Source organism: Fundulus heteroclitus, unplaced genomic scaffold (genome assembly GCF_011125445.2).
Source record: "Fundulus heteroclitus isolate FHET01 unplaced genomic scaffold, MU-UCD_Fhet_4.1 scaffold_407, whole genome shotgun sequence".
In the NCBI taxonomy this organism is placed as follows: Eukaryota; Metazoa; Chordata; class Actinopteri; order Cyprinodontiformes; family Fundulidae; genus Fundulus; species Fundulus heteroclitus.
In genome coordinates this window covers 1-111,344 of record NW_023396821.1, presented here as the reverse complement: position 1 = coordinate 111,344, position 111,344 = coordinate 1, and the positions used below count along the sequence as shown (strand labels likewise).

Here is a 111,344-nt window from a genome sequence, read left to right as displayed (position 1 = left end):
AGCAGCAGCCGCTGCTGCTGCCCGCAGCCCGTGAACTGGCAGAGCAGCCGCTGCCTGCTCCGCGCTGCTGCTGGCTGCTTGATGCTACCGCTTCTCCGGCCCGTGTTTTGTTGTATGTAGCGATATGGTACCCTCCGCCGCTATTTAAGTAGAACAATGACTAGAGCAGAATTAAGTTGTATTTACCGGAGATGAAGTGTAGACTGCAAATTCTGTCGTGTATGATCGCTCCCCCAGTCCATTGGAGTGTCTGCCTGCGCTCTTTCATTGAAAATATCCATTTCTTTCTTCGTCCTTCCTCCTTTGGAAAACGACAGAAACGTACATCCAACGATTTGGAATGCCTCTCTGTGCAACGGGAGGCACAACAAGTCGTAGGCATTGCTTAGATTCCATAAATAAACAAAGTAAAAGTACGCTCTAAATCACCCGTTTTGTCATGTAGTAGACGAGAACAGTACTGTTTTCTGCCTACCAGCGGGACCCGGATGTAGCGCTGACGTCACGCGGGACGTCACACGTGAACTACCCTGTAGAACACCTCCAGAGGCTGCTCAACAAAGCTCATTAAGATTTGATGTGGAATTTCAAAATAAAAGACTGTTCCAACACAACTATACACTAACTATTTGCTCAGCCATCCAAATTGTTAGAATCAGGTGTTCCAGTCACTTCCATAGTCACAGGTATCATGGTTATGTAATGAAACTCAGAAGGAGGGCAACCACGGAGACAGGTACTCGGTTTAGAAAGTTTATTGTAAAACTAGATGTTGGCTCAGGAAAGGTTCTGGCTGGTCTGTCTGTCTGGGTTCCACTAGAGAGAGAGAGTGAGGAGACTGGTGAACAGATGTAGGAGCAGATGTGTCCGATTGTCAGTGGAGAACTCACTGGGTTCCAGGCTGTTCCAGTCCGGGGGAGGGTGATGTCCTGGATCCTGGAGGAGGTGCAGGTCTGGTGAACTCTCTCAAGGTTCTGCGGTGTTGGAGGGTGGACAGGCAGGTGAGCACAGCAGGAGGGCAAGGCAAGGCAGGAGCAGCGCCCAAGTCTCTGGTGTTGGTTCACGGAGATCTGACTCTGAAGTGCAGTGGCTCGGAAGTCCTGGGTTCTTGGTAGATGCAAGGAGCAACACAGGGTTAGACTTGACTTGGAAGAAACATTCGGAAAAGGTTCTAGGTTGGTCATGTACCACACTGGAAGCGAGTAAGAACTGACGCCTTCCTGCTGGAACGCTGCTCCTTATGAAGAGCAGCAATCAGTGGTGGATGGGAAACACCTGCCCGTCACGCCCTGCAGAGAAAGAGAGAGAGAGCCCAGCCCGCACCCGGCCTACAGAGTGTTACAACAGGTGTATAAAACCTATGCATACAGATTGTTTTCACAAACATTTGTAAAAGAATGGATTGCTCTCAGGACCTCAGTGAATTCCAGTGTAAAGCTGTTATAGGATGCCACCTGGGCAACAAATCCTAAATATTCCTCAGTCAACTGCTGTATCATTAGAAAATTGAAGTGTTTGGGAACGACAGCAACTCAGCCACGAAGTGTTAGGCCACACAAAGTGTCGGAGCGGGTTCAGTGGATGCTGAAGCACATAGAGCGTAGAGGTTGCCAACTTTCTGCAAAGTCAATCACTACACGCCTCCAAACTTCATGTGACCTTCAGATCAGCTCAAGAACAGCACAGAGAGCTTCATGGAATGGGTTTCCATGGTCGAGCAGCTGCATCTAAGCCGTACATCACCAAGTGCAATGCAAAACGTTGGAGACACGTTCTTTGGAGTGACAAATCACGCTTCTCCCTCTGGAAATCTGATGGACGACTCTGGGTTTGGCGGTTGCTTGTCTGACTGCGTTATGCCAAATTTAAAGTTTGGCAGAGGGGGGATTATGGTCAGTGGCGGAGCTAGAGGGGGGGGCAGTGCCATCTGATTGGCCCCCCGAGTGGCCCCCCCAGATGATTGACATGTCACGACACTAGGTCATTTCTGCACAGTGGGTGGGTGGCAGTATTTACCACAATAGGTTGTGACACTTGTGACAGTTACACGCTCAAAACCAGCAGGGGGCGATAGGCCATTTGGACACAGCAGAGTTGATCCAACAGAAGAGATGTGATAAAGAAATATTGTACAGCCAAGTGGAATTCAGCCGATTTGACTTTGTAGTGGATTAATATCTTACAATGAATATATTCTTATCATAATGATTAAAGGGTGTGCTTATATATCTCACAATGAATATATTTTTGTCACAATGGTTAAAAGGTGTGCTGTAACTATACCTAAGAAAGAATGTGTGTGTGTCACTCCAGAGGTAAAAGATAAGAGGTAGAGGGTCAATGCAAACAAACGGAGGCAAGACATCTGGACCAAAGAGCAAGCCATTTGCAATGTAAACGGAACATGTATGGTACAAAGGGCTGCAATGTAAACAGAAAGTGCATGGTCCATGTTTGGAAAGGATAATGAAATGTAACAATGTCTGAAATGGGTAGTGATGTGTGACCATGTTTGGAATCAGCAGTGATGTGAACCATGTTTTTAAAAATAAGCACCCTAGGGAAATTTCCACCGGTATATAATAAGATTACAAAGATATCCGTAGACAAGTACCTGAAAATACGTAATAAAGAGGAGGGGCTCGGGAAGGAGCCCCCAAGACCCAGGGAATGTATATAAGCAGACCACTTTCTTTGCTTTGTCAGATGTTGACCGGTGAACATCTCATGTGTGGTTGACTTGTATTACTGCAATAAACCATACTGGACCGAGACCCAGCTGCCTCTGCTTATTTTTGGACCACTGTTGGAGATTTTTCAACTGCCTTATCAAGAACTTAGAATTTTTGAAAGACTTAGCACTAATTACTACGTCGTCCGGAGGACATCCACGACAGTTTGACGAGCCAGCCAGGAGGAAGCGCGGTCCCAGACGACTACAGGCATCGGTTGGAGGCCAGGAACCCCCAAGGGCCCACTATCCACCAAATACAGGTGAGATACAAATTTGTTATAATTTTCTAAATTTGTAGGGAACCGGCCTCCAGCGGCGGCTTGTGGACGTCAGGAACCACAAAGCTCTCCTAAAAGAACCTAGCATTCTAAATTTAGTGATATATAAGTAAAATAGCATACAAAAAGCAGAATAAGCTGGAGAACGGTCCAAAAGGTATATGTGTATGAATGTATGGATAATGTAAGTGGATGCATTTTTGTTTAAAGTATAGATTGGTGTTTGAACTATTTTGTGTACAATTGGGTTATTCATAACAAGCTATATTCTGAATAGACAATTGATAGAGGAGTAGGGACAGACCGGTCAAGGCGATTGACATAGTCTGTGGAGGCAGCCACCCGGAGCTGTGGATGCATTTAGTGTATGTTTCATATCTGTGGTAATCTAAGAGTATTGGTGACTAAGCGATAGTCAGAGTGCTCTATAAACTTGTACTATATATAAAAGTATTGGTGACTAAGCGATAGTCAAAGAAAATAAGTATAAAGGTATTGGTGATTAAGCCTGACTAAGCGATAGTCAGAGAAAATAAGTACCGCTCGAAAGGGGATGTCCTCCACTTAGCCTATCGAGGAGTGGAGCCTGACAGCAGGGAAAAACACGTATGCCACTGTAAGAGACAGTGAGGAAAGTTGCTGTAAAGAGTAAAATAGGCCTGCAGCGTAAAGTACAAGAAGTGTATAGTAGATAACGGAAGCTTAAGTAAAAACAAATTATCCGTTTGTATGTCTTTGTCTGTATAGAGTGTAGGTAATTAATTGTTAAAGTGGAAATAAGGAGAAGAAAACTCTAGTAATAAAACATAAAAAGTAAGATAATAATAAATAATAGAAGTGGTAACTGTAAAAATATATATAATTAAAAGGTACAAAGCGTAGAATAAAACAAACTATAGCAATAAAACATAAAAAGTAAGAAAATAATAAATAATAGAAGTGGTAGCTGTAAAAAATATATATAATAAAAAGTACAAAGCGTAGAATAAAATAAACTATAGCAATAAAACATAAAGGGTAAGATAATAATAGATAATAGAATTGGTAGCGGTAAAATATATATAAATAAAAGTATAAAGCATAGAATAAAACAAAAAGTTTAGCATAATATAAATACCCTAACCCTAAAATTGGTGAAACATAAAAGATTGAAAAAGGTATAAAGTTAAAATAAGGAAAATCTGTATTGGAAAGAGCAGGACACAATAAAATCAGATAAATAGGGACTAAAAGGGTCTGTGAGTAAACACTGGCCCCAGTGTTAGCTGACTGCTGATTGCCATGGGAACCAACGTGAGCAAACAGACTAAGGAACTGACGCCTGCTAAATTAGTAATGGTAACACATCCATCTAACAAGCGCAAAATCCAAAAATGCATGACAGAATGGCATAAAATAACATCTGGGAAAAATCGCTGGCCTATAGAAGGCAGTTTTGACCCTTTATGCTGTGATGAAGTAGAGGAAAGGCTGCGGCATAAAGATACGAGACTCCCTTTGGGAGTCCGGGGTTACGGGTCCCCTGACTCCTGCCTCTGTGCTCAGGGAAGGTGGGTCTTCGGTTCTCCACAATCACTATCAATCTATTTCCTTCTGGATAATTTTCACCTAAACTAGTGCACTTTCACAAACTCCTACAGGTGCTGGTTCCCAGGTATTAAATGTTAACTTATATACAGAAAGGCTATAATTTATTTATTCACTTTCTTTTACTTTCTTTTTGAGGTATCACTTTACACATGTCAGTTTAAATAATAATACATATGATTTAGCAATGGTATCAAGGTGTTACACGATTGTATCTGTTGCTTTATGTCTGTTGGTTGTGCTGTTCTTTTTGTGTCTCTTTCCAGGTGATTCCAGGAGCAGACAGAGGACGTTTTATCACTCTCTCCCTTTTATCTCTTCTTTCTTTCACCTCTTCTTTCTCTTTTTTTCTCTTCTTGTTTTTTCTTTTACTCTCCTACTTTCCCATTGTAGTGTCCATATAATTTTAAATTCTCCCTGCAGGAATCACAATAAAGCTATTTACACGCACAAATCAAGCGGAGTATTATGGCGAAAGCTGTTTGCTCCACTTGTGAAAGTAAAATCTGTCGAGCTCTATTTGCCATTAAGATATCAATTTTCAATGCCACATTGCTAGACAGGACACTGGGGAAAAAATAAATAAATAAATAAATAATAAAAAAAAAATAAATAAAGATACGAGACATGACCAAACGTATTTGCGTAAAAAACAGAAACATGCTGAACAGAGAGATATCTTGCGATATTTTAAAGTTGAAAGTAATAAGATCCCAACAGCGCCTGAGTATACTGATCGTAAGCCACCTCCTTATCGCCCTGCAACAGCAAGACAGTATCCAGTGTGTACAGAGCAAATTAGTAGGGGAAAAATTACAGGAAGGATAAAATTAGTGATGGATAACGAGGAGGAGGAAGAAAAAAGAAAAAGGAGACAGACAACAGGAAAAGTGGGAAAATATAAGCCAAGAACAGATACCAAACTGCAAGTTAGATGAAGAAGGGAGTAGTGCATGCTCTAGCTCACCAGCACCTCCAAGGCTTCTGCCGCCAGCATCATTTGAAGGGACTCCTGCACTCCATCAGACACCCAAAGAACCAAGTCTAAAAGAGTAGTCAGGATCGCTGACAGAAAGAACGTCTGCCGAGCTGAAGGGCTTGAAGGAGTGCTTTGAACTAATCTGCAGCTCGAAAAGAGAAGAGAGGAACGTTTGGAAAGGCTAAGGGAAGTACAAAGGTATGTAGAAGAGAAACAAGAGGAGAGGAAAAGACACAAAAGGGAAATGGAGAAGAAAAGAAATGAGGCTGTGCAGCGTGTGGAAGAGGCAGCAACCCTGATTGACTTCACGGACAGCTCAGACCATCAGGTCAGAACTCTGCTCAAAGAAGCGGAAGAAGGGGAAGAAGAAACAATAGAAAGTGATGAGGAGCCATGGAAGGGAGCTACATGTCTGGATGAGGGGGAGGACATGATATCTCCAAGTTATGAGTTCAGCAGGGAGGGCCCAGCTGTAAACCGTTGGAGGCCAAGAAAAGGAGCGAGATGTCTTCAGGTGTGAAAAGACAACTCACAACTGAATACGATGTGGAACTGGAGGTGGAAAGAAGCCGCAATCACCTAATGGAAACAAGATCGCAATCACAGCGACATGCGGCAACACTGGATCAGCGAGGGCGCATTATGGCTCCCTTAATATCTAAAGGACCTAATGAGGACAGGTACGTGCCATGGCCATTTATGGACATGATAACGCTTGCGGGAAGGCTGACACCGTTGGCAGACGGAGCAGACAGGTGGATAGAAAAATTAGAAGAAATCACGGGGGGCATCAATCTGGCAGCAGGAGACATCAAAGCACTGCTAATAAAAGCAGCAGGATACTCGGCAGCCAAAGAAGTGTTTGGGGAAGCCAAACTTCCAGGGGTCATGCTCGGACACCGGTTCGACGGGATACCCTTCAACTCTATGAGACCCAAAGTATGGCAAGCCCTAAGAAACAAGTACCTCTCACGCAGAGACCCAACTAAGTTGAAAGAAGAATGCCTAAGGGATGACGAGAGCCCAGTCCAGTTTCTGCACAAGTTTCAGCAAATGTGGAAAGCAGAGACAGGAAGTGAATGGGATGAGTAGGAGTCAACCAAGGCACTGTTTAAGATGTATTTCAAAGGTGCCATGCCCAAAGAGGTACAGGCCAAGCTGGATGGAGTGGTGGGACTCATAAAAATGGACTGGCCTGCATTCTCTGAGCATGTCATACACTATGTAAACATGCACCGAGCTGAAAAACAAGCACTTGAAGACCAAAGCAAGATGCTGGCCACAAAATTGGCCCAACTGCAAATTGGAGAATTATCAAAAGCAAAGAAAGAGAGAGAAAAGCCCAAACATCAAGCAGCACTGACGGTGGCAGCTGCTCCTACGGTCGAGGGTGGACCAGCAGGGGGCGAAGTCGTACAAGCCCCAGTGATATCTCCTACCATCCATCCGCCCACACAGCAGATGCAGTATCTGACAGCACCACCTGCAGGAGGGGCCCAAACTAAACAGGTCCCTCCTATCCATGTGCATCTAAACCAAGGGGGAGGTCCCCAACACGCAATGTCTGGAAGAGGACGAGGGGGGCCACCCATGCGGGGAAGATGGAGGGGACCACAAGGAGCCCCAGGAGGCCCCTTCAAGGACAATACCAGAGGATGCCCCACGCAGGTCCAGACATGGAGACAACAGCAACTGAGGCGCAGTGCTGGGGATGTGGACAAGTCGGTCACATGCAAAGGGACTGCCCAACCAAATCCATGGATGGGACCCCAGCACCCTGCCACGGGACCAGCCAACGATGTAGCAGGGCAAGAATTCATACTGGCAATAAGGGTGCCCAGAGAAACCTGAAATGATCGAGGGCCATTCTACTGTATTAACACAACGCCCCGCAACCGGAACCCACATTGATGTCACAATTATATGACAGTTCATCGTCAATTCATGATTGACCACAGGAGCTGGCCTACTCCTGTATAGGGAAAACGTGGAATTTGGCCTCCTGCCTCTCTCAGCATCAAAAATTCGAACAGTAGGTTTCTCTGGGACAGACCCGAACTAATACCCATGGACTGAGCCAGTTCCATGATCATAGGAGAAGACTGTGTATTCGGCCACTGCTATACTTCAGCAGATACGCTTAATTAATCTGTTGGCAGAGATGTGTTATGTCCAGGCTCAATGCCAAGATTAATGTACTCACAATGGAATCTATTTCAAAGCAACAGGACAATAGTGAAGTCTTCATGATGCCCACTATGGCCCCCACCCACCCCCCCCCCCCCCCATACAGATGGACCCCACAAGTGGACAAATCATGAACCAGAAGACCAAGTATTTTGGATGAAACTCACATCACCGACTTCCTTCCTCCGAATGGAGTGGGAAACATGGAGACCCCTGATAATGAACCACTACGACGAATCCAAAGAACCTTTCCTCCCTCTCCATTGTACCATGTTTTATGACAAAGGCCAGAAACATGAAGACTACGAGAAAAGCTGGGATGAAGAAATTAACAACAAAACAACTGTCATCCAATATGCTGACATAATGGTTGGGGCCACAAGGAGCCGCAGCCATTGTCAAGTTTCCTGAAAAAGACATAGCAGAATGGTTCCAGGTTGCCAACTCAGCGCCGCATGTCACCTTGCTGATTGCTGACAAGTACGAGTCACATGACCTGGGTCCCATGATTCGAGAAGCCAAGCAAATCACGGAATGGATTGATACTGCATGGAACCGGATTAGTGTATCAAGAGATGGACTGTTTTTCAAAATCTCATATTCACAAGCAGATGAAGTAATGGCAGAACACATTAAAGTGCCTGGGAAAAGACAAAATGGCGGTGACTGAGGAGCATGCATCATTATTGGAACAAGTTCCAGAGCAGGTGTGGTCCAAAAGCAAAACAGATGTAGGTTAAGTGAAATCAGCTGACCCCATCAAATTCACTATCAAATTAAATGCTAAATTACCCTTCCAAAGACAATACCCACTCAAACGTGAAGCAGTAGAAGGCATACAGCCCATTATAACAGGATTAGAAAAAGTAGGTGTTCTTAGACCAACAGTAAGTCCCTGTAACACACCAATTTTCCATCAAAAAGCCTAAGAGTAATGACTATAGACTAGTCCATGATCTACGACTATCCATCCATCCATCCATTTTCCAAACCGCTTAATCCCTCATGGGGTCGCGGGGGGTGCTGGTGCCTATCTCCAGCGTTCACTGGGCGAGAGGCAGGGTTCACCTGGACAGGTCGCCAGTCTGTCACAGGGCAACACAGAGAGACAAACAGGACAAACAACCGTTCACGCACACACTCACACCTAAGGACAATTTTGGAAGAAGCCAATTAACCTAACAGTCATGTTTTTGGACTGTGGGAGGAAGCCGGAGTACCCGGAGAGAACCCACGCATGCACAGGGAGAACATGCAAACTCCATGCAGGAAAGACCCAGGGGTGTACTCGAACCCAGGACCTTCTTGCTGCAAGGCAACAGCGCTATCCACTGCGCCACTGTGCAGCCCTCTAGATCTAGAGGGCTGCACATATCTACGACTAATCAATGCTATTGTAGCAGAAGAATACCAATAGTACCAGACCCCCATACGCTGTTGAGTAATATACCCCCGGGTACAAAATGGTTTACTGTGATAGATCTGTGTTCAGCATTTTTCAGTGGTGCCTGTCCATCCAGATTCCCAGTATTTGTTTGCATTTACGTACAAAGGTCAGCAATTATACATACACACGATTGCCCCAAGGGTTTGTACACTCACCATCCATTTTCAATCGTGTACTGGCAAACGATCTAAATCACTTAGACATACCATCCACTATGTTGATGTATGTTGATGACATTTTGATCTGTTCTGCCTCAAAGAGCAGTGTGAAAGAGGCTCAATTTACGGTGTTGACCGCATTGGCAGAAGGACACAAAGTGAGTAAACAAAAACTGCAATTCTGCCAGCAAACAGTGGAATACTTCGGCAGGCAACTCAGTGGGACATGAGGTCTATCGCACCGTCCCAAATAGAAGCCATAACCAAATTGCCCAAACCTCGGACTGTGGTCACATGTTGTCTTTCCTTGGCATGGCAGGTTACAGCAGACCGTGGGTGTGTGATTACGCCATTAAATCTGCTCCACTGAGAGCACTGATTAAAGTCGCAGGTCAAGGACACCAGTCGGCTCAGTTACAGTGGACAGACAAGGCAGAGGGCGCGTTCCAGCTGCTGAAACAAGGATCTCCAAACTGCGCCTGCTCTGGCCAATCCAGATTATGGCAAACCATTCCATCTATAAGTGGCAGAGCGACAAGGGTATGCATGTGCAGTATTGATGCAAGACACCCCCACAGGTAAACAGCCAATTTCTTATTACAGCACAAAATTGGATGGAGGTTGAAGAAGGCCTGCCTTCCTGTTACCAAGGCTTGGCAGCAGCAGCATTCACGTACAAAAAGGCCTCAGTAATCACTATGGGCCACCCCATTTTCTTGTATACATCACATCAATTGCATGCACTGCTCACAAGCCCACGCTTGTGATAACCCAAGCTCGTCGGACTGGTTATGAAGTTCTGCTTTCAGGACCTGACCTTACCGTGCAACGTTGTGTCACGATCAACCCGGCCACAAAATGGTATTGCCAACAGAAGGTGAGCCCCATGATTGTCTCAAGGAGACGGATGCCTTCATGAAAGTAAGGGAGGATTTGTACAATCACCCAATCCCGTCTGATCTGACACTGTTCGTTGACGGATCATGCGTCAGAGGTGAGACGGGGAACAAAGCAGGATACGGAGTGGTCCAGCTTGACCCCGACGGCACCTATACAAAAGTGCAGTCAGTGAGCCTTGACCAACCTTGCTCTGCCCAATTGGCAGAGATAAAGGCATTAACAGCTGCATGTAAATTAGCTACTGGTAAAAGAGTCACCATCTATACTGACAGTGCGTATGGATACGGGGTATGCCATATAAACGCGAGCATCTGGAAACAGCGAGGCTTTGTTCGAACGGATGGCACCCCCGTGACACATGGGCAGGCTGTCATGGAATTAATACAAGCCATGCAGCTCCCATCTGCGTTAGCTATTGTAAAATGTGATGCTCATCAGACGGCAAAAACACCTATAGCAATAGGAAATAACTTGGCAGATGAAGCAGCCAAAGAAGCCACAGGACCTACAGTACAAGGACCAATGGTTCTTGCAGCCGATTGTGAACCCATCACTAATTTAGCCTCATTAATTGAAGCGCAGAACAGCGTCTCTGAAGAAGAAAAACGATTGTGGGTGCAAAGGGGAGCGGTACGCACATCACGCCCTCCTGCAGGGTTGTGGCGAAGTTTCCGAGGGCATTTCGTACTACCATTGTCCTTATTGCCAACGGCCATCAAAATAATGCATGAACCTGATCATTGTTCGCGAGCCCAAGTTGTTCGAAAATTGCAGGCAGTATGGTGGTCACCTTATATGACACCTGTGGTAGACAGAGAACTGGCTATATGCCCACACTGCCACAAGTACAATGTGTGTAAAATGTTCACACAACCCTTACCACATATCCCCATGCCAGACGGCCCATTCAGTCATCTGATTATGTATTACGTTGACATGTTAAACTCGTGTTCAGGGAAAGAGATACATGCTTGTGGTTGTTTGTCAGTTTAGCAGATGGGTGGAATCCTGCCCCACTGCTAAGAACGATCATAAATCAGCAGCAAGGTTTTCATGTAAAGAAGTGTTTCCCAGGTTTGGTATGCCTGATACTATATCATCTGATAACGGACCTCACTTTGTTTCACAGGTTATCTAGGCAATGTTCACACAGTTGTGTATAAACAAAAGTTTGGCTGTGTGTATCATCCCCAATTGCAGGCATCTGTGGAAAGAGTCAACGGTGTCCTCAAAACCAAAATTGCGAAAATCATTGCTGATAGCAACAACCGTCTGACATCGATTGATGCATTGCCGATTGCACTGATGGCAATGCGTTCTCAAACTAACCAACTAACCCATCTCACTCCCCCATGAAATGCTTACAGGTCGACCTATGCCTCTCCCACAGGTCCGAGGGCCCCAGGAGGAGATTTCCCTGGCGCAACTCGAATGTGAACTGGGGGACTACCTCAGGTCACTAACCCATATTCACAGACTTAGATTTCAACAGGTGAAAGCAGCTCACAACCGAGACGAGACACGTATTCCAGTGGATGTCAGAGACGTCCATGTCGGTGACAGTGCGTTCATACAAGTGTTTAGACGTCAGTGGAACGAACCTCGTAGGGAAGGTCCCTTTAAAGTTGTTCTTACCACTCCCACTGCCCTAAAGGTTGAAGGTAAGCCCTTCTGGTTCCACAAAAACCACTGCACCCGTCACCGTCCACCAGACCCACCTGGACTTGCTCCAGGACCGACGGGCTCTGCACATGCTGACAGGGCAGCAGCAAGTCTCCCTCCGCATGCCACCACATCACATTCACAGACGTTTGATGTCGTACCTGGGGCAAACACTGATGCATCCTCACCCCCGTCATTCGTCTGACGGCCAGAGACGATCAGCCCGCTTGGCGGCCCGACGGTCTCCACTGTCAGGGAACTCTGAGGATGATAGTGTTCATTCTTTTGCTTCCGATTCGCCTTCTGACTCTGGCAGCAGTAATGCTGATTCTCCTGCCACTCAGAGTCCTGACAGGCCTGTCCCAGACTCACCCAGCTCTGAGGCACTGGAGGAACCTCCTTTTTCTCACCCACCAGACACTGGTGGAGTTGTTTCCCCTTCTCCACAACCCTCACCTTCCCCACCCCCTCCCTCCCTTTCCCCTTCCCCGTACGGTGCGTTTGGGCCGGCGATCGAGCCGTGTCCGCCCACTCCATCGCCGTCTGGGCATGTCTCGTATGCGTCTTCTTCCGAATCTGACTAGTTTTCTTCTTATGTTAACCCTCTTTGGGTTAACAAGGGGGGACCTTATTAAGCTTACCACTAACAATGCACACTCACATTTAAAGCGTCAAACAGAAACATGTGCACTAGCAATGATAACACTAGCTACTAACCAGGGGATAATCAGTAATAACGGTGGGGAGAACAAATCATTAATGCATGTGCAAACCAAAGGATATGATTATGTAATGTCTGAAGAAATTTTAGGAAACGAGTCAATGGGAAAATTTTGGCTTGGAACTCCACAAAGCATGGACTGCCGTGGGGATGGGATGGTGATCATTACGGTAAGATGCAAGGCAAACATATGCCAAAACATACTAACAAAACAAATTATGACGGTAGAAAGAGCTCATAGAGTAGTAAAGCTAATAAACAAAAGACAGAAAAGGGACCTAAGTACGTTAAAAACGTCACAATGGGAGACAAATATGTTCCAACAGTGGATACAATTCTCGGTTCAGACAATGTTTACAGCTAAAAAGCGCCCTAAAGATGATTGTATAGCCTGTTATAATGCTAACAAATTACCAACCCTTCAGATTATACCTGGAAGTAAAATAGGTGACTGCCCAGAAATATCGGAGTGCTTTGCGCACTAAGCCATGCATATGGCTGCAGGTTTACCAGCATGGACAGAAGACAGGAAAAGATGCCCCAAAGCACTAACCTCCTCAATAAATGAAGTACTGAGTACATCCTCCCTCCCTCCAGTAGTACAAAAACCAGCTGAACTAATTTTTCCGTTTTGTATAGCACGAGGAAAAGAACTAGAAGAGGTGACCAAAAGAACCTCTAGCAAGATGGGGACTGCAGACGAAATGGTGAAATGTAATAAAATACCGTGGTACCCACCGACAGCTGGAGGCAACGTCAGCTACATCAAGCTATGTGAAACTAGCCTCAAAGCTAAAATAAGTTGTAAACAAGTAGTACCAGATGGAGGAAATATCATCTATGACATACAACCTACAACGGTAGCTCAATACCGAGTAAGGAGTCTGGCGCAAGGATCTGTCCCTTTTGGAGACATTTTTTGGATGTGTCATTATAATGAGCAAATGCTATCCTCACTACCTCCTCAGTGGGAAGGTATCTGTGCTCCAGTAATGCTGACAGGACAACTAAAGTTAATAATAAATAATCAAATAATCAGCAACGAAACATCTAATGAAATAAGCAACCGTACAAATAGAAGTATTCCCTCTAAGCACGAGCGGAGTTGAAAAATGTCAGATGAAGTATATATTACATGGGATCAGACCCCATTCGGGGTGCCTGAAGAACATGTTGCTTTAGGAAGTGAGTGGATAGAAACTGGAAGAGGGGTTGGCTCGATACCAATACAAATCGTCGGATCAATTAACAATGCGCAATACATAGTTCGAAATAGTAGGTGGATAAATCTCCTATGGTACAATCAACAAAGGTTTATAAATTTTACAATACAGGGCATAGATCTTGTAAAAGAACAATTACATGCCACATCACTAATGGTTTTACAACATAGGTTCGTACTGGAATCCCGCATGGCTGGGGACTAGGGGCTATGTGATTATATCGGGAAAGATTGTTGTACCTTGATCCCTATGCATACAGATGTTAACGGCAGCCTAACAGGTGTTCTTCAAGAAATGAAGCAGATGAGAGACGAACTTGTGGAGAGATCCAATTGGAACACTCAGCTGAAGGGATTTTGGGATTGGTTCAATAAGCTTGGGTGGTCAAGATACCTCAAAGCAGCAGGGATAATACTAGGAATCAGAATAATGATAATATTAGTAGTCGTCTGCTGCGTCGTACCCCTCATTCGGGGGTTGGTCTCAAAACATATTGTGAGTGTAACTGGTCAATTCCCAATAATAGAGGTACAGGTAGACCAAATCATATAAAATAATACCATGATCTCCTCTCACCCCCACCAGGTACGTGCATTTTTTGATATTAAGTATATATATATATATATATATATATATATATATATATATATATATATATTAGGGCTGGGCAAGTTAACGCGTTAATTTCGCGATAACTCATTAGACTATTAACGGCGATATTTTCTTTAACGCGCGTTAACGCATGTTGCTCACATGCTTTTATTTTGTGAAGGTCTGTTGCTGCGGTGTAGGGGTTTGAATCAGAACAGTAGGTGGCGATAATGCGTCAATAACCTCGCTGTCAGCCAAGCCTCGGATTCAGAGTAAGGTGCTGGCCGGAAAAAAACAAAGCCGACATGCGGAAGGCGGTGTTTCCCGCAGGAATAGCGTACCGCGCACGTGACGTCACCGTCTCAAGAGCAACGCCCCTTTTGCCGCTTAGATAGGACATACAGGTAGAGAACGCCCGTAGCAACCAGCTATTACACGCGCAACAGAAACAGCGATATGACCGACTTTATAGCCGTTAAACTTTCCCAAGACGATGTCCCAGGCGCACGGATTACTGGCCGCACTGTCGAAGAACACACCAACCTTCAGCTCAAACGATGGCTTGAGTGTCGAGGGCTTAAAAAACCGGAAAACGGGCCGACTTGATCGAATAGTAAGCTTTGTTTTTTTTTTCCTGCGCGGCGATCATGGCATCCGTCCAGGGATTGGTATATGTTTAATGTTTGTCTTATTTGAAATGTTTTTGAGTAAGCTATCCTGGTAGCAGGGTATCATGTTAGCGCCTGCTACCATGATAGCCTATATGCTATCATGGTAGCAGGCGCTTCAATATTAACATGTCGGCCACCAAAATACTTTTACCTGTTCACTACTTGATGTCGCTGGAATTGGGTCAGGATGTTCTTCGGTTGGGCCCTTTCCTCCAACAAAATGCTTGCTACATATGTACTTGAATTTGGTAACTTTTTCCGGGTTGAACTGTTGTGTAGGCTGACCGCACCGGTGTACCCAGTGCACACATTTCTCCTTGGCAGTCTTGAAGAAAACATCCTTCATATGCGGCCGATCAGCGTACCTCGAGTCGCTGTTGCCCGTTCCATAGCAACAATGTTTAAAAACCATGGTCTTAGATTTGGAAAAAGCAGTCATTTACCGAGTAAAACCAAGGGTAACGCACGTCTCTTTTACAGCGAAACAGCGACGGACTATGCAAGCTTGCCCTACTGCGTACCACGTGATGTGACGTTACGTTTCTAAAAATAGCTCGCTCGCGGTACGCTATTTGCTTAGGCGAGGCGGTGAGTTGGCGAACGGAACAAGTTTTGTGCGGAGCGGAGCGGGGGGGGTCTGCTTAGACGCCGTCGGTGAAGTCGCTTCTCGTTTCAAAGTATCCATGTATTTTTGCCTGTTTTTCCCTGCCATCCACTATATGCACGCGAGAAAGCAACAACAAAAAACCGCGTGTCAACGTCAAATAAACGCAAGCAACGCAAGCATATCGAGTTAGCAAGCATTTCAGTTTAAAGTTCTTCCAGCAACAAATATGACAGAAACAAGTTAGTTGTAACCACTGCCAAGTTAAACTTTGGTATTGAACATAAAATGGTAATGCTGCTCCCTGCTGTTACCTCAGAAATTGCCTGTTTTTGGTAGATTTTTTCCCCATAAAGAGAATTCCCTGTCAGTGGCAATAAGCTTTAATTTATTATTATTGCTATTTTTTGTTTTACATGTTTAAGTTGAGCTTTAGACTAAATATGTGTTACTGATAAGTGCTACAAATGTTACAACACTTTTGTTCATATGGCAGCAGAACATTAAAATGAAAGTGCTCTTTACACTACTTTTGAATTCATTCTTGGAGTTTGTAAATACAATGCGATTAATCGCGATTAATCGCGATTAAATATTTTAATCGTTGCCCAGCCCTAATATATATATATATATATATATATATATATATATATATATATATATATATATATATATATATATATATATATATATAGTAATTTGCATGCCAAGTATTTATAGACTCGCTTAGATGTAGTAATTTGCATGCCAAAGTGTTTATAGATTCTCTTAGGAGAATATATGCCTCTTGAGTATATATAACTATACCATACTATGTCTCCACATGCAGACTGTTGAAAATGGCGGACGCTTATTTTAATGTACACCACATACCCACGGAGGAGTGACAGGAACGCGCAAATAGAGGAGGAAACACCGCACATGTGTCGTTAGGCACACAAGTATATGTAGGCACAGGCACCAGTATTCCCAATAGGCAGCCAGACGATCCAGCAGAGGGGCCAGGCGCCGTACCACCGGGGGGAAGCACATTCCTGATGACCCCCAGAGTACTGCCGATGGACAACCTGCCATCACCAGGAGCCCTGAGGATCGACTTCAGCCCTGCCAGCCCCAAGGACCCAGAGGACCGAGGATGGCCAGACAGATCTTTCCAGGAGTTGCCGTCTACATTGGGCATGATGGCGACTGGTCCTACCACGATGGAGAATCCTGCACTGGGACCGCCTGCTACTGTCTTTCAGCAGATGCAGCTGAGCTCCCTCGAGATGAGCCACATCTCGGGGTTCCTGATGCACCCTCTGGATTTTTACAAAACCTCTCAAGACCTAAAGACTGAAATTGCCTCTATGAACACTGTGGTCTATACTCAACTGATCAGAGGTCTATCTCCGGCGTCACGGAAGCGCATGTTCTCAGTTCGCCGCAACACATACCGAGCCAAACATAAGGCCAAAGTGTGGCAGTTAACCCAGGAACATGACAAGCTGACACAAAAACTTCAAGATGCACAACAGACTATAGTCAACTTACAGGGGAGACTGCTGCAGATGACAACAGAACGCGACACAGCACGACGTCAAGTATTGCAGTGGCGCTTGGCTACTACCACACTGGCGCAGCAGCAGTTGCCGGGACAACGTGCTCCTGAGGCTTCCACTGGAGGACTGGGGATTCAACCTCTAAGGGGGGTGGTGTTACCTAATCCCCAAACCCAGAACTATCAATAATCTCAGAAACTAAGTTGGATATAAATGATAAATATGATTGTGTCCGCCAAGGTTGCCCTTTGTCACCGATTCTGTTCATAACTTTTATGGACAGAATTTCTAGGCGCAGCCAAGGTGTTGAGGGGATCCGTTTTGGTGGCCTTAGGATTGTGTCTCTGCTATTCGCGGATGACGTGGTCCTATTGGCTTCATCAGGGCGTGATCTACAGCTCTCACTAGAGTGGTTCGCAGCCGATTGCGAAGCGGCTGGGATGAAAATCAGTGCCTCCAAATCCGAGACCATGGTCTTGAACCGGAAAAGGGTAGAGTGCCTTCTCCGGGTTGGGGAGGATGTCCTGCCCCTAGTGGAGGAGTTCAAGTATCTTGGGGTCTTGTTCACGAATGAGGGGAAGATGGAGCGGGAGATCGACAGGCGGATTGGTGCAGCGTCTGCTGTGAAGCGGGCGCTGTACCAATCCGTTGTGGTGAAGAGAGAGCTGAGCCAAAAGGCGAAGCTCTCGATTTACCGGTCGATCTACGTTCCTACCCTCATCTATGGTCACGAGCTTTGGTCGTGACCGAAAGAATGAGATCCCGGATACAAGCGGCTGAAATGAGTTTTCTCCGTAGTGTGTCTGGGCTCTCCCTTAGAGATAGGGTGAGGAGCTCAGTCATCTGGGGAGGACTCAGAGTAGAGCCGCTGCTCCTCCACGTCGAGAGGAGCCAGTTGTGGTGGCTCGGGCATCTGGTCAGGATGCCTCCTGGACGCCTCCCTGGTGAGGTGTTCCGGGCACGTCCCACCGGGAGGAGGCCCAGGGGAAGACCCAGGACACGTTGGAGGGACTATGTCTCCCGGCTGGCCTGGGAACGCCTTTGGCAGTACGAGTACTGTGCAGAGAGTACCATTAGGGTTGCTCACATGTTGGTTGTAATGAAGGTCTACTGACCATTAAGTGACTAGTTTGCCTGACCTAGCCAGGCATGATAGAGTATTATTTAAACATCAAATTGGTTGATGTACTGGTGTGCAGTGACACCTTTGGGTGAGGGTTGTGGTGGCCTAGCAGATGATCAAGCTGCTTGGACATGTCATCCCTCTACCCCGTATCATTGCTAAAACAAACACTGAAAATCCTTCTATAAAAAAAGTAAGCAAGAGGAAATGTCCTCACAAGAGTGCCAAGGGGGGTTTCCTCTTTGTTTTACTATAAATCCTTTATGTTTTACCATGTGATCATAGTTTTGTGTATCACTCACTATTAGTTTGAGGTGTGCTTTGATTCTAGAATCTTGTACTAATTACTATTAGCTTTTGGTGTGCTATGTATAATCAATATTTACTCTTGAAGTTCGTATTCGTGATAATTCGACAATCAGTTGTAGAGCGTGATTTACTTTGTGACCCTTTTCAGGATCACAGGGGGGAATGTAGTGGATTAATATCTTACAATGAATATATTCTTATCATAATGATTAAAGGGTGTGCTTATATATCTCACAATGAATATATTTTTGTCACAATGGTTAAAAGGTGTGCTGTAACTATACCTAACTATACCACTCTCACAAACTCCCACAGGTGCTGGGTCCCAGGTATTAAATGTACACTTATATACAGAAAGCCTATAATTTATTTATTTATTTTCTTTCACTTTCTTTTTTCAGGTATCACATTACACATGTTAGCTTAAATAATAATACATATGATTTAGCAATGGCATCAAGGTGTTACTCGATTGTATCTGCTGCTTTATGTCTGTTGGTTGTGCTGTTCTTTTTGCGTATCTTTCCAGGTGATGGAGCAGACAGAGGACGTTTTATCATTCTCTCCCTTTTATCTTTTCTTTCTTTCACCTCTTTCTTTTTTTCTCTTCTTGTTCTTCCATTATTCTCCTACTTTCCCATTGTAGTGTCCATATAATTTGAAATTCTCCCTGCAGGAATCACAATAAAGCTATTTACATGCACAAATCAAGCGGAGCACTATGGCGAAAGCTGTTTGCTCTACTTGTGAAAGCAAAAACTGTCGAGCTCTATTTGGCATTAAGACATCAATTCTTATTGCCACATTGCTAGACAGGACACTGGAAAAAAAAAAACACAAAGAGGATGAAGAAGAAGAGGAGCGCACCACTTTTAAAACAGAAGAAGAAGAAGTGGAAGTTAGTTTATCACAACCTGCGGCAACTGATGGGGAGCTACCCTGAGTTATGGTAAGTGTGTAAATCGATTCATTTTATTCAGGATCGGGTTGATCCTGTGATAATTGTTTGGTTTGTGTCCAGGTTAAAAAATAATCAATTAAAAGTAAGACAAGACCTCGAGTTGCTGCTCGCATGAGTAAAACACACTCGGATAAAATGTTACAGAATGATTGAAAACTCTTTGTAAGGCGCTAATCTGGTACGCTGGTTCTCCAGGGATTAACAAGGGTTCGTCTAAAGATGTTTTAGAACTGATTGGTGACCTTTAGTTTATATTTCTGATAGTTAGTTATAAGTAGAGTTATTACAAGTTATTTTGCTGATTTATGGTTGTGATTTATGAGCATAGACTTCCAGGTTTAGGTTTAGGTTTTCTCAATGGACCTCCTAGGAGCCTCTTGCTAGCAGCGTTGTCATGGAGACTCACTGACAGCTGCAGCCCTCTCTCTGTCTGTAAAGGCAGAAAAACCCTGGCTAAGCAGAAGTTGATAGGACCTTCCTAAAGCTACTTCTGGTTAGCAACATGCTAACAGTTAGCCGCTAGCATGGTTGTGTTCAGTATCACCGGGTGATGTTACTCTGTTAGTTTGGTGTAAATCCTGTACTGAGAAGTGCATAAAAAGGGAGAAAATCCTAAAATTCACCAAATAAGTCAACCATACCATACCATACCAGCTTTATTTATAAAGCACTTTAAAACAACCACAGTTGATACAAAGTGCTGTACAATCCAAAAACACAACAAAATAAAAATAATTATAATTAAAAGTAGTTTAAAAACAAAGACATACACTTTAAACTAGATCTCGCTGGTGTTGAAAGCCAAGTTAAATAGATGGGTTTTAAGACGAGCTTTAAAAGTGGACAGAGAAGGGGCCTCTCTGACCTGCAAAGGTAAGTCATTCCATAATTTGGGGCCCATAACAGAGAAAGCCCTGTCCCCTCTGAGCTTCCTTTTTGTTCTCGGTACCTCCAAGAGCAGCTGATTTGCTGACCTGAGAGACCGATGGGGTATGTGGAGATGAAGAAGCTCAGTGAGGTAAGCCGGGGCAAGATTATGCAATGATTTAAAAACAAACATAAGAATTTTAAAATGAATCCTAAAATATACAGGCAGCCAGTGAAGTGAGGCCAGGACAGGGGTCACATGGTCCCTTTTTCGAGTACCTGTCAACAAACGTGCAGCAGCATTTTGTACTAGCTGCAGACGTGAGAGCAGCGCCTGACTGACTCCCAGATAAAGTGCATTACAGTAGTCCAATCGAGTTGAAATAAAAGCATGGATCACTGTTTCAAAATGCTGCCTGGAAAGAAAAGATTTCACTGACGCCAATCGCCTTAAATGATAAAAGCTGGACTTAACCACGGCTCTAATTTGGCTGTCCAATTTAAAATCACTATCCACCTTAAAACCAAGATCTGTAATAACAGGTTTAAAATATTCCTCCAAAGGTCCCAGGTCAACAGAGGAGGACTCACAGGAGCCACTGGGTCCAAACACCATCACCTCTGTTTTGTTTTCATTAAAGTTTAAAAAGTTCAAGGCCAACCAAGCTTTAATATCTCCTAGACAAGCCAGGAGATGTTTGATTGACCGTACATCCTGCTGCTTTATGGGCAAATAAATCTGACAATCATCAGCGTAAAAATGAAAAGAGATCCCATGTTTCCTAAGGATAGAACCCAGAGGCAGTATATAAAGAGAGAAAAGCAGTGGGCCAAGAATTGAGCCCTGTGGGACACCGTAAGACATTGAGGCAATAGATGATTTAGAGCCACTAATATTCACCGAAAAAGTTCTCTCCTCCAGGTAAGACCTGAACCATTTAAGAACAGTGCCATCAATACCAACAATGTGACTGTGTGAATTTCAGATTTCTACATTAATCACAGCCGCTGCAGCGGGCGTCAGAAGTTGCCATTGTATCCCATTGGAGCTTCTCCCTCTGGCCCTCAGAGTTCCGTCGTCATGGAAACTCACTCAGGAACTTTGGGACAATTTAATCTGTTTACTCCTTTTGCTTAATTATGTTTTACATAAAATTTTTAATTTCTTTCAATTCTTGTGTGTTTAGTTTTGTCATTTTATTTGATTTTTCTTTTCTTATTGCTGATTTTTAGCACTTTATTTCAGCTCTGGCTGCTGTTAAAGCACTTTATCAATAAAGTTGATAATGATTATGAATAAAAACATGTTGGTCGCCCCAGTAGCTGAGAAGTTTGAATACTCAACATACAGCCGCAGTCTGTTTGCCCCGACCGACACACTGGAAGTGGGGATCTATTATCACTATGTAATATGTGAAGCGGGCGCTTCACATATTACATAGTAATAGGGCCAGTTGAAAATGATAAGACAGGGAAGCAGGATAGATGGCAGGATAGGTATCTTCTTTATAAAAAGAAGCAATTCAGGGACAAATCAAACAGGGTTCAGCTCTGACATCAGCAGTCCTGGTAGCTCATGTCCTGAGACCAGTCACAAGAAGGAATGTCAGGCAAGCACCAGTCTACCATCACCAGGTCAGAGTATCTACAGAAACAGTCAAATTCCAATTCTGTTTTAGGTTATTTTTACATGTTGGCTGCTGCTAATGTGTTTCTTTAATTGTCGGTTCAATTGTGTTAATGTACTATTTTTACAATGTAGTTCAATCAAAGGAGGAGTCAGAAAACACAGAGAGCTCTACATCTGATCAGGATGATGAGGAGCCAGAAGGGCCAGTTGCAGGAGATCCCATTGACCTCTTCTCAGCTGCGTCCAGCACTCCTTTTACGCTTCCAAAAGGACCAGGTAGTATTTTTACTTAGAAAAACACCTGCTTTGTAATTGCACAATTTAGATGACATAATGGTCATGTCAATTGTGTTTATATGACCATTATGTTTCTATTCCAGATATTTCAAGGTCCGAAGAACATGGCCCTGTTCAGCCAAGTTCCACAAACTTCCCCATAACTCAGCATGGAATGAGAAAGAGGTCTTTTCACAGCTCCTGGTACAAAGACTGTTCTTGGTTAGAATATTCTGTTATTAAAGACTCTTCCTACTGCTTTGCCTGTAGGCATTTTTCCTTGCCTAATGCACCAGACAGTGTCTTTGCCTCGCGTTCTGGTTTCTGTTATTGGAAAAAGGCATTGTACAAGGAGTCTGGATTTAAACTTCACTCAAAGTCAGAGCACCACGTAAATGCAATGTATGCATGGAGTCAATATAAAAGGGCTATTGAGGGAAATACAACCATGCTAAATTCTATAAACCCAAACCGGAAAAAGTGGTGGAAGAAAACCGGTATTATATTAAAACAATAGCCGATGTTCTTCTGTTGACTGCAACACAGAATATTGCTCAAAGGGGGCATCGAGAATCTGAGGACTCTAAAAATAAGGGAAACTTTTTGGCTATATTGAATGAAATAGCAAAATATGATCAGTTAATTGAAAAAAAGCTTAGAGGATGTGGCAATGCAAAATACACAAGTCATCAAATCCAAAATGCAATTCTTCAGTGCTTAGCAGAGATGGTACAGACCGAAATCATAAAAGAAGTGAAGGAATGTGAAGCATTCAGTGTTATTGCAGATGAAACAAAAGACTTCCTAAAAAAGGAACAAATATCTGTAGTTGTACGATATTATTACAATGGTGTCATCCATGAAAGCTTCCTATGTTTCCAGGCAGCTGAAAGCCTTAATGCAGCGGGTCTTAGTGAAATGATCATTAACTGTCTTGAGAAACATGGTCTGGACTACATAAATAACCTAGTGGGACAGGGTTATGATGGTGCATCCGTCATGAGTGGGAAGCATTCCGGTGTATCTGCCAGAATTCAGAGCAATGCCAAATTTGCATTTTATGTTCATTGTAACGCACATTGCTTGAATTTAGTCCTTGTTGATGCTACCAAAGCAGTTCCTAAGGTCGTTGACTTTTTTGCACTTCTACAGCAGCTGTATAACTTTGTGTCTGGCTCTTATGTTCATCTTAGGTGGCTTGATGTACAGAAAGAGTTGTATCCAGCAGAAAAGCCCAGGGAGCTCCAGGCACTTTCGGATACAAGGTGGGCCTGCAAGTACACGGCATGCCGTACCATGAAAGATAGACTTCCAGCAGTTCTGAGATTGTTGCAGGATATTGCACTTGAGAAAAAAGGTGAAAGATCAGTGGAGGCAAGGGGTCTGCTTCTTCAAATAGATGTGCAATTCTTAGGTCTTTTGGTTACCTTTTGTAAAGTGCTAGGTGATGCCAAATGTCTTTCTGACATGCTCCAGACCAGCACTCTTGATCTAAGAAGAGCTACAGATCTAGTAGGTGCTCTTAGAGACACTTTCCAGGACTACAGAAATGAAAAGTACTTTGATGAACTATGGAAAGAGGTCGAGGAGCTTGCTAAGAAGAGCAAAATTAGTGTAAAAATTGACAGAAGACATCTAAGTTTAAGTTTAAAATTTCTTGACTCACTTGTAATGAGCAGTATAGGACAGAGAAAAGGTGATGATGATGGCTTCCCCAGATCACTCTTTAATCAGGTGCTTGACTGTCTCATAGTGGAGTAAAAGAGGCATTTTTCAAAGAAAAACTGTGAGATCATGCAAGGAGTGCAGTCTCTAAACCCCAAAAGTGCAACTTTCTTGAATGTGGAACCTCTGATTGCTTTTGGACAGATCTTTGAGTCAGATTTAGATGACCTGAAACATGAGGTGCACCAAGCAAAGTGTTTGCTTGATCAGAGAATAAAGAGTGATTTAGACACGCCTTCTACTTTGCTTGATTTTCTTGTGTTTCTTGAACCTTATCAAGAGGTTTTGTGTGAATTATTCAAACGTTGCAAGATTGCTGTTGTTAGTCCAGTTAGTACTGCTTCTTGTGAGAGAAGCTTTTCTGCTTTAAAATTGATTAAAACTAACCTAAGGACAACAGTGGCTGATGCCAGGCTAAGTCACATTGGAATACTTACTTAGTATAGAGTCAAGGAGGGCACTGGGCCTCAAAATTGAAGACTTTTGTAACATATTTTGCTTCATCTCACAACAACAGAAGGATTCTACTTTTATAACTGCATGAAGGAGTTTTGTGTTTCTGGTCATGTTTTAGCTCTTCACTGACTTGTACCAATGACAGTTTAGGAGTCAGTACATTTGGTCATAGCTGCATTAAGTTAATGTCAACATGGTTTTCGTTATTATTTGTACTTTCAAACATGGCTGATCATTGTCCATTTGAAAGACACATTTATGCCCATGCTTAAAGGCATACTATGCAACATTTTTCAGTTAATTAATGTGTTCCATACCGTTTTGGATGATTAAATAAGTCATTCCAGGTCAAACAAAGGTTTTCTCGGCCGCCCTGGTGGTCTGTAGGGGAAATACTGTACTTGCAATTGCAGGAGCCCTCGGCCCGCACCCACAGGCTCAGAAGTCTGGTGCATTGCGAGAGTTGGTCTTGCTTTACGCCGAGAACTGCTACACGCCCCCAGTGAAAGGCATGCTCGTTGCTAGCGCAGTGGCGATATTTGCGCAGTTATCATGGCGGAACCAGCGAGAAAACAGTGAAAACCCATGTCGGAGCAGGCAAGAAAGAGGAAAAGGGCTCTGGACAGAGAGAGGAGTCGTACACGGGTGAACATCGGGCAAGCTTTTTCCGAATAGCGAGAGCTAAAAGAAAAAGAAGGCTGCAAGGCTGACGCGGACCTCGCGTTTCTGCTGATGCGATTGTAAGTAACATTGGAATGGTTTCTCTCTCTCTGTGTGCATGTTCATACTTTCACTGTGTTAGTCATTGTTTGTACTGTCGTTTTTTCAACTTTTCGTTGTGTTCGCCTGTCTGCTAAGCTCAAAACAACCGCGCCTGGCTTGACGGAGAAACCAGAAGAACAGCTAAGCATCTTTACGACAGTGAACTTTTACTTGCGCCCTCTGGGGGGAGCCTCGCTGAAAAATCAACCCCAGTTGCATAGTATACCTTTAACTTCATGTCTGCTGTTTGACTTGTTGCTTCAATATTTTCACACAATTGCTCATTACCTGTTTTTTCCTCATGATAATACTAAAATACACATATAGCATCTACCAAATAGGTTTCTATAACCTTCTTTTTTGAGATATTGTAATTGTAAACTGTGTGGCATACATTAATAATAAACTACAAATTACATGTGCAAATCTCATTTCATCAGTCTTTATTTATATATAGTATGTGAATGAAAGTATTCTTATTGTATTGTCATTGTCATAGTCAGTGGACCCCTTACAGATAGCCTTGCCCCCCCAGCACAAAAAGTCTAGCTCTGCCACTGATTATGGTGTGGGGTTGTTTTTCAGGAGCTGGGCTTGGCCCCTTAGTTCCAGTGAAAGGAGCTCTGAATGTTTCAACAGACCAAGACATCTTGGACAATTCCATGTTCTCAACTTTGTGGGAACAGTTTGGAGCTGGCCCCTGCCTCCTCCAACATGACTGTGTATCAGAGCACAAAGCAAGGTCCATAAGGACATGGATGGAAGAGTTTGGTGTAGATTAACTTCATTGGCCTATACAGAGCCCTGACCTCAACCCGATAGAGCACCTTTGGGATAGAATAGAGTGCAGACTGAGAGCCATGTCTTGTTGTACAACATCGGTGTGTGACCTCACAAATGTGTTTCTGGAAGAATGGTCAAAAATTCCCATAAACACACTCCTAAACCTTGTGGACAGCCTTCCCAGAGGAGTCAAAGGCAGGTGAGTGAATACTCCTACAATACAATATAGTGTATATTATGTTTCTCAATGTGTTGCAAACTAAATATTTTTTGTTATACACAGAGAAAAAAAATCATTAATATGAATTAAGAAAATTCCTAGCCAGTCTAAGAAGAAAGCACACAGAACATTTTTGTTGTGATCTTTTCTATAATTTGGACAAAAGAGACTCTCAGTGGAACTTTGCCTTATTTGTTATTGGCTGAATGAATGTATCGCTTAAAGCCTTGTTTTCTGGGAAAGAAGGATGTCCAAGAATTAGCGACGATAAGTAGGCCTATGTCTTTAAGATACAACAGTTAGATTCTGTCTCTTATTTTTAATATGAGAAGCCATATCACAAAGGATGACCAAAGTTTTATGAATACAGGGCTTGTTGAACTACAACATAAGAACATCATCCATTTCGGGTAACAAAAAACAAAAATGCCTTTAAACATAAACGAAAAAAGGCTTGTTTATTCATATTACAAGACCGGACGTGGTTACTAATGCCTGAGACTACTTTTCAAAATAAAGGCAATATGTTTGATGTGTATCAACCACTGATCTCTATTTATTCGCTGGATTGCTGATTGGCCCGAAAAACTGAAGTCACTGGCCACCATGTTGCAACTCCCTTCTCTCACAGAATCAGAACAATTTTCTGGCTGTAGGAAGATGTTTCACAGGTAATTTTACAGTCAGTGGATGTACTAACAGTATCAAGTACTGAGAAAGTCATGTATCGAAATATTTTGCACCTCTGAAATATATATATATATATATATATATATATATATATATATATATATATATATATATATATATATATATATATATATATATATATATATATATATATATACACACACAGTGTGTGTATATAAATACACACACTGCCGTTCAAAAGTTTGGGGTCACCCAAACAATTTTGTGTTTTCCATGAAAAGTCACACTTATTCACCACCATACGTTGTGAAATGAATAGAAAATAGAGTCAAGACCTTGACAAGGTTAGATATAATGATTTGTATTTGCAATAAGATTTGTTTTACATCAAACTTTGCATTTGTCAAAGAATCCTCCATTTGCAGCAATTACAGCATTGCAGACCTTTGCCATTCTAGCTGTTAATTTGTTGAGGTAATCTGGAGAAATTGCACCCCACACTTCCAGAAGCAGCTCCCACAAGTTGGATTGGTTGGATGGGCACTTCTTGCGTACCATACGGTCAAGCTGCTCTCACAACAGCTCAATGGGGTTCGGATCTGGTGACTGCGCTGGCCACTCCATTACTGATAGAATACCACCTGCCTGCTTCTGCTCTAAATAGTTCTTGCACAATTTGGAGGTGTGTTTAGGGTCATTGTCCTGTTGTAGGATGAAATTGGCTCCAATCAAGCGCTGTCCACTGGGTATGACATGGCGTTGCAAAATGGAGTGACAGCCTTCCTTATTCAGAATCCCTTTTACCCTGTACAAATCTCCCACCTTACCAGCACCAAAGCAACCCCAGACCATCACATTACCTCCACCTTAACAGATGGCGTCAGGCATTCTCCCAGCATCTCCCAGCATCTTTTCATTTGTTCTGCGTCTCACAAGCGTTCATCTTTGTGATCCAAACACCTCAAACTTGGATTTATCCGTCCACAACACTTTTTTCCAATCTTCCTCTGTCCAATGTCTGTGTTCTTTTGCCCATCCTAATCTTTTTCTTTTATTGTCCAGTCTCAGATATGGCTTTTTCTTTGCCACTCTGCCCTGAAGCCCAGAATCCCGCAGCCGCCTCTTCACTGTAGATGTTGACAATGATGTTTTGCGGGTACTATTTAATGAAGATGCCAGTTGGGGACCTGTGAGGCGTCTGTTTCTCAAACTAGAGACTCTAATGTACTTATCTTCTTGCTCAGTTGTGCAATTCGGCCTCCGACTTCTTTTCTACTCTGGTTAGAGCCTGTTTGTGCTGTCCTCTGAATGGAGTAGTACACACCGTTGTAGGAAATCTTCAATTTCTTAGCAATTTCTCACATGGAATAGCCTTCATTTCTAAGAACAAGATTAGACTGTAGAGTTTCAGATGAAAGTTCTCTTTTTCTGGCCATTCTGAGCGTTTAATTGACCCCACAAATGTGATGCTCCAGAAACTTACAACAATTTCATCTGTATATACAATACCGGTTACGTGTGTGTGTGTGTATATATATATATATATATATACATACACACACACACACACACACACACACACACACACGTAACCGGTATTGTATATACAGATGAAATTGTTGCTAAAATATGTTTCATAATTGTCCTGTGTTGGGTGTTTTTTGGCGCCCCCTACTGGTTGCCTATAAATGCGAAGGGAAACCGAAAATTTGTCTGTTCAGCACTCTGCTGTGGTGAGCTATCAAATCCAGTTCTCTTCTCAGTAGTATTGGTGGTTATGTTATATATATATATATATATATATATATATATATATATACACACACACACACACACACACACACACGTAACCGGTATTGATAATATCTCATTAAAATGAATTTAATACAATTTTGTCTTTCTTTTACAAATGAAATAAATTAGAAATATAAATACAGAGAGCAGTCAATATATATATATATATATATATATATATATATATATATATATATATATATATATATACACACACACACACACACACACACACACACACATATACTTTTACGTTAAGTACTATTAATATTACTATTATGCAGAAATGTGTGTGTGCACACATTTCTGCGCTGTGCATATAATGTTTAAATATACATGTACACTTGAGTGTGTATTTTGCAAATTTGTGTAAGGTGTAACTTTTTTGTAATTGTTAAAGAACTCTACAATTACAAAGCTCCAAAGTTACAATGCATAGTTTTGCAACATATGTTCTGGACCATTTAGAGCAAGACTGAGAATGTAAGAGATTTCTGATGTGCAACTTGTAGAACACAATTTATGTACTTGTACATAAATTTAAACATGTGTAAAAAAATACTTTTGAATTTTTTTTTAATTCTACAATTATAAAACCTATAATGTAACTCTCTGCAAATTCAAATTCACACTTACAATGCACAAATAGTTTTGATTCAAAATGACCTTCATACTTTTGAATCTAGCACATTACGGTAGGTGGCAGCAGAGCCACCAACTACTGTGTCAGCAATAGAAGAAGTAAAAGAACGCGTCATTGTTTTGGTTTGTTTACAGGAAAGCGGGGCCACAGATACTTTGCAGAAAAGCGGGACCATAGAACTGATAACTGGTTAAAGACCAACAACATTAACAGAGCTTTTATTGTGCATATAACAGGGTAAGTTCCCAGGAAACAACGCTGAGGATAACCTAAGGGTGGGGCTGAATGTTCATCATAAACGCTGCTGAATTGTTTTCTATGTTGGCTAAATTTTATCTGAACTAGTTTTATCTTTGGGCAGAAGCATAGACTAAAATTGTAATAACAGATGAATGCGTGCTCTCTGACCTCTGAAGGGGGCAGAGCTTGGTGATGCAGCGTTTTTTGGGTCTGCGTTTGTGATTGGTTTGGAAGATGTAATGACTCTGGTGATGCAGCGTTTTTTGGGTCTGCGTTTGTGATTGGTTTGGAAGATGTAATGACTCTAATATTAATTAATTAACATGGCTAGAATGCAAAAGGAAGGATATATATTGTTATTGGAATATCGACCAGCCCTATTAACAATGTTATAATTCTAATCATTTATATGAAATTGATAAGGGAATCCGTTCAGCGCTCCCGCCATCCTCTCTAAATTAAGTAGTTATAACAACATTACCTAGACCAAGACCGTCACATTTGTGTAGAAATGAAACCTTGGTTCTCTCGTTGGGGTCGTTTATCCACATTCACGGAAGCTGGCAAAATGGACAGTCTGTCCTATTCATGCATTTTTTCTCTATATTGCAGAGAATATGAAAGAGATAAATCTCACTAATGCTTAGACACGGAGACATTGGTAGTATATGTATGTGTTACAAACAGTGTTGGCTACGTTACTTGAAAGTAAGTTAGTTAGTAGACTGCATTATTAAAGTACTATTAACTATGCACTTACTTTTTATGATCTAAAATGTCAATCTGCATAACCTATTATTGGACGATTTGATAATAATTGTCATGGTTTTTAAGTGTTTAGCCCACATGCAGATACAGATGGGAGACAGGAATAAATTTTAGATGTTTATTAAAGGCTCGGACAACGGGGAAAGACACAACGTGTGGCTTGAGCGAGGTCTGAACGTCAGTGCTGGAACGACTACGGAAAGAAAGAGAACAAAGTTACGAGAGATCGAACCAGGGGAAAATTCCAGAAGCTGCGCCAGGGAGAGTAATGAGAAGGGAACTCTGTGACCGTAACTCATTGATGGTAACAGGTGACTGAGTGACTGGAGGGCTGACAGATGGTAATGCTGGCGAGGGATCTAGAGCGCACCACAGTTGACGGCAGACGGGAGGAGCAGATGGAAGAACCGGAGTATTGCGGGTGAACATGGTGAATCCAGGGAAGGGGGTCTCACGCCCGGCTTGGTACCTCCAAGAGAGTATGAGGAGAGCTGCCAGAGCAAAATCTGAGTGGCAGGGATTCTGAGGAGCTGGTTCTTTTAGCACAATGTCAGGGCATCTGAAACTGAAGAACACCAAGAGAGACAAGATATTCCAAGAACAGGATTTCCAAGAACTTACAAATATCAGGTACAGGAGACAGGTCAGAGGCCTAGGCATACCACGACTGGGTTAACACGCTGACGTTTTCCATCTGTCTGAACACTCCTTAAGAAGCCAGTGGAAGCCGCTCCTGACGAGCCACAGGTGTTGGCCACGCCCCCACGCCATAAACAAGGCCTCGGATGTGCTAACATGCCTCCGGTGGTCTGCACTCAGCCTGTGAAGGGGGATGCAGCGTGGGCTCTCTGCATGGCCTTCCTGGTGTAGCTATGTTCGTTCTCTGGAGGCTCGAGCTGCAGGGTTCTCAGCTTTCTTGCAACAGCTGACAAAAATCACAAGGCTGGTTTTGGTATAGCCTGATTATTCTTTACTCCGCCGTCTGGTTACACAGAAGATAGGCTGCAGACTTAGCTGCATTCCCAGTTGAGCACGTTTGTGAGGCTGCGAACCCCATGTGGGTGGCAGAACTCTCTCCTCGACGTTCCCACAGGCAAAGAGAAGAGAGCTCAGAGTGTTCTCCCCAATGCTGCCGAAGCATTGGGCAAAAGAGAGTGTTAGTTCGTGGCCAGGAGGTTTTATACAGTGGCCCCCTGCTGTGAGAACAGTCCCCTGAAGCCGGGCGTACACTGTACGAGTTTTCCCCCTTTTCGGGCCGATTCTTCAGTCGTGCGAGCATTTTTTGAATCGGGCAGAATTTCAGCTTGATCGTAGAGGGGGGGAGGAGTGGGGACTGGCTTCTCACGACTAGCTCCCGATCAGGAATCGGACGATCGTGAAAATCAAACATGTTTGAAATTCAGTCGGCTGTCGTGAGGTTTTCGTGAGCGCATCCTGCTGTTCAAGCAGAGCTACGAGGGGGCGCCCTCCTCTCCGTCTCGTGCCTCCTCTCTCCCCTCCGTTCCCCCGACGCCCGGTGCCTCCTGCGGGCCTCGCCAGAGCTGGGCTCGAACCCCTGCTCTGGGTCCCTGTCACCTACCGTCGCTCGCCTGCCTCTGCCACCACAGCGAGCGGTCCCAGAGGGGACACGACGTACAGTGTGAGCAGTCCGGTCTCGTCCGAGCGTCGCGCCGCACAGATCGTGAGCGATGAACTTTTTAAACCCCGCGGTTCCGTCGCACAGTTTGAGATGTATATAAGTACCACGACTGAAAAACTCGTACAGTGTACGCCCGGCTTAAGGGCCTGTAAAAGTCTCACATTTCAGTTGCTTTAAACTTTAGTCTCATTTTATTCCTCGTGGCTTGATTGCACAACATTGGTTTTCCTTGTTAAAGTTTACCAGTTATCGACATTAAGTTATTAAAATCTGTTTATCAAGTGGTATAATAAATCAATCCATGTATATTTCCTAGATTGATCACCATGACAACAAAGCGTGGATTGATAACTGATTCATTTAAGGTAGCGAAGAAATCAAAGAAAAGGGAAAAGCAAGAGAAGAGTCCCACACCTACTCCGTCTCAGCAGGGTGAGGTCGCACACTATGCTTGTAGTTTAGGCTGGACTTTGCATTCATTATTGAGACATTTAATTAGTTTAACGTGTTGGTTTTTATAGGTCCACATCAACACTATGATCTGTAACACTGATCAGTTTAAAATAATTAGCAGAGCTATTCTATTGTTATTTCTAGTTATTCTTTAACTTTCTTAAGCACAGGCTGGTGCAACTCCTTTGCAGGAGACATATTTTTAGTTTTTATTATATTCATTAAAATTAGTTTTAGGTTTTGCTGTTTTTTTATCTCTCTCTGCAGGTGTAGAAGCAGACTCTGAGGATGTTATCTTGTTCTCTCCTTTTCCTCTCCTCTATTTTTGTCACCTTTTCTTGCTTTTAGAATTTTATCTAATCTTTTCCTCTTCCTTTTTTTCCTCTTCTACCTTCTAGTTTTTGTATCAATTGAATGTCAAATAGTCCCAGAATAAAATCAGAGCACAATGGCGAAAGCAGTAATGCTCCACTTATGAAAGTAAAATCTGTTGCTCTCTTTGGCATTAAGACAGCAATTACTACTGCTACACAGCCAGACAACATGCAAGGGTTAGTTTTAAAATAGAGACAAAAATAATTTGCTAATATAAAGCATGTTAATGTTGATAAGAGCATTGCATGTCAGTTGTTTTTATTCAGAACTGTCTTCAATTTTTTTTAATCTACTTATTTGATCAGATGCTGCTACAGCAGAGGAGGAGATGAGGAAGCTCAAACAGTTTGACCTGGACTGGAGATTTGGGCCCTGTACAGGTAGCGCACCTGCCGCACTAAAACACTTAGTATTGGCATTACTATACTGTACATATTAGCCTTAATTAAATGAGTATTGTGCAAGTTTAAAGGTACAATTTAGTTATTTCCCATACTGTTCATGTCCTTACAATTGCCCAATGTGTAAAATGAGTTTTCCTCGATTTAATGGCGTTGCCTTTATGGGCTCCATTAGTCAGTTCATGAGAAAGGGATTTGGTTTTGTATTCTATGGATGTGGGTGCGACTCTCGTTTACCTGGCTACTTTTCTGAGTCTCCACTGGCATTGATGCATTTACGAGAGAACACAAGCTAACTTCTTCTCCTAATGCGTATACACATTGGTGTCATCTTGACCTGTCACCTGAGGGGTCAAACTTCAGCAAAAAATCTGGAACTTGCACTATGCTTCTTTAAGGCTTTGTGATGTTTGGAATATGTATATATTTATTCCACATGAGACATTTAAAATGAAAACATCACACATATTGATTTTAAATTTTTTGGAAATTTTCCCTGTTTGGTAATGACAGTTTTAATAATGGTTCAAAATGTGTCACTGTCAGACCGGTGTGTCGTTAGACCTAGGCCTCCAGGGCTCAAGGCCCAGAAGTTTTGTCAATATCTCTGGATCAAAATGAGTCCAAGTCAGAAGTAGTATAGCGTAGGGCTGGACGATATAGAAAAAAAGCTTATCGATAAAAAAAATGCATATTGATCAATATTGATAATTATTGAAAATATTTAAAACCATATTTTATGTGCAGCTCTGCCTGGACATTTTCTGATATTGCTAAATGATTTAATTTTAATAAAGAACACAAACACAGAATTCCAATTAAATCTTTATTTAACCAACTTTTTCAACCATAACAGATTTTTTTTAAGAAAAATAACTTAAGAGACCTGAGTTATGTTATTAAATACTGACAAAGAATAAACTAAAGTGACCAGTAAAATGACCAAAATAAATATACCAAATAAATAAATACATAAAATGGCCTATTTAGGTGGGAATAGCAGTTACTTCTCAGGTTTCATAATTAAGAGGCTGACACAGGGCTGAGGTCCGAGGTTGTGGCGTAGGAAGACGCAGATTGCAGCTCATTTTGCACTGATTCCCTGCACTAGTTGCACAATTTAGGGAGCGCTGTTAGAGAAAAACCTGCGTCCCGGAACTTTATATCGCGGATCAAGAGTGGCGAGAAGTTGTTTGAAGCCAGGTTTTTCAACTGCAGACAACAGCAGCATATCCGTGGAGTCGCGCGGGGATGCAAAACTCGCGCTGCTGCGGGTGTGAGCGGCTTACGTGATGAAACAAGTTGGTTGCGTTACCAGACTTTGTTTTTACCGGTTCCTTGCAAGTTTAACAAATCACTGTGGTTTATTTCTGTCAGGCTGGCGAACTAGTAAAACCCCGTTTTGGGACCGTTTCCTCCGCCGCTCCTTGCTGCGACATATTCACATGCTCTGTGTTGTGGTTTGAGAGGGCGGCGCTTTGTGACGGCGTGCCTGGGTCCGCGATTACGATTGGTCAAGAGGAAGTAGTGACTGTAGCATCAACTAATATGATAGGCTGAAAGGAAGGAAGGAAAACTGTTTCTATCGAACTTTTATCAACCCTATTTTTTCCTATCGTGCCACACGTCTATCGATCGATATATATTGTTATTGAATTATCGTCCAGCCCTAGTATAGCGTAACTTTTAGCAACCAGGGGAGATAGTCCTGTAACCTCCAGGTTTAGTGCCCCTGAAGGCCAGTAGCAACACTGTACTGTCCCAAAATTAAACATTCTCCTAGCGTGTTTTAGAAGACCACTTTGGACCAGCAAAGTGAGAAGTCATCGAGTTACTTCTAAGTCGCCACTCTAGATTCAATTTACATCAGATAGCCAAAAATATATCTAATCAGGTAAGTGTCATATCTGTTTTGTCAGACTGGCGTAACCTAGAATAGGTCATGACATAGAGCGCTGCTCTTGGTCACTTGACCGATCCAGCGACTGATCTGATCCTCTCAAGTTACATGGGCGACTTTTTGAGAAGGGCAACAAGCACGGGGCACTGATACAGGCCAAGGGCTGTATACTTACCTGAAAAAATTGTTTAATATATCTCAAATTAAGCTAATACTTGAGTCGAAACCTATATGGTGCTGTTTTTAATAGGCAGTTGATTTATGTATATTATTTTTGTGTTTTATTTTTTATTTCTTATATTTATTCTGCTGTGCAGGGTGCGCACAAATTTGCTTTCCATCAGAGTAGTTTACAACCCTGAATTCATGAACAGAGAAGTGGGCCTTTACACAGTGACTGGAGCCTCCATCCCAACCTGATCTCAGATCTGGTGCAGATTTGGCAGAATACCAATTAATCTGTTCACCACAAAGGAAAACGTGCAGTGCCAGTTGTAGTTCTCACTGAGCCTATGGGAGGATGAGGGTTCACCATCAGAATTTGTTGCCCTCGCTCACTTGATGTGGACAAAGATGCTCCTTTGCGCTTTTCTTCCAGTTCTTTTGATCCTGTTACTCTAGGTTCAGGAGGAACAGCTTTCAGTAACTATGTTTACATTGCCATAAGTAATCTAAATCTGGATGAGAGTAAAATTATGTCATATAAACCGGCCAATTGGAACATTGTGATTGGATTGAGCTCAACTGGAATGAAATTGTATTCCGAATGAGACAAGTGCCAATTCTTTATCTGAACAGCATCCATCTTAACACTTGTTCTGATCATGTCATTCAGCCTGAGGCAAACTGCCCTGACTCAAATTGTGTGCCCTATGTCAATAGCCCCATTTCCACTACCCTTGTTAAACCGATCCATGCTGAGCTCGGTCCGAGCTTGGATCAGTTAACCAAGCTGAGCTTGGTTCTGACAACCGTTTACACATCACGCTATCTCGGTTCCTTGGTTCCTCGCCTCCTAGCGACGATCTGCGGTACTACTGCTCTCTAGGATTGAAGGAGGGACTCAAGCAAATAAAAATGTTGGCGCCCGTAACATTCAGGAAGTTATGCTTGATTGTTATTGTGATATTTCGTTGTTTGCGGAGAGTCAGGCGAAGACGACAACTTTTGGTGAATTTACTTGACAGAGTCGGCTTTTGGTAAGTCTAATAAGGGTTTACAGACGCAGGAAACAACGACAGACGCTGCGGTTCATCACACTGCTAAGCAGAATCATCACTGGAAATCGTGTATCACGGTAGGGAAGCTAGTATTTTTATGAATGTCTGAAATGTCAGCTGGCTGTAAGTAGATGACGCGGTCTGCTCATGTGCTCTTTGTTATCAGAGAACCGAGCCAGGGAAAAACCGGGCCAAGCCCACACATGGAACTGGGCTGCATTTTGTGCGGTTGTGTCTGGCTTAGTTCAGTTCAGTTTGCGTTCCATTTACACTCAATAGTTATCTCGGTTACCGAACTTGGACTGGTCTTGGCACGGTTAAAAAGGGGTAGTGTAGATGGGGTATTAGTGTATGGAGGGAAATTTGTCTTTTTATTATTCAATCAAATAAAGTAATTTCAATCAAAAATGCAATGGAATTATTTTTGAACATAATATTTTTGTTTACAAAACCTGTTTTTTAAATTTAAATCACTTATTTTTTGTCTCGAAGTGAAAAAGTTAATTACAAAAAAGAAACATTTTTTCCAGCAGGTGAAAAACCTTTGGTTATAAATGTCTAACTTTTGGTTTTGACGTTACATTTTGGGTTGAATTCAAAGAATTTTGAGTGCTGGGAACATGAACGTCCTCAGTGAGACCTGAGTAAAAACGGTGTTAGACATGTCCCTATTGGTTAGTGCTGAGGCAAGAGGCTCTGATCAAATGGCAGGTCAAGGCTTTAGTGAGTGGCCAGAAAGGGCAGGTTAGACAGTAAAGTGAGTGGTAACTATACAAGATTATGCTGGTGAAGATTCTCAGTCATCCAGGTCATGGTCATTCCAAAAAAAGTAAAAAAACAAACTGGACTTGTTTAAAAAGTCTGGAATAATGTGCAGTAACAAGCTTTATACTGGCAGTAGTATAAAGCTTGTTACTCCACATTACTCCAGACTTTTTGAATTGAGAAAGCTTCCTGGAGAGGAAGCGAAACGGCTTCAACTACGAAAAACAAGTCCAGTTGCTTTGTTTTTTTTACTTTTTCTGGAATATACAAGAATATGCAGGTTGATAGCGAAGTATATGTCTTTTTTCTTTAAAGAATAGTGTGCTTACATAACTCATGAGGACATGCTTCTATTTGCTTCTCTGAAGCTCCTAGTATATGTTGTATGCCATGTTAGCATAGCATGCTGGCTAATGTTAACATCAGGGGAACTGCTGTTCCATAAGTTCATTAAGTTTCCGACCAGAGACAATAATATACTAGAACTGCAAGCAGTTATTAACAGGTTCCAAGCCCACCCACGCCCCGGCCCTTTGAGCATGCTCCTGGACTTCAGTTCAGCGTTCAACACCCTCATCCCACAGCATCTGTTGCAAAAATTGGAACATCTGGGCTTCAGCACACCCCTTCGCTACTGGCTGCTAGACTTCCTCACCAACAGACCTCAGTCGTCCGGGTCGGACAGAATACTTCTGATGTCATCACCCTCAGCACGGGCTCCCCTCAGGGCTGCGTCCTGAGCCCCCTGCGGTTCACTCTGATGACACACAACTGCGTCCCCAGGTTCACTACCAATCACATTGTGAAGTTTGCAGACGCACAACGGTGGTGGGCCTGATCAGAGACGACAACGACCGGGACTACAAAGAGGATGTAGAGCAGCTGGTGGGCCGGTGCAGAGACAACAGCCTGATCCTGAACGTGGAAAAGACGAAGGAGATCATGGTCGACTTCAGGAAGAACTGGCCTTGCCACGCTCCACTGCTCATCAACAGCTCAGCTGTGGAGTTGGTCAACAGCACCAAATTTCTCAGGGTGCACATCACAGACAAGCTCAGATGGTCTGTGAACACCACATCACTGGTGAAGAGGGCACAGAAGAGCTTGTACTTTCTGCGGAGGATGAGGAGAGGCCACCTGTCCCCGCCCATTCTCACGACCTTCTACAGAAGCACCATAGAGAGCATTCTGACCAGCTGTCTCTCTGTGTGGTGTGGAGGCTGCAGCGCCTCCCACAGGAGAAACGTGAGGAGAGTAGTGAGGACAGCAGAAGGGATCATCTGGGCTCCTCTCCCCTCCATTAAGGACATTTCATCCCAGCGCTGCTTTTCCCGAGCCCATAAGATCATCAGGACCCCTCACACCCCCACCATGGACTGTTCTCCCTGCTGCCCACTGGGAAAAGGTTCCACAGCATCCGCTGCAGGTCCACCAGGTTCTGCAACAGCTTTTCCCCCGTTGCCATCAGACTGTTGAACTCTAAAAATCATCAGTAAAAGTGCATATGTATACATATATACCATGGGTTAAAGCAAAAGTAATGAGTTTGACTGAAAAAAATTTCAAGTCAGCCCATATATTCCCGGGCCGTGGACATCATGCCACATCAGTTACCTCACTTGCTTATTGTGCAATGTCAACATTAACCAAATCTGGTATGTCTACAATATCCATTGACCATTCCTGTATCTCTCCCACCTTTCAGCTTCAGAGCCTTGGAGTCATCCTGGACAGCCTCCCATCCTCTCCTTCACTTTCCACATCATCACCTGGTTAACTTTCATCTCGGCAGCATCAAGTTCTTCCTTCACACTTTTGCCAAACTGGTTCACAGTCCACTCACCTCTTGACTTTACAATTTCAGCTCCCTTCCCTCCCTGTCCTCCAGAAAACCTCCATAAACTGCAGCTAGTACAAAGACAGCAGCTTTATCATTACATCATCTACTTCACTCCTGTACATTAACTCCACTGGCTCCCTGTCACATTCAATATAAACCAATCCTATGATCATACAATGCCAACCACAACCATGGACAATGCAGGACACATAACTAACACTATGATGACATCATATTTTTTAATTTAACACAGATCACACATTACAGTAACCAGTCTGTTTTTCCTATTATTGCACAGCAATTAATTATCACAACTCATGAGTTTATAAAAAAGGCATTATTTAATTTCTTTGAAGTCTAATAAAACGGCCTGTGACTGGCGAACTGTCCAGGGTGTAATCTGTGTCGTCCCCCCATTACCCTGTTTCCCCATCAGATAGGGCTTGACGTCACACCTGTATGGAAAAGCGTGTATAGAAAATCCATGGATGGATGGGATGTTAAATTTTTGAAAAGTTTAATAAAATTGCTCAAAGTTTATCAGAAAAAAACATAACTTGCTTTTTAAGATGAACACTGTAATTAGAAAAATGTTATTAAACTTTGCATAAAGTTAAATATTGCTGTAGGTAATCTTGGGTGCTGTAGCTTGTCTCTCTGGCAGGTGATTTTGGGTTGAATAAAATGAGTCCATAGAACTACAGGAGGCTTTCTCAGCTGGTTCTAGTGCAACTTGGTTCAATTAAATTTTTTTATATAGCGCCAATTCATGAAACATGTCATCTCGAGGCACTTTACAAAGTCATAATCAATCATATTATACAGATTGGTCAAAAATGTCCTATATAACGGAACCACTTGATTGCTTCAAACTCCCGACAAGCAGCATTCACTCCTGGAGAAGCGTAGAGCTACAGGGAGAGTCGTCTGCATTGTCCATGGCTTTGCAGCAATCCCTCATACTGAGCAAGCATGAAGTAACAGTGGAAAGAAAAACCACCCATTAGCAGGAAGGAAAAACCTCTAGCAGAACCGGGCTCAGTATGAACGGTCATCTGCCTTGACCGACTGAGGGTTACATAAGACAGAGCAGAGACACAACAAGACAGACAAAAAAGCACAGAAGCACACATTGATCCAGTAATCTGTTCTACATTAGATGGTAATAGCGGGTGATCTGTCTTCTATGGATGATGTCTCATGATGGCGCTGCGGACGGCTGCCACGGTGTGTTGGTGTGCTGTTTTTTGCTTTGTTTTACTTTTTAACTCTGGTTTTTGCGATGATACCCGGAGCTCTTTCACCCGAGAAGAACTCATGAACATCAGGGCTACATCACCAGAGGATTTATTCCCTACTTTTCTTCTCCCTATGGTGGAAATATTGGACATTCTGGTCAATGGTGCGCTCCCCTTTGCTCACGCAGCGAAACGCCGGAGGCGAGGAAAGCGCGCTCATGCGCTCTTGCGCTCTTGCGCCAGTGCAAGCACGAACTCCGCTCACTGTTAATGGGCATAATCCTGTCCAACGTGCGTTCCCTGCCCAACAAACTACACGAACGGAAACTGATGCTGGGAAAAAACAGGGACTTCTCCTCATCTGCTGTTTTTTGTTTCACTGAGACGTGGCTGTGTGGAGAAATCCCGGACGCCGCACTGCAGCTGGACGGCTTCTAACTTCACAGAGCTGACCGCGACACACATCTCTCCGGCAAGGCGAAGGGTGGAGGGATCTGTTTCTACATTAACAGCGGCTGGAGCAACGATGTGTCAGTGATCCAGCAGCACTGTTCTCCTGACCTGGAATCCTTCATTATAAACTGTAAGCCTTTTTATTCACCCCGTGAGTTTGCTTCATTCATTCTGGTCGGTGTTTACATCGCGCCAAATGCAAACGTGCAGGTCGCACAGCGCACGCTCGCAGACCAGATACTTAATGTGGAGCAGAGAAATCCGGACTCCTTAGTTATTGTCCTTGGTGACTTTAACAAAGGAAACCTCACTCATGAACTTCCTAAATATAAACAGTTTATTAAATGCCCGACCAGAGAGGAGAGCATTCTGGATCACTGCTACACCACAGTCAGAGACGCTTATTACGCTGTCCCCTGTGCTGCACTGGGCCAATCTGACCACGTCATGGTTCACCTGATTCCTGCTTATAGGCAGAAACTAAAACTCTGCAAACCAGTGAGAACATCAAAGAAATGGACCAGTGAGGCTGTGGAGGATCTTCAGGCGTGTTTGGATTCTACTGACTGGGACGCTTTTAGGACTGCTACCACCAGTCTGGATGAGTTCACAGAAGCTGTGACATCATATATCAGCTTCTGTGAGGACTGCTGTGTTCCATCACGAACCAGGGTGAGTTACAACAATGATAAACCCTGGTTCACAGCAACACTCAGAAGGCTAAGGTTGGACAAAGAAGATGCCTTCAGAAGTGTGGACAAATGCAGATTCAGAGATGCAAAATACAAGTTTTGCAAGGCGGTGAAGGAGGCTAAACGACTGTACTCTGAGAAGCTGAAAAAACTGTTTTCAGCCAACGACTCTGCTTCTGTCTGGAAAGGGCTTAGGCAGATAACAAACTACAAGCCTAAAGCCCCCCACTCCATGAACGACCGACAGTTAGCCAACGACCTGAACAACTTCTACTGTCGTTTCGACAGACAAAGGGACAGTGCTGCAACCACCCCCCACGACACCACCCAACAGATCACCTCCACCTCAGTGAAAACTCTTTCCATTCACGAGAGAGACGTTAACAAACTATTCAGAACACAGAACCCGAGGAAAGCCGCTGGACCAGACTCCGTGTCTCCATCCACCCTGAAGCACTGTGCTGATCAGCTGTCTCCAGTGTTCACAGACATTTTTAACACCTCACTGGCAACATGTCACGTGCCAGCCTGCTTCAAATCCTCCACTATCATCCCTGTTCCCAAGAAGCCAAGGACCACAGGACTTAATGACTTTAGACCCGTCGCTCTGACCTCTGTGGTTCTGAAGTCCTTTGAGCGCCTTGTAAAGCTGGGAAAACATGACTCTGACTCACAGCTCATCAGCACTGGTTCCCCCCAGGGCTGTGTTCTTTCTCCTCTGCTCTTCTCCCTGTACACCAACAGCTGCACCTCCAGTCACCAGTCTGTCAAGCTCCTGAAGTTTGCGGACGACACCACTCTCATCTGACTTATCTCTGATGGTGACGAGTCCGCCTACAGGTAGAAGGCTGACCATCTGGTGACCTGGTGCAGGGAGAACAACCTGGAGCTCAAAGCTGTAAAAACAGTGGAGATGGTTGTGGACTTCAGGAAGAACTCAGCCCCAGCTACCCCCATCACCCTCTGTGACTCCATAATTGACACTGTGGAGTCTTTCCACTTCCTGGGAACTGTCATCTCCCAGGACCTAAAGTGGGAGCTGAACATCAACTCCCTCACCAAAAAAGCCCAGCAGAGGATGTACTTCCTGCGGCAGCTGAAGAAATTCAACCTGCCAAGGACAATGATGGTGCAGTTCTACTCCTCCATCATTGAGTCCATCCTCACTTCCTCCATCACCATCTGGTAGGCTGGTGCCACCGCTATGGACAAGGGCAGACTGCAGCGTGTCATCAGGTCTGCAGAGAAGGTGATTGGCTGCAATCTTCCGTCTCTCCAGGACCTGTACGCCTCCAGGACTCTGAGGCGTGCAGGGAAGATTGTGGCTGATCCCTCGCACCCCAGTCATGGACTATTTCAGACACTTCCCTCTGGCAGGAGGCTGCGGTTCATCAGGACCAGAACCTCACGCCACAAGAACAGCTTTATCCCATCTGCTACCGGTCTTATGAACAAGGCCAAGAGCCGCCTGTGACTCTGGACACTGTCTCTCTCCCCCGTTCAAGACTTACAAGCTTCTGTTTTACATTAACGCACAGTCTACTATATTATATAGTATATTACTTCTGTATATATATTGATTTTATTCAATTTTACTTTATTTTATTGTATTCTTATTTCTGTCTGCACCATCATCACCAAGTCAAATTCCTTGTATGTGCAAACCTACTTGGCGATTAAACTTGATTCTGATTCTAATTCTGATGTCACAGTTAACAGAACGTCAGACCAGGTGTACCTACTATGAAGAAAAAGAGAGAGAGCAAAAAGTTAAAAGCTGAAATGACAACAGTCATTTCAATGTAATGCAATGCAAAACTGGAGAACAGTAGACTGGAGAACAGTAGAAATCAGTAGAGTGAGAAAAATAGGCCCTGATGTCCTCCAGTAGCCTAAGCCTATAGCAGCATAACTATAGAGGTAGCTCAGGGTAACATGAGTCACTCTAACTATAAGCTTTGTCAAAAAGGACATTTTTAAGATTAGTCTTAAAAGTAGACAGGGTTTCTGCCTCACGGACCAAAACTGGGAGTTGGTTCCACAGGAGTGGAGCCTGATAGCTAAAGGATCTGCCTCCCATTCTACTTTTAGAGACTCTAGGAACCACCAGCAGACCTGCAGTCTGAGAGCGAAGTGCTCTGTTAGGAACATACGGGGTAATCAGAGCTCTGATATATGATGTAGCTTGATTATTAAGGGCTTTATACGTTAGAAGAAGGATTTAAAATTCTATTCTTGATTTAACAGTGAAGGGAAGCTAAAACAGGAGAAATATGATCCCTCTTGTTGATTTTCATCAGAACTCTTGCTGCAGACTTTGAACTGCATTTTGTGGACTTCCTTATAGTAAAGAATTACAATAGTCCAGCCTTGAAGTAACAAATGCATGGACTAGTTTTTCAGCATCACCCCTGGACAGAATGTTTCTAATTTTGGCGATATTCCTGAGGTGAAAAAAGGAAACTCTGGAAACCTGTTTAATATGGGATTTAAATGACATGTCTTGGTCGAAAACAACACCAAGATTTTTTGCTTTATTACCAGAGGCCAAGTTAATGCCATCCAGATTAAGTGATTGATTAAGAAGTTTATTTTCTGAGGACTCTGGTCCAAAGATTACAACTTGTGTCTTGTCAGAATTTAAGTGCAGAAAATTTAAAGTCATCCAGCTTTTGATGTCATCAAGACATGACTGCAGTCAAAGTAACTGATTGGATTCATCAGGATTTGGATAAATATAGCTGAGTGTCATCAGCATAACAGTGGAAATGAATCCCATGCTGGTCTGATAATTTTGCCAATCGGAAGCATATATATAGTAAAGAGAATTGGTCCAAGGACTGAACCCTGTGGTACTCCACAGGTGACCCTAGAGTTTGAGGAAGATTTATTATTAACATGAACAAACAGGAATCTGTCCCATAGATAAGATTTAAACCAGCCTAATGCTTTCCCCTTAATCCCTACAGTATGCTCAAGTCTTTGTTGGAGAATATTGTGATCCACTGTGTCAAATGCAGCACTGAGATCTAACAGGACAAGTATAGACACAAGTCCATTATTTGAGGCCATGAGAATATCATTGGTGATCTTCACCAGAGCTGTTTCAGTGCTATGATGAGCTCTGAAGCCTGACTGAAACTCCTCAAGTAGGTCAGTACTTTGTAAATGTTCACAAAGTTGATTAGCAACTACTTTCTCAAGAATTTTAGATAAGAAAAGAAGATTAGATATAGGTCTGTAATTTACTAACTCATCTTGATCAAGAGATGGTTTCTTAAGTAAATGTTTAATAACAGCTACTTTAAAATCCTGTGGTACATATCCATTTACCAAGAATAGATTAATCATGTCTAAAATAGGACCACTAATCACAGGGGATACCTCATTAAACAACTTGGTTGGGATTGGGTCTAACATACAGGTAGAAGGTTTAGATGACGCTAAAATTTTAGATAGCTCAGAAAGCTCTACTGCTTCTAAACAGTTCAGACTCTGCGCAGGTTCTAAAGATTCCTCCAACGCTGCCTCTCTTACTGAGGACGAGGTAATCATGTTTGGGAGGATGCCAATTATTTTATTTTTAATGGAATCAATTTTATTTATGAAGAATCCAATAAAATCATTACTGCTAAGAGCTAAGGGAATGGATGGATCAATGGAGCTATGACTCTGTGTAAGTTTGGCAACTGTACTGAAGAGAAATCTAGGATTATTTTTGTTCTGAATTAATTATGAAAAATATGCTGCTCTAACTCTGCGAAGGGTCTTGTTATACAACAATAGACTGTCCCTCCAGATTAGTTAGGATTCTTCTTGGTGTGTAGAGCGCCATATTCTCTCCAATTTCCAAACATTGTGCTTCAAGGAATGCAGCTCTGAATTAAACCAGGGAGCCAGCTTCCTGTGAATAATCACCTTCTTTTTCAAGGGAGCTACATTGTCTAATGCAGAACGCAATGACAAAGTCATACCGTTAACAAAGACATCTATTTGTGAATGGGAAGAAACAACATTGTTGCTATCTGCAGGGTATTTCTGCAATACTGGAAATATTAAAAGGGGGATAGACTCTTTAAAGTTTGATGCAGCATTGTCCGATAAAGATCTACTATAATGGAACCCTCTTTTGGGGGTGGAGAACTCAGTTAGATTAAACTCAAATGTTATTAAAAAATGATCAGATATGACAGGGTTGTGAGGAAATACTGTTAATTCTTCACAACCAATGCCATATGTCAGCACAAGGTCTAAAGTATGGAGCCTAGTGTGCGTCGGTTTATGCACATTTTGATCAAAACCAATAGAATCTAGGATAGTTTTAAAGGCTACTCTAAGGTTATCACATTCTGTGTCAACATGAATGTTAAAATCACCCACTATAATAACCTTGTCAGTGTTTATCACCAAATCAGATAAGAAGTCTGACAACTGATCCAAAAACTGAGAGTAAGGGCCTGGTGGACGATACAAAACAACAAACAGAAGAGGTTTTATTGCTTTACAATTTGGATGAGGGAAACTGAGGGTTAAATGTTCAAAAGAACTGTAGTTATTAATTGGCCTGGGACTAATTAATAAATCAGACTGAAAGATGGTTGCCACTCCTCCTCCTCTTCCCACAGATCTGGGAATGTGGAAATTTGAATAATTGGAGGGAGTTGACTCATTTATACTAACATAGTCCTCTTGTAGCCAGGTTTCTGTGCGACAAAATAAATCAATTTGATTATCAGAAATCAATTCATTAACTAACAAAGTCTTTGGAGGGAGAGACCTTATATTTAATAGACCACATTTAATTGTTTTATTTTTTGGTTTAAGGTAAGCCGTATTGATTTTTATTAGATCAGTTTTTGATCTGTTAAGTTTTGGCCGTGGGAAAGACATCGTCTCAATGGGGTAATGGGTGGGTAACAGTACAGAAGCTGCAAAGATATGTGTTAAACTACGGCTCTGCTTCCTGGTCTGGACCCTGGGTTGTCAGCATTTAGGAGAACTAATAAATCCAGCCAGATTCCTAGAAAGAAGAGCTGCACCATCCAAAGTGGGATGGATGCCGACTCTCCGGATCAGACCAGGTTTTCCCCAGAAAGTTCACCAGTTATCAATGTAGCCCATGTCGTTTTCAGGACACCACCTAGACAACCAGCGGTTGATTGATGACATGCGACTAAACATGTCATCACTGGTCAGATCAGGCAGGGACCAGAGAAAATTACGGAGTCCGACATTGTTTTAGCAAACGTACACACCGAAGCATCACCAACTTTAGTGACCTCCGATTGGCGTGACCGGATGTCATTACCCCCAGCGTGAATAACAATCCTACTGTATTTACGCTTATCCTTAGCCAGCAGTTTCAGGTAAGATTCTATGTCGCCCGTTCTGGCCCGTGGTAGGTATTTAACTATGGTCCCTGGTGTCTCTAGTGCCACATTTCTGACTATTGAGCTTCCAATAATCAGGGTCGGCTTCTCAGCGGGTGCATCGCTGAGTGGGCAAAATTTGTTAGAAACGCAGACGGATTGGTGGTGACCTGGGGACTGAAATCTAGAGCTATGCTTCCTACGAGCCTGGTTACCCGGCTGCACGGGTGCTTCTGGAGGACCACTACATAAAGTTACTCTATGTGGCTCCGCGCCAGCAAAGGGGCGGCTATCAGCTGTTTTTTCCATAGCACGGAGCCGGGTCCCCAATTCTGACACCCTCGCCTCCAAAGCTACAAAAACACTACACTTATTACAGGTACCATTATCACTAAAGGACGCAGAGGAATAACTAAACATCTGACACAGAGAACAGGAGATAGGGGAGACTTAGACAGAGACGGAGAAGCTGAAGTAATAGTAGGAGAAGAAGCCATTGTGAAGCTAAAGCTAGGCTAGGCTAAAGCTAGGCTAGCGCCCTTTTACCACGCCAAAAAAGCAAACCGTGTGAAACACGAGGAGTTCCCAAGTTTGAGGTGCAGCAGCAGAGAATGTTTTAAAAGTGCTTATGTGTTAAAAACAGATGTTACAGCAAAGAGATTAAAGATAAAAGCGAGAGAGTCTGGAGCAACAGACCGTCGCTCACACCGTGAAAACAAGAAGTGACACAATACGCCTTACGGCAAACAGGAAGTTCCAGCTTCTAACTGCACCAGGACCAAGTATGCCAATATTTCTGTGGTTCTACCGTGTCACTTCACATCGCACTCCACTCTGCTTAAAAATAAAAAAGAACTTCATAAAAGCTTTCTGAGAATCGCCTTTCTCTGGCCTCACCCAGTTAGAACCCATTCTCCAGTCCATATTGTAGCTGCAGTATATTTGTTTTATTTATTGACGTAGTTTCCTTAATTATCTGCATGCATCAAAATCCTTGTGATTTTATTTAACGAGTGTCCTGGTGAGCAGCTGCTCCTGAGGTGGAGCTTCTGCTTATTGACTGACAGCCGATGCAGCTCTGCCTTCTTAGTTACAGAAAAGCGCAGGTAGAATTTTTTTACTTTTTCTGAATCAGACCCATTGAAATGCGGGACACTGTTTGACATTCCGACCGTTCTTAAAAAAAGAAAAGAAAAAGCACATCATGCTAAATTAGCCTGAGCTAGCGCGTAACTCTTTGAGTTTTAAATAAAACGTAATAGCGAATAATGAGGAGATCCCTGTTTGGTTTATCAGCTAAATTACTGGCAGCGAGGGAATACACGCTGACAGGTGACGTGGCCACAGGTGGAAATAAGAATAAAGAAATAATTAACTGCAGGAGCAGCGACAGACACACTTACCAATGAAGCTGATGTCAGCTGTTCACTCCGGTGAACTTTATGACCTGCTGGTTTGCATAAATCCAACGAAAACTTTGACCACCGCTACTTTCATTAATGCCGTATATATATATATATATATATATATATATATATATATATATATATATATATATATATATATATATTAGGGACATTAGCCAATCAGAAAGAGCGTAGGGTGGGTCTTTGCAAAGCTGAAATCTGCCAGACTGAGCTTCATCGGTGTTCAATCATTTTAACTTTTGGAAGAACATCTCAAACTGACCACAGATGCATGAATGAGCTGGTAGAGTTAAGTTTAATAACTCTTTTATTCTGGAAAGAAAACCAACACAAACAAGTTTTAGACTCTTTCTCAAAGAAAAGAGGGCAGAAGAGCCAGAAACGTGAGGCCGTTTTCATCACAGTCTCGGCTCCATCTGCGCTGGCTACCTTCTGTCTCTTTGCCTTTATTATCAGACATCAAAGAAAGGGCAGGAGGGGTCAGGAATTCACAACATGGGTGTAAAGGATAAGGGGGAGTTTTACAACATGGGGTTGGTACACAAAGAGGTATAAGATTAACATATATAGCAAGAGACTCCTTGTCTAAGAGAACCATCTGTTTCTCCCGTGTGAACAGTAGAACAGTCCTTAATAAAAAGATAAAAAGAAAATAATTACATTCACATTTCTTCTAACAGTAGCGGTGATCAAAGGTTTTCTTTGGATTTATGCAAACCAGCAAGTCAGGAAGTGGAGCAGATTGACTATCAACAACTTCCATTGGTAAGCAGTCACTTTTCTGAACCAAAGAAGGCAGAGCTGCAGGATGAGCCGCTGCGCAGCAGGACACTCTTAATAAAATGACAAGGATTTTGATTTGTACAGATTATTAAGAAAAATACATCAAAAAAATAAACTGCAGCTACAACATGGACTGGAGAGCGGGTTCTAACTGGGTGAGGCCCGAGGTAATTCTCAGATTCTCAGAGAGCTTTTATGAAGTTATTTATTTATTTTTACACGGAGTGGAGCGCAATGTGAAGCTTCACTGTAGAAGCAAGTTGTACTTTAACCAGCTGAGAAAGCCTCCTGTCTGTGGATCTATGGACTCATTTTATTCCAACCCCAAAACACCTGCCAGACAGACAGTACTGCAGCCAAGATTACCTTCAACAATATTTAGCTTTACGAAATACATTAACATTTTGCTAATTAAAATGTTCATATTTAAAAGCAAGTTATGTTTCTTCTGATAAACCTTAAACAATTTTATTAAACTTTTTAAAAATGTAACATCCCATCCTTCATCGATTTTCTATACCGGCTTTTCCCTACAGTTTTGACATCAAGCCGTATCTGATGGGGAAACGCAGCTCGACGTCACACAGGGTCGTTGGGGGTGGGGGCTCGTCCATCCTGGACAGGTCTCCAGTCACAGGGCTAAGATTTAACAGTTTTATTAAACTTCAAAAAAGCTAAATAATGCCTTTTTACAAACTCATGAGTTGTGATAATTAATTGCTGTGCAATAACGGGCAAAGCAGAGACTGATTATTGTAATGTGCGATCTGTGTTAAACTAAAATTTATCACGTGATCATATGTTGGTTATGTGTCCTGCATTGTCCAGGGTGTGGTTGGCCTTGTATGATCATAGAATTAATTTATATTGAATGTGGCAGGGAGCCAGTGGAGTTAATCTTCAGATGTGAAGTAGATGATGTAATGATGAAGCTGCTGTCTTTTGTACTAGTTGTAAGCTTAGTTTATGGAGGTTTTTCTGGAGGACAGGGAGTGAAGGGAGCTGAAATTGTAAAATGGACTGTGGACCAGTTTGGAAGAACTTGATGCTGCAGAGATGAAAGTGAACCAGGAGATGTTCTGGATGTGGAAAGTGAAGGAGAGGATGGGAGGCTGTCCAGGATGGCACCAAGGCTCTGAAGCTAAAAGTTGGCAGAGATACGGGAATTGTCATTGCATATTGTAAAACTAGTAGATTTGGTTAAAGTTGACTTTGCACAATAAGCAACTAATGTGGCATTATTTCCACGGTCCCGGGAATATATGGGCTGACTATAAAAACATTTCAGTCAAACTGATTATTTCTGCTTTAACCCATGAGATTAAATATATATATATATATATATATATATATATATATATATATATATATATATATATATATATATATATATATACTCATACTCTTTGGTGGCACTAAAATTGTCTCCAAGACCATTAACAGATGTTAAACGGTAGTTATTCATTACTGTATTATATTTTTTTCACCAGCTGGTGTCAGCCAACATAATTTTCTGAAAATTCTATTTTTGATTTGTTGGTACTTAATATGAAATCAATTCTTTAAAAATCAACGGTTTGCTCTAAAATTCTGAAAATATTAACCGATCTCCAAGAGTGCCTTCTCTAAGCACTTGATTATTTTCATAGTCATTGATAAAATGGTTTTAGAGAAAGAAAATATTGAACTTTATAGTACATGTAAATTTCAATGTCTTGTAAATAGTTCAAAATCGCCTGGAGTTTTACCAAACTGAAATCCATGTTTAAACTCCATATGATCAACAAATGTCCACATTTTCATTGGCCTAGAACAATATTTGTGGAAAATAGATTTATTTCTCCATTTTACAAACTTTTAACAAAACAGACTTTCACTTTCAAAAAACCTCAATATATCCAGTGAGAGAATTGTTACACCTTATTCAAGGAATACATCCTGAAAATCTGAGATGGTTACACCACAAAATTGATTTTAAAGGATTTTTTGTACTATTCAATGTTTTTTTCACACTTTTGGAAATAGGCCAAAGTGTGGTCTGTACACAGTGCAGACGAATGGCTATGCCGGTCCCGGGAATATATGGGGGCCGGCTATGGGGGCCGGCTATGGCGTTTGTCTGCGCTGCGGCCTTGGAACCCTAATTAGATCAAGTATACTGCAATATCCCAGGAGCATAAGAGGCTGCTGCAGCTCCTCACTTTGGCTCATCAGATCACATCTCTGTGGACCTGATCCCTGCCTACAAATCACTGATCTGCAGAACCAGACCTGTGGTCAAACCATTAAGGTTTGGACTGAAGAGGTCTTCTCAGCTTTACAAGACTGTTTTGAACTCACAGAAGTGTTTAAAGAAGGCAGTGACATAAGGCCCGTTTACACCACACTTTTTTAACCGAGCCGAGACCAGTCCGAGCTCGGTAACCGAGATAACTCTTGTGTGTAAATGGTCAGCAGACTGAACTGGACCATGCTAGACATAACCGGACTGCGCTAACTGCAGACCAGTTCCTGAGCAGGTCTCGGACCGTTTTTTTTTTATCCAGGTTATCTGATAACGAAGAGCGCATGAGCAGACCGAGTCATCCCGCCGTGTCTTGCTGCACGTCCTGATTCACACTCCATTCAGACAAATTTCAGACATTTATAATAATACTAGCTTCCTTACCATGCCACACGATTTCCAGTTATGATTCTGCTTAGCAGTGTGATGAACCTCAGTGTCTGTTGTTGTTTCCTGCGTCTGTAAATCCTTATTAGACGTTCGTTTGTCTTATCCACGTCCCGACTCTGTCTAACCATAACATCCTGAATGTTACGGGTGCTGCCATTTTGATTTGCTTTGTCCCACCTTCAATCCCAGAGAGCAGCAGTACCGCAGATCGTCACTAGCAGGCAAGGAGAAACCAAGGAACCGGGATAGTGTGGTGTGTAAACGGTCGTCAGAACGAGGCTCTGCTTGGTTAACTGATCCAAGCTCGGACTGGTCTCGGCTCGGCTCGGTTTAACAAGAGTAGTGTAAATGGGGCTTTAGAAAGTTACACATAATCTGTGCTATTTTATATTCACTACTGCACTGAGGCTTTCCCACTAATAAAGACAATGAGAGTGTTTCCCAACTAGAAACCATGGGTGGACAGCCCAATGCGGTCCCTGCTGAAAGCCTGGGATGCAGCATTCAGATCCGGAGACAAACTGACCTATAGCAGGGCTAGAAATACATTGAAAAAAGGCATTCAAAAGGCAAAGTAGAGATAAAAGGCAAGGCAAATTTATTTTTAAAGCACTTTTCAGTAACAAGACGATTCAAAGCAGCGCATCGAGAACCACTTTAGCAGAAATAACCTACGTAACATGTGAACCATCACGGACTACAAGCACAGCGACCAGCAACTCAGCAATGACCCGGCTCTCCCTGACACCTTTAAGCATGGTGGCATGAAAACATCTACTGCTCTCTGCAGGAACAATTTCAAGTTACTAATACATATTTGAAATTGGTTATTTAAACTTGGACTTTGGCTACGATGAAATAACTTCCCTGACACAATTTATAACTTTCTTTCCTTGTGTTTTTTGCCTTAATGTTTGTAGTGTTGGGTAAAGGTATAGAGGGAAATCAGTCAATTACTTAAATTTAGTCCCTACTCTCAGCTGTTTTCCAAATCTGTTCTTACCTCCACTAAAGTGCAAGAGAGTGGAGAAGTGGGTGTACAATGTGTCAGGTTGTGCTCCGGTGTTACCTTTTACCTGGACAGCATGTGAGGTGACTTGCATTACTATATAAGGGCCTTGCCGCCTGGGTTCCAACCACTTACGTTTGCAGACATTGACCCAATCTCCTACTTTCACAGCTGGAGTCTCTGGTAAAGCCGCCTCTGGTTCAGCTTTCTGCACCTGTGAAGGCAACACTCGAGTCATATTAGTAATTTTTTCCTATCTTTCTTTCTAATGTCTGATTGTCCTTCTGCCACCCATGAGTTCAGTTTTTTATGTCCTTTACATTTCATTACAGCCACCGCTGCTGGTAATAACACTGCTTTGACCAGTTCTTTTAGTTGCACTCTGTCTTAATGGGGTGTTAGCTGACGTGAGAATTTTTCTCCTCACCCACTGTGCTACATCTACATGGATGGCTCCATATACATAAGCAGAATCAGTATAGATGTTTATTTGTTTTCTTCTACATATTTCAGGGCTTTGGTCAAAGCTTTTATTTCTCCAAGTTGGGCAGATAGAATTTTTTTTTAATGTGGTTAAGAGTGGTCTTATCTTACAACCAGCCCATCTTGGTCTGTCTGCGTAGCCTAATTCAGCAAATTAGGCTACATTTCCAGCAATTCTTTGTAGCAGTTTCCATCTGTGAATAACACCAATTCTGAATCCAGGAATGGCTCTGTGTATACATCACTCCCAAGATGATTTGATGTGCTGCTAGTTCTTCACAGTTGTTTGGCTGATCAGCCACTTGTTACATCATAGTGGCCTAGTTTGTTGGCTCAGTGACGTCATTTATTTGTGGTTGTGATAGTAGGACATCAGCTTTTTTTTTTATTCCTGCTAAAATGTTGAATGCTTGAGAAACCAGAAATGCCCCAAAACCATGGCTATGTTTTCATGTCATGGCACCTTAACCATGTGTGCAGCTTTTGGGATGGCTTTTGAAAGTGCTGCAAAATATCTTCCACAGTCTGTTTCAGCATTGTCCAGTTTATTCCTGTGGTACATAATTTATCTCCTTCTTTTTTCTGAGAAAAAACAGCTGACACCATTCCTTCTTTTTCAAAAACATTTAGATGCAATTGAAAGTTGTAGTCTGGGGTTCTGAGCATTTGAGGTTACTTGCTGTTTCATAACTTTTTTAGTCAGTCTTTCATTTTCCTCCTTTTCCTCTTCTTTCTGCTTGTGGAAATGTTTCATGTAATACTCCACATATTCACCTCACAGCAAATCTCACTGCTTCTCCAGGCCCACAACTAGGGCTGGACGATATAGAAAAAAAGTGTATCAATAAAAAAAATGCATATTGATCGATATCAATAATTATTGAAAATATTTAAAACCATATTTTATGTGCTGCTCTGCCTGGACATTTTATGATATTGCTAAATTATTTAATTTTAATAAAGAACACAAACACAGAATTCCAATTAAATCTTTATTTAACCAACTTTTTTAACCATAACAGATTTTTTTAAAGAAAAATATCTTAAGAGACCTGAGTTATGTTATTAAATACTGACAAAGAATAAACTAAAGTGACCAGAAAAATGACAAAAATAAATAAACCAATACCATTTAATCACAAAGGGAGCCCAGTTTAGCTGCTATACCTGCTTTGTTTTGGAAGAAGCTCCATAAGATTTCTCCAAAGATGACGCGGTGTCGCGCGGGGCTGCACAGCTCGCGCTGCTGCCGGTGTGAGCGGCTGAGCAGCTTACGTGATGAAACAAGTTAGTTGTGTTACCAGACTTTGTTTTCAACGGTTCCTTGCAAGTTTTACAAATCACTGTGGTTTATTTTTGTCAGACTGGCGAACTAGTAAAACCCTGTTTTTGGGACCGTTTCCTCCACCGCTCCTTGCTGCGACATATTTACGTGTTGTGGTTTGAGAGGGTGGCGCTTTGTGACGGCGTGCCTGGGTCCTCCATTACGATTGGTCGAGAGGAAGTAGTGACTGTAGCATCAACTAATATGATAGGCTGAAAGGAAGGAAGGAAAACTGTCTATTGAAGTTTTATTGACCCTGTTTTTTCCTATCGCGCCACATGTCTATCGATCAATATATATTGTTATTGAATTATTGTCCAGCCCTACCCACAACATCTGATAAGGATTTTAAACTTTTATGGACAGGCCTTTAATGCATCATTCAGAGGCCACGGAGAAGTTGTGGATTTATTTTTTGATGGTGCTCTCTGGTGTGCCTCAACCACTTAGCTGCTCGTTGCAAATAGTCCTGTTCTCCATCTCCGTCTTGTATCAAAATATCACCCAGTTCATTTGGATTTGTGGTGCTTGGGGCAGTATTAACAGCTGAGACACTCTGCCTGTGACCAAAAAGAGTGTAAGCAAACTGGCGTTTCCCATTGCTCTCAAAGGAAGCTGGAATCCTGATGGGGGCTTAACAATTTTTTCTTTTTCCAACAGCTTGAGCTAAGCTTAGACTTCTGTTCTGACATGAATACATACGATTTGTTTGTTCACTTTTCTCACTCTCTGATGAAGCTGGAGACAGAGAGAGTGTTTTGTTATGGGGGTCAGGCAGATAAGGTCTGCTTTGTTTTTGTCTCTTTGTGGAATTGTCTTAGACAGGTTTTTAGGAAACTGTGTACACTCTACATACAATGGGGAGGTCGCTGTGGTTGTGCAAGGAGACGTGAGTGCTGGTTCAGCCATCTGGTTTCCATGGAAACTGCAGGTGAATTCTGATAGGGATGGCACATCATGACAGCAGGTTTGATTTGAGGAAGCCACAGAAGGTGCATGACTATTACACTGGTCCATAGGAGTTGTGGAACCCACAGTAGGTACACCCAAATCTCTGGTTTCAGGGTTGGGTAGTCTGAGAAGATCTGTCATTCCAAGGCTACATTCACACTTCAGGGAAATGTGACCCAAATTCGATCTTTTTGCCCATATTTCTGTTTTTGTTCATGGCTGTGTGAACGTCCCAAATTCAATCTTTTCACCCCCCAAAAAAATGCAATTTGTGTCAATTCCATATGTGGTAGTAATTCGGATGCAGATTGGATATTTTTCAAAGTGTCCCTAGTCTGAACGGTCATATTGCATTATATTTGTCTTTTACATCACTGTCCTGCATCTTACTACATATCCATTAACAGTAGTAGCAGATAGCGTTCAACAAAAGACTATTGTATATAGCTGTGTGGCTTTTTCCTTACCTTATTTCGTCTTGCTATGATGTGGTCTTAATATTGTTGGCTCCCATTGCTTAACAGCTTTCTAATAATAACGAGAGATGCCACCAGCCACTAGCTGTGAGCTTTTATATATATATATATATATATATATATATATATATATATATATATATTTTTTTTTACAAAACTTATTTTGTAAAAGTAATTGTTTATAGAAACAATTACATTCACCATTGCTTCTGAGTGTTTCTGTTGTCATCATGTGTTACCGTGGCAAAATTTCTCTTTGGGTACTCCAGTTCACATTACACACGTTATACATAATGAAGACAAACAGACAATAAACAATAGTTACAGTTTTTTTTCAGCAGTATGATGGTGGTCGCATGAACAAAGCCCAAGATGTAACCATTCATCTTGAGGGTCAGTGAATTCTACAGTGCTTATCGGAGGACATGTCTTCTCAAGGCTAGGACAGTTCAGACGTTTCGTCACCTGGGATGATGTCTCTTAACTTAAGTGAGAAAATGGATAACCACGTATTGCTAGCTACTTCTCTTCCGAGTGTCCAAAAAGGATGCTTAACTTCAACAGACTGCCTGGATCGGATTTCTCTGGACCACCCTCACCCTGTATATCTGAAATCTGGGACCTATGTTACACCTATGTTCAGAAGACGTTTGCCCCTTCGCAGTATGATACAAGAGAATACCTCTTCGGATCACCAGAAGAAAAATAATAGAAAACAAAAACATTTAATCCAATGGCCTACAACCTAAAATTCCCTGATGGAAGCAACTTCAAACTGAAGAACTGTCCACCACCAAGTCACTTAGACTGGCTCTGCTATATATAAGGTCACTATCAGCAAAAGAACTTCTGGTTCATAACTTCATCACTGAACCTAATATTATGTTACATTTCTAACTGAAACATAGTTGGATGACACTAACGATTCACCTGTACTAATTGAATGAGCGCTTCCTAACTAAATTTTTTTAAGTGACAATAAAAAGCATAAGGGGGCGAGGGGTTGCTACAATATTTAATGATTCACAAAACTGTAAGAAGGTATTCCGAAGTAATTTAAACTGTAAGAAAGTCTTCCTTGGAAAATTGACCTGAAGAGAGATTTTCAATCTTTCCAAATTGAGATTAAATCGCTGACTCTAAATATTTACAAAACCCCAAAATTTGAAAAAAAAATCTTTAATGACAAACAAAGTTTCTTTTACCCTCGGACACATGCGACTTTGGGCTTCTTTTTTCTAAAAGCGCTTCTAAATTTTATGAGTCACGGGTTGCGTTTTTTTTTGGCAGGTTTCTGAAAGTGAAATCGCTTATTTGGGCTCTAAAATAAGTGACGAAATAGGGGTTATTATGAGACCTGCCTGCACAACATTTGAGTGTATCCAGCTGAAATATCACTCCGCCATAGGAGCCGACGGTAGTAAAGGCAGACAGAGCAACTCTGCCCGTATTTTCTGCAGTTTACGGTGCAATAACCGGTGATAACTGCTGAAAGTAGATTACATGGTGCAGATCACCATTTTAAGCAGAGATTGGTTCTGAAGATGAGTTTTTACACTTTGATAACATTGCAGAAACCCCAACCCATAAACCGTACTTTAATGCTTATTAATTTGTTGTCTCTGTATTTGACAAACCAAGGATGAATCACGTTGCCAAACAAAGTACCTGGAGTTACTAATCAGTTCCTAAACAGTTTCTTTCAAGGGTATTAAGCTCCTGGCCCAGTTGCAAGCAAAGTGTAAGACTGGAATGATCTGGAAATTTAAAACCTTTTTCCAGGCTTAAACTCTATGAATATGGATAGAAACAGCAAGCAAAAATATTCAAAGAAATTATTGTTGGTGTGAAAGCTCAGAATTAGATGTGTGTGTGTGTGAGAGAGAGAGAGAGAGAGAGAGAGAGTGAAGAAATTAACAAAACTTATGACTTTATTGAAATGTACAATTTTTATTAATTTATATGTTTATGCATAATACCATGTCTATCTTTGTTTAAGAGGCAAAAAAAATATCGGCATGAAAACAGGTATTTATTTACACATTTGTTTACACACTGTGTAAACATCAGGGCGTCATGATTAGTGATATAGCCATTATAGTCCAGAGTTTAACATTTGGCACCAGGATGTTTTCATTCCAATTCTGAAAAGTGCTTGAAAAATAACAAAATAAAAATATGTTTTGTACAAGCATGTATTTTATTAGTGTCATTTATTTCCAAATTGCATATTAAAATGCCCAAACAGGCTATTACACTTTCAGAAATAAAAGGATAAAATATGCGATTAATTTGCGATTAATCTCGAGTTAACTATCGACATTATGCGATTAATCGCAATTAAAATTTTTAATCGTTTGACAGCACTACTTATTACAAAACTTTTGGATTCTTTCTGGTGTTTTTGACTATGTGAATTTACTTTTATTAATACTTTTATTTATATATAACTTCCCAAATTTCAGTTGGTCTAGGGTGAAACTTTAAAGTGAACTGATTTACAATTACTCTAACATCAGCAGCAGGAGCAATGATTTTCTCTATTAGTCTTTAGTTTAGTTTTAGCTTCTAGTGGTTTCTCTCCAATGATAAGAGTTTCCCCCCGTAATTCAGCACATTGAGAAGACTGCCCAAAACAAAACTTAGATTAGAATTAGAATTTAACACTTCATAAGCTGGCTTTATTTTTTGCTGATAAACTTTTCGTGAACACACTGACCCAGCTGCATAATCATATTCAGATGTTTACATCATGGTCAGATTTTATCATATATTTTTTATCCTGTTTCAGGTTAAACTGTCCCTCTGAGGTTCGCCTCAGCTCAGCGTAACTGGATAACATTAGATTTGTAACTGATGACGCGTTTTAATGTGGCCTTCTGATATTTTGACGCTCTTCAAAATTCCTCTTTAGCTGCATTAAATTCTAAGTAAAAAAATGAAGTAAATAATAAACCCTTAGAAAAGTAATTCATATTTAGTTCCACACAGTTTTGTTTAAAGCCTAAGCACAGTTTTTTTTTTACATCTGTTAAAATCAAAGATCATGTATATCTAAACTTCTTTCAAATGGACTGGTTTGTAATGCATCATTTTTGTTACAAGCACTAAGATCTCAGTAATTCAATATTACTTTAGCACTAAAACTTATTGTCAGTTCCAATTTTCTAACAAAGCTGAAATATTTTCGTTCAAGCCATGTTAATCTCTCCGTGTACCAATTTAATTTGGGCCGGATTATTTAATGTGGGGGATAAAAAAACTTTGTGTTATTAAAGTCTTTTTTTCCTTCTTTAGCTATTAGTTAACATATTTCAAGCTTAAAAATGCATTTGAATTCAGAGCTGCAGTCTCCCAAAACAAATGATCATTTTTGAAACCATCATATTTATATTTGAACTGAACTACTTCACACAGACGAACATTTAGTTACATACAAACGATGACATTCAGACAAATAAAACCACACAGGCCTGTTTTTTTCACTATCTTACACAGATCTGTGTTTTTTCACATTTTTTAAAACGTCTAGACTCCCGAGTCAATGCTGAAAGATATATTTTCAATGTATTAAGTTCCCGCTTACTTGAAAAGGGAGGGTGTGCGGTGTTTACAACCCCCGACTGTTTCGTCCACACACTCTTTGTCTCGCCGACACCTGGACGCTTATCCATTTTTTTAAAGTTATACGTCGATATTAGCAGTTCATAACACTTTTATCAATTTTTTTTTTAAATCTACCCACGTCTGGATAAAAGTCAAGAACTTCAGCATTCCTGCCGCTTTCACCCACTAAACTAGTGGGCAGCCTCTATCCAACCTTGACTAGAGGACTTCCATTGACTAGCTGCGAATCGCTCAGCCCGGTCTTCTGTTCCCCAGGTGAAAATCGTCCAGCCCCTCTCCTCCCAGCGGGAGAGCCCGTATTTCAGCTGAAAATGTATTTTAATTAATTTTAATTGACTTATTGTAATTTAATGTTAACAACTTTAGTCACTGTTCTGAATTGCGAATCCTGTTTTATCTGCTTTAAGGACTGAATATTATTCATTATGTCTACCGGCTTTTATTTATTGCTACCTTTTAGGTTTACAGTTTTGCATATTTTTCTCTTATTTTGAAATTTCTTGCAGTATTCTTTAAATGTGGGTTAAATTTTAAAAGCTTGCAAGCATTTTAAAGCAATTGCAATTGTTTTTTAAAAGAGCTGGAAAATAATTCCCTTACCGTCTCATGAAAGAAAGTTTCGGATCTTTGCGCCGATGCCCCAGAGACACTCCAAGACCAGGAGCTCCTCCACGTTCCTTGAACCTTCGGGGTACCAGAGGCCAGAAAAGCTTCTCCGGGCCGGCCAAAGCTGCTCCTGTCACCGGACTCTATGACTCGTTGGTTGGAGATTATGTTTGTCGATGCCAAATGTGGATGTAATTCTAAACAATAATAACTGACTTCCCAGAGTTACTGAATAAGGAGACGGTGGTGATGAAGTTCCAGCACTTTTATTGAGAAACAGAGCAGAGATCACATAGATGGAAAGTAATCGGACACTTGCACTCATCACACACATCTTATACTCCCAGGCCCAGTTACCGGCACCCCAGAGGGGTATCCAGTCCCCAGACCGGGGGGGCTCCAACATCAAGGAGGGGGGGGGGGGCTTATACACATTTTGTGCGGCCCACCAACAGCATTTCAAGAAGGATTTGCCCCACCAGCAAAGGGGGCAAGTGCAGATGGAAACCTTTAATGTTTAATTTGGGCTAAATTATTAGACAAGGTAAAATCTTTCAATTGAAAATGTTAGGTACATTACATTTTTATATTCCCTTTAATTCCATAGTAAATATGACATCTATCCAATTACTTTTACTCATATGCAGACTATAGTGCATTAAAATCTGCTTTATATTTATTTATCAAAACTTCCTAAATAAAGCAGTTTTTTTCAATTAGATACTGACCCAAGTCCTGTTCTTAAATTGCTAGACCAAAATAAATTATTATTTTTTTTTTCAACCGAGCCCAAAATAATTGGCAAGCTGTATGACCATCTTTTATTAAGGCAGGTTTATGTTATTCATTTTCTAGCCCTCTATACTAACCAGTTTACTACTGCACTAGTGTAGCGTTGATCCGTTGCTGCTTAATTATGACTCGCTGAGCGGCTAACGTACCTTTTGTTCGTGTGTAAATAAATCCCAAAGTTTTTCTTCTTGTCCATTTATTAGGCGCCCGCCTATGCATTGAAAATGCATGGCAGAGGCCTTATACTATGCACCTGATAAGGGTTTCTTTATTTATTTTTTATTAGGCGCCCGCCTATGCATTGAAAATGCATGGCGGAGGCCTTATGTTATGCACCCAAAGAGGATTTCTTTATTAGGCGCCCGCCTATGCATTGAAAATGCATGGCGGAGGCCTTATGTTATGCACCTAATAAGGGTTTCTTTAATTAGGCGCCCGCCTAAACTAACCTTTAGTAGTCTGTAATGCCTTTAACATTTTTATTCACATATTTAATTTATTCATGCTACATTGAAGTATTTAATCATGTTTTAATAACACCAATTTTCCATGCTGCTTGGATGCAGACCTTCTCCTGTTGGCTGGTTTTGACGAAGACAAATCCTTTTCACACTCAGAAGATTTGATTTAAAATCCCCAAGTGATAAAAGCCTACGACCAAGGAACTCGGAAGCTTTGCCTTTGACGGTTACGCGCACCACCAGGCGGGCGCCTTCTTCAACTTCTTCAGAAGTTGAACGATTCTAGTATTATTATTATTATTAGGCGCCCGCCTATGCATTGAAAATGCATGGCGGAGGCCTTATGCTATGCACCTAATAAGGGTTTCTTTAATTAGGCGCCTGCCATAGCATTTGCAATGAGGAGGCAGTGCTGTGCGAAGCACAGCACTGCCTCCAATGCAAATGCATGGAGGCACCTATTACTATGCACCTCTAAACGGACTCTTTATTAGGCGCCTGCCTTGCATGTGCAATGAGGAGGCAGTGCTGTGCTTCGCACAGCACTGCCTCCCAATGCAAATGCATGGGCAGGGCCTATTACTATGCACCTCTAAACTGACTTCTTTATTATTAGGCGCCTGCCATAGCATTTGCAATGAGGAGGCAGTGCTGTGCTTCGCACAGCACTGCCTCCAATGCAAATGCATGGAGGCACCTATTACTATTCACCTCTAAACGGCTTATTTCTTATTCTTTATTTTTCTTACATCACGATAAATGCGGCCCGAACCGTAGCGAGCACCCCCACGATATAGGTATCAAAACTTGTGGCTCGATTACGAGATGTGTGCTACTACTTTTATTGGGGTTTCGAGTTACCATGGCAACAAAATTAGCGAAAAACCACCCCCAAAAAACCCATAGGAATGAATGGAGTCGGGTAGAAAGAAAGCCTCAAAAAAGCCTCAAAATGACCATTTTCAACGCTGTACTGTGTCGCCATGCTTTCACCTATGAACACCGTTTAACTTCCATTTTGTAGATATATCTGTGAACTACTCAGAAGTGAAAACGGGATGTGGATATCTGTTATCGTCTCCTCACAAGTACTCCTCAAAGCTCAAAATCAGCGAAATCATCGTTTACAATGAAAGTCAATGACGGAATTCTCCAACCGCTAGAGTGGGCCACTCTAGCTTTTTTAAAGATTTCAAAACTCCGAACAACTTGACCTTACTCGCTCAATTTTCCCTCTATGTAGACAAATTATACATCAAAACGTAGGTATTTTTGTCAGGCTTCGGGAAATGTAACCCTCATTGGTGTGGCATTTATAGATTTTTCGCAAATCACCTCAGACCGACACAAACCCGAAACCTCCCCCATTCATTTCCTATGGAGCGGTTTTGAAAAATGACGTCTGAAAATCCAAAACATCACATGTTTTCGCATCGTCACTACTCCTAAACCGTTTTATGAACAGGCATGAGACTTTCACACATGAATGTCCCAACCCTTCTGGCACTCAAGAAAAATGAATTTTGTGGATAACTGTTACGGTTTTTCCACAGGAACAATTTGTTCGGGAGTAGCGAATGTGCAAAATCCTGAAATCGCTTTGGAGCTGCATTTTCCCACATCATCCACTTTTTTACATCGTCGCTGTGCCTACACCGATTTTTGTAAAAATATGAAAATGAGCTACATGGTCATCAAAAGCCTGCTGATACTCACAGTGAAATAATTATTTTGATATCTCTTATACTTTTTTAGCCAGAGCGATTTGTTCGGGACCATTTTCAGAGGATTTCTGAAATTTCATAAAAATGTCCTTTAGATCATCATTTTTTACGCCTTTATTAAACTTTTTCCAGCAAAAACCGATAGCAAGTCTTCTTCCCCTATCCGTTACGAAATAAACACAGAATAAATTACGTCTCTACCATTTACGGTTCCGGAGAAATCGTGCGTTGTTCGAGGCAAAGTTCTCCATTATAATCCAATAGGCAGACTTGGACACAAAGTGTCTGCACTTCTTTAGACTGGCCCGCTGCAGCTGTGTCAGTGAGTTTCCATGACGACGGAACTCTGAGGGCCAGTGGGAGACGTTCCATTGAGATAGAATGGCAACTTTCGACGCCAGCTGCAGCGGCTGTGATTAATGTAGAAATCTGAAATTCGCACAGTCACTTCCTCTTAACATTTTTAAATTTTAAAGTGACTTTCAGTCATGTGTCAATTTTCTGTCCCATTTTGGATATCACATGCTTTCCTATTGGACCTTTGCTTCCAACAGGACCTGGCATGATAACCAGACACGACCCAATTGGCCAATACAGCACCACCCACCTGTGGGAAATGGCGCTACTGACAATTTTGGTCAAATGTTGAGTTCTATGCCCAGATGTGGTGAGGCTGAGTTGCTAAAGGAGGCCAATCTGACCCATGAACTTTGGTCACGTTTGGTGACATTAAGTATTGGCACCCCTATTTGAGGCACTTCCCAGTACAGGATTTGGACCAAACTGACAGAGTACAATCACCCGGTGATACTGAACACAACTATGTTAGCGGCTAACGGTTAGCATGTTGCTAACTGGAAGTACCTCTAGGAAGGTCTCACCAACTTCTGCTTCACAGACTCTGTTCTTACTTTAGAGAGAAAGCTCCACAAGACATTTGGGCTACGTGGCATAAAGCATCTCCAAGCTATGAGGTGTCAAACATCCAATGCTTTTCAATGGAGGACAAAACCCCTTATGGTCCCAATAATGCATGCCCATATATGGCGCTATAGTATAGCTCAGATGTAAAGTGCAGGCTTTGCATGCAAGAGGTCGTGGGATCGATTCCCGGTGTGGAAGACTTTGAGTTTTGTATTATAATCCTCACAGTGTATATATCCAAACATGTGTGCTGATCCCATGGAGTATTTGCTGCTGCTGGAGAAGACACATTGCTCTCGCAACCTCCTTTGCACTTTGTAAATAGGTATTAGAAAAACAAGTAATTAAAAATTGTGGACCACGACATCTCTGCCTCTGCATCCATCCTTCCACACCCCACGTACTCCAACCTCTTAAGGCCAGCCGCGTGACAAAAAAACCCATAGGAATGAATGGAGTCGGGTAGAAAGAAAGCCTCAAAAAAGCCTCAAAATGACCATTTTCAACGCTGTACTGTGTCGCCAGCATGTTGCTAACCGGAAGTAGCTATAGGAAGCTTGTACAAACTTCTGCTTGACAGATTTGGTGAATTTTAGGATTTTCTCCCTTTTTAGGCACTTCTCAGTACAGGATTTCAACCAAACTAACAGAGTAAAATCACCCGGTGAAACTGAAAACAACCATGCTAGCGGCTAACGGCTAGCATGTTGCTAACCAGAAGTAGCTTTAGGAAGGTCCTACCAACTTCTGCTTAGCCAGGGTTCTTCTGCCTTTACAGACAGAGAGGGCTGCAGCTGTCAGTGAGTCTCCATGACAACGCTGCTAGCAAGAGGCTCCTAGGAGATCCATTGACTTAACATGGCACCTTTCAACGGCCGCTGTGAGGGCTGTAAAAACCGTAGGAACCTGAAATTCGCAGTGTTACTTCCTATTAGTTTTTTTGACGGTACGGTATGCACCAAGAGGCAGGCGCCTTGCTAAATTTCTTTCTGTGAAGACCGTAGGAAGCTGAAATTCGCAGTGTTGCTTCCTGTTGCTATTTCTGACGGTACGGTACGCACCAAGTGGCAGGCGCCTTGCTAAATTTCTTCAGAAATTTTCTAGTTATTAATATTCCAGTTTCTTCGTGCGTTAATGCGGCCCGAACCGTAGCGTGCACCCCCACAATATAGGTATCAAAACGTGTGGCTCGGTCTGGAATGGTGTGCTACTACTTTTATTGGGGTTTCGAGTTACCATGGCAACAGAATTAGCGAAAAACCAACCCCCAAAAACCCCATAATAATCAATGGAGTCGGGTCGAAAGAAAGCCTCAAACATGCCTCAAAATGACCATTTTCAAAGCTGTACTGTGTCGTCATGCTTTCACCTATGAACACCGTTTAACTTCCAGTTTGTAGACATATCTGTGAACTACTCAGAAGTGAAAACGGGATGTGGATATCTTTTATCGTCTCTTCACAGTTACACCTCAAAGCTCATGTCCAAAAATCAGCGAAATCATCGTTTACAATGAAAGTCAATGACGGAATTCTCCAACCGCTAGAGTGGCCCACTCTAGCTTTTTTAAAGATTTCAAAACTCCAAACAACTTGACCTTACTCGCTCAATTTTCACTCTACATAGACAAATTATACATCAAAACGTAGGTATTTTTGTCAGGATTCGGGAAATGTAATCCTCATTGGTGTGGCGTTTATAGATTTTTCGCAAATCACCTCAGACCGACACAAACCCGAAACCTCCCCCATTCATTTCCTATGGAGCGGTTTTGAAAAATGACGTCTGAAAATCCAAAACATCACATGTTTTCGCATCTTCGCTACTCCTAAACCGTTTTATGTACAGACATGAGACTTTCACACATGAATGTCCCAACCCTTCTGGCGCTCACAAAAAAGGAATTTTGTGGATAACTGTTACGGTTTTTCCGCAGGAACAATTTGTTCGGGAGTAGCGAATGTGCAAAATCCTAAAAATGCTTTGGAGCTGCATTTTCCCACATCATCCACTTTTTTACATCGTCGCTGTGCCTACACCGATTCTTGTACAAACATAAAAATGTGCACCATAGTCCTCAAAAGCCTGCTGATACTCACAGTGAAATAATTATTTTGATATCTCTTATACTTTTTGAGCTACAGCGATTTGTTCAGGACCGTTTTTAGAGGATTTCTGAAAATCCATAAAAGTCGCCTTTATATCATAATTTTTTATGCCTTTATTAAACTTTTTCCAGCAAAAAACGATAGCTTTTCCTCTTCCCCTATCCGTTACGAACTAAACACAGAAAAAATTACGTCTCTACCATTTATGGATCAGGAGATATGGAGCATTGTTCGAGGCAAAGTTCTCCATTATAATCCAATAGCAGCCTCAGACACAAAGTGTCTGCACTTCAGTAGGCTGGCCCGCTGCAGCTGTGTCAGTGAGTTTCCATGACAACGGAACTCTGAGGGCCAGAGGGAGACGCTCCATTGAGATAGAATGGCAACTTTCGACGCCCGCTGCAGCGGCTGTGATTAATGTAGAAATCTGAAATTCGCAGTCACTTCCTCTTAACATTTTAAAATTTTCATGTGACTTTCAGCCATGTGTCAGTTTTCTGTGCCATTTTGGATTTTACATGCTTTCCTATTGGGCCTTTGCTTCCAACAGGACCTGGCATGATGCCCAGACACGACCCAATTGGCCAATACAGCACCACCCACATGTGGGAAATGGCACTACACACCATTTTGGTCAAATGTTGAGTTCTGGGCCCAGATGTGGTGAGGCTGAGTTGCTAAAGGAGGCCAATCTGACCCATGAACTTTGGTCACGTTTGGTGACATTAAGTATTGGCACCCCTATTTGAGGCACTTCCCAGTACAGGATTTGGACCAAACTGACAGAGTATAATCACCCAGTTATACCAAACACAACCATGCTAGCGGCTAACGGTTAGCATGTTGCTAACCGGAAGTAGCTCTAGGAAGGTCTCACCAACTTTTGCTTCACAGAGTCTGTTCTTCATTTAGAGAGAAAGCTCCACAAAAAATTTGGGCTACGTCGCATAAAGCATCTCCAAGCTATGAGGTGTCAAACATCCAATGCTTTTCAATGGGGGACCAAACCCCTTATGGTCCCAATAATGCATGCCCATATATGGTGCTCCAGTATAGCTCAGATGGAAAGTGCATGCAAGATGTCGTGGGATCGAAACCCGGCGTGGGAGACTAAGAGTTTTGTATTATAATCCCCACAGTGTGTATATTAAAACATGTGTGCTGATCCCATGAAGTATTTTTTTGTACCACCCGCCATTTTGAGTTACCATGGCAACGTTACAAACGACGTTTTTTTCTCCCTATTTGAGGCTCATCCCAGTACAGGATTTGGACCAAACTAACATAGTACACTCACCCAGTGATACCAAACACAACCATGTTAGCGGCTAACGGTTAGCATGTTGCTAACCGGAAGTAGCTCTAGGAAGCCTGCACAAACTTCTGCTTGACAGATTTGGTGAGTTTTAGCATTTTCTCCCTTTTTAGGCACTTCTCAGTACAGGATTTCAACCTAACTAACAGATTAACATCACCCGGTGATGCTGAACACAACCATGCTAGCGGCTAACCGTTAGCATGTTGCTAACTGGAAATAGATTTAGGAAGGTCCTACCAACTGCTGCTTAGCCAGAGTTCTTCTGCCTTTACAGACAGAGAGGGCTGCAGCTGTCAGTGAGTCTCCATGACAACGCTGCTAGCAAGAGGCTCCTAGGAGGTCCATTGACTTAACATGGCACCTTTCGACGGCCGCTGCGAGGGCTGTGAAGACCGTAGGAACCTGAAATTTGCAGTGTTACTTCCTGTTAGTATTTTTGACGGTACGGTATGCACCAAGAGGCAGGCGCCTTGCTAAATTTCTTCAGAAATTTTCTAGTATTATTATTATTGCTTTTTATTCTTCCGTCACCGTCAATACAGCCCGAACCGTCGGCTGTACCCCCACAAACTATATATCAAAACGTGCGTCTCGACGCCGCGAAGTGTGCTATTTGTACTTGACGCCATTTAAAGTTACCGTGGTGACAAAATTAACCAAAAACCACTTCTCAAAACCACTTCCTAGACACAGTTGACCTCTCAAAAATGTGGAGCTCAGCATGGCACTTTTTTTTGGTACAGGGGTTTAGGTGTTGGGCTGGTGCACCAAAGGTCGCAGGTTCGCAACCCGCTTGGGGTACCGAATATTCTTTTTCTCTTTTACAGGTAACAAATAAATAATTTGAACAACTGATATAAATTAATGAATGATGAAAAAATTGCAACAGCAAGAACTACCCCCCGGCCAATACAGCACCACTCACCTGTGGAAAATGGCACTACACACCATTTTTGTCAAATGTTGAGTTCTGGGCCCAGATTTGGTGAGGCTTAGTTGCTAAAGGAGGCCGATCTGACACATGGCCTTTAGTGAGCTTTGGTGACATTAAGTATTGGCACCCCAACACACCATTTTTGTCAAATGTTGAGTTCTGGGCCCAGATTTGGTGAGGCTTAGTTGCTAAAGGAGGCCAAAGTGAGCTTTGGTGACATTAAGTATTGGCACCCTTTTTGAGGAACTTCCTAGTACAGGATTTGGACCAAACTAACAGAGTACAATCACCCGGTGATACTGGACACAACCATGTTAGCGGCTAACGCTTAGCATGTTGCTAACCAGAAGTAGCTCTAGGAAGGTCTCACCAACTTCTGCTTCACAGAGTTTGTACTTCCTTTAGTAGTTTGTAATGCCTTTAACGTTTTTATTCACATGTTTCATTTTTTCAAGCTACATTGAAGTATTTAATAATGTTTTAATAACACCAATTTTCCATGCTGCTTGGATGCAGACCTGCTCCTGTCGGCTGGTTTTGACAAAGACAAATCCTTTTCACACTCAGAAGATTTGATTTAAAATCCCCAAGTGATAAAAGCCTACGACCAAGGAACTCGGAAGCTTTGCCTTTGACGGTTACGCGCACCACCAGGCGGGCGCCTTCTTCAACTTCTTTAGAAGTTGAACGATTCTAGTTCCATTTTACACGGCAACATATGTTAACAAAGACTCCACCACAGCGGTCAAAAACTTGCCACCTGTGCCAAGCTCTCCTGGAAAGATCTATGGGAGATGGAGGCATTCAGGGCAAGCTTTACCATCAGAGCTGCCTATGATGTTTTACCGTCACCTGCAAACCTAAGCCAATGGTATGGTGACGACCCCACATGCTCCTTGTGCCCAAGCCCAGCAACACTAAAGCACATCTTAGTGGGATACAAGACCAGCCTTACCCAAGGTCGCTACACCTGGCGACACAACCAGGTGCTCAGAAGTCTTGCAGCAGTGCTGGAATTCCAGCGGATGAGTGCAAATGCGCTCCCCCCGCCTCCATCCCACCGGCAGCCAACAGTTTTTGTTTGAGAGGGTCAAGCCAGCTTCACCATCAACGGTAGGGCTGACATTGGGCAGCTGGGCAGAGCACAGGACTGGAAAATGCTGGCAGACCTGGACAAAAAGCTGTGCTTTCCACCGGAAATTGCATCCACCAACCTGCGTCCAGACCTCGTTCTGTGGTCTTCCTCACTCAAGCTGGTGTACATCATTGAGCTCACGGTACCCTAGGAGGGTGCCGTACAGGAAGCCTTTGAGCAGAAGAAGCTGAGGTACACCAATCTTGCAGCTGAAGCCCAACAGCAAGGATGGAACGTGAAGGTACGCCCGGTGGAAGTAGGCAGCAGGGGATTCATAGCCAGCTCAACATCTAGGCTATTCAGGGAAATGGGGGTGCGAGGGAAGGCCCACAGGCAGGCAATCAAGGACCTCTCCAAGGCCGCTGAAAAGGGGAGCCAGTGGCTGTGGACCAAGAGGAAGGACCTGGCCTGGGGCTCAAGTGTGTGATGGTTGATGGGAGTGAACCTGGGACGCTGGGATTCACTGCTGAACCCTCTGGAGGTGTCGTGGGCCTATCAGCGAAACACCCAAGAAGGAGGGCGTCCACTTGAGAATCCAAGGGATGCCATCACCCACTTCATGGCCACAGTGTCTCGTCGGTGCCTTAGGTATCTATTGGGATAACAACATCTTGTCCTACAGACCACCTGCAGGTGCTGCACTCACCAATAACCTTTCTCACAGCAAAAATTCCCTTTGTAATCAAGAACTTTTTTCTTACAGCCGACAGTGTGTGTGCCCGTCCTGCATGTCTAAGAACTTGATGAAAATGCCTCGGGATTAACTTGGAGAAGTGCTGTTCTTTGGCCAGAATTATCGGATGTTTAACTTCCTCTGGCATTGCACTTCTATGAAGCCAGCCTCCAACTCTTAAAATGTTATCTTCCAAAACAGGATCCAATACTTAGATAGCACTCATACGGCTCACTTTAGAGTTGTGTGACAGAGCTTCAACCTCATGCTGGAATTTTTGCTGCTGACAGTACAAAATGATGAAGATCTCTGCACTTTGGAGCTCTGCCAATGACAAACTTCCACCTTTTGAGAGATTAGAGGTCCTTTGGCTCCCTCTTGTATTAATTTGATGCTTAACTGGGTTCTTATCCACTAAATGGTCCAGCTGTTTTCTCCTTCTACATTTCTCCTTTAAGACATACTTCAGCCTTAGGTACCAGGCCACTGCTCTTTTAAGTCTTTTCCAATCTGAAAAAATGTGCAATAAGCTGGTCAGTAGGTGCAAGAGTGTCAAGGCCAATGATGCTAAATGCAGCCTCCTTCTTAATCTCTTTGTCGCTGACATCCAATTCTACATCGATCACCCCTTTAGGCCACTTCATCTTTCCACAAGAACTCTGGTCCATCAAGCCACGTCCTGGTTTTCAGGAAGTCTGAAACTTTCATTCCACGAGACACATAATCAGCTGAATTTTCTTTTGTGCTGACATGATTCCACTGAGTAGGTTCAGACAAATTTCTGATGGTTGCAATTGTATTTGCCACAAACGTGTGAAAGCGTCTGTCATTATTGATGTATTTTAACACAGATGTTCTATCAGTCCAGAACGTTGATTTTTCTAGATGTATATTCAGCTCTTCTTTGACCATAGCATCCACCTTCACAGTTAAGACGGCAGCTGTGGCAGAATCAGGCAGAATCAGACACGGACAGGCAGAACAAGGAAACGCTGGAATGCTCGTACAGGTGGCTTGAGACAATCTGGCACTGGCTTCTGATCTGCACAGGGATTATAAGGAGGTGAAAACAGGTGGAACAAGTTCAAGCCTGGGAATGGTAAAAACTTTCAGTGGTGTTACTCTGGCCTTCCCCATAAGGAAAGCAAAATGAATGATGTTTTCAAAATTTATCATACGATTGTACACAACAGTCCCATATCCAGTTTCACTAGCATCTGAAAAATTGTGTAATTGTGTAATTGTGTGCATGCTTTATAGCTCCAAATCCCACAGGTTTTATGCAGCGGTCGACACTAAATGTAGACAGTAGTGCAAGCTCCTCCAGCCATCTTCTCCATTTGTGTAATGGTTCAGTTCAATGGCCCAGTCCACGCGGCCTTCCAACCCCATGCCAGTGGACTTCTGTGTAACCCTGTGATGGCTCTCCTCCCACTCCACACATTCCTCATGTTGTTGGTCTGGAGTTTATTCTCCAGCTTTCTCCTGTATTTGTCCTTAGCCTCCTTGATTTTACGTTTGTGTACCCCCTGCACTCTCCTCACCTCCTCACGGTTGCCATCTCTGAATGCCCTCTTCTTCTCATTCAGAATGGTCTTAATGTCCTTGGTGATCCACGGTTTATTGTTAGTGTAACAGATGACAGTCCGAGCTGGAACATTGCAGTCCGCACAGAAGTTGATGTAGTCCGTGATGCACTCTGTGAGTCCATTGATGTCCTCCCCCGTGGGGCTCACAGAGTGTAGGCCTCCACCGACCACCTCCTCACAGTCCTTGTGGTCGTAGGCTTCCTCTTCACGAGAGGCACATAACAGGGTTTGAGGTGAACCAGATTGTGATCTGACCTGCCCAGAGGGGGGAGAGAAGAAGAGATGTATGCATCTTTAATGTTAGCATAGATCAGGTCCAGGGTCCTCTCCTCTCTGATAGGGCAGCTCACATACTGTTTGAAGGTCGGCAGAACTTTGTTCATGGTGACATGGTTAAAGTCTCCCGACATGATGATGAGGGCATTAGGATGTTGGGTCTGTAGTTTGGAGATGGTGGTGTGTATGATGCTGCAGGCAGGCAGGAATTAACACTCCTTTGTGAATGTCCACTAACATTTGACACACTGTCAGTGGGATTTACACCATCATCATCACCATCATCATTTTTGCTAATTGCAGTTTGAGATAGCCACTTATTTACACTAGAAATACACTCATTATTAGCAATAATTTTTGCTTTAAACCATTCTTCATGATTTTCTTTTTCATCATGTGGCAAAAACCCCAGAAAAGACTCATGTAAACATTTGGCATCATCACACAACTTAATCAACATATCCAGAGCACTTAAAACCTTTGTTTTTTCACCTTTAGACATTAGATCATGAATTTCATCTTATATTACCCGTTTTGTTTAATTTTGATTTTCGTTCTTTTTGTAATGTTTCAAGTTTTTCAGCCAAGGCCTTTTCCTGTTAATTTAACAGTACGTTTTGAGTTTCCCCACCAATATCCATTTGTTCAGTCTCAGTATTTTTGTCCATTTCCATGGTGCCAAGGTCCACTTGGAAGACAAACGCGCAAAAAGCTACTAAATGAGCCTCAAACGCAAAGATGCAATGCCTAATATTATTATTTAAACGACGCAATTACCAATGTATTGGTTTTAATGTGTGCACACAAAAAGAATAATAATGGCCATCAAAGGTGTAGCGCTACACATACCTCGTTGGGCGCCTGTTGACATTCCGTGATCCAATTCACAACGACTTTCAAAGACCCAGGTATCCAGCGATCCGATCCTCCGTGATCACTGAGTGTCTGCCACGGTGTCCATCCGTCCATTACTGCCACGGTCTGGTCCAATGAGTTTGTGATTGGTCCTTTCAATCACAAATTGTCTAACACCGCATCCATCTGATCCTTTCCTGCCGCGGTCGTAGCATGATGCTTTAGCTCTGCAGCGACTGTCCAGCCAGCAAACACCAGCTCATCGCAGCCCAAACTCAGTCTCAGTCTGCTCCACATAGTCTCCATCGCTTTGTTCAAAGACATTAGAGTATTTCAAAGTCCAAAAATGGGCAATTTTTTGACAGTATACTAGCCGGTTCACTACTGCACTAGTGTTACTGTTGATTTTTATTAAGGCAGGTTTATGTTATTCATTTTCTGGCCCTCTATACTAACCAGTTTACTATTGCACTAGTGTAGCGTTGATCCGTTGCTGCTTAATTATGATGCGCTGAGCGGCTAACGTACCTGTTGATCGTGTGTAAATAAATCCCAAAGTTCTTCTTCTTGTCCATTTATTCCATTTTACACGACAACATATGTTAACAAAGACTCCGCCACAGCGGTCAAAAACTTGTATGCCCTTTTGGCCTCGTAGAACAGTCAAAATGTGAATGGCCCGGCTGACTGCAGTAGAGACAGAGTATATATTGTTTAGGATTTTTTTGTTGTTGCAGACAACCCCAAAGATACTGTGAGTAAATTCTGTTGAATAATTAAATGCTTCTCTTCTGTTTTCAGGCATCAGCAGGCTGCAGAGGTGGGAGAGAGCCAAGAGTCATGGTCTGGACCCACCTGAGGAAATCAGAGAGCTGTTGTTGGAAACACCTGCTTATCCTGAGTACTCCCTGAGGTGACACACACAGGCAGTGTCCGAAATTAACTTCCTGATCTACCGGCAGAGAATGAGGCAGAGTTTCATCAAGCCTATACCGTCCAACATTTTTCTCTCAGCTGCCACACTTAAAGCACGCAGGGGTTTACACTGCGTCTTTACGCATAATCCAGCTGCTGGATAAACAGTGGGGAAAATGCATGAATGAAGACTGCAAAGGGCTCCTTTAGATGGGAGAGAAGGAAAAATGTGTCTGAGCTAAAGCCCCTGATGTTACAAGTTCATTAAAATTACCTAAATTATATGTAACGTAATTTTGCACACCTGAATTCAAGCGCAAGGAACCACGCCCACCGAAGCACCGCTGGTTCTGGTTCTGTGTTGTTAAAAAAGAGCATGAAACATAGCTACTGACTCTACTATTGATTTCAATTGGAACATTTTGGTACGAGTGGAAGGACATTAAACATAGTGATTCACGTTTTGACGGCTGGCCGCTGATAAAAGCACCTGGCTCCGGGGGGGGGGGGGTCAGTAAGAGCGGTGAAGCACAGAGACAAAGCGCATGTAGTTAAAAAAATGCAGAATAAATAAGAACGAAACCGTTTTAGAAAGCATCTGGTTAGCAGATCTGTTTTCTGATCCAGCGTGCAGCCATGACTGGTTCTGAATGAAGGCTTCATCTGGGAGCCGCTCTCCCCCCTTGCCTCCAGCTCCGCAGAAGGCGGAGTTTGGAGGATGGACAGAGCTGTGTACGGGTCATCTGCAGCCCAGATGGGTTTTGTAATTTATTTGGTACAAACATTTACTCGCCATGTGGCAGCTAGCCCTCTGAAATTCACTCGCCAAACGGGAAATTTACTCGCATTTGGCGACTGCCAAGTGTTAATTTCTGGCCCTGCACACAGGCAGACGTATTATCTCTGTCTTTCTATCTTTACTAGGATTTTGCATTAACGTCCATTCATTTCTATGGCCTAACCCTGACCCTACCACTAAACCTAACCATTACCAGTACATACCTACCCTGACCTAAACTCACTTTACACCGTAGCCCCAAACTTAACCCAAAAACATCACTTTTTTTCTTATGGGCACAAGGCTTTTGGGCCTCATAAAAGAGAAAATGCAATTAGTCTCTTTTTTTTCAAATATCTCCTAACAGGTTGCCACCCCTCAGTCTTTCCTCAATCAAATTTGAGGAAGCTATCTGTTAAACACTGTGACAGACACGTGTGACAGACTGACCGACAGCTCAGACAAAGGATGCTACACGCACAAGCTCGGCAAATGACTAAGGTGCGCAGCCAGGGTCAGACTAGCCATTGGGAGAATCAGGAGTTTTCCCAGTGGCTCGGATGGTGGGCTGGCCCGCTGGCCCGGCGCTCTCAGCAATCATAGAGGTTCGGGTCACTCTTAATCATGGGCACATTGCAAGCATTTTACAATAATTATGTGTGAAGGGGATGTTTCCCTCACACACTTTTGAAACGTATCCGATTTGACCCCATCACAAAAATATGACTACCGTGCGCTGTTTCCTTTGCTCCCCGAAAGAATCCATGCCACTTGATTGATAGGTGAATACTAATACTTCTAAAACTCCACTCCGTGTTTTCTCCAAGCATAAATAAATAAACTGAATGGCAGCTGAAAACTGGACATGGTAACGTCAGTCTCATTGACATGTCACAAAGCATTTGGTAAAAACCTTTTTAAATGACTCCGAAGTGAAAACACTTGCCACAATAAAGACGTGATTGGGAAGAGGTATTGAAAATTTTAAAATATGGTTAACAAAGAGCTGCATAAACTCCAAATTTGAAAAATATTGAAATCATTGTTATATTATTGTATTTTACTTTGTTTAATATGGAAGTTAATTTGTGTCGCTGGGATTTTAATTAAAAATGCCACTGAAATTTAAATGTTGTATATTTGTACTTACTCTTTCGGTGTTAGAATATATTCAGAAAACATTTTTAACCCCCAAAAAATTCATTGTCATTATATCTACATAGTTGAAATTTATTTTGTTATTTTCACAGCAAGATAAAAAATTCACATTACTATTTCAAAGTGATTAAATTTTCAATACCTGTTTTTCAGTTTAACTTTTCAGTTTAAAAAAAATCTGCATATAAAAAAAAGGCTGAATTTTGAAAGTCAGCCTTTCAAAATTCAAACTCAATAATTTCAGCCTCCCGAGATTCAACTGGCTCAAATTCACCGTCTTAAATTCAGCGTCTAAATTTGGTGTAAAAAGGGAAGGTTTACGTTAGGTCACAGACATTACCAATGGATTGTGGTGTCCAACACCCAGCCAATCCCGTTACGTTTTCTTAGTCACGTGACGTGACGCTTGTGCGCAGACTGAAGGAAAACCAGCATCACGGAGGCGGTCATGGAAGCTAACGCTAACTCAACGGTGAGTTTATTACTTTCATTTTTCTGTAGTATTGCTTTTCTTTGCGCATTAATTTCAATACATAGGGTGTGTCCCAATTCAAGAGGTCCAACCCAAGAAGGATTCGACCTTGTGGACCGCGTCTTTCGCATACCGTAAAAACCACAGAAGAATTTGAACCTTCTAGCCTTCGCCAGCTCCCCCCAGGCCGCCACTCTTACCTCAGCGTAACTTATGTTGCCTAGCAACCATGACAGAGTGAACGACAGCTGTGAAGCTGAGTTGAACTCAGGTTAATGTTCAGTGATATTTATGTAAAATAAAAACCCTAAATAACATTAACTGACGACAAATTAAACTTTTATTAAACATACTAAACTTTTAGCAACTTAACCTCCAACCCCCCCCCCCCCATTTTTTTTTTTTTTTTTTTGCTTGTAGAGCATGATAAAAGTAAATGCACCGAATATCAACATTAACATTATTTCCGTCTTTTTTCTTTTTCCTAACTCGTGATTTTCTTTTTGTGTGATAAAGATGCATCAAACAACCATGCAGGTGTTTCCGCTGTTGCAGTCGCTGCCAAATTTTGGCAAGTCTGCACTGATGCAGCCTCTGAATAAAGACACACCCTTATCGCTTGATTTAAAACATGGATTTGGGAATCAGTTTCTGTTTTTTTTTAATAGTACTTTAATTTACATTCTTTTTAGTGTAGGGTACCAAATGTTCTACTTGGCAACACTATAAAAAAAAACCTCCTTTTGGTTTGTCAATTGATTAAAAAGCTTACTATTTTGAAAATTAGAAATATGCTTGTAAGCACATTTCACTCATTCAGTCATTTATTTCACAACCAAACCATTGAAGAATTTGTGCAACTATTGTATTTCACTCACACCTACTTTAATATGGCCTCAAAGTGTAACGAACAGGAAACTGGATCCAGAATTCAAACCAGACAGATCAGTGACGTTTTAAGCAAGTTTATTAAAGATGCGCCGCCGCAGGCACTCGGGGCTCGCTGCTCGCTCAGAGACCGGAAACCTCCCTGCAGCAGAGACAGGTTAGTGATCAGCTGGTGGTGTCGGGCAAGAATGAGGGAGGCTGGATCACTAACGTGGTAGTAGGACTCCGAAGCTCGGGCTTTAACTTCGGGCCGGGGTTCCAGGACTGAAGCGGGCAGACGATCCGTTCAGGGAAATCCAGGGGCGTTATTCAGGGGGGTCCGGGTCTGATCACGGAGAGCCAGTTATCCAGCGGCAGCACAGAATCCAGTGGCAGAATCAGGTCAGACACGGACAGGCAGAACAAGGAAACGCTGGAATGCTCGTACAGGTGGCTTGAGACTGGCACTGGCTTCTGATCTGCGCAGGGATTATAAGGAGGTGAAAACAGGTGGAACCGATGAGGACTAATTGCGGGCAGGGTGGAGAATGAGCAGGTGTGCTGAACAAAGGAAAAGATCAGAGCCAGTGCCGAGATCGTCACACAAAGAGTAGCAAAGCTGGGAAAAAGACGGTTCGTCAAGTAGCTTAACGATGGATGCTATATCGGCGCTACTACCCAGCACCATGAGGCATTAGGTACAGACTTCAGGTCCTCCTTCAGCTTGCTAAGTTCACCGTAGAAGACCATGACCAGTGTCTGAGTTCTCTGGAGCCTGCCTCAGAGAACTTGATCCAGCGCATCAGTGAGCTGGAAAATGCCTGCTGCAGCCTCTGTGAAAACAACTCCAAGCTAACAACTAAATTCTGTCATGATGCAGCCTGAAGGTTGCATTCTGAACATTTCTGACCCTGTCTCCAGTGCAGCCCTGATTGGGAACACCTGACAGGCAGCAAACAACCACGGACTCACTCTACCTGCTCACCCTGCTCTAAAAGCCTACCTCAGTTTGTTCTTTGTCACCGGTTCATCTCCAGTCCTCTGACCATCATGCCTGTCCTGTTCCTGCTCGTGTCCTGGTCCTGTTCCTGTCTGTTCCCGTCTGCCAGTTCCTGTACTCCTGCAACCTCCGTCTGGTAAATGACTCTGGCACTTCTTGCTGCTTCAATAAACTCTGGAAACTAGCTCTGTGTGTGTGTGTGTGTGTGTGTGCTGTGCTCTGGGTTCATCCAAGACAAATCATGACAAAGTCATAAAAAACTGCTAATGACTGTGGCTGGAAAATATTATGGTTCTTCTTTGTCTTCATTGTTTGGCTACTATCATATGTTGTTCCCCTTTATATCTGGCAGCGGGGCCCTTCTGCTATCACAGTCATGGTTACAATAACAATTACAGCAGCAGTAATGTGAGTATTTTCCTCTTCTTTAAACTCGGCGGACTGTTCTATCTGTACATTATTCAAGGCCTAATATGGAGGAACCAATGGAGGAGTTACCTTTCCCCCTATAGGGGTATGTTCGCTAAAAGAGATGTTAACTAGAGGAGTGTAGTTTATGTTCTAAATTATCAGGAAGCTGAAGATGGTATTACAAGATGATTTATTTGTTTGGAATGCAAGCTTTGAAGAGCTTGCTGTCCTGTTCTTTGGCAGCTGTCTTGTTGTGGGAAGGGTGGGGTTTCTCAGCACCTACCCAGGCCACATACATAATATCTGTGTCATTTTGAGTGGATTATGTTATTTGGGCACTAATACCTGGAGTATTAAAACCACCTATGCTTACATACCCATCTTCTCTGTTAGGAAGAATGGCTAGCCTCTTGATTCTTTTGAGCTGGAATGTCAAGGGTTTAAGCTACCCTGATAAAAGGAGAAGGGGTTTTTTTCCCCGCACATTAGACAATTTGGAACAGCCGTTGCTTTTTTTTTTTTTTTTTTTTTTTTTACAAGAAACACACATTTGTGGTTCTGACAAGCCAAGTCTGATGTTGGAGGCAGAATTTCCATTCTACTTTTCAGGCTAAAGCCAGAGGGGTCTCCATTCTTATTAAACATAATATCGCTTTGAACACCATAATGTAATATCAGATACAAATGGATGCTATATTATTGTTTGTTCAAATTTGTATAATACTGTCATGATATTTTTTGAGGATGAACCCGGACATAGTGCGCACACACAGAGGTTGGATATTAAGAGAGTTTATTGTACAGTAGGGTGTGGAATGACAAGAAAAACCAAAGTCTATTTCTACTGGCTGACCGGAGCAGTGCGGAGCAGAAACTGACCAGGACCTGATGACTCACTAAGACCAAGACGAAACACAGGAACCGAGAAGCAGAGCGTCGGAGCGGGAGACTGGAGATCAGGGCGGAGTGCCTGAGCTGAAGACTGGAAGCCGAGGCAGAGTGACAGAGCCGAAGACTGGGAGCTGACGTAGCGCCGCCGATTGGAGCCGAGGCAGAGCCGAAGACTGGAGCCGAGGCAGAGCCAATGACTGGAGCCGAGCTGGAACGGAGCTTCAGGCTGTGACTGAGCTGGAACAGAGCTGAAGCAGAGTTTCTGGCTATGACTAAGCAGAAACAGAGCTGAAATAAAGTCTCTGGCTGTGACTGAGCAAAAACAGAGCTGACACAGGATTACTGGCTGAGACTGAGCAGGAGTTGAACACTACGGACCAGCAACGAGAACAGACTGAGGTGGGTACATATAGTGGTGACAACAGGTGGAAACAAATCAGAGATAATTGCAGCCTGACAAGTGGAACCAATCAGGCTGCGCAGGGAAGGGAGAGAGGCAGGGAGGCTCAGCATGCAGCCTACAAGCTGCATCCTGACAGTATCCCCCCCCCCAAAGCTGGACACCGGACGGCCCAGAACCTCCCACACTGGGTGGGTGGAGGGGGCCCAGGAAGGCGGGCAAGAGTTAAAACAGAACACTGGAAAGCAAGAGAACACTGAAGAACCAAAGGGCCAGCGAACACAGAGAACCAAAAGGCTAGAGAACACGGAGGACCAAAGGCTAGAGAACACAGAAAACCAAAGGACTAGAGAACACTGACAACCAAAGGACTAGAGAACACGGAGAACCAAAAGCTAAAGAACACGGAGAACCAAAGGCTAAACACGGAGAACCAAAGGACTAAAGAACATGGAGAACCAAGGGGCCAGAAAACTCTGGGGAACCGAAAGTCAAGAGAATTCTGGGGAACAGGCTAAAGGAAACACAAGGGAGACAAGACAGGTGTGCACCAACGCCAGAGGGGAAGAACAGGCGCACCAACGCCAGAGGGGAAGAAACGGCGTACCAACGCCAGAGGGAAAGAAACAGGCGTACCAACGCCAGAGGGGAAGAAACAGGCGTACCAACGCCAAAGGGGAAGAAACAGGCGTACCAACGCCAGAGGGGAAGAAACAAGCGTACCAACGCCAAAGGGGAAGAAACAGGCGTACCAACGCCAGAGGGGAAGAAACAGGCGTACCAATGCCAGAGGGGAAGAAACAGGCGTATGCCAACGCCAGAGGGAAGGACAGACGTATGCCAACGCCAGAGGGAAGGACAGGCGTATGCCAACGCCAGAGGGAAGGACAGGCGTACGACAGCGCCAGAGGGAAGGACAGGCATACTTCAAACCCAGGGCTCAACAGACGTACGAATACGCTGGTGCCCACTAGCGTGCGGTTCGCCAGGGGAAGGAACAGGCGTACGGAAATGCCAGAGGGAAGAGCAGGCGTACGGATACGCCAGAGGGAAGAGCGGGCGTACGGAAACTCCAGAGGGAAGAGCGGGCGTACGGAAACGCCAGAGGGAAGAGCAGGCATACGGAAACGCCAGAGGGAAGGAGCAGGCGGACTAAAACGTCAGAGGGAAGAGCAGGCGGACTGAAAACGCTGGAGCACAGAGTAAGGAAACGCTGGAGCACAACTAGAGTACGGAAACGCCAGGGGAAAGAACAGGAGTACGGAAACGCCAGGGAAAAACAGGCGTACGGAAACGCCAGGGGAAACAACAGGCGTACTGAAATGCCAGGGGAAACAACAGGCATACGGAAACGCCAGGGGAAACAACAGGCGTTCAGAAACGCCAGGGGAAAAAACAGGCGTACTGGAACAGGGCTCAACAACGCACGCTGGAACACAACTAGCGTACAGAAACGCCAGGGGAAACCCGCCGGGGCGTGAGGGAAACGCCGGGGCATGAGGGAAGAGAACGCCGGGGTGTGAGGGAAACCCCGGGGTGCGAGGGAAGAGAACACAGGGGTGTGAGGGAAACGCCGGGGAGCAAGGTAAGGGAACGCCAGGGCATGAGGGAAAAGAATGCCGGGGCACGCGGGAAACGGGAACATCTAGAACTCCAGGAACAAGAACAGAGAGCGTCCTAACACACCAAGGAACCAGAACAAAGGGCGTTCTAACACGCCGGAGAACAAGAACGGAAGGCGTCCTAACACGCCAGGGAACCAGAATGAAGGGCTTCCTAATACGCCAGGGAACAAGAACCGAAGGCGTCCTAACACGCCGAAGAACAAGAACGGAGGGCGTCTTCACACGCCGGAGGACAAGAACAAAGAGCATCTTAACACGCCAGGGAACAAGAACAAAGATTTCTCTTGCCAGCCCCCCTCCCCTCTTCAACTTTGTGTATTCACTCTACCTTGCTAACTGTTACTCTTGTAATGCAAATAACCTGTGATAAGACCAGCCCTTCTACAAGAGACTCGAGATATTCTAAAACTAATTGGGATCAGAACAGGAGCATGTTCCAAGCACTTTTCATTACCTGGCCCTGCAACATCAGACCTTTTTTTGCAGGAATATATTCATAAGTCATATCTAAATCTTTTATTTAGGCAAACCTATTGAACAACCAGAGCAAAAGTCTGTTCTATGTTCATGGCAATAAATCTGGTAATATGTTCAAATTAGCTGATTTTTTTAAAAGTAAAACAGCACATCACAAAAATCCAAATGGATGATGATAATATTTAACCTGACAAAAGCCAGCTGTATGTCGCTCCGCCTAGCTCCACTCACATACATCTGGGACACCGCCATAGGAATTGCCTTTACTGAAGGCTGGGCCTTATCAAAAATTCTTGCATATGATTGGATAAGCCACTTGTCTGTCATCTTTATTGACGTGCTATTTCAACCACTCACACCGAAGCTAACCCGTGACGCTGATGATAGCGACGCAGGAAAAAAAATAAAATAATAATAATAATGTGTTTGCGGCTCTAGTGGCATGCGTTTTATTGACAGTGAGCTGACAGGAAGAGGGGGGAAGACAGGCGGCAAAGCGCCGCGGGTCGGAGTCAATCCCGGGCCGACCGCGTTAAGGACTAAAGGCCTCCTAACATGGTTCGCGCTAACCGCTCCGCGGACGCGCCCCGGAAAACAAAACTTGCCAAATCCGGTCGGGAGAAGGGCGAAAACATCGTTTCCACCAACAAAAGCCTTCAGAGGCGTTCTCTGATGTTCTTTTAATGAAACAATATTAGGTAGATTGGACAACACGGAAGAAATAGCAGCATCAATGTTAACGCTTGCTTCCTCAACGAGCCGCCATTGCTATCAAAACAGTCTCACGTCATGGTCGCGTCTCCACTACGTCACATCTATGAAATGCCAGCCCTGCGTCCTGATTGGCCAGACCATAAAATTGGTTGGAGAAATCACTTTCTACCGGCGATGTCCCAGATGTATGTGAGTGGAGCTAGGCGGAGCAACATACAGCTGGCTGTTGTCGGGTTAGATAATATCATTTCAGATCCCTCTAAAATCAATGACACATTCAGGAATTTTTATTCCCGACTTTACACTTCTGACCTCCCAAATGTGAGTACGTTGATGAAAAATGTCCAAGGTCATTTAGAGGTCCCCACACTCACCCAAGATAATAAGGTCAGATTAGATCTCCTTGTTTCAATCTGGGAGTTCCCCTGGACTTGATGGGTTCTCAGTGGAGTTTTTATCCATCCATCCATCGTCTTCCGCTTATCCGAGGTCGGGTCGCGGGGGTAGCAGCTTCAGTAGGGAGGCCCAGACGTCCCTCTCCACAGCCACCTGGGCCAGCTCCTCCGGGGGAATCCCAAGGCGTTCCCAGGCCAGCCGAGAGACATAGTCCCTCCAGCGTGTCCTGGGTCTTCCCCTGGGCCTCCACCCGGTGGGACATGCCCGGAACACCTCACCAGGGAGGTGTCCAGGATGCATCCTAACCAGATGCCTGAGCCACCTCAAGTGTCTCCTCTCAACGTGGAGGAGCAGCGGCTCTACTCTGAGTCCTCCACGGATGACTGAGCTCCTCACCTTATCTCTAAGGGAGAGCCCAGACACACTACGGAGAAAACTCATTTCGGCCGCTTGTATCCGGGATCTCGTTCTTTCGGTCACGACCCTAAGCTCATGACCATAGATGTGGGTAGGAACGTAGATCGACCGGTAAATCGAGAGCTTTGCCTTTTGGCTCAGCTCTCTCTTCACCACAACGGATCGGTACAGCACCCGCTTTACAGCAGACGCCGCACCAATCCGCATGTCGATCTCCCGCTCCATCTTCCCCTCATTCGTGAACAAGACCCCAAGATACCTAAACTCCTCCACTAGGGGTAGCACATCCTCCCCAACCTGGAGAAGGCACTCTACCCTTTTCCGGCTCAAGACCATGGTCTCAGATTTGGAGGCACTGATTCTCATCCCGGCCGCTTCGCACTCTGCTGCGAACTGCTCTAGTGAGAGCTGACTTACTGCCGGCAATGCGGACCAGACTATGTGACCGGTCATACAGAGACCTGACAGCCCTTATTAAAGGACCCAGTACTCCATACTCCCGGAGTACCCCCCCACAGGATCCCTCGATGGACCTAGTCGAATGCCTTCTCCAGATCCACAAAGCTCATGTAGACTGGTTGGGCAAACTCCCATGCCCCCTCCAGGATCCTGCTGAGGGTGTAGAGCTGATCCAGTGTTCCATGGCCAGGACGAAAACCACACTGCTCTTCCTGAATCTGAGATTCGACTATCTGATGGACCCTCCTTTCCAGAACCCCGGAATAGACCTTACCAGGGAGCCTTAAGAGTGTGATTCCTCTGTAATTGGAACACACCCTCTGGCCCCCCTTTTTAAATAGAGGGACCACCACCCCAGTCTGCCAATCCAGGGGAACTGCCCCCGATGTCCACTCAATGCTGCAGAACCACTTTAACCAACACAGCCCCACAACATCAAGAGCCTTAAGGTACTCAGGGCGAATCTTATCCACCCCCCGGGCCTTGACACTGAGGAGCTTTTTAACAACCTCGGCGACCTCAGCACCAGAGGTGGGAGAACCAGACCCAGAGTCCCCAGGCTCTGCTTCTGCAATGGAAGACGTGTTGGTGGGATTAAGGAGGTCTTCAAAGTATTCTGCCCACCGACGCACAACGTCCCGAGTCCAGGTCAGCAGCACACCACCCCCACTATAAACAGTATTGGTACTGCACTGCTTCCCCCTCCTGAGACGCTGGATAGTGGACCAGAATCGCTTCGAAGCCGCACGAAGTCTTTCTCCATGGCCTGTCCGAACTCTTCCCACGCCCGAGTTTTTGCCTCAGCGACCAGCCGAGCCGCCTGCCACTTTGACTGTCGGTACACATCAGCTGTTTTCAGAGTCCCACAGGCCAGTAAAGCCAGATAGGACTCCTTCTTCAGCTTGACGGCTTCCCTCACCGCTGGTGTCCACCAGCGTGTTCGAGGGTTGCCGCTGCGACATGCACCGACAATCTTGCGGCCACAGCTTCGACTAGCCGCCTCAACAATAGAGGCGCGGAACATGGTCCACTCAGACTCAATGTCCCCCGCCTCTCTCGGAACGTGTTCAAAGCTCTCCCGGAGGTGGGAGTTAAAGCTCCGTCTAACGGGGGACTCCGCCAGATGTTCCCAGCAAACCCTCACAATACGTTTGGGCCTGCCAGGTCTGACCGGCTTCCCCCCACCACCATCGGAGCCAGCTCACCACCAGGTAGTGGTCGGTGGAGAGCTCCGCCCCTCTCTTCACCCGAGTGTCCAAGACATGCGGCCGCAGGTCAGATGAAACGACGACAAAGTCGATCATTGAACTACGGCCTAAGGTGTCCTAATGCCAAGAGCACATATGAACACCCTTATGCTTGAACATGGTGTTTGTGATGGACAATCCATGACGAGCACAGAAGTCCAACAACAGAACACCATTTGAGTTCAGATCAGGTGGGCCATTCCTCCCAACCACGCCTCTCCAGGTCTCACTGTCATTGCCCACGTGAGCGTTGAAGTCCCCCAGAAGAACGAGGGAGACCCTAGCAGGGGCACTCTCTAGTACCTCCTCCAAGGACTCCAAAAAGGGTGGGTAATCCGAGCTGCTGTTTGGTGCATAAGCACAAACAACAGTCAGAGTCCGTCCCCCCACACATATGCGGAGGGAGGCCACTCTCTCGTTCACTGGGGTGAACCCCAACGTACAGGCACAGAGATGAGGGGCAACAAGTATGCCCACTCCAGCTCAGCGCCTCTCACCAGGGGCAACTCGAGAGTGGAAGAATGTCCAACCCCTTTCAAGGAGACTGGTTCCAGAGCCAGAGCAATGCGTCGAGGTGAGTCCGACTATCTCTAGTCGAAACCTCTCAACCTCGCGCACTAGCTCAGGCTCCTTCCCCACCAGAGAGGTGACATTCCACGTCCCAAGCGCCAGCTTCTGCAGCCGAGGCTCGGAATGCCAAGGTCCCCGCCCTCGACTGCCACCCGTTGTACAATGCACCCGATCCCTTTGGAGTCGGGTGCATTGTGGAGTTTTTTTAAAAAAAAAAAAAAAAACTCTTCATTACTTTCTGTAATGACCAGAAACAGAAGACCCAGAATTAAGCCAGACAAGATCAGATAGCATAAAAAAAACAGTTTATTGAGACGTAAACTGCTTCAGGTTGAGGATGAATCACCAGCGTCGGGGACAGGAACCACTGGAAGTGGAGACAACAGGTTAGTGACCAGAACAATGCTTTGAGGGATGTAACAGGCACTGAAACTTTGGTAACTAATCTTCTTACAATCCGGAAGCAAGCTGAGATGGTGAATGCTGGCTCCTGTTAGCAGGAAATGTCGCTGGTAAAGCCCAAATGTGATCCAGAGTCTGATCTGTGAAACTTTAATGATTTTACTCCTAGGAATGGCAGGAGCTTGGTCGAAAAACAGGAACAGGGTCAGGACCTTGATAATAAAGTCAGGCAGGATAATCATGGCGGATAACCAGAGTTCGAAGTCCAAGAGCAGATCCAGGGTCCGAGCCGGGTGATCAGAGATCCCGGGAAAATCCAAAACAGAATCCAGGGGCAGAGTCAGGGCACAGAAGCAGGTCAGAAATCCAGGTAAATTATTATTATTATATACATGCCCAACTGCTTCTATCCTAACAAATTCTCAATGCTCTCAACCTTTCAATCTTTATAGGGGAACCCGTCAGGGGAGCCCTTTAATCCCACTGCTCTGTGATCTGAATATAGAGAGTCTGGTAGTCGCATTTCACAGCTGCAAAGATATTTCAGAGATTTTGAGGAAAGGAATTACATAAAGTGTCTTTGTACACTTATGATCTTTTGCTTTTTATATCAATCCCTGACACCTCTGTACCTGTAATGCTATCCTTACTCAATTTGGCCGGGTTTAAATTTCCACAAGAAATGGAAAATAAATTTCCACAAGAGCAAACTTTTTCCTGTAAATGCAGAGGCACTTGCTTTAAAATAAACCAGGCTACCCTTTAAGGTTATGGAAAAACATTTTTGTCTACCTTGGCATTAGGCAAGGCAAGGCAAATTTATTTGTATAGCACATTTCAGTATAAAGACAATGCAAAGTGCTTTATATGATTAAAATATAGGAAAATAAAAACAGGATAAAAGCAAGTTGGCATAAAATGTAGAAACAAAATAAAACATGGGAAAATAGAAATTAAAAGCAACTAGAAAAATTTGCATTTCCTGCGAAAATGCACTGTGAATGCAGATAGCTGAATGATTAAGCAAAAGATGCAGAAGATCTTTGAAGAAGAGAAAAAATTGCTGAAAAGCATTGAAGAAGTTGAAAAAGTTGAAGTTGAAAAAGTCGAAGAATTTGAAAGAGTTGAAGAATTTGAACATGAAAGAACAATAGCTGAATGATTAGAAGAAGAAAAAACTGAGGGAAAGGCACCAAACATTTCCTAACTCATTCTAAACACTGAATCGTTTAACAAAGCAGAAGTAGAATTTCAAACTTTAATATAATGTAGCCATATGTGGGCCTGCATTTCTAGGGAGTATAAGGGGTTTCGCCCCCATTGAAAAGCATTGGATGTTTGACACCTAACTTGGAGATGCTTTACGTGACGAACTTATTGTAGAGCATTCTGTATAAAGGAGGTACAGACTCTGTAAAGCAGAAGTTTGTCCGAGCTTCCTAGAGCTACTTCCAATTAGCAACATGCTAACCATTAGCTGCTAACATGGTTGTGCTCAGGATCACCGGGTGATTGTACTCTGTCAGTTTGGTCCAAATCCTGTACTGGGAAGTGCCTCAAATAGGGGTGCCAAAACTTAATGTCGCCAAACGTGACCAAAGTTCATGGGTCAGATTGGCCTCCTTTAGCAACTCAGCCTCACCACATCTGGGCCCAGAACTCAATATTTGACCAAAATGGTCAGTAGCGCCATTTCCCACAGGTGGGTGGTGCTGTATTGGCCAATTGGGTCGTGTCTGGGCATCATGCCAGGTCCTGTTGGAAGCAAAGGCCCAATAGGAAAGCATGTGAAATCCAAAATAGGATAGAAAAATGACACATAGCTGAAAGTTACTTGAAAATTTTAAAATGTCAAGAGGAAGTGACTGTGCGAATTTCAGATTCCTACATTAATCACAGCAACTGCGGTGAGCGTTGAAAGTTGCTATTCTATCTCAATTGATCCTCTCCCTCTGGCCCTCAGAGTTCCGTCGTCATGGAAACTCACTCACACACCTGCAGCGGCCAGTCTACCGAAGTGCAGAGACTTTGCTCACAATAAGTCCCATTTGATTATAATGGAGAACTTTGCCCCGAACAACGCTTCATATCTCCTGATCCCTAAATGGTAGAGACGTATTTTTTTCTGCGTTTAGTTCGTAACGGATAGGGGAAGAAGAAAAACCTATCGTTTTTTGCTGGAAAAAGTTTAATAAAGGCGTAAAAAATTATGAACTAAAGGGGTTTTTTAAGGAATTTGCAAAATCCTCTAAAAACAGTCCCGAACAAATCGCTCTAGCTGAAAAAGTATAAGAGATATCAAAACAATTATTTCACTGTGAGTATCAGCAGGATTTTGAGGACTATGTTGCTCATTTTTATGTTTGTACAAAAATCGGTGTAGGCACAGCGACGATGTAAAAAAGTGGATCATTTGGGGTGATGGAGGTCCAAAGCGTCTTCAGGATTTTGCAAATTCGCTACTCCCGAACAAATTGTTCCTGCGGAAAAACCGTAACAGTTATCCACAAAATTCCTTTTTTGTGAGTGCCAGAAGGGTTGGGACATTCATATGTGAAAGTCTCATGCCTGTACATCAAACGGTTTAGGAGTAGCGACGATGCGAAAACGTGTGATGTTTTGGATTTTCAGACGTCATTTTTCAAAACCGCTCCATAGGAAATGAATGGGGGAGGTTTCGGGTTTGTGTCGCTCTGAGGTGATTTGTGAAAAATCTATAAATGCCACACCAATGAGGGTTACATTTCCTGAATCCAGACAAAAATTCCTACGTTTTGATGTATAATTTATGTGGATAGGTTGAAAATTGAGCGAGTGAGAAGAAGTTGTTCGGAGATGAAGAATTTGTTGAATTTCTAGAATGCGCACTCTATAACTGCCTCCTTGACGACCATAGCAACGCATGTTATTTGATGAATTTTTTGAAAAGCCAAAATTATTTTAAGGAGGTACTATATGAAAATGGTAAAAGATATGAAAAAGCTGAAATAGACCATAAAGCTGAAAGATATCACTACATTTTAAAAGTTGAATGGCGTTTCTAGCTGAAAGTAGGCTGAAGCAGTAAGCTGTCAAAAAGCAGCTGAAATGAGCGGAGTTTTTGTGAATTGCATTCATTTCCTATGGGAGAAAAAAAAGCTGAAAATTTGCAGAAAAAGCTGAATATTTTAAAAAGTTGAAAAGTTAAAAGTACAAAAAGATATAGCCATCGATTCCAGAAGAAGCTGAATAGTTTAAAAGTTGAATGGTTGAAATCGGAGAAAAATTGTAGGAGGAGAAGCGAATCAAACTTTAAACAGTAAAAACGCAAAAGAGGATCTCAATAACTGTGAATGCCTACTGCATTCACAGTAATAAAGAGAAACAGGATCTCAAGAACTGTGAATGCCTACTGCATTCACAGTAAATATTAAAAACAATTGGACTACAAAGTTGAACTAATGATGAATTTAAACTTAAAACTTCAGTCACTGTTCTGTATTTGTGAATCCTATTTTGTTTTCTTTAAGGATTGAAGGTTTTTAATCTTGATTTAAAAGAACTCAGGCATTCAGCACTTTTACAGTTTTCTGGAAGTTTGTTCCAGATAAGTTAAGCATAGGAACTAAATGCTGCTTCTCCGTGTTTGGTTCTGGTTCTAGGTATGCAGAGAAGGCTGGAGCCAGACAACCTGAGTGGTCTGCAGGGTTGATACACTGATAACAAGTCTGTGATGTATTTAGGAGCTAAGCCATTTAGGGATTTATAGACTAACAGGAGGATTTTCCCAGTGGAAGTCTATTCTCTGAAATACAGAGAGCCAGTGTAAGGACTTTAGAACCGGGTGATGTGCTCTACTTTCTTAGTCTTAGTGAGGACGTAGGCAGCAGCGTTCTGGATCAGCTGCAGCTGTCTGATCCACTTTTTAGGCAGACCTGTGAAAACACTGTTGCAGTAATCAATCCGACTAAACATAAATACATGGATTAGTTTTTCCAGATCCTGTTGAGACATTAGTCCTTTAATCCTGGAAATGTTCTTCAGGTGATAGAGAGCCAACCTTGTAATTGTCTCTAGATGCTTTTGGAGGTTCAGGTCTGAGACCATCACTACACACACATCCATGCATTGATTTCTTCTAAGCATTTACTCAGTGCTTGAACTGGTTCATAGTCACCTGGTGACATGGTGATGTAGAGCTGTGTGTTGTCTGGGTAGTTATGGTAGCTGATGTTGTTTTTATGATCTGAGCTAGAGGGAGCATGTAGCTATTGAAGAGGATGGGACCCAGGATGGACCCTTGGGAAACCCCACATGTGATTGTTGTCATCTCTGATGTAAAGTTACCTACTGACACAAAAAAGTTCCAGTCTTTTAAGTAGGATTTAAACCAGTCGAGTGCTGTACCAGAAAGGCTGACACAGTTTTCCAGGCGTTCTAACAGAATGGAGTAATCAACAGTATGAGAGTATGAGTCAAATGTAGCACTAAGGTCCAACAATACCAGCACTGTGGTTCTTCCACAGTCTGTATTTATATGGATGTCATTAAACACCTTGATAAGGGCGGTCTCTGTACTGTGGTGAGCACGGAAACCTGACTGCACTGCAAAAACGGAACTAAAAATTAGTAATATTTTCTTTAAATGAGTGTATCTGTCCTAGATTTGAGCAGGTTAATAAGATGATCTGCCAATGGAATAAGACTTTTGCTCTTAAAATAGGAACAACTCATCTCCATCATCTTATTTCAAGTGCAGGATGTCTAATTATCTTATTTTAGGAGTCAGAATACTCATACCATTGGCAGATAATATTATTTACCTGCTCAAATCTAGGACAAAAACACAAATTTTAAGAACATTTTACTTATTTTTAGATCCGTTTTTGCAGTGTGGAACACATCAAAGCGGCTGGTCATTGCTAAGAAGGTGTTTAATTGTTGAAATACAGCTTATTCAATAATCTTACTGGTAAAATGGAGGTTTGAGATGGGCCTGTAGTTCTGGAGTAGTAGTTTGTCCAAATTGTTCTTTTTCAGCAGTGGTTTGATAATTGCTGTTTTAAGGGACTGGGGGAAAACACCTAACAGAAGGGACGTGTTTATTATCTGAGTCAAATCAGATGCTATGACAGGCAGAACTTTCTTAAAGAAAGCTGTGGGTAGAACATCAAGGCAGCAGGAGGAGGAACTTAGCTGCTGAATGATCTCCTGTAAGCTTTTGTAGTTTATTTGGCTAAATTGGGACATTTTGTCAAGATAAGATCTAGTTGGATACAGTTTTGGTTCTGGAGTTGATATGGATGTACAAACTGATCCTCTAATCTTTAGGATTTTCTCAGTAATGAAGTTAGCCAATTCATTACAGGCTTTGGTTTAACATGTTGAGTTAAACCAAAGTTTCTAAGTGTGTCACACAGTTCTTTTACACTTCTGTCTTCAGGGTTGTCAACATGAAAGTTGAAGTCTCCCACAATAATTTAACAGTCATAATCAACGCATATCACAGATAGGAAATCTCTAAGATCATTAAAAATGTGTGATGTGGACTTACGAGGCCTGTAAACATTCAGAAACATAGTTTGTACCGGGCTCTTTACCTGGAGATCCAAATGTTCAAAAGAGTCATATTTTCCCAAAAGCACATTTTTACACTTTAGTGAATCATTAAACAATGTTGCCACTCCTCCACCTTTCCTTTGCTGTCTGCTCTCACAAAGAAATTTGTAGTTTGGAGGAGTCGACTCCATCAGAATAGCTGCTTCATTAAATTCATGTAACCATGTTTCTGTTAGAAACATAACACCAAATTATTGTCAGTGATTAAGTCATTCATTAAAAGGGATTTTCCTGACACAGATCTAATGTTTAATAAAACCAGTTTATATGACTTAGTGGTTGATATCGTCTCTGTGGCAGGTTGCATCTGACAGTTTATGACTTTTAAGTATGATTGTGTATTACTGTTTGTTATTCTTTTGTTTTCCTTATTTCTGCCATGTATCATCACAGATATTCCATAATCTCTGACAGAAGGCCCAAGCTGATGCTGGAAACTGTCATGTCTGAAAAGGTTGCTGCTAGAGTCTGGTGTGTATCACAGAGAAGTTATCTGAAGGTCCTGAGCACAGGCATGTTCGGTGATACGTTGAGGGGGAGGATCTGGGGCTCTTCAGCCTTTGGAAGGTTCTGGTTTAGTCAAAGAGCTGGGGTTGTCAGAATGGCTATGTGGAGAGGATGTCGACTGTAGGCCAATCTTAAAAACTTTGTTCATGTTTCCAGAAAAGGAACATCTGGGCTTTGTGGAGAAAAAGGGTAGGTGGATGCAGTCTGGACCAGCTGTTGTTTCACTTTTTTTGGGACACTTCTCTGTAGTATCGGCCAGTTTTCTTTGTCTAGGTGTGGGGTTTGTGATCTTTTGGCCTTGCACCCAGAGTAGTCCAGGGATTCTCATTTTCCTCAGGGAACTGTTTGTTCGCTGAGTTGTTGGGCTGGTGGTCACCGTTTGGAATCACAGGCAGTGTTGTTTCATTTCCATACGCAGCGTTTACATCATAATTCACTTTGAGTCGGCGGATTTTCAGCTCCATAGCAGCTATTTTCTGTAGAAGTGTGTCAAAGTCGTCTGTGCTAAAAGGCAGGCATCTTTGGAATCGGGTGGTTCTTCTCCATATCTACTTCATGAATTCTTTCCATAACAGTGTTTTTGCTGAGAACTGACTCCTCTGGGGTGTGAAGAGGCATCTTGTGTGGATTATCTGAAAATTAAAATAGTCCACACGGGGAAAAAGATAAACAAAAGAGAGAAAAAAAGAGAGAAATAAAAAAATAAATAAATCTAAATAAATCAAACTTTCTGTAGTTTTGTCTAAGAGATAAAAAAGGAGATAAAAAGTGAAAGGCAGGAAAATGCGAGCAAGCAGTGAGCAGAGAAAAATGCGTCCGAGCGAACGGAGAGGCAGAGGCAAAAATAAGTTACAGTTATAAGTGTCTCTTTAAAGAAAACTTTTACACTCTAGCAAACCATGCGAAAGAGAGCTTGATGCACTGGTCCCCCCTATCTACATCTCTTGTTCGCTGGATCAACGCTGGATCAACTCCAGCTGTCAATGGGCCTCTTGCCCATTGACAGCTGGAGATAGGCACCAGCACCCCTCGCGACCCAAACAGGGATAAGCGTGTAGGAAAACGGATGGAGGGATGGATGGATGGATACTATTGGGCTGCTAATATACATTGTATTACTTTCTGGTTACACTTTTTCGATCAAGCTGACAGTTCAAATGGATGAGGATGGAGTTGAAATATTCGCATTCTGGCGCTGCTTGGATCCCCGCTGCCTTTCCCCCGGGTAAATGGACTGATAGTCCAACGGTTTGGCATACAATTAGAGTGTGGGCTCAGTTCAGGAAGCATTTCGGTTTCCATGATTTCGCTCTCATTAGTCCTATTCTGTCTAATCTTTTCTTTCATTATCTGACTGCATTCCAAGAGTGACACATGAGGGGCATAAAGAAATTTAAAGATCTTTTTATTGATAACAGCATTAACACAATTGTCTGAAAAGTTTAGTCTACCAAACACAATTTTTTTCAGATACCTGCAGACAAGACATTTTCTCCATTCTCAGATGGCTAGTTTCCCTGAGGCAACAGCGGCGACCACCGCCAATATGTTACTTGTTCTGCATCCATCACGCAAGGGGTTAATATCAGTCATTTAACAAACTAATGGCCATAAAACAGGCTCCTGTGGATAAAATTAGAACTGCTTGGGACCAGGATTTAAAAATCCAACTATCAAACAATGTATGGGATACCATTCTCAGGCTGGTAATTTCAGCATCTCTCTATGCGCGTCACTGCCTGTTACAATTTCAGGTTGTGTACAGGGCTTATGTATCTAAAGCCAGATTATCTCATATGTACTCAAACATTGATCCTTTATGTGATAAATGTAAGAGATGTGAGACCTCACTTATCCACATGTTTTGTACTTGCCAAGCCTGGAAAGACTTCCAAGCCTTGTCCCTTATTCTTAATCTTGAGCTAGAACCCAACTCACTGGTTGCCCTCTTCGTCACCACTGGTGAAGATAATGTACGTCTCACTCCAACCAAGGGCCGCACACAGTTTTTTTCCCCCGCTTTTGGCTAGGTGTGCAATACTATTAAGGAGGAGGGATATTGTCCCACACACACATTCAGTGGTTAAGGGACATCATGTCCTGTTTGGACCTCGTAAAGACCATTTATTCAGTTTGTGACTGAAGAAAGAAGCTCCAGAGGGTGTAGAGACCTTTTTCTGAAATACTTTACTCTTTTTTTTTCTTTTTTTGGGGGGAGGGGGGGGGGTATGATTATCTCCTCTCCTGTGCTGCACAACTCCTATACCACGCTGGTATGTTTAACCACATAATGTTTTCAATTGTTGGACTAAAAAAAATTGCTAACAGCTGAGTATAAAGTCCAGTCCGTTTTCATTTCCTGAGGAAGAGGAGCCGTTGTTGGGCCTTCTTCACCAGGTTGAATGAGTTCACAGTCCAGGAGAGATGAGTCAGAGGAGCTGCGAATGCCCAGGAACTTTATACTGCCAAATGTTCCACCACCTCTCCTATATGTGCAGATAGGAACATGTTCAGTCTTCCTAGACCTCATACTACAGGGGTCTTCATTTCCAGTCCTCCATGTCTGGTGTCCTAGAACTTGCCTTTATTCTGTAAACTTTAGAGCTTAATGGGTATAATTTTTCCTCACACTTGACAAGTACGACGAGGATGATTTTTTGAAACAGTACCGCAGACTTTTGATCACAACTAAATTATATTTATAGGTTATTGGATGTACTCGCTGAGCAGGTCTCCAGGAAAGCAGCTGTTCTGTGCACACACACACAGACATACACAAAACAGACTAAGTGGTTTGATCAGGCAGTGTACTCAGACAAAACTTTGTGTGAGTAAAATGAAAAAGCCTCGCTAAATCTGGGGATCTGAATTAAATACACGTGCCTGTCTGCAACTAGAAAGCTGAAGTGTCTTTTATCTTTTCTTTTTTTCCTGTGGTTCATGGTTTGTAAATAGTGAAATAGTTCACAGTCCACCAACTTAGGTTTACATAAAAGTCAGTCACAGTGGCCTCCATAATCCTGAAATTGAAGAAGTTTGGGGCCATCAGAACTCTTCCTAGAGTTCTGATGGTTTAGAGTCCTAGCCAAACCGTATGCAGATATTCCCCACAAACTTTGTAAATGCTTTATATTCACTTTTCAGCCACAACAGATCCAGTCTGCGGGAAATCACAGACAGTCTGGTCGAATAAACACTGCAGCAACAGGGGTTTCTCCCCGCAGTCTCTGCAGCGAGACAAGCCTGTCAGCGGGTCTCTGCTGTCCCGAGAAGTCCGAGCAGAAATTAAAATGATCTGATAAGCTTGATGAACTGAATGCACAGATTAAGTTTGGAGGTGTACGTTCTCGCCTAAAAATAACTTACAAATAAATTAAGGGTATAAAATCAATAGGTTTGTAAACTAGTCATCTCCACACTGTTCCTTATAATTTGTGGCAGACTGTTGAGGCTTGCAGCACACAACCCTGCCCATTGAGCAAGGCCTCAGGCTTTTTAAAAAGTCCTACACCAAAAGCAGGGTCTGTTTTCCATGAAAGTAAAGCTTGGTGAAAGTGCAAACACTAGGTGGGCTTTTGAAAGCCCCAGGCTTTTGAAAAGTCTGTTGCTTTAGAGGTTTAATGGAAAAGGGCCTCATGTTGCCCATATCAACATGCCACAGCTCACATTGCATCCCTGTGTCATTCTATCTTTCAGTCTGTGGAGTGACTATCCTTTCTGAGGACAACATCATAAGGAGGAAGAAGATCCAAACCTTTGTGTCAAGAGTGTTGATACACTGTTTTGTTTGTTTGTTTGTTTGTTTGTTTGTTTACCATGTTTGACATTTCTCTTATTCTCTTTATTGGTGTTATTTTTAAATTAAAAGATAACCAGATATCTTGCCTTGTCTTTTACACGATAAAAACTGGTGGAATTTTCTACTGTATCACAAACTATGATACAAGAATTGAGTCTTTTTTATCATTATTAAAGCATGATGAAATAACATATCAGTTATATATTTGTTATTCTCCACTGGTATCTTCACATTGGCATACATTATCAAGACATCATTTCGTCACGCAAACATTCTCTAAAGGTTATTTTCTAGCTAAAGTTCTCTAGCTAAAACATCTTCCCCAGTCTCATTCAACAGTACAGTTACTGTTTCATTTTATTTCTGTGAGATAATAGATTAGTTTGTTTTTATTTTGTGTTGTGTAGAGCAGTTCTGATCTTGATAAATTATTTTACTGCACATACTGCAGTTTAGAATGTGCAAACCTGAAGTATTGGTTGACATCTTGTCTTAAAGTGAACAAAAATGTGGGTTAATTTTTCAATCATACTTTCTCTGTCAGTCATACATTTATAAACATCACAGTTCAAAACTAAATATTTAGTTTGCAAACTAAATACTTAGCTTGCAAATTAAATATGTTGTTGGTTGGCTAAATATTTTGCTAAAATTTAATATTTAGGTATGCGCTAAATATTTAGTTCCAAACTAAATACTTGTTTTCCAAGCTTAACATTTATTTCCAAAAACCAGGCACCAGGTTTCACAAATTGAAATTGAAACAATGACCTTGCCAGGCTGCCACAGGTCCTGATTATATATTGTTTCTATTATTTCAAATATGTTCGCAGGTACAAAACCTGAGTGAAGTTGGCCCCCCCACCCTCTTCAAATCAGACAAAATTGGTGTCAAACGTTTGTGCTACGTTTGTGCTGGTTTGTGCAGCAAAATTTTTTGTTTGTGCCGCTATCATTTTAAAGATATAAACAAATGTTTCTAGAGGTCATCAAAGGTCAACCAGCCCCCCCCCCCCCACCTTCTTCAAATCAGACGAAATGGGTGTCAATTAATTCGACTCCATTTGTGCTGGTTTGTGCAGCAAAGATTTTCGTTTGTGCTGCTTTGGCTTTGAAGTTATTAATAAAAAGGTGAAGGTTAAAAGGTCAACCAGCCCCCCCTCCTTTTTCAAATCAGACGAAATTGGTGTCAAACGTTCGTGCTACGTTTGTGCAGCAAAAAAAATTTTTTTTGCCGGTATCATTTTAAAGATATAAACAAATGTTTCTAGAGGTCAAAAGGTCAACCAGCCCCCCACTTTCTTCAAATCAGACAAAATTGTTGTCAAACGTTTGTGCTACGTTTGTGCTGGTTTGTGCAACAAAAATTTCATTTGTGCCGCTATAATTTTAAAGATATTAACAAATGTTTCTAGAGGTCATTCAAGGTCAACCCGACCCCCCACCTTCTTCAAATCAGACAAAATGGGTGTCAATGGCGTACCGCGCACGTGACGTCACCATCTCAAGAGCAACGGCCCTTGCCGCTTTGGTAGGACAAACAGGTAGAGAGTGCCCGTAGCCACCAGCCATTACACGCGCAACAGAAACAGCGATATGACCGACTTTGCAGCCGTTAAACTTTCGCAAGACGATGTCCCATATTATGGTTTACTGGTCGAACTGTCGAAGAACACACCAACCTTCAGCTCAAACGATGGCTTGAGTGTCGAGGGCTTAAAAAGACCGGAAAACAGGCCAAGTTGATCGAACGGTAAGTCGTTGTTTTTCCCTGCTCGGCATTCATGGCGTTGTCGGCCATTTTTTTTCTGTTTGTAATCACCATCCAGGAATGGGTATATGTTGCCAATAGGTAGCTACAAAACAACTGTTTACATCTCAGTTGCCATGATAGCCTATATGCTATCATGGTAGCAGGCGCTTCATTCGATTGCACGGTTGACAAAGGTGAATGGTATTCAAAAAACTCTTACCTGTTCACTTCTTGATGTCACTGGAATTGGGTCAGGATGTTCTTCGGTTGGGCCCTTTCCTCCAGCAAAATGCTTGCTACATATGTACGTGAATTTGGTAATTTTTTCCGGGTTGAACTGTTGTGTAGGCCGACCGCACCGGTGTACCCAGCGCACACATTTCTCCTTGGCAGTCTTGAAATTCGGGAGATTAATGAAGAAAACAACCTTCATATGATCATAAGATCATATCATATGATCATATGACATATCATATATATCATATATCATATGATCTTCATAAGATCAGTGTACCTCGAGTCGCTATTGCACGTTCCATAGCAACAATGTTTAAAAACCATGGTCTTAGACTTGGAAAAAGCAGTCGTTTTACCGAGTAAAACCAAGGGTAACACACGGCTCTTTTACAGCGAAACAGCGGAGGACAGCGCAAGCTTGCCCTACCGCGTACCACGTGATATGACGTCTCGTGACGTCACGTTCTAAAAATAGCTCGCTCGCGGTACGCCATTAACTTGACTCCGTTTGTGCTGGTTTGTGCAGTGAAATTTTTTGTTTGTGCTGCTTTGGTTTTGAAGATATTAATGAAAAGGTAAAGGTCAAAAGGTCAACCAGCCCCCCCCACCTTCATCAAATCAAACAAAATTGGTGTCAAACGTTTGTGTTACGTTTGTGCAGAAACATTTTTTCATTTGTGCCGCTTTCATTTTAAAGGCATAGTATGCAACATTTTTCAGTTAATTAATTTGTTCGATACCGTTTTGGATGATTAAATGAGTCATTTCAGGTCGAACAAAGGTTTTCTCGGCCGCCTTGGTGGTCTGTGGGGAAATACCGTACTTGCAATTGCAGGAGCCCTCGACTCGCACCCACAGGCTCAGAAGTCTAGTGCATCGCGAGAGTCGGTCTTGCTTTACGGCGAGAACTGCTACACGCCCCCAGTGAAAGGCATGCTCGTTGCTAGCGCAGTGGCGATATTTGTGCAGTTATCATGGTGGAACCAGTGAGAAAACAGCGAAAGCCCATGTCGGAGCAGGCAGGAAAGAGGAAAAGGGCTCTGGACAGAGAGAGGAGTCGTACACGGGTGAACATCGGGCAAGCTTTTTCGGAATGGCGAGAGCCAGAAGAAAAAGAAGGCTGCAAGGCTGACGCGGACCTCGCGTTTCTGCTGATGCGATTGTAAGTATCGTCCTGGCCGTGGAACACTGGACCAGCTCTATACCCTCAGCAGGATTCTTGAGGGGGCATGGGAGTTTGCCCAACCAGTCTACATGTGTTTTGTGGATCTGGAGAAGGCATTCGACCGTGTCCCCCGGGGGATCCTGTGGGGGGTACTCCGGGAGTATGGAGTACCGGACCCTTTAATAAGGGCTGTCAGGTCTCTGTACGACCGGTGTCAGAGTCTGGTCCGCATTGCCGGCAGTAAGTCGGACTCGTTTCCGGTGAGAGTTGGACTCCGCCAAGGTTGCCCTTTGTCACCGATTCTGTTCATAACTTTTATGGACAGAATTTCTAGGCGCAGCCAAGGTGTTGAGGGGATCCGTTTTGGTGGCCTTAGGATTGCGTCTCTGCTATTCGCGGATGACGTGGTCCTATTGGCTTCATCAGGACGTGATCTACAGCTCTCACTGGAGCGGTTCGCAGCCGAGTGCGAAGCGGCCGGGATGAGGATCAGTGCCTCCAAATCCGAGACCATGGTCTTGAACCGGAAAAGGGTAGAGTGCCTTCTCCGGGTTGGGGATGATGTGCTGCCCCTAGTGGAGGAGTTCAAGTATCTTGGGGTCTTGTTCACGAATGAGGGGAGGATGGAGCGGGAGATCGACAGGCGGATTGGTGCAGCGTCTGCTGTGAAGCGGGTGCTGTACCGATCCGTTGTGGTGAAGAGAGAGCTGAGCCAAAAGGCGAAGCTCTCGATTTACCGGTCGATCTACGTTCCTACCCTCATCTATGGTCACGAGCTTTGGGTCGTGACCGAAAGAACGAGATCCCGGATACAAGCGGCTGAAATGAGTTTTCTCCGTAGTGTGTCTGGGCTCTCCCTTAGAGATAGGGTGAGGAGCTCAGTCATCCGGGGAGGACTCAGAGTAGAGCCGCTGCTCCTCCACGTCGAGAGGAGCCAGTTGAGGTGGCTCGGGCATCTGGTCAGGATGCCTCCTGGACGCCTCCCTGGTGAGGTGTTCCGGGCACGTCCCACCGGGAGGAGGCCCAGGGGAAGACCCAGGACACGCTGGAGGGACTATGTCTTCCGGCTGGCCTGGGAACGCCTTGGGATTCCTCCTGAGGAGCTGGCCCAAGTGGCTGGGGAGAGGGACGTCTGGGCCTCCCTACTGAAGCTGCTTCCCCCGCGACCCGACCCCGGATAAGCGGAAGAAGACGGACGGACGGACGGACGATTGTAAGTAACATTGGAATGGTTTCTCTCTCTGTGTGTGCATGTTCATACTTTCACTGTGTTAGTCATTGTTTGTACTGCCGTTTATATCTTTAAAATTATAGCGGCACAAATAAAAAAAATGTGTTGCACAAACCAGCACAAACGTAGCACAAACGTTTGACACCAATTTTGTCTAATTTGAAGAAAGTGGGGGGGCTGGTTGACTATTTGACCTCTAGAAACATTTGTTTATATCTTTAAAATGATACCGGCACGAACAAAAAATTTTGCTGCACAAACCAGCACAAACGTAGCACAAACATTTGACACCAAATTTGTCTGATTTGAAAAGGGTGGGGGGGGGGGGGGCAACTTCACTCAGGTTGTCCAACAGCTAAGGTGTGTGGAAACACTGCTTGAACTTTGTGGGGAGAACTAATTTGGTCCTTCTGACACCTAAATAAGTAATTTTGGCTGCTGAAATGCAAAAGGCCACTCAAACAATGTAATGGTTATAATTCAATTCTCACACCTCAGAAAGGCAGAAATTTGAAGCCAAATATGCTGCAAATGAACATTCTATATGCCCGGTCATTAGTAACAGCAGAACACTGTTTAAACTCAGTGAAATTCAAGTTTAACATGAAAAAGACGATTTGTGCGCTAAAACAGAAGAGAGCAGTTAATAAACTAAGGTGTGTGAAAACAATGCTTAAACCTTGTGGGGAGACCTAATTTGGTCCTTCTGACACCTAAATAAGTCATTTTGGCTGCTGAAATGCAAAAGGCCACTCAAACAATGTAATGGTTATAATTCAATTCTCACACCTCAGAAAGGCAGAAATTTGAAGCCAAATATGCTGCAAATGAACATTCTATATGCCCGGTCATTAGTAACAGCAGAACACTGTTTAAACTAAGTGAAATTCAAATGTAACATGATTCAGACGATTTGGGCGCTAAAAAAGAAGAGAGGAGTCAATGAACTAAGGTGTGTGGAAATAATGCTTAAACCTTGTGGGGAGACCTAATTTGGTCCTTCTGACACCTAAATAAGTCATTTTGGCTGCTCTAATGCAAAAGGCCCCTCGAAATATAACCATTACATTCTTTAATTCTCACACCTCAGAAAGGCAGACATTTGAAGCCAAATATGCTGCAAATGAACATTCTATGAGGCCGGTCATTAGTAACAGCAGAACACTGTTTAAACTCAGTGAAATTCAAATGTAACATGACTCAGATGATTTGGGCGCTATAACAGAAGAGAGCAGTCAATGAACTAAGGTGTGTGAAAACAATGCTTAAACCTTGTGGGGAGATCTAATTTGGTCCTTATGACACCTAAATAATTCATTTTGGCTGTTAAAATGCAAAAGGCCACTCAAAGAATGTAATGGTTATAATTCACTTCTCACACCTCAGAAAGGCAGAAATTTGATGCCAGATATGCTGCAAATTAACATTCTACATGCCCGGTCATTAGTAACAGCAGAACACTTTTTAAACTCAATAAAATTCATATTTAACATGATTCAGACGATTTGGGCGCTAAAACAGAAGAGAGCAGTCAACAAACTCAGATGTGTGGAAACAATGCTTACACCTTGTGGGGAGACCTAATTTGGTCCTTCTGACACCTAAATAAGTCTTTTTTGCTGCTCTAATGCAAAAGGCAACTCAAAGAATGTAATGGTTATAATTCACTTCTCACAGCTCAGAAAGGCAAAAATTTGATGCCAGATATGCTGCAAATGAACATTCTATTTGCCCGGTCATTATTAACAGCAGAACACTGTTTAAACTCAGTGAAATTCATATTTAACATGATTCAGACGATTTGGGCGCTAAAACAGAAGAGAGCAGTCAACAAACTCAGATGTGTGGAAACAATGCTTACACCTTGTGGGGAGACCTAATTTGGTCCTTCTGACACCTAAATAAGTCATTTTGGCTGCTCTAATGCAAAAGGCCACTGAAAGAATGTAATGGTTATAATTCACTTCTCACAGCTCAGAAAGGCAGAAATTTGATGCCAAATATGCTGCAAATGAACATTCTATTTGCCCGGTCATATAAGTAACAGCAGAACAGTGTTTAAACTTAGTGAAATTCATATTTAACATGAATCAATCGATTTGGGCATTAAAACAGAAGAGAGCAGTCAACAAACTCAGATGTGTGGAAACAATGCTTACACCTTGTGGGGAGACCTAATTTGGTCCTTCTTACATAAGTCATTTTGGCTACTCTAATGCAAAAGGCCACTGAAAGAATGTAATGGTTATAATTCACTTCTCACAGCTCAGAAAGGCAGAAATTTGATGCCAAATATGCTGCAAATGAACATTCTATTTGCCCGGTCATTAGTAACAGCAGAACACTGTTTAAACTCAGTGAAATTCATATTCAACATGATTCAGACGATTTGGGCGCTAAAACAGAAGAGAGCAGTCAACAAACTCAGATGTGTGGAAACAATGCTTACACCTTGTGGGGAGACCTAATTTGGTCCTTCTGACACCTAAATAAGTCTTTTTTGCTGCTCTAATGCAAAAGGCCACTAAAAGAATGTAATGGTTATAATTCACTTCTCACAGCTCAGAAAGGCAGAAATTTGATGCCAAATATGCTGCAAATGAACATTCTATGTGCCCGGTCATTAGTAACAGCAGAACACTGTTTAAACTCAGTGAAATTCATATTTCAACATGATTCAGACGATTTGGGCGCTAAAACAGAAGGAGAACAGTCAACAAACTCAGATGTGTGGAAACAATGCTTACACCTTGTGGGGAGACCTAATTTGGTCCTTCTGACACCTAAATAAGTCATTTTGGCTAGCTCTAATGCAAAAGGCCACTAAAAGAATGTAATGGTTATAATTCACTTCTCACAGCTCAGAAAGGCAGAAATTTGATGCCAGATATGCTGCAAATGAACATTCTATTTGCCCGGTCATTAGTAACAGCAGAACACTGTTTAAACTCAGTGAAATTCATATTTAACATGATTCAGACGATTTGGGCGCTAAAACAGAAGGGAGCTGTCCAACAGCTAAGGTTTGTGGAAACACTGCTTACACCTTGTGGGGAGACCTAATTTGGTCCTTCTTACACCTAAATAAGTCATTTTGGCTACTCTAATGCAAAAGGCCACTAAAAGAATGTAATGGTTATAATTCACTTCTCACAGCTCAGAAAGGCAGAAATTTGATGCCAGATATGCTGCAAATGAACATTCTATTTGCCCGGTCATTATTAACAGCAGAACACTGTTTAAACTCAGTGAAATTCATATTTAACATGATTCAGACGATTTGGGCGCTAAAACAGAAGAGAGCAGTCAACAAACTCAGATGTGTGGAAACAATGCTTACACCTTGTGGGGAGACCTAATTTGGTCCTTCTGACACCTAAATAAGTCATTTTTGCTGCTCTAATGCAAAAGGCCACTAAAAGAATGTAATGGTTATAATTCACTTCTCACAGCTCAGAAAGGCAGAAATTTGATGCCAGATATGCTGCAAATGAACATTCTATTTGCCCGGTCATTATTAACAGCAGAACACTGTTTAAACTCAGTGAAATTCATATTTAACATGATTCAGACGATTTGGGCGCTAAAACAGAAGGGAGCTGTCCAACAGCTAAGGATTTGTGGAAACACTGCTTACACCTTGTGGGGAGACCTAATTTGGTCCTTCTTACACATATATAAGTCATTTTGGCTACTCTAATGCAAAAGGCCACTCAAAGAATGTAATGGTTATAATTCACTTCTCACAGCTCAGAAAGGCAGAAATTTGATGCCAGATATGCTGCAAATGAACATTCTATTTGCCCGGTCATTATTAACAGCAGAACACTGTTTAAACTCAGTGAAATTCATATTTAACATGATTCAGACGATTTGGGCGCTAAAACAGAAGAGAGCAGTCAACAAACTCAGATGTGTGGAAACAATGCTTACACCTTGTGGGGAGACCTAATTTGGTCCTTCTGACACCTAATAAGTCATTTTGGCTAGCTCTAATGCAAAAGGCCACTAAAAGAATGTAATGGTTATAATTCACTTCTCACAGCTCAGAAAGGCAGAAATTTGATGCCAAATATGCTGCAAATGAACATTCTATGTGCCCGGTCATTAGTAACAGCAGAACACTGTTTAAACTCAGTGAAATTCATATTTAACATGATTCAGACGATTTGGGCGCTAAAACAGAAGAGAGCAGTCAACAAACTCAGATGTGTGGAAACAATGCTTACACCTTGTGGGGAGACCTAATTTGGTCCTTCTGACACCTAAATAAGTCTTTTTTGGCTAGTCTAATGCAAAAGGCCACTAAAAGAATGTAATGGTTATAATTCACTTCTCACAGCTCAGAAAGGCAGAAATTTGATGCCAGATATGCTGCAAATGAACATTCTATTTGCCCGGTCATTATTAACAGCAGAACACTGTTTAAACTCAGTGAAATTCATATTTAACATGATTCAGACGATTTGGGCGCTAAAACAGAAGAGAGCAGTCAACAAACTCAGATGTGTGGAAACAATGCTTACACCTTGTGGGGAGACCTAATTTGGTCCTTCTGACACCTAAATAAGTAATTTTGGCTAGTCTAATGCAAAAGGCCACTAAAAGAATGTAATGGTTATAATTCACTTCTCACAGCTCAGAAAGGCAGAAATTTGATGCCAAATATGCTGCAAATGAACATTCTATTTGCCCGGTCATTAGTAACAGCAGAACACTGTTTAAACTCAGTGAAATTCATATTAACATGATTCAGACGATTTGGGCGCTAAAACAGAAGAGAGCAGTCAACAAACTCAGATGTGTGGAAACAATGCTTACACCTTGTGGGGAGACCTAATTTGGTCCTTCTGACACCTAAATAAGTCTTTTTTGCTGCTCTAATGCAAAAGGCCACTAAAAGAATGTAATGGTTATAATTCACTTCTCACAGCTCAGAAAGGCAGAAATTTGATGCCAGATATGCTGCAAATGAACATTCTATTTGCCCGGTCATTATTAACAGCAGAACACTGTTTAAACTCAGTGAAATTCATATTTAACATGATTCAGACGATTTGGGCGCTAAAACAGAAGAGAGCTGTCCAACAAGCTCAGATTTGTGGAAACACTGCTACACCTTGTGGGGAGACCTAATTTGGTCCTTCTGACACCTAATAAGTCATTTTGGCTAGCTCTAATGCAAAAGGCCACTAAAAGAATGTAATGGTTATAATTCACTTCTCACAGCTCAGAAAGGCAGAAATTTGATGCCAAGATATGCTGCAAATGAACATTCTATGTGCCCGGTCATTATTAACAGCAGAACACTGTTTAAACTCAGTGAAATTCATATTTAACATGATTCAGACGATTTGGGCGCTAAAACAGAAGAGAGCAGTCAACAAACTCAGATGTGTGGAAACAATGCTTACACCTTGTGGGGAGACCTAATTTGGTCCTTCTGACACCTAAATAAGTCATTTTGGCTAGTCTAATGCAAAAGGCCACTAAAAGAATGTAATGGTTATAATTCACTTCTCACAGCTCAGAAAGGCAGAAATTTGATGCCAAATATGCTGCAAATGAACATTCTATTTGCCCGGTCATTATTAACAGCAGAACACTGTTTAAACTCAGTGAAATTCATATTTAACATGATTCAGACGATTTGGGCGCTAAAACAGAAGAGAGCAGTCAACAAACTCAGATGTGTGGAAATAATGCTTACACCTTGTGGGGAGACCTAATTTGGTCCTTCTGACACCTAAATAAGTCATTTTGGCTAGTCTAATGCAAAAGGCCACTAAAAGAATGTAATGGTTATAATTCACTTCTCACAGCTCAGAAAGGCAGAAATTTGATGCCAGATATGCTGCAAATGAACATTCTATTTGCCCGGTCATTATTAACAGCAGAACACTGTTTAAACTCAGTGAAATTCATATTTAACATGATTCAGACGATTTGGGCGCTAAAACAGAAGAGAGCAGTCAACAAACTCAGATGTGTGGAAACAATGCTTACACCTTGTGGGGAGACCTAATTTGGTCCTTCTGACACCTAAATAAGTCATTTTGGCTAGTCTAATGCAAAAGGCCACATAAAGAATGTAATGGTTATAATTCACTTCTCACAGCTCAGAAAGGCAGAAATTTGATGCCAGATATGCTGCAAATGAACATTCTATTTGCCCGGTCATTAGTAACAGCAGAACACTGTTTAAACTCAGTGAAATTCATATTTAACATGATTCAGACGATTTGGGCGCTAAAACAGAAGAGAGCAGTCAACAGCTAAGGTGTGTGGAAACAATGCTTACACCTTTTGGGGAGACCTAATTTGGTCCTTCTGACACCTAAATAAGTCATTTTGGCGAGTCTAATGCAAAAGGCCACAAAAGAATGTAATGGTTATAATTCACTTCTCACAGCTCAGAAAGGCAGAAATTTGATGCCAATATGCTGCAAATGAACATTCTATTTGCCCGGTCATTATTAACAGCAGAACACTGTTTAAACTAAGTGAAATTCATATTTAACATGATTCAGACGATTTGGGCGCTAAAACAGAAGAGAGCAGTCAACAACTCAGATGTGTGGAAACAATGCTTACACCTTGTGGGGAGACCTAATTTGGTCCTTCTGACACCTAATAAGTCATTTTGGCTAGCTCTAATGCAAAAGGCCACTAAAGAATGTAATGGTTATAATTCACTTCTCACAGCTCAGAAAGGCAGAAATTTGATGCCAAATATGCTGCAAATGAACATTCTATTTGCCCGGTCATTAGTAACAGCAGAACACTGTTTAAACTCAGTGAAATTCATATTTAACATGATTCAGACGATTTGGGCGCTAAAACAGAAGAGAGCAGTCAACAAACTCAGATGTGTGGAAACAATGCTTACACCTTGTGGGGAGACCTAATTTGGTCCTTCTGACACCTAAATAAGTCATGTTGGCTGCTCTAATGCAAAAGGCCACTAAAGAATGTAATGGTTATAATTCACTTCTCACAGCTCAGAAAGGCAGAAATTTGATGCCAAATATGCTGCAAATGAACATTCTATTTGCCCGGTCATTATTAACAGCAGAACACTGTTTAAACTCAGTGAAATTCATATTTAACATGATTCAGACGATTTGGGCGCTAAAACAGAAGAGAGCAGTCAACAAACTCAGATGTGTGGAAACAATGCTTACACCTTGTGGGGAGACCTAATTTGGTCCTTCTGACACCTAATAAGTCATTTTTGGCTAGCTCTAATGCAAAAGGCCACTAAAAGAATGTAATGGTTATAATTCACTTCTCACAGCTCAGAAAGGCAGAAATTTGATGCCAATATGCTGCAAATGAACATTCTATTTGCCCGGTCATTATTAACAGCAGAACACTGTTTAAACTCAGTGAAATTCATATTTAACATGATTCAGACGATTTGGGCGCTAAAACAGAAGAGAGCAGTCAACAAACTCAGATGTGTGGAAACAATGCTTACACCTTGTGGGGAGACCTAATTTGGTCCTTCTGACACCTAATAAGTCATTTTTGGCTGCTCTAATGCAAAAGGCCACTCAAGAATGTAATGGTTATAATTCACTTCTCACAGCTCAGAAAGGCAGAAATTTGATGCCAAATATGCTGCAAATGAACATTCTATGTGCCCGGTCATTAGTAACAGCAGAACACTGTTTAAACTCAGTGAAATTCATATTTAACATGATTCAGACGATTTGGGCGCTAAAACAGAAGAGAGCAGTCAACAAACTCAGATGTGTGGAAACAATGCTTACACCTTGTGGGGAGACCTAATTTGGTCCTTCTGACACCTAAATAAGTCATTTTGGCTAGTCTAATGCAAAAGGCCACTAAAAGAATGTAATGGTTATAATTCACTTCTCACAGCTCAGAAAGGCAGAAATTTGATGCCAAATATGCTGCAAATGAACATTCTATTTGCCCGGTCATTAGTAACAGCAGAACACTGTTTAAACTCAGTGAAATTCATATTTAACATGATTCAGACGATTTGGGCGCTAAAACAGAAGAGAGCAGTCCAACAACTCAGATGTGTGGAAACACTGCTTACACCTTGTGGGGAGACCTAATTTGGTCCTTCTTACACCTATATAAGTCATTTTGGCTACTCTAATGCAAAAGGCCACTCAAAGAATGTAATGGTTATAATTCACTTCTCACAGCTCAGAAAGGCAGAAATTTGATGCCAAATATGCTGCAAATGAACATTCTATTTGCCCGGTCATTATTAACAGCAGAACACTGTTTAAACTCAGTGAAATTCATATTTAACATGATTCAGACGATTTGGGCGCTAAAACAGAAGAGAGCAGTCAACAAACTCAGATGTGTGGAAACAATGCTTACACCTTGTGGGGAGACCTAATTTGGTCCTTCTGACACCTAAATAAGTCATTTTTGGCTGCTCTAATGCAAAAGGCCACTAAAAGAATGTAATGGTTATAATTCACTTCTCACAGCTCAGAAAGGCAGAAATTTGATGCCAAATATGCTGCAAATGAACATTCTATTTGCCCGGTCATTATTAACAGCAGAACACTGTTTAAACTCAGTGAAATTCATATTTAACATGATTCAGACGATTTGGGCGCTAAAACAGAAGAGAGCAGTCAACAAACTCAGATGTGTGGAAACAATGCTTACACCTTGTGGGGAGACCTAATTTGGTCCTTCTGACACCTAAATAAGTCATTTTGGCTAGCTCTAATGCAAAAGGCCACTAAAAGAATGTAATGGTTATAATTCACTTCTCACAGCTCAGAAAGGCAGAAATTTGATGCCAAATATGCTGCAAATGAACATTCTATGTGCCCGGTCATTAGTAACAGCAGAACACTGTTTAAACTCAGTGAAATTCATATTCAACATGATTCAGACGATTTGGGCGCTAAAACAGAAGAGAGCAGTCAACAAACTCAGATGTGTGGAAACAATGCTTACACCTTGTGGGGAGACCTAATTTGGTCCTTCTGACACCTAAATAAGTCTTTTTTGCTGCTCTAATGCAAAAGGCCACTAAAGAATGTAATGGTTATAATTCACTTCTCACAGCTCAGAAAGGCAGAAATTTGATGCCAGATATGCTGCAAATGAACATTCTATTTGCCCGGTCATTATTAACAGCAGAACACTGTTTAAACTCAGTGAAATTCATATTTAACATGATTCAGACGATTTGGGCGCTAAAACAGAAGGGAGCTGTCCAACAGCTAAGGTTTGTGGAAACACTGCTTACACCTTGTGGGGAGACCTAATTTGGTCCTTCTTACACATATATAAGTCATTTTGGCTACTCTAATGCAAAAGGCCACTCAAAGAATGTAATGGTTATAATTCACTTCTCACAGCTCAGAAAGGCAGAAATTTGATGCCAATATGCTGCAAATGAACATTCTATTTGCCCGGTCATTATTAACAGCAGAACACTGTTTAAACTCAGTGAAATTCATATTTAACATGATTCAGACGATTTGGGCGCTAAAACAGAAGAGAGCAGTCAACAAACTCAGATGTGTGGAAACAATGCTTACACCTTGTGGGGAGACCTAATTTGGTCCTTCTGACACCTAAATAAGTCATTTTTGGCTAGCTCTAATGCAAAAGGCCACTAAAAGAATGTAATGGTTATAATTCACTTCTCACAGCTCAGAAAGGCAGAAATTTGATGCCAAATATGCTGCAAATGAACATTCTATGTGCCCGGTCATTAGTAACAGCAGAACACTGTTTAAACTCAGTGAAATTCATATTCAACATGATTCAGACGATTTGGGCGCTAAAACAGAAGAGAACAGTCAACAAACTCAGATGTGTGGAAACAATGCTTACACCTTGTGGGGAGACCTAATTTGGTCCTTCTGACACCTAAATAAGTCATTTTGGCTAGTCTAATGCAAAAGGCCACTAAAAGAATGTAATGGTTATAATTCACTTCTCACAGCTCAGAAAGGCAGAAATTTGATGCCAAATATGCTGCAAATGAACATTCTATTTGCCCGGTCATTATTAACAGCAGAACACTGTTTAAACTCAGTGAAATTCATATTTAACATGATTCAGACGATTTGGGCGCTAAAACAGATGGAGCTGTCCAACAGCTAAGGTTTGTGGAAACACTGCTTACACCTTGTGGGGAGACCTAATTTGGTCCTTCTTACACATATATAAGTCATTTTGGCTACTCTAATGCAAAAGGCCACTCAAAGAATGTAATGGTTATAATTCACTTCTCACAGCTCAGAAAGGCAGAAATTTGATGCCAAATATGCTGCAAATGAACATTCTATGTGCCCGGTCATTAGTAACAGCAGAACACTGTTTAAACTCAGTGAAATTCATATTTAACATGATTCAGACGATTTGGGCGCTAAAACAGAAGAGAGCAGTCAACAAACTCAGATGTGTGGAAACAATGCTTACACCTTGTGGGGAGACCTAATTTGGTCCTTCTGACACCTAAATAAGTCTTTTTTTGCTGCTCTAATGCAAAAGGCCACTAAAAGAATGTAATGGTTATAATTCACTTCTCACAGCTCAGAAAGGCAGAAATTTGATGCCAAATATGCTGCAAATGAACATTCTATGTGCCCGGTCATTATTAACAGCAGAAACACTGTTTAAACTCAGTGAAATTCATATTTAACATGATTCAGACGATTTGGGCAGCTAAAACAGAAGGGAGCTGTACAACAGCTAAGGTATTGTGGAAACACTGCTAGCACCTTGTGGGGAGACCTAATTTGGTCCTTCTTACACATATATCAAGTCATTTTGGCTACTCTTATGCAAAGGCCACTAAAAGAATGTAATGGTATAATTCACTTCTCACAGCTCAGAAATGCAGAAATTT

General features: G+C 42.6%; 2 protein-coding genes and 1 long non-coding RNA gene across 7 annotated transcripts; 2 read left to right on the top strand and 1 right to left on the bottom strand.

Moving 5' to 3' along the window:
* Window positions 1-19,546: 19,546 nt before the first annotated feature.
* LOC118560210 (zinc finger MYM-type protein 1-like) lies at window positions 19,547-26,610 on the top strand. Of its 4 annotated transcripts, none has more exons than XR_004929178.1 (4): window positions 19,547-19,664; window positions 22,306-22,449; window positions 22,554-23,714; window positions 25,978-26,610. XR_004929178.1 is itself a non-coding variant. In XM_036131038.1 (3 exons), exon 3 carries the CDS (start codon window positions 23,176-23,178, stop codon window positions 24,208-24,210), a length of 1,035 nt encoding a protein of 344 aa, XP_035986931.1. In that variant the 5' UTR covers window positions 19,547-19,664; window positions 22,306-22,449; window positions 22,554-23,175; the 3' UTR covers window positions 24,211-24,972. The 4 variants fall into 4 exon arrangements, 1 of the variants encoding a protein (XP_035986931.1); XR_004929176.1 differs by lacking the exon at window positions 25,978-26,610 and having other exon boundaries at window positions 22,554-22,653; window positions 23,643-23,948; XR_004929177.1 differs by lacking the exon at window positions 25,978-26,610 and having other exon boundaries at window positions 22,554-22,671; window positions 23,643-23,948.
* A 2,956-nt stretch (window positions 26,611-29,566) lies between these two features.
* On the top strand, window positions 29,567-96,279 carry pold4 (DNA polymerase delta 4, accessory subunit). Of its 2 annotated transcripts, none has more exons than XM_036131037.1 (5): window positions 29,567-29,720; window positions 32,447-32,562; window positions 33,264-33,338; window positions 73,787-73,898; window positions 95,986-96,279. In XM_036131037.1, exons 2-5 carry the CDS (start codon window positions 32,457-32,459, stop codon window positions 96,008-96,010), a joined length of 318 nt encoding a protein of 105 aa, XP_035986930.1. In that variant the 5' UTR covers window positions 29,567-29,720; window positions 32,447-32,456; the 3' UTR covers window positions 96,011-96,279. The 2 variants fall into 2 exon arrangements, with proteins under 2 accessions (XP_035986930.1, XP_035986929.1); XM_036131036.1 differs by lacking the exon at window positions 29,567-29,720 and adding an exon at window positions 31,014-31,121.
* LOC118560209 lies at window positions 30,605-31,204 on the bottom strand. Its single transcript, XR_004929175.1, has 3 exons — window positions 31,154-31,204; window positions 30,787-31,056; window positions 30,605-30,684 (listed from the first exon to the last, which is right to left on the bottom strand). It is a non-coding gene; the product is annotated as an uncharacterized LOC118560209 (long non-coding RNA).
* Window positions 96,280-111,344: the final 15,065 nt, after the last annotated feature.

Bases quoted from the DNA above. Each gene is read 5' to 3' on its own strand.
- pold4 (XM_036131036.1), top strand. From the start codon at position 31,039: ATGTCAGGGCATCTGAAACTGAAGAACACCAAGAGAGACAAGATATTC. The intron at 32,563-33,263 runs GTGAGGTCGCAC...TTATTTGATCAG, and splicing joins ACCTACTCCGTCTCAGCAGG to ATGCTGCTACAGCAGAGGAG. The intron at 73,899-95,985 runs GTGACACACACA...TCTATCTTTCAG, and splicing joins TATCCTGAGTACTCCCTGAG to TCTGTGGAGTGACTATCCTT.
- LOC118560210 (XM_036131038.1), top strand. From the start codon at position 23,176: ATGGTACAGACCGAAATCATAAAAGAAGTGAAGGAATGTGAAGCATTC.